At 37.1% G+C, this 121,896-nt stretch overlaps 1 protein-coding gene and 2 long non-coding RNA genes across 3 annotated transcripts; 1 reads left to right on the top strand and 2 right to left on the bottom strand.

Moving 5' to 3' along the window:
• Nucleotides 1-3,586: 3,586 nt before the first annotated feature.
• LOC129747612 (S phase cyclin A-associated protein in the endoplasmic reticulum) lies at nucleotides 3,587-61,374 on the top strand. Its single transcript, XM_055741904.1, has 7 exons — nucleotides 3,587-4,476; nucleotides 23,481-23,867; nucleotides 23,931-25,994; nucleotides 27,579-27,737; nucleotides 27,802-29,023; nucleotides 29,128-29,251; nucleotides 61,154-61,374. The coding sequence occupies exons 1-7, from the start codon at nucleotides 4,383-4,385 to the stop codon at nucleotides 61,295-61,297; spliced, it is 4,194 nt and encodes a 1,397-aa protein (XP_055597879.1). The 5' UTR covers nucleotides 3,587-4,382; the 3' UTR covers nucleotides 61,298-61,374.
• LOC129747613 (uncharacterized) lies at nucleotides 8,218-9,407 on the bottom strand. The gene is made up of 4 exons (XR_008737543.1): nucleotides 9,280-9,407; nucleotides 8,992-9,217; nucleotides 8,399-8,919; nucleotides 8,218-8,332 (listed from the first exon to the last, which is right to left on the bottom strand). It is a non-coding gene; the product is annotated as an uncharacterized LOC129747613 (long non-coding RNA).
• Nucleotides 17,222-17,816, bottom strand: LOC129747614 (uncharacterized). Its single transcript, XR_008737544.1, has 3 exons — nucleotides 17,753-17,816; nucleotides 17,608-17,680; nucleotides 17,222-17,544 (listed from the first exon to the last, which is right to left on the bottom strand). It is a non-coding gene; the product is annotated as an uncharacterized LOC129747614 (long non-coding RNA).
• Nucleotides 61,375-121,896: the final 60,522 nt, after the last annotated feature.

Below are 121,896 nucleotides of genomic sequence, written 5' to 3'. Positions count from 1 at the left end.
AATCACAAAAATCACAAAAATTACAAAAATTACAAAAATAACAAAATTACAAAACTTACAAAAATTTAAAAACTACAAAAATAACAAAAATTACAAAAATTACAAAAATTACAAAAATTACAATAATTACAAAAATTACAAAAAATACAAAATTACAAAAATTACAAAAATTACAAAAACTACAAAAAATACCAAAATTACAAAATAAACAAAAATTACAAAAATTACAAAATTACGAAAATTACGAAAATTACAAAAATTACAAAAATTACAAAAATTACAAAACTTACAAAAATTACCAAACATTATAAAAATTACAAAAAATTTAAACATAAAAAAAATAACAAAAATTGTAAAAATGAAAAAATTAGAAAATAACAAGAATAACAAAAATTACTCAAGTTACCAAAATTACGAAAATTCCCATTAACGACAAATATTTACAAAAATTACAAAAATGGGAAAAATTTTGAAATAGAAAAATGAAAAAAAAACTACAAAAATACACTTTAAAATTTGTAAATACAACAATTAAAAAAATTCAAAAATTATAAAAATTACAAACATTGCAAACATTACAAAAATTACAAAAATTTAAAAGATTAAAAAATTACAAAGACTAAAAAAATTCAAAAATTTTAAAAATTACAAATATCTTAAAAATAACAAAATTTGAAAAAATTTAATGGAATTGAAAAATATGAAAAAAGACCTAAATTTTTAAAAAGGTTTATATTAATTTCTACTACATATCTGTTAAAATAAATTTTTTTTTGTAGGAAATGTGATATTTAAAGCTTATGATTTTTTTTTAAATGGGTAGAAAATTAGAAGAAATGGTGGGATTTTGAAAAAGAACGTGTTGAAATTCTTTATAAAATAACAAAAAAAACAAAAAGGAAAATTAAAAAATATACAAAAAAATATATAGTTTATTAAAGAAAATACAAAAAATTCTGAATCAATAACTTCAAAAATTGTAAATATAAAATGTAAACATGTAATAGATTTAACTCAAAACACTATTTATCGTCGCAATAATTAAAATATTTTTGTAGGTTGAATAATAAATAGTAATAATAACTGAATAGAATGAGTTTGAAGAGCTACAAACATTTGATAACAAATATATGCAAACATCAATACTGCCTGATAACATAGCTGGGCTCAGAAAACACAAAAACTTTGGTGAGAAAAACGTTCGATTATTGAAGTTTTTAAAAAGAAACTTCAATAGAATTATTTCAACAAAACGTTCGATTATTTAATAAAGCTGGCTCTGAATCAGATCCCAAAAACATCCGAATTACCGAATTTGTCCAATTAAAAAACGTTCGATGAACGAGCGAATACTGTACAACAACAATTATTGACAATTTTAAAATAAAATTATAACGCGAAAACGAAATATCGAAAATCACAAGAATAAAGAAAAAAATAAATCAGAAAAATTACAAAAAATAAATAATGAACAAAATTCTTGGAAATGAAAAAAAAAAAAAAAAAATAAAAAATGAAAATGTAAAAAAAACAAGAAAAATATTTTAAAACTGCATGCAAAAGTAATAAAAATGGCTTTTTTCATTTATTTGATAATTGGGATTTTAACATCTCTATAAAAAGACAAAAAAAAAAGATACGTATATGGAGAGACTTTTGATTTCTCAAATTCGATTGATCTTTTAATTATTGCCACTATTAATTTTTATGAAGTGATTATTTTGTGTAATCTGTTTTTTTTTAAATACACATAATTACAAAAAAAAACATGGATTAAAATAATAACACAAAATATTATGTGTATAGCACCAAACCGAATAGCGACAGTAGGACTAGCGACGCTTTTTTACTAGCGAGATTCCTGTCATTCGAAGGTTTGTTTTTCTTTTTTCAGTCCAGTAGGCGATTTCGATGTAGTACTCGAACATTGTTTATGTTATTTACTGTACATTTTCCTTAGGGCATCAATCGCATGCTTCAAGCCTCCTAGGAAACTCGTGCTGCGTCGTTAATATTTTCAACGTTGCGACGTATGCGACGTGTCGCTAGTAGGCAAAGCTGCTGTGATTATTAGCGCTCATATTTTGGATTTTTCTGCATGCATAATAATTACGTAGTAAAATTGTATAAGAATCAATAGTGGCAATATTTAATCAATCTAACAATCAATCGAATTTAAGACCGACTTTTTAAAATAACTAGTTTGACCAGACAAGTTTTTATTCAAATCTGAAATGAGAGGATATCTCATTTGAATTATGACACAAAAATTTCAATTTAAAATTATCCCTGGATTCTGGATTCACAGCATGAATTTTTAAATTCAAGCTAAATCAATCTAAAATGAATTAGAAATCATATTTCTAAAATAATAATGCCTAATCGCTAATTCGCTATTGATCATATGCATTTGCATTGAACATCAGAATTTAATGATAAAAAACTACCGGTATTTTATAAATCTGCGAACCCTAAAATCTGAGATGTGAGCCGTTTACTCGCAGTGTGAATCGACCTCTACCAGCACTCAGAAACAAAACAACCCAAAATTAAGAACGGCAGGGCAGCAAAACAAAGTTCGTCTGACGTTCTTAATTTTGGGTTGCTGTCAACACCCCAAAAAAAAAGTTCGCAGCCTGAACTGACAGACCCAAAATTTTATCGTTCGGAATTTGTTTCATTTGTTGGCGCCATGCCGTTTGTATTTGGTGCAAGTCTATTTTTTTCAAGGAAAATCGTACGAAAAATCGTAAGTAGTTCTTAAAACATTAAATATTAATTAAATTTAATCATTTTATGAGTCATGTGTGTTAATCAAAACATTTTTATTTTATTTTTAGCATTATCAATTGCGAAAATTTGATCATTAAAATTGGAGGACTGGATCAACAAATAATAAGGGGAACCACATAAATAGAAAGCGAGTATGATTCTTTTGAAAATATTTTTTTGGCTGAATTTTTCAAATTTCAATAGGATCGTTTTAAATTATTTCCAAAATTTTATTACATTATTTTAATGCATGAATCATATATAATATTGTCTTCTTTTACGCTCGAATCTGTTCGAATATGAACTTTTTTTTTTGTTTCTCTTTCTCATTACAGAGCTTGAATTGAGGCACCATGAGTATAATGAACATCAATCGTATAAAAAAAAATCAACTCTAAAACTTATTTAAATAATAATAAAAACTTTTCAAACGTCGCCTTTGACTTTTTTTAATTATGATATGTCCATTCTAAATGCTATGAACATAAAATAAATATCGTTTTCTCGTCAGAATGGCTTTCTCGATTTTGGGGTGTGAGAAAGAGCTCGATTCTCAAGTTTGGGAAAACACCTCCAAACTTATTTTCGTCGGGAGCCAGTTTCATCCGTTTTTGCGGCATTACAACTTAGTTTTGGGTTAGGATGGCTTAGAGTGAGTGAAAAACTCAGCGAATTTTCCTCGAGCGTTCCGCGAAAAGCTGCAAACCAAAACAAAACCACCGCTAATTTGACAGTTACAGAAACAACAAAGAACCAGCGGAGCAAAGCAAACGATCCGACAAAACAAACCCTCGTGCGCTAGGCGGGTTTGCAAGTGTGCGTTTTATCGTCCTCCCATTTTATCCCGTTCTTTTTCATTCATGCTTCAAGCAAAAAGCACAAAGGTTCGTCTGTTGTTGCCTCGCGACTAGGAAGAGCCACCATTGGATTGAAACTCTTGGAACTTGCGGAAGATCGTCGGTCTGTGTTTTTTTTCAATTCTTGCATCATTGATACCGAATTCGTTTGCCACGGTTTAGCGAACACTGGCTGTCATTTTTAAGTCCGAAAATGTGCTGCGAAAAGTAAAAATTTAATAGATTAGCACGCAGTCTGACTGACGGATTTTCTCGTTCGGGCGGATAGTTGTGCGTTTTACTTTTTCGGTGATTCGCGGATGGTGTCAATAAAACAACGGTGGTCTTCTCGAGTGTTTCGGTGAAAATTGGACGAAAATTTATTGTTTTTAACTCTCAGAAAATCGAGTCGTGTCGTATTGGTCTTTCGTTTTCCAAATGTGTAAAACCGTCGCGTTCGGGTAATGTTCTGAATCGGGATTGTTTTTTGCCTTTCTAATTTTCCGTCGACGGTCATTGTTTGGCAAGCGAATGTCGAAAAATCAGCCGTGTGTGTGGATCATCAACCTTTGCCGATAAAGTCAAGCACCTTTTGTTGGTTTCTCGTATTTCGAAAATATCGTAAACGAAAACGTCGGAAGTGAATCGGAAGTTAGTTGACGTTTCTCCGGGAAACGGAAAAGGCAACCTGTCAACACCTGAACGCAGCAAGCCCTGCTCGTTCGAGGAATCGGAAAGTGGTCAATCTTCAAAAATAAATGAATACTTGAGGCCATGAGAATGGAAAATCGAAGGTTCTTCAACCAGGAAGGCAAGGAGGCGAGGAATTTCTACCATCTGTCTGACGGCGATGATGGAACCGTGGAACGTAAGTCAATCCCCGGCGATGCATCTATTCATTTTTCCTTTTCCTCTTTTTTAGTCACACTCGATTGCTTAGAGACGCGTGGGAGGGTTCTTGTTTTATTGGACGAGCTCTCGTCTCTGTTTCTAATGTCTTGTGGGAACGACTCGAAAGGAGGAGAGGACTCAGCAGACAGCATCTGACTTAATCGATCGTCTACTGGCTGGAATGAGTCACTGTTGCTGTCGCTGTTAGAAGTATAATATAGTAGCAGCCTCTAGTATGTGCTTTTATGTTGCGTTTATGAGCTTGGTAACGCATAAAATTAATCGATCAAATTGAAAGCAACGTAAACAGAACAATGCAGAATCAAAACCGAAAAAGTGTTTAATATGAAGACTTTTCTTCTACCTTTTCGAAGGTTTTGAGTTCATATTTAATTTCTGAATTCGCAACTACATGTTGCTTTTCGCTGATTTCAGACTTCACCTATAAGTGCCAAATCAGCGAAAAGCAACATGTAGTTGCGAATTCAGAAATTAAATATAAACTCAAAACCTTTGAAAAGGTATAGAAGAATAGTCTGCTAAGTTGGCTACTGACCCGGAAAACTTCGTTCTACCGGAAATCAATTGACCGTTATAAATGTTAAACTCCCTCCTCACGTTCTTAATTCTAAAAATCTGAAAAATCCCGAAATATAGTTCGAAATATGAATGAAATGAAATTTGAGTAAATTAAAATCGACCATTTTTACACATATAACACCCCCTACTCCTATGGCTTTGAAGGCCTCATGTAAATTTGAATGAATTTGAGTGAAGTTTAAGTTTATTATTCGTAATTACGGTAGCCTCAAATTTACATATAACTGTTGTACAAGGTCAAGGATAGTAAACGTTAAGTGAGATTGCAAAATAACATTCGGTTTCTTGAAATTTCGTTCTTAAAATCGAATCACTGGCGCCGTAACATCTTCTTGAAAACGGCCATAGATTCCGCCGATCTGGATTGAAGTGGAAGATTGTTCCAGTGTGAAGTGCCGTAGACCAGGATACTTTTCCTTGAAGTGGTGGTATGCCGGGGCACAATAAACGATCTGGATCTTTCACTCTGCGTACGTCGTACTGTCGCACCGCTGATTTGAAACTGCGAAGAAGTTGAATTTTCTGTGCAGCAGACATACCAAACCCCAGGCTAGTACCACTGACCACACTGACATGACACTTAGAACAAAAATTCAATCATTTTCTGTCTAATTTTTTGTTGTCAGATTTTGCAGGTTCGCAATACCGGTGGCGAAGCTGAAAAATTTGACAAAAAATGCCCTGTAGGAAAAGTGGTCCTGTTTAGCCCGATTTTATCGTAGAAATTGCGTGTTTTATTTATAAAGTTGGGTGGCATTTCCTAACTGGGATAGCATTTCTCCAAATCGATCGATGCGCACTCTGGAATCGACATTGCGTACTGTTGGATAAATTATCCAGAAAACGAAATCGAGTGTCCTGTCAGTATGGTCAGTGGTAGTACACTACGTCGCAATAGGTCAGAATCGGGATGATAACAGCTTGTACCAGCTTTATTCTAGTGGCAGTGGGAAGAACTGCTTTAAAGTCAGTAAACTCCGTTTATGAAAACATCCACACCAAGCAATATAACAAACACGAACTTCCTTGCAATTTTTGCAATGGAACTGCAGGGGCTTACTAACCAAACGCTCTGGTTTGATACGACTCATAAATGAACATAATATCAACATTGCTCTCCTGTGTGAAACCCACCTGGATGAAAATGTAAACTTTAGGCTGCCTCAACACCAAATTTTTCGCAAGGATCACCGAAGAAACTCAATGGGAGTAGCAATAGCAATTCGCTCTGATCTTAACCCAATAGCTTTTCCTACCATATATTGTGGTGAAATTCAACACGTCGCTTGTCAGATTCAAAGTAACTTTGGCACAATCACTATCGCATCAGTATACATCCATCCGCAGGCCAACGTGTCTCGAGAAAATTTCGAATTATTTCTATCGTCTATTCCGAAACCGTGCATTATCGGAGGAGACTTCAACGCCAAACACTGTTTGTGGGGCAGCGAAGTTGAAAACGCTCGTGGACAACGTCTCTATCACGCAATGGAAGAATCTCATCTAGTAGCACTCAACGACGGTCAGCCAACTAGATTTGATGTAAACCGGACGTGGGGCGCACTTGATATCACGCTGGTTTCTTCGAATCTCAGTTTGTGCTTTGACTGGAAGGTATTGGACTCCCCGAACGGTAGCGATCATTTTCCAATAATGTTTCACTCGAGTATTAACCGCACGATGGAACTCTATCCCGGAATCAATGTTCGTAAAACCGATATGCAACTTTTTTCTGAACACCTGGAGGAAACACTCTCTGAACGAGGACAAACGATCGATTTTGAGGCTTTCTTCGAAACAATTTGGCAGGCTTTGCTAAATTCAACTCCATCCAGAAATACAGTGGTGAAAAGTAATCGGATTCCTCAACCATACTGGGATGAAGAATTAACTGAAGCAAAAAACGCAACAAGGCGTGCGTTTCGCATGTGGAGACAGGAGCTTAGTACAGAAGCTTACGAATGTTATGCTACAACAGAACGTAGGTTTAGGACTCTGGTACGTGAAAAGAAACGAAAGGGCTGGCAAAATTTCTGTGACGGTTGTGACAGTTCCACATCGCTTGGAACTCTATGGAAAATGGCCAAAAGATTCAAAAGCCGAGGTGGATCATCTTCTTCTCGGAGGATTCCGGATAACGTAGCAAATCAACTTCTTGATAAATTAGCGCCGCAATCAGTTAAAAACCCATCACCAGAATTTGCTAACTGTTCTTGTTGTGAACGAAACCAGCAAACTTTTTCATTAGTGGATATTCTTGCGGTGCTTAAGACTGGAAAAGATTCAGCTCCTGGAATCGATGCAGTGTCATCAACCATTTACCGACGAGTGCTTTGAAACATATGCAAGATATTTTCTGCAGAATATTTAAATCTGAAAAAAATACCCGAAAGCTGGAAAACATTCAAAATTGTACCCATTCCAAAAGCGGGGCATGAACCGAACTCTGTCGATTCAATTCGCCCCATTGCACTTGCATCTTGTTTCCGTAAAGTGTATGAAATGTTGATCAAAGATAGATTACACACAAAATTTTCGAGGCCGGATTTTAGCAAAATTTTGCTCAAATTTGACCAGCTAAGTACTTAGCAATCTATTTAGCAATTTTTTATTTCTCAAATTTTAGCAAAATAGAAGAAAGTGTCCGAACTAAATTTTTACCAATTTTTCAGTAAATAGAAACATTGTTTGCTAAAATTTTAGTATTTTTGTTTTTCTTCAAGATTGCTGGAATTTGAGTAAAATTAAAGATTTCATTATTTTAAATATGGATTCTCTTTTTCTAATAAAAAGTAATTGAGATTTTTTTCCTGTTTGTTTAGATTTTCTTTTTTATTTTCAAACGTGTAGAGATGACTTTTTTCTTCGGGAGGTTCCTTGCTACCAACCATTACATTAAATTGCCGAGATGGATCGATTTATTCCTGCAAAAATAATAAGAAGTTTTTAGTTTCCTGTTTCCCCTTCCAAACTAAGAAGGCAAACCTCAATAAATACACCTGTCTTTCGCCCCACGATAGGACAGCCTTTTTGTGCTTGACGCCGATGCTACTGATTCCACTTGACTTAGTACTCGAGGGTAGGTTTGGGTGTCAACTGAAAGAGGTGTCAACTTTGTTCAGGAACCATGCCAATTTCCGAACGTCTGTTTGTTTGGTGCAACTCCACATGTTAGCTACTTGTTTTTCCGTATGTCCATGGATTTGGGGATGATTATTTTTCGAGCCATCTGGCTGAAAAATAAGTTTTGTTTCAAATTTCAGTTATTATTTTCCGTAAAATGTGTGGTAAAAACTTACCGATCAAAATCTGAAGAAAATTTTTCTCCCCGGTCGAACAAAACAATTGAATTCTTGGCGCTGATTCAGTTGCTTCAACTGTATCGATCTTCCGGATGAAGGACGTTGTTGAAAGCAGCATGAATACGTCCTAGAACTTCCATGTCGTGGAATCGCCATCCGATGTCTGAATGTGATAGCTGAGATCCAACCAGTACTTTTGTTTTGAGGGTCACACTCGAATCTATACATCCGGAATATAGTAAATATTTTCCGTAATCAGATGTTTCGAGAAGAAGCCGTGGCAGTTGATTGCATCAGGAGAATTTTTTGAGCTCGGTTACAGCAAAGGGCAATCAAACTTGGTTTCTTCCAGACTATCTTCCGTGTGGTTGTGGCTGAGATATACATCATCGAATCAGATAGACGTTTTATGTTGTCGTAGCAACCTTATGATGGGATAGTTCAGATTCCGCATAGAACTGGAGTAGCTTTTCGGTAGTTATGTCTTTCCAGTCGAAAGAACTTGATGTGCATGATATCTAAAATATGAGAGAAAGTAAAAGTTAAATAATATTGTAAGTTTCGGAAGAACATATGAAACTGATACATACCACCAGGAGCTTTATCCTTTTGATAAGTCTTCCTGCTGCTTGGATTACCTGCTGGCTGAAGAATCCAACTCGGTTGTCCCCTATTGACCTGGCCAATGGACATTTGCGTCGATATTGTGGCATTTTTGAACGAAAATGTCTGTTCGTGAAACGCTATTTTATGGTTTCTGAACGGGGAAGATTCCGGCCCGGCCGACAGCATTTTTGAACGAACTGCCGTTAAATGCTGTTGAGAATACGCAAAGTTGATTAACCGTTATATTTTCTTCATTCTTTTTAAGCACTTACCAAATAAATTCCAAATTGTTTTAAATCGAAACAAAATTTTCTACTCGCATCGCAAACAAATAAAAATTTGATGACAAGTTCATGCACGACTGTGTCGCAGAACTCAAATTCTAGTTATAAATTTTTTTAAGCTAAAATTGAGAAAATTATACGTTGGTTTGAGTCCATACTAGCGGTTTTGGTACCAAGATATTAGCAAATAGGTTTTTGCCTTTCTAACAGAAAGGTTTGGTTATCGGTCGATTTGAGAGATCATTAATTATGGGTCTTAGACATACCTTTATAGGTACCTATCGACTCAGCTCGACGAGTTCTGTTGATGTCCGTGGATTTGTATGTGCCATTTTAAAAATGTCAAGAACGTTTTTGCGAAACTGGGCTGCACAATTAAAATGATTTTAGTCTCAAAAGAATGCATTTTTTTTTCTACACAACCCTTTCAAAAACGGGAAAAAAACAAAATAGTTGAAACCGTTTTCTTTACCAAATACATATCATACTTATTATGGCATAAAAAAAAGTTGCTAGTGGCGCCTCGAAGCAGCAGCACCAGCAATCATTTATAAATTGGAGATAATCAAAATAAAAAAATAATATTTTTATTAACTCGAGAATTGAACCAAAACCCTTCAGATCCAAAGTTGCAAGCGCTATCCAATAAACCATCGGCACGCTTGATTGAAAGCGGCTCAAACTCAAATAGGTAAAAGGCATTACTAAGACGCACCGTGGTCTGGGCAGTTTCTCAGTCTGCTGGGGCAAATACGGCAACAGTGTTTATATCTTACACTTCTTGCTTTTCAATGCAGCAAATGGCGGATGGGCGTTTCCTTCAGAGTCCGCCATGCCTATAGACATTATAATTTCATTTATGAAATTATAGTGTCTAAAGCCATGCCGGGTGTCAACAAAATGCAGAGCCGTACAGGAAACTGCGTTGGGGGGGAATTTATATGAAGATCTTATGACCCTCGTTTTTTTTTACTCGTGTTGAAGAATGAATTTATGTTTTTTTTTTCATTTCTACATACTCATACATAATTTAGATTCAATTTCAGATGCAGAATTCAGATTCAGTTTTCAAATTCAGGATACAGGTTTAGGAATCAGAATTCAGGATTCAAAATTCAGAATTCAAAATTCAGATTCAGAACTCATATTCAGATTCAGAATTTAGATTCAGAATTCAGATTCAGAATTCAGATTAAGAATTCAGATTCAGAATTCAGATTCAGAATTCAGATTCAGAATTCAGATTCAGAATTCAGATTCAGAATTCAGATTCAGAATTCAGATTCAGAATTCAGATTCAGAATTCAGATTCAGAATTCAGATTCAGAATTCAGATTCAGAATTCAGATTCAGAATTCAGATTCAGAATTCAGATTCAGAATTCAGATTCAGATTCAGAATTCAGATTCAGAATTCAGATTCAGAATTCAGATTCAGAATTCAGATTCAGAATTCAGATTCAGAATTCAGATTCAGAATTCAGATTCAGAATTCAGATTCAGAATTCAGATTCAGAATTCAGATTCAGAATTCAGATTCAGAATTCAGATTCAGAATTCAGATTCAGAATTCAGATTCAGAATTCAGATTCAGAATTCAGATTCAGAATTCAGATTCAGAATTCAGATTCAGAATTCAGATTCAGAATTCAGATTCAGAATTCAGATTCAGAATTCAGATTCAGAATTCAGATTCAGAATTCAGATTCAGAATTCAGATTCAGAATTCAGATTCAGAATTCAGAATCAGAATTCAGATTCAGAATTCAGATTCAGAATTCAGATTCAGAATTTTTGTAAATTTATTTTCGGCATATCGGTGAAAAATTTAGATTCATGGAGAAAGAATATCAGAATTAAAAATTGATGAAGCTGGATGTTGCGAGGTAAAGTATGGTGTACGTTAATAAATTTTCCTTGCAAAAATGTTCTTTCGCTCTTTTCATCATCCGTAAAATTTCTCCTCACTTTATCAATTTTCAATTCTGGAATTGTTTCTCCAAGATACCAATTTGCACAGTTTTTGATAAATTTGCGATGACTTAAAGATCATTACGCATGAAAACACGATTTTGTTTTGTGAAAACTTTTTTTCACAATTTTTCTGAAATTAAGTTTGCTGCATACTTTTAGGGGTAAAACCATACTATTAGAAGTTGTAAAATCCGAAATCATAAAAAAAAATTTGGATGAAAGAAATTTCAATGTTGAAAACCGTGTGATGCAAAACAATCAAAATGAGATTTACAAGATTAAGAATTCAGATTCAGAATTCAGATTCAGAATTCAGATTCAGAATTCAGAATTCAGATTCAGAATTCAGATTCAGAATTCAGATTCAGAATTCAGATTCAGAATTCAGATTCAGAATTCAGATTCAGAATTCAGATTCAGAATTCAGATTCAGAATTCAGATTCAGAATTCAGATTCAGAATTCAGATTCAGAATTCAGATTCAGAATTCAGATTCAGAATTCAGATCCAGAATTCAGATTCAGAATTCAGATTCAGAATTCAGATTCAGAATTCAGATTCAGAATTCAGATTCAGAATTCCGATTCAGAATTCAGATTCAGAATTCAGATTCAGAATTCAGATTCAGAATTCAGATTCAGAATTCAGATTCAGAATTCAGATTCAGAATTCAGATTCAGAATTCAGATTCAGAATTCAGATTCAGAATTCAGATTCAGAATTCAGATTCAGAATTCAGATTCAGAATTCAGATTCAGAATTTAGATTCAGAATTCAGATTCAGAATTCAGATTCAGAATTCAGATTCAGAATTCAGATTCAGAATTCAGATTCAGAATTCAGATTCAGAATTCAGAATTCAGATTCAGAATTCAGATTCAGAATTCAGATTCAGAATTCAGATTCAGAATTCAGATTCAGAATTCAGAATTCAGATTCAGAATTCAGATTCAGAACTCAGATTCAGAATTCAGATTCAGAATTCAGATTCAGAATTCAGATTCAGAATACAGATTTAGAATTCAAATTCAGAGTTCAGATTCAGAATTCAGATTGAGAATTCAGATTTAGAATTCTGATTAAGAATTTGGATTAAAGATCAACCTGGAATTTGAAATTGGAACTTATATTCAAATATTAGACTAAGTGTTGTAACTCAAAATTCAAACTTTAGGATCAGAATAAGATTTCAGATTTAGTTTACAGAATGAGATTAATCATTTAATAGTCATATTACTTTCCCCTCCTTTTGTGGGAATTTTTCCTCTATGCATGGTTGAGCTCTAAAAAAGGTATCATGCTAGGGCACGCGTCACGGCTATCCATCAATATTGTAGTTGGTTTTACTTATTCAGTAAAAAAAAGCATAAAAAAACAGTAAGATTCGAACCGTGACCAGCAACGTGAAAGTTCTGGTTGCTACCACGGCACCATTTCAGCGTGTTATAAATCTTGGAAATTCTACTGTTTAAATACCATATTTTCCATACATAAAATGAGCTCCTTACATACCAGTTCGCTTTTCCCCAAAAAAACGTATCAGGCATCATTTTTTTATATTGAGATTGGAATTTTTCGTGTTTGAATATCTGAAATCATACTTATATGATTCAGAGGGAAGGAATCTATCATGTATATTCTATATTATTTTATATATTTCCAAATATAATTTAAACTCTGTTAGAAAGGCTCCAATCCACTGTTAAGTGTATTAAATCGGGTTTTTTTTTCCTGAAATTGAGCAAAATTCACAACAAAATGGAAAAGTGCTAACTCAAAAGTAAAAAAATATTTTTGCTAACGGAAAGTAACAACGAATTTTTGCTAAGTGGAGCCCCGAAAGTTTTGTGTGTAGAGCATTACATTGAGAGCAACCACATTTTCCCGGATGCAATCAATGGGTTCAGGAAAGGTCGTGGAACAATGGACGCATTATTTCCATTAATAAACGAAGCATCCCTCGCAGTTAAACGAAATGAGCACGTTATGATTTGTAGCCTGGATATCAAAGCAGCATATGACAACGTGGAAATAAGCATTCTAGTTCGAGAACTCCGATCATTGCGTGTACCAGAATGTCTTACCAAAAGTATCTTTCATCTATTCGAAGAGAGGATTTTATGTTTGTCGAACGGACAACGATCTACAGTGCGAACCACCTGGAGAGGACTCCCACAAGGATCCCCACTCAGCCCTTTGTGTTTCAACATAGCGATTGTTGGGTTGATAAAAAGTATTCCGCAAGATGTCATCACGATAAATTACGCCGATGATACGACCATAGCCATTCGAGGAAAAAACATCCAACGCAGTCACGAAAGACTTCAAAACGCACTTGAAATTGTAGCTCGAAAAATCTATGAAATTGGATTGCAGCTCTCACCAACCAAATGTAAATGTTTGCTGATCTCCAAGAGGCAACATGATACACTTCCTGGACTGGAAATTGATGGATACGAACTTGAGTACGTGCGATCTTTGAAATTGTTAGGCATGCACCTTACCCGAAATTTATCGTGGTCAAGTCACATCAATCATATTAAAAAACGAACTATTCCGTTCCTTAACTTTCTGCGAAGTATTTCAGGTCAATACTGGGGAGCTCACCCGACAGCCATGCTGGGTATATACAAATCAATGGGCCTGCATCAGAATATGTTTGGGCTCCACCAAAACCACCCATACAGGCTCTCTGGAAGTTATGGCTGGGCTTATTCCATTGGATCAAAGAAGAAATATTACCGTTACGCGTTTTGTAAACAGAAGGATATCCCGAGCCTATTGGCATCGACAATTTGCGATTCCCGTTCTTAATGAAGACTTAGAAGAAACAGCCATACAACGAGCTGTTAAAAAACTTAATGAATTTGAACCATTCAGGCAAACTTTGACCAATCTCCCGTGCTATGAGTTTCCCACTGCAGTGACAAGAACAAGAATATGTATTGATTTATCAGTGAAACAAATGTGTGCTCAAAACCAAGATTCATCTACAGCTGAGGTGGTGTCGAATTATCTAACCGAAAAGTATGCAGATGCGTACATCATAGCAACGGATGGCTCCAAAGACATGCATGGAACAGGGTATTCTGTAGTAAACAACTTCGGGGCTCCAACGGAAATAGTTAAACTTGATAACTTCATATCAGTTTATATGGCCGAACTTTTAGCAATCAGACATGCCACAAAAAATATTCTGCAACTTCCTATTGGCACAGAGAACAGACGTACAAGCTAGCCCACGAAACTTGTGTAAAAATCCCAACACCCTTTTAGAACTAGTTTTTGTTTTTTGGCTACGATTACGCCTTTTCGAAAACTGGGCACTTTAAAGTTGATTTGTAACTCTTGAATGGCGCAATAGATGGCACTGTTTGCAGTCAGTTTCTAACGTATTTTTTTGGTTTTGGTTTTGAAATTTTACACACTTTTTTGACGGTTTTTTGTTCGAGCTTGTACGTCTGTTTTCTGTGCTATTGGTCAATACATTGTCCTAACAGACAGTTTCAGCAGCCTCACGAGTCTTCAAAAATTATGTTTCAATCAAAAAAATCCATGCGCATGGTACGAAATCAAAAAGGCAGTTTCTGAAGCACATAACCTCGGCTATCAAATTCATCTTATATGGGTTCCATCTCATAGAGGTGTTCCTATGAATGAGCTTGCAGATCAGGAGGCTAAACGTGCGTGTGATGAAGGATTCCCAGGCGAATATATTTTGACATCGTTGGATGTTACTTTTCCGATACGTGGAACAGCATTACAGAATTGGCAGGCGAGTTGGGACACAGGTTTAAAAGGTCGATTTTGCAAGAGCATTATTGCTAACGTTTCTCTGCGACCATGGTTTCATGGTCTGGATATAAACCGGAGACAAATTATTATCCTGTCCAAGTTAATCAGCAATCACTCGAGGCTTCCTGCTCATCTCCATAGAAATGGCATCATCTCAACTGCGGCATGTATCTGTGGTGAAACAACAGCTGATCCAGACTACCTCGTTCACTTGTTTATTCCAGTTTAGTTGTTCGTCCATGGTCAACCCAAGATTTTTCATGTGCCTTTGGCTTGGAATTATTTCTCCGCAGAAAACAATGTTGTTGTTTGTTGTTAGTGAACCTGTTTTCGAGAAGATGATAGCTTGGGTCTTTTTCGGATTGGGATGTAGATAATTCAGCCTGCTCCAATGTTCGATGCAGGTTAGGTCTTCGTTGACTAGAGTGATCATGACATCGAGGCAGATGATCGAGGCGGAAGTATAGATCTGCAAATCATCAGCATACAGATGGTATTGACATTTGAGATCACTGGGAATGCTGTTAATGTACAGACTGAATAACAAGACACTCAGGCAAGATCCTTGAGGCGTTCCATCGTTGAGTCTTCGCTCGGATGAGTACTGCTGCCCACATTTAACTACTTGTGATCTTCCGTTTAGGAAGGATGAAATCAGATCACAGGCTCCTCCAGAAAAGCTGAATTCACGAAGAAGTTTCGTTCGTAGAAGGTGGTGATTCACACAGTTGAAAGCCAGCGAAAAATCAATAAGAACCATAACGGTACACCTGTCTCCACCCATGTTTTGGCAGATGTCGTGGGTCACTTTTGATAGTGCTGTTGTGATGCTTTAGCTTTCACGGTACCCCGATTGGTTTGGTGCAAGCAGAGGCTGTTGACTAGTGTTCAGATGTTCGGTGATTTGATCGAGTAGAATCTTTTCCAGAATTTTTGATAGAGCTGAAAGTACACTTGTCGGCCGGAAATCTTTGGGTTCGACAGGATTGAGAAATTTCGGGATAGGGGTAACAACAGCTTTTTTCCATGTGAGTGGAAAAGTATTGTTATCGATGATGGCGTTGAAAAGGTGCACGAGAACAGGTAGGATGAATGGACAAAGCATCTTGATGAAACCGATAGCTACGTCGTCACTTCCGGCGGCATTGGAATTGATTTCGAAAATTTTCTTATTTGTTGGTTGATGATGATTGGGGTCTGCTTGGGTTGTTGAGAGAATCCGATGGCCATCAGTAAAGAATTCGTCCAGGGGTTCGGGATTAAAGTCTTCACTGCTAGATGTTTTCTTTGAGTTGTTGTGAATTCCTTCCCTGCGAAGGTTGTTCCACAACTGCTTCGATGGTAGGTCAGGTGAAAAGTTTTTCTGAGCATAACCTTTCTTCGACTGTTGGATAAGCGAATTTATTCTGTTCCTTTCTCTGGTATATTCGATTCAGTTTGGATCCCCCTTGAATCGGATTGCGGGAATACAAAGTAAACGCCAGGTTGCGTAATTTGATGGCTTGTTCAATACGACTTGTGAGCCATGGAATTCTTTGTCTCTCACAACAATGCGACGTTCAGGTGCAAGTCGATCTAAGAGTGTGACCAACGATGATGTCAAAAGTCTAACTTTAGTGTCAACATCCGCTGCATCGTTAACACTTTGGAAGTCTATCGTACACAGCAAAAAAAGTGTTGCGATATTACATCAAAAACGTGCACATAACTTGAGTCGCCAATGCTATCTAATATTACATTGTTTTGATGTGGAGTTTTGTTATGTAGAATATTACACTAAATGTATGTATCGCATATATCGCAGTAGACAGTCGAGAACAAAAAAGGACATAATTTAAAACCGTTAGTATTATCAATCTTCGCTCAAGAATCTTCTAATTTCTCAAAAATATTCGTCGTTTTAACTCGATTCATTAATAAGAATCATTTGTTATGCTTTCATTAAGTTTCGAATTTGGATTAAGATTAGAAAAAGCTCGATAAGAATATGAATTACAAAACTCAAGTGATGGCTTGCGATTTATTTTTGTAATCATAATAAAAAATGGACTCAAATGATGATTTGTGATTTATTTTCATATTTTTATTGAAACCTTCATCGGCCTGATTTGTTCAAATATTTAAAAATTATATTTCAGAAACAATTTTTTCCTTCATAACTTTAAACATGTCTTTGAGTTTTATTTTCGATATCTAGGGGACTTGTTAATCATCGAATTTGAAAACACTTATTTGTAATTTTAACTTCCTGCCGTACTAAATGTCACTATTTTGTACAATAATTTTATCGCAAGGGGAGCTTTTCTTTTGGACTCATTTTCTTCAGATGCCCTGATAGATGCCCCGATAAAAAAGTCGCACGAAGCTGCGCTCAAATTTCCGCAATTAGAACAAAACGCTTCCTTTCCGAATGAGCTTCCAGATTTTGTCATCATCCTCGGACTGTAGCTGCATCACTGAGGTCGTAACGTTCCACTGTTTATTCCTGTAATGGTTATTTAGACATAAATCGCTGTTCGGATAAAGAATTGATTACATATAAACTGACCTTTGCATCCGGTTGTTTTGAAAACCTCGAACCTTTTTTCTTCAGGCATATCTTGGATTAAAATTCCCTAAAACTCAGAAGAAATGGATATTTAAATGTAACAAAGATTTTGCTTAGCTAAAATATTAATTTTAATAATACTTACCGATCAAACAAATCCTTTTTAACTTCGCAATCCGTTTACAACTTTTCAATACGAGAAATGTTTTGAATGTCAAAAAAATCAACAGCGACTACTTTGCTAGAATAATACATAGCAGATTGTGAAATTACACCGAACGACATGTTCGCTCTGTGCACGTCGTTAGGATGTATTATCACAACCAAAAACATTAATAACACATTTGTCGCCTAAATTACATCGGCCAGCCTTACATTTTTTTGCTGTGTAAGATAGTCAACTTGGAGGTCGTGTTGATTTATCATGCGCATTTCACGAATGATACGGTGTTGGGGAGCTGCCTTAAACACTCTGAAAAGTCCCGGAAGCTATGAAAATGCTTCTTTTCAAGCCACAGGTTATGGAGATTGTTATTTTTAACTTTACTGTACCGTTTTATCTAGTCTAACTTTCGCAATTTCAATGAATGCTTATTTTGTCGCACACATTGTATGAATATTTGGTAAATTAACGTAAATTAGTGGAGCAATTTTGAAGCATTCTGTATAAATAGACATATGGGACATCTTTGCGTGTATATTTCACATGGGACAGACATGACTTGGTATTTTTTTCATATATGTTGAGAACAAAGTTATGAAAGTGTTTAGTCTAAATTGAAGAACAAACTGCATTTGAACGATTTTTTAGAAAAACTGAAAAATGACGAAAATGCATATGGGACAGTCTTGCGAATAGCGGCAGTGTACAGGTAGAGGTATTAAGAATATCAACCTGGCAATAAATATTATTTTACATTTTTGTTTTGAAGCGTTCTTTAAATCGATACTCAAGTCAAGGCTTTCGAAAGCCGAAATAATGCAGCTAGGAAAAGCCGACCAGCAGCAGCGAGCTGGTTGACCGTTGTCGCCCCCGATCCACACTTTTGCATTTACTCATAAATTTACCGCTACATTCAATAGCTCACTAATTATACATTCACCATGCCGAGAAAATTGGAAATTTCCAATATATTTGCCTCAGAAATATTTAGGCGAAAGGCGTAAGGCGATATCGTCTGCAAATCCAACTATCTGCGTTTCGGTTTCGCAGGTTCGATTTTCAAAGAAGTTTCTAGGCCCTTCCCGAAAACCGAACTGTCTGTCCGAGAGTAGAGAATAACCGGTTTAATGAGCGTCATTTAAAAGTTACACTTTGTGCGAGGGCTAAGTCTTCGCGCAGGGCCAAAGTTATCTGCTCTCGATGAAAGCGTCACCAAAACAAGACGCACCCAAAAAGGCGAACCGCTCTTCGAGCTAAAAAAAGACCCGACGGTAAAGAGCGCCGACTTCAAGGAGCTTGTCGAATGCACCCTAGGCGATGAAGCGACTGTCCGAGCGCTATCACAGGTCGCGTCCATTGAATGTAAGAACTTGGATGAGTTTACCACTGCAGAGGAGCTCGAGAAAGCTCTTTCCAACATACCTGGCATGAGCAACGAATCAGTAGCTATGCAGATTGCAACGATTCGCCTCTCTCCAACAACAGCGGCCAACACGCTACTGACGGTAGGCAGTGTAAGAGTTGGGTGGTCAATAGGGCATTTTAGAACCGCACCTAGGATACCGAAGCAGGTGCAACGCTGCTTCAATTGCTGGAATTTTGGTCATCTATCCCGAAGCTGTAACAGACCTGACCGGTCACGATGCTGTCGAAGATGCGGTGAAGAGGGACACTTCGCTCGAGAATGCAAAAAAACAGCCGAAATGTATGCTATGCAAGCAGGCAGATGGCAATGTCCACGAAACTGGTGGCTTGGACTGCCTGGTATATACAAAGGCAAAGACCTTGTGAAACTGGAAATAATCCAGCTGAACCTCAACCTTAGCGAAATGGCACAGCTTCTGCTGGAGCAAACGGTAGGCGAAAGGAAGTGTGATGTTGCGCTTCTATCAGAACCATATAGAATTCCTTCTGAAAACGGTAATTGGATAGCGGACAGGTCTGGCTTAGCCGCTGTCTACGCCACGGGACGTTTTCCTATCCAGGAGATAACGGTAGATTCTCGGGACGGATTCGTGTTTGCAAAAATTAACGGCATCTTTTTCTGCAGCTGCTACGTTCCACCAAGATGGATGCTCGGGGAGTTCAACACAATGTTGGATGAACTCACTCACGAACTGACAGGAAAGGCCCCTGTAGTAATAGGAGGAGACTTCAACGCTTGGGCGGATAACTGGGGTAGTAGATGCAACAACCCTAGAGGCCACAGTCTACTAGAGTGCTTCGCAAGACTGGAAGTTGAGCTGTGCAACACTGGATCCATCAGCACTTATCGCAAGCATGAAATACCAGTCAACGGCAATGATTAATATCACCTTTGCGAGTCCATCATTAAAAACTGACATAAATTGGAGAGTGTGTGACGATTATACACACAGCAATCACCAGGCGTTACGCTATAGCGTAGGAGACCGAAATTCGGTGGCAGTAAGGCAATTGCCAGTGCATGAGCGGAGATGGAAGACTACAATTTTCGATAAGGAAGTGTGCACCGAAGCTATATTGTACATGCAGGAAGCATCGCAGGTCCATAATGCTGAGCAGCTGACGAAAATGATGGTAGCGGTGTACGATATGACCATGCCCAGAAGGAATACATCGAAGTGGTGGCTGGCAGCTTACTGGTGGACCTCAGAAACAGCTGAGCTTCGTACTAGCTGTCTAAAAGCCAGACGACGAGCTCAACGGACGAGAAATGAAGCCGATAGAGAAATGCGAGTCGCCGTTTACCGAGCAGCCAGGGTGGCACTTGAGCGAGCTATTAAAACAAGCAAAGAAAACTGCTACAGAGCGTTATGCCAGAGCGTAGATGATAACCCATGCGGCCAAGCCTATAAAGTTGCACTGACGAGATCCGGTGGCCCAAGGTCGCCGACCGAAAAGTGTCCGGAAAAACTAAAAGATTTCGTGGAAAACGGCGAAGTTGGTGCTACTACCGAAACCTGGAAAACATCCTGGAAACCTGGAAAGGCTTCCATCATCATACAGACCCATTTGTCTGCTGGACAGCCTTGGTAAGCTATTGGAGAGAATAATATTTAACAGACTTTTATCAACAGAGAAGCAGAGATGCCATTCTCTACCGAGAAAGACGGAGAACGGAGAATAAAACACCCCCGTGCCGTAGCTGCAAATCACCCGGGAGAGATTTTTTGTTCCTCTCCACACATTTTTCGCACCCCGGTTTCGAAAGCCACACACACCTAAGTTCAATAGCTCCGGCGTACGACAATTTGTCACCGTAGAGCCCGTAGAGCACCCCGGTGAAAACACAGAACCGACTGGTTCAAGCCACAAAAAAGCAAAAACAAAAAGAAACACGATGGTGTGCATAATAATAGCATCAACAAACGATGAAAGTTTCGGGCGAGTGATGCAGCTTCGTATGTGTTGGTAAACGCAACAAGCCAAGCCAGCTGCCGTCGCTGTCGCTCTCCGTGGTGAAAACATTTTTTCACTGTAGTGTGTGTTTGCCCTGTCGTGTTGATTTACAGATTCTCTACAGAGGTTCGGATAAAAATCTCTGCGGTGCGTTTCAGAGAATCTCTACCGAGAATCGAAAACTGAGCACGTCGGTGATTCTCGTTAGAGAAATTGCAAGCCTGCAGAGAAGACGAAAGTGGACTGTCAGACAAACAGTTTGCTTTTCGGAAAGGGAGATCTACAGTGGACGCCATCCGAATGGTGACAAAGTACGCGAAGCGCGCATATAAAAAGAAGCGGACAGGTTTTCGTCACTGCGCCATTGTGACAATCGACGTTAAGATTGCCATTGATGAAGGCATTCTTAACGTCGATTGTCACAATGGCGCAGTGACGAAAACCTGTCCGCTTCTTTTTATATGCGCGCTTCGCGTACTTTGTCACCATTCGGATGGCGTCCACTGTAGATCTCCCTTTCCGAAAACCAAACCGTCTGTCTGACAGTCTACTTTCGTCTTCTGTGTTGATAAAAGCTGGGAAGCGATTGCCAAAGCGCTTCACAGGATGCGTGTTCCCAATACCCTCTGCAGGATAATAGGAAGCTTCTTCGAAAATCGAGTCCTGACGTACGAAACCGAAACTGGGTTACGATCGACTGCCCTATCAGCGGGTGTTCCACAGGGTTCCATACTCGGACCTGTGATTTGGAATGCCATGCCGGCGAAACAATCAAGGAGGTAGAAGACCTTGCAACGGTGTCCGTAGAAAGGGTCTAGATGGAGGGAGTTAAGCTTCAGATAGCTCACCATAAAACCGATGTTCTGCTCGTGACCAATAAAAGAGTTGTGCCGCACATGGAGATTACTGTTGGAGGGCACATGACATCTTCGAAACAGCAGCTGAAATACCTTGGAGTAATGGTCGACAATCGCTTAAGTTTTGGTGCACATGTCAAATACTGTTGTGAATGTGCATCGGAAGTCATAGATGACGTCTCCTTGCAAGCGTAGCACTGTCCAAACTACGCTGATAGCCATGCGAGTTTTCTGTGCATACAGGACCATATCAGCAGATGCAGCTTTGGTCATCGCGGGCATGATTCCCATCGACATAAATCTGGCAGAATGGCTCAAGTGGCAGGAGCAATGGGACGCATCGAACAACACAAGACGGACGCATAGGCTAATCCCGCGACTTTCAGACTGGGTAAGTCGGAAGTATGGAGAGGTCAACTTCTACTTGACACAGTTCCTTTCGGGTCATGGGTGCTTTAAGCAATACCTTCAGTAGCTAACAGTCGTGGCGTGATATAGTCGACGAAATCTCGCAAATCATGCGCGATCTAATAATAATCAGGAAAGATGATGAACGGAGTGAGCGAGATAGTCAACCAAATTTGACAAACTAACGGAAGGTTTGGGCCTCGTAGACACTACAGTTCAAAAACAACGCGATCTGAGGGCGTGGTATAACCCTTATCTGGACTCATACGTGAACTCACGTACTCAGCTACGATCTTTCCTGCAGCAGAAGGAAGCGGAGATACCATTCGGGGTGGTCGTGACGGGATTCTAGCTTGGTAGTTTCTCAATCAATGGTTAGAAATCCTGCGGGAGTGGTTGCTGTGACGAGCGCGAGTTACTTTGAAAGCGTTACCTAACCGGCACACGTCTCGTGGTCTTCCGTACCAGTCTGAAGTTAGCGATAGAGGAAAAGGAGAAATATGATAAAGGAGAAAGACCAAAATTCAAAAAGAGGAAAAGAGTGAGATGTATAAGTACATGAACGCAGCCTACCCCTTGATGTAGTATCATAGGGTGAAACCAAGGGGCACATATGGCACACGAAGCCCAAGGTGGTTTTAGTTATGGTTTGAAGTCAAATTTCCATCTTGTAAAAAAAAAACCCAACAAAAAACGGCCGGGGTAAAGAACCTGACTTTAGAAGACTTGATAATTCGCTACGATAGAGTTAAAAAAAGGGGTTAACTCTACATAAAAAGCATCGCGCATACTCCAATAGCTCGTCAGACCCAGGTGATTTCTTTCTAGTTCAGAGCGCGCAAGTTTCTCTCCCGCAAGTGCCCTGGACCCGCCTTGTGGACTTTGCTTCAACTCTGCTTTTACACTGAGTTTTCTATTGGGTATTAAGTGCATTCTTTTTTCTACATCAGCTTAGCAGGGAAACATCTATGATTGATGCCCGGTCTGATTAAATCTAGCTCATCAATTTTTAACTATTATACCTATTCTCATATTCATTCTTTTCTCTACCAAAACCCCTACAGGAAGCTACATAAAGAAACCTCCGATGCACCTTCGGCCCCGTTCGATCCAGAGCGCCTCCCAGAGCAAATCATCGGCAGCGAAATCGTCCGCTCCCCGAGTTCGATCCGCCTCAACCGGTCGGGATAAAAAATCGGAACTGCAAGCCCGCTACTGGGCGTTCCTATTTGGGAACCTACAGCGTTCGGTCAACGAAATTTACCAGACAGTGGAATGTTACGAAAATCTGCCCTCCTGCATGGAGGTGATACTGGTGCTGGAAAATTACATCCGCGATTTCCGGGCCCTGGCCGAATGGTTCAAGGTGTCCTGGGATTATGAAGCGACACCGCTGCCCCAACGTCCCCAGTCGTTGGCCTGGGAGGTTCGGAAGAGCAATCCGGTGCCACGTGAGTTTCGTTTTTGCCTTGTAAGATGTACTGGAAAATTCTATATTCATTTTTAAATTTTAGGTGTTCGAAAACCGATGACGAGTCCCGGAATGTCCGGGAAATCGAGTCCTAGTATTTCTGGGAAAAATAGTCCCTGCCCTCCGGTAGGTCAGGAAGAACAGCTGCAGGTTCAGTACCAAGCGTCTAGTGGTTTTAATAAGTGTTCTCCGAAGAAGCACTTTAGTTCAACGGAAAGTTTGAGCACAAAAAAGGGTTCCGGAGGTTTTCCCGGTAGAATTGGAACCTTTTTTAAGGGTGGTGTGGTTGAGAACGGAAACTGGGCAGCCCATGAAATTGAGCAACCGATGGTGTGTAGCGGTTTGGAAAACTACGTTTTAAAATTAGACCAATATACGCAAACAAACTTGGATGATGAAAATTTAACGTTAGCTGAATATCTGGAGAAATATTGCAAAGGGGAAATAAAGATTCCTGAAGTAGTTGACAAAGATAAGGAAGAACCTAAGGAAGAGGTTAAAGTTGAAGAGACTATTGTTGCAGAAAAGAACGAAGAATCGGATATGATTAAACCTTCGGAAAATGTAAAACCGGAGGCTCCAAAACCGTCAGATAAAAGTGATGCAAATTTTAAGAAGCCGATGCCGGTACCCAAATATGCAACTATTGTGAACAATGCTTTGAAATCTAGTTCACGTCCTGTAGTACAGGCCAAAAACGTAGCGCCTGCTCGCCCCTCAGTTCCCCAAAAATTGGGGAAGCCAACGGTAACAGCTACAGCAAGCAATGTTCGAAAGTCAGCAACCATGTCCAGTTTAACTCAAAGTCAGACGAAAACGGTATCGTTACCTGCAAAAAGTGCAACTGTTTCGAACATTCATTCCTCTGCATCAGCTAGGCCGGGACACATGAGATCAATGCCCAACCCGATTCGTAATAAACCTGGCCCATCAAACGTCTCGTCAAGGCTATCAACACGATCGAAAACTATGATCGAAATCAATGATCGTAGGAAGCCTCCCTTGGCTTCTTCGAAGCTTTCCTTTTCTCGGAAAACTTCTCGAGATGACGTCGATAGTTCGAGTTCAACTCTCAAAGCAAGCACAGATCGTTTGGGTTCGAGAAACTCGATCAACGAGAGTTCAAAGAACCGTGCACAGCTGAACGGTCCAGTCACAAGCCGCAAGTCAGAACCAAAAAGCCTTCCTTCAGATGTAGCAAATAATGACGGATGGTTTACGGTTAAAACTAAACGTCGCTCTAGTCTACATTGGGCCACACGATTTAATCAACCCAGTGGCTACGCAAGTTTACCTACTCTTTCTTTGCTTGAAGAAAATGCCAGCCCTGAAGAAACGAGCAACGAAAGGAAAGATTCGTCAGAAAATGTTAAAACTCATGAAAATAAATCGGGTCAAAAATCCTCCAAACCAGTTCCGATAACGTCTGCTAAACCAAAACCATTACCAGTCATTGCTAAAGCTAAAAATGTAACCAGCAAACCTTCGGCCCCAGCAGCTTTGCCTAAAAGACCTACAACTGCTCCAGCTGGGTCCAAGAAACAAACAGCCACAAGCTCATCTCACTCAACGAAAAATATATCCAGTGCCCCTTCAATTTCCCGGCAGCAATCGGACCTCACCGGTCTCAAACTGAAAACCCTTCACAAAGAATTCCTTCGCAATGAAAAACTCAAATCTAAACCAATTTTAACAGACCCAAATCCAACTCCCCCAGAAGCTAGCGTCCCTCCTCAACCGGAAGAAGCTGTCAGTGCCATCCAGTTGAACAAAGTGGACATGAACATTCAAACTAATCTGGTATCGACAACCATCGAGAGTCTCTACGCGAGCTGTGTCGGAGACCAACAGCGCCGGGGACTATCCGTCTATGAGGACATCAGGGATTACGGTTCCGGCGATCATTGCTCCGAGGGAGATGTTAGTTCCAGCACTTCCGTTGGAGGAAACAAAAAGAGTGGAAACGTCGTTCCGAGAACGGAAATTAATCTCTCCAGCTGTGATGAACTCGAAGAACGGGAAGATTTGGAAAGTGACGAAGATCAACGAAAGCTGCTGGAAGAGCAGGAAAGTCTTGAGGCGCAGATTAGGGAGCTCCAAAATACAGGTGAGTCATGAGTTTTTTTTTTTAAATCAAATGATTCAGATCTAGATTGCATATTGCAGATCTCAGATTCCGATTCCAGATTTCGGGTTCCGAACTTAAGATTCAGATTAAAATATAGACTCAGACTCAGATTCAGATTTTAGATTCAGATTTGGGAATAAAATGTCAGAATGTGAATTTCAGAACTCAGATTCAGAATTCAGATTTCAGATTCAGATTTCTCAGACTAAGATTTCATGTTCTGAGCTCAGATTTCAGATTAAAGCTAAGATTTCAGATTCAGATTTCAAATTCAGGTTTAAGATTCAAATTTCAGACTTCAGTATTCAGATTTCATATTAACGCTTCATACTAATGTAGGCTTACCAGATACTTTTAGAAAAAAGCGGGACATTTCACGAAAAAAAAGCGGGACACAGCCGAAAAAAGCGGGACATTTAGAAAACTTTGAAAAAAAGCCTAATTGTATAGCCAAATTTATACGTAAACCATCTGCCAAAGTGATCTATAGGAATATCTATTGAAGGTACACTAAGGTTTTTTTTGTACTCGGATTGATTTTGCTCAGTTCTTCTTACATGACTTCTGTTTACACGGTTTTTTGCCATAATCACGATTTTCCACAGTTCTCGCAAAATAACATGTTATTAAAGAGAAAATATTTCAGGTTCTGCATTTAAAATTTAGGCTTAATTTTGATTTTCTCCAGTGTAATTCAGTGAACTTTGTCATAGTTTTCCAAGAAAAAAAAGCGGGACATTTTGGGGAAAAAGCGGGACGGCGGGATATCCAACAAAAAAGCGGGACATGTCCCGCTTTTGCGGGACGGATGGCAACTAAAGCCCTAAAATAAAAGTGCGGCAGACTGTCACCGCGGAGTTCCAATCGAATTGTCAAAAGTCGTTCCAATCGAGCATAACCATTTTTACCTTTTCAAATTCGTGGGAGGTAATGTAATCTGTGTGACTGAGACTTTAAATTTTTTAATTGAAATTAATCAAGAATGCAGATAAAATTCATTGGAGCAAAATGGAAAGAAGCACTTCATTTTTATTTTAACAATTGACACAACGGAGAACAAATTAAATAATATTCACTAAACGAAAATCAATTTCACAATCTGCAACACAGCTGCACATCAACAAGAAGTCATGCGAATGTTTACGTTATTGGCAGTGTTGGAAGATTATAGAAGCTTTTTCAGTGCTACCAAATCGGTGAGAAATTGAGTCTGCCGCACTTTTATTTTAGGGCTTTAATGGCAACCCTATACTAATGTAAAAGTTGATATTGTGCAATCTTCGATCTGAACCAGCAATAAACATTGTAACTTACAAACTTGGCCCACATTTATTTGACGAGCGTGTGCAACAGACTGAAACACGCTTGTTTCCAAAATTTCGGCGGCGATGAAAACGAAAAAAAGCTTTAGTGTTACGTGATCTGATCGTTTTCATCATGCAGGTTTTGTGCTGCAGACGGCTTCATAGCTAATTGGAGTTCGTCCAGTAGGCAGTGCTGTAGTAGACTTTTCTGAGCCATGCTGTGATTGCCAGGTACCTACATTTGTGTTGTTTGTTCCAGAAATCGACGTTGATACCGAAACGGACGAAACCGATTGCGAGGCCATTATCGATCTCGAGGACAACGAAATTAGTGCCGAGAATTTGGAACCAATTTCCGCCAACGGTTTGTTCGATGACGAGATGACTTTGGAGATGCGCTACGAAGCGGTTTTGGCTGGTGAGTTTTCCTTTACACTTAAATTAAAATACTCTTAACTGATTTGAGAACCTTTGTTTTGTAGAAATGACTTGGGTGGAAAGAGCACAAACTTTGGCAACTTTACAGGCTCTGGTAGCTAGGCACCCAGGACGAGCTCAGCAGTTGCACGCAAAGCTTTCCAGTCCATCTAGGCGTCGATCCTTACATGAAACATTGAAAAAATATCAGGCCAAGCAAACGCGAGCTTCGGAAAAACGTCTAGCCCTCCAGAAAGAAAAGGCTCATAAGATCCAGCAGTTGTTGACACGAGTCGAAGATGTGAAAGCAGCCAAACAACAGCTGATCGATAAGAAGCGGCTTCGTATGGAGGAAAGGTTGCAGCGAGCCGCAGAAAACCGTTCGCAATATTTGAAGGATAAGATCAAGAAAGCTCACGATGAAGAAGCAAAGCTTAAGGAAATTGCCTTCATCAAAAACCTGGAAGCCCAGAATAAAAGGCTGGATTTTATAGAATCCTGTAAAGAACAGGAAGTTCGGTTGCAAGATTTGGAGACCGAACGTCAGAAAAAAGTTGAAGAAAAGGCTGCCAAGGAAGCCGCTGTCGAACGCAGAAGGCAGGAAATTGAACAGGAAAGGCAGAAAAAACTTCAGATAATGAGTGAGAATAGGCGGGAACGAGAAAAGAGGGTTGGAAAAATGCAAGAGCAGAAAGAAAGGCAGCGACAGGCCTTGGCCAGGGAAAAAGCTCGCGACAGAGAAGAACGATTACTGGCCCTTCAAGCACAGCAACAAGCTACAACAGAAGAACTACAACGTAAAATAATTCAAAAACAACAAGAATCCGCCAGACGCCATGAAGAAAACATCGAACACATCCGGCAACGGGCGGTTGAATTAAGTATCCCTACAAGAAATCCAGACGAAATCAGTTCCAACAAACAAGATCAGGATGAAGACAATCTTAGTGTAAGTGATAAAGGAAAAGAAGCTGGGGCTGCTAAGCAGAATAAAAAGCGCATCAAAAAGTTACGCTTACGTATGGCTCAGGCAGCAGAAGAGTACATCACCGAACTTCAGCCATTGGCACCCCAAATCCGTAAGCAAAGTCAGGTGCCCAAACTCCTCAACACCATCGTCAAAGGTGGTGGTCCACTGGGAGTCGAACGACCTCTCGGCCAGCTGTTGCGGTTAATGGCAAAGGCAGAAGTCGTGGACTTCCAATCCATGTGGCTACTCGATGGACTGAAAACCATCTCAGATGTGATACAGCAAGGAATGGATCCCAACACGGAAATATCAAAGCGGTAAGTGATCGTCGCTGTCATCGATCATCACCCGAAATGCAAACAAACATCAATTGCAGTTTATATTAAACAAACTTTTTTCAATCCTTTTCTCCGTTATTTAGGGCTGTGGTGATTTCGGTGCAGCTGTACCGTAATGCGTGCTCTCTGTGTCCGCAAATTTCCCGGCATGCCATTCTGGGTAACACCATCACAGTATTATTGGATGCGCTCTACATCAGCTTGAAGGTAGGTGTTGATTGCGAATTTGTAAACATTTCTGTTGCGGGAAGCGCTTCTTTTGGTCATTTGCGATTTTGCCGATTTATGAACAGCTGGCATGGTACCAGATGGCATGGATGAATATGCAATATTTTTGCACACTGAACGATGATTGATAGTTTTTATTGAAAAGTTTACCATTTCAATGTAAACAATTAAGGTTTGTTTGGTTTTGATCCATTATGCTGTTTTACGCTTATTCTGTAGAGGAAAATTCGGACAAATGAGTATTTATTGTTTTTAAAATTCAGAGTTGAAAACTTGAAATGGACAGAAAAATAAATGCTTACTTTAGAGTTTAGACAATCACTAATCTGTGGAGAGAATTTAGAAAATAATGATATGAAAATATTTATTGGTAGATTTTTTCTTTAAATTTGTTTGGTCACTGGAATAATTACAAGGTGAAATGAATCATCATCCAATCGGATGAAAATTCCCAAAAAAAAAAACAATTACAAGGGTCTCTCATCCTAATGACGAATAAATGAATCAGCTACTTATTTGAAGATTTGGTTCTTAAAATAAGGACTGAAGTTGGGTCGGAAGTTGAGCTCAAGTAAAAAGATATGCTACTTCCTCTGCTGCTTCCTCTCCGGCTTTCAAACTTACTTGATGTCTGATACTCAGTTGCACCCCATTTATGCCACATTGGGTGGTCAGACCGTCGCTATCTATAAGCATCAGGTGTGACCGTAGTTCTTTTTGCTGTACATCTGCAAGTGCCAAGTTTGCCTGACAAAGTTTCGCTCTGGATCACGGGGAGGTTATTTTTTATTAGTTGATCACCCAGGTGGTAAATCCTTTTTACGGATTGGGCAAGGCACGGCGAGCCACCACGACTCTTCAGTTTGCTACTCTGGGTACATGGGTTCAATTGGTGACTCATGATACTATGTACTCCGACACCAGGTGGACCCCCTGGCATAATTCATTCACATCCGGATCTGCAACGAAGGCTATACGGTTATTGGAGACCATATTCGCGCAAAGCGCTCCTCGACAATGCTCGTTTATTCGTACTACTCCAGCAAAGCTCTCCTCCTTTACTGTCACGATTCGCAGCTTACGGGACAACTAACCGTTCACCGCTACTCGGTGCTTGAGGCCCACATTCTGTCTCTTGTCACTGACTTGAGGTCCGGCCTTTATTCGTTACTCGATGCTCGCTTGGTTACCACGATTATCGTGCTCTCCGCCTCTGTTCGAGACCAATGACCTCTCCTCTAACGACTTGAGGTCTTGGCTCCCTTTGGTTCGCTTGAGGCCCTCTGCTCTTTGCCCGTCCGTGTGCCAATAGAGAGCACCAGATCCTGGGCACGTGCCTGTCACAGCACACGTCCGGGGCTTTCCGAATCTACTCGGATGATTCCCGGCGAAGACGTCATCCTACACCGACTCGGGTAACGCACCCGCCGACGACCTGAAGTTACTCTATCCAAGAGAACTCCACGGCGTGAATACTCTTCCCCCTACGAGTTTGACTGAGAAGACGGTCAAGTCTTATCCCTGCAGCTCCCGTCGTAAAAAGCGCGTTCTACTCTGATACTTCGCAACGGTAACGGTGGAGATATCCTACACACGCACGCGACGTACCGTGCAGCTCTGTATATGCAGAAGGTAAAGTTTTATGTTTGTATGCTTTACTGCTAGGCTCGGACGCACTATACTCAGATGCTCCTCAACGAAGGAGTCACCTTACGCCGGTCGCGGACTGCTGTTGGTTCCTCTGCAGGACAGTCATGATTCGGGTGAAACCATCGCTAACTACGCGCCAAGTATTGTCGTCCTCGCACATTCTCCGCACAATGTTTTCGGCTGTCGTATCGGGTCCACAGGCGGCAAGCAAGTTAATGCGTACTCCTTCGAACCTCGGACAGTTGAACACTACGTGCTCTGGTGTCTCAACTGTGTCACCGCAGGCAGGTTGGGCAGAATGGCGAGGCCACATATCCAAATCGATGGTGGTATGCAGAAATCCACCTTTCCATGTTTCCGATCAATCCAAAATCCGACGTTAGTGATCAAGCGATAGGTCCATCGGTCGCGTTCCGAGCTGTCCCACTGTTGCTGCCAGTTGGACATCGAGGCATGTTTCCGCAGATTGGGCATGTGCCTGTTCTTGAACGGAAGATATCTTCCTTTAACAAGATCGAGATGGGCATGACCCCCGTCACGACATCAGCAGCTACCGAGGACACTGTTCGGTATGCGCTGATAACCCGCGGGTTTATCAGCCGCTGCACGCTGCAGAGCTTCTGCAGATTGCACTGCCTGCTCAAGGCTGCCTACCGGTCCATACCGCAAAACGGGCGAGGTCACGCTCGTCAGGATCATCCTTCTGCTGCAGTGGATCGCTGAGTTGTTCGACATGGCCCGCGAGAGGGCTGCTGTCGCCATTGGCGCTCTTTGCCAGGTGCAGCCGACGTGGGCCATTAAGCTCAGAAGATCGTCGATCATTACCCCAAGTACTTGATCGTACACTTGGTGTTTGTGCTGAAATCTGCCAAGTACTTGATCGTACACTTGGTGTTTGTGCTGAAATCAGGTTTTTGATCAGCACTATCTCGGTCTTGTGGTGAGCCAGACTCAAGCTCTTGGAACGCATCCAACTTTTCACCTTCTCGATCGCTACTATGGCGAGTAGCTGGACCTCCTCGGTCGATGGGCCCGATGCCAGGAGAACCACGTCGTCGATGAATCCCACAAGTCTTACTCCTATGGGGAGCGGCAGTTCGTCGTAAACTATGTTCCACAATACCGGGCCAAGTATCGATCTTTGTGGCATCTCTGCCGAGACACTCACTGTTTCCAATCCCTCGCTGGTCATATACTGTAGTTGGCGGATACGAAAGTAGCACTCCACCATCCTACAGATAAATGCCGGATTCCTGCCCAAATGAAGCTGTTGAAGGCGTTCTTTAAGTCAAGGGTAACCACTGCTCCTTCAATAACTACACCCACAGTTCAGCCTCTGTGCCAATGGCGGCATCACTGGTACAAGGCATCATTGGTACAAGAAGATAACGCGACCGGTGCTGATTCGATTTGCTCCCATCGGCATTAACCTCCCAAGTTAACCGAATTGCGTATGTCTGAATGAAACAAAATAAAAACGAATTCACGTCCCTCCCTATCGCATCACAAGACGAAGAAGGATGGAAATAAATACCGGGCAACACCAGGCAGCCAGCGAACCGAGCACTGTGCGTGTGTAGCAAAAGCAACAACAAAAATATTCCTTCAATTCAATCCGCCGGCAAACAACCCCGGCCAAGCTGCCCGGCTTTGGCAGCTGTGTGTATGTAGCGTGTGTATGTAATAGCAGGCAGTAAGCAAAGCACAGTTCTCATTCAATGGGTTTCCCGTTCCTTCACTCCCGTTCCCTTTCCCGTTTCCATCTTAAGACAAAGGAATGCATTGAAAGGAGGCCAAACGCCGGGAAGCCGCCGTTGTGCGTTTTTTGTGTGATTTATCGGTGACAGAAACCGTATGACAAATATCCCTCGTCCTGCATGAAGCTCGAATAGTACACTGGTAAAGATGTCGGACTGGCAGGACGATATAATTGGTGATTTGAGTTCGATTCTCACTACGGCGCTGTGGTTTTAATTTTTATTTTCTTGTTTCTGGGATGAATTATCCAATAGGAAGGAAATCCCATTAAATGTTTTTCTTGTTTTGCTTGAATGTAGTGGTCATCATTTTGGTTGGGAGCCGAGTCCTTATGCCAGTTACGGTTTTTCAAACATACCGTCTTCGGCACAGTGCACATTTCAGCGCATTATCGGCACAGAGATATGCTAAATAGGCATTGGATTTTTGCAACCTCTTCTATGGGTGTAGTCGAATGGCATTCACCATGAGCATGGCCTTCACTGCTACGTTAGGGATGCCATCCGGACCCGAAGCTTTGTTTAACTGGAGGGATTTAGCAATGTCCCACAGTTCCTCCAACAAAATCTATCCTAGTCATCATATTACCATAATGCATGCTGTGGGAACAGCTCGTTGACGATTTCACGCAGTTTTTTCGAGCACGTTTCCTGTGGCAAACCTCCGCTCCGTGTCTTGGCCATGCCAATACTGTAAACGTCTCTCCAGGTGTTGCCGTTGGCATCCTCGCAGAGCTGCCTGAAATGTGCCTTTTTGCTCGCTTTAATTGCCCTGCACAGGGCAGACCTCGCTCTTGCGTAGGGCACTCTACGCTCCTCTCTCGCTGACTGGGTCCTCGCTTTCTGCATATATCACCTAGCCCGTAGGCAGTTAGTACGCAGGTCCGCGATTTTCGTCATCCACCAGTAGACGGGTTGCCGAATGTCTTCCGTTTGGCCCTCCTCGTCATCGCAGCGTCATATGCGCGGGCGAGTACTCTCATCAGGTTCTTCGCGGACAGGTTATCCAAATTCTGCTCCCACTTGAACACTTCGACGAAGACGTTCCGGTCGAATTGTGTTGTCTTCCAGAGGCGTGCTCCTGTTGTCGTACCTCTTCTATCTGTCCGCGTACTTGTGCCCACACCATAGCGGATAGCAAAGTGGTGGCCATCGGTTAAAGATTTGCTCACCCTCCAGTCACTCCAGTCACTAGTCCAGCCCTGTGGCTGTGTACGAAATGGAAATTTGACTACAAACCATAACAGCCGGGTGTGTTTGCTGCCGTGAGTGGGTTCGTCCAACTAAAACCACCTAGGACTCGTGTGCCTGATGTGCCCTCTTGTTTCAACTTTTGATACTATACAAGAGGTTCAAGTTCCTCTTGCTGTAGGAAAGATCGTAACTGAGTACGTTAGACCTATTAAGCCTCATCACACGTATGAGTCCAGATTAGGGTTATACCGCGCCCTAAGATCGCGTTGCTTTTGATTTGTGGTGTCATACGAGTCCCAAGACCTTCGTTTAGCTTGTTACGTGAGGTTGACTTTCTCTTTTTCTCAGTTCATCCTCTCTCCTAATCCGTATCAGATCGCGAAATGTCGTTGATTATATTTCACCATAAAAGATCCTGGCGACACATTTCATTCACAACATTCTCAGCGGTAGAAGGTTAGAAGATTCTTACGCCTTGACATGAACATGGGGCAGACAAAGATTGCATGTTCTGCCGATTCCTCCATATCAACGCATTCCGGGCGATATAGCGAGCTGATGAGCTTTAACCGATGAAGGTATTGTGCGAGCTCGTGGTTCATCCTTCGCCTCCATACTCCCATTCTCCTGCACGCCGCCAAAAATGGTTCTTAACAGTAAAACTCGAATATCTACTCCGAGTGTGCGTAGATCCCACGCCTGGTGTCTTTGCCTGCGGTGACCAATGAGCCGAGATAGACGAAGTCTCGTATTGGAGTTCAAAGCCTATTTAGTCCACACTAGGAGACGATTGGTCTCGAGAAGGTCTCAATGTCTCCCATTTTATTCGGTAGACACTGAGACTCTCTCATGTTTCCAAAACCAACAACAGACAACAAAGTTCGTCTCACAACAAAAATCGCAGTTCAAGTCGTTTAGTGTGGATTAGGGTTGGAAGTCTGAAATAGAATAAGGAATATTGGAGTGCATAGGATCGTTCATGTGAATGCGATTCCATCTTGTGATAATTAGCTAAGACTCAGATTGTAGTTGCCGTTGGTTTCGATCTAAATACTGAAGCAGAATCAACGAATCGCTAAATGATGCAAGAATTGCAAAAAACAACAAAAAAAAGTCTGATATCTCAACGCTAACTAGCTCTCTAAATTTAGCATTAATTTTGTTTTCAGAATTTAGTTAATGCAATCACGAGATGATAGATTTGAAGAAATGAAGAAAAAAATCCCGCTCAAATTGTTGAACACACGTGTAGGATTGCATTTCCAACTCCCATCAGCTCTGTTCTATTATTTGCGATGATTTTATTGCCGATTTGATTGCTTTCATTAGCTTTGCTAAATTAAATATTGGCTCCCGGGTACCCATTTTAGTATAGAGAAACCTCCGGTTCACAGGGCCCGATAACTTTTGCTTCCTACGCTGCTGCCACCATCACGATTCACGATAGAAGAAGGACCTACTAGGCTGTAGCACACACAAATGCTTGTGCTTTTCGGGGTGCGTTTATACCGACAAACAAACTTACATAAACAAACACACACATGCACACAGGTTTACATATGTTCCCAAGGCTTGTGCCCTAGCAGCGGAACCAGATTGGGGAAAACTTTCCGGGAAAACTTTACCCAAGCGCACACTAATTAATTAGAAGTGCTCTCCGCAGAAAGCAGAGAGTTCATTTGCATAAAGTTTTCGGTTTTAATGCGTACCTCCTCTATCTGCAAATGTTGTTTGGTGGCGGCGGATGTGAGATCACGACGATTTCGCTGCGAACAAAGGGAATTTTTAATCGGAAATAGAAATTAACTTTACGGGAAGCTCGGTTCGGGAAAAGGTTGATGTGTCTTTGTCTTGCATTGGTTTCTATTATTTAAGATGATTCCGGGGAGCTGGGTTGGATCGTTAACAATTTTATGGACCATATGAAATGCAATCTACGGCAAAAAGTTGATAGTGATCAGTTTACGACCAATTTCAATTATTTATGAAAATTGAAAGTTGAAACAAACGTCCGAAAAGTCTGATTATACTTCATCAAAAGATATTGGAGTATGCGAGTGTATCGAATCAAACTAAAGTTTGAATTGTAGATATTGTTTGAATATTGTATCAAGAATTTTATGAACTTTGAAGAATTACCGTAACTCACACTCCAAACTCGATCATTTTGACGATTGACTGCTTGCTCCAAAACGAACAGCTTCTCGTCCGAAAAAATGATCTCGTCATCTGCGCGCCAACCGAGCAACTCCCGCGACCGTTGGTACCTCTTGTCCTTTGTAGCTTTGGTAACCCCATGAACCACCTGTTTTTCGTACGGTGTAAGTTTTAAATCCTTACGCAGAAGCGGGCGGATTGATTCTCGGTTCATTTTAAGGTTCCTGGCCAGCTTCCGTGCAGATTGGGCGGGATTCCGGCTAATCCAGTCTCGTATAATCTTTATCAGCCTTGGAGTTCTCACAGACCTTGGTCGTCCAGATCGTGCCTTGTCCTCGGTTCCTCCGGTCTCTAGGTACCGATTTATGGTCTGATACACGTATTTCCGGTTGATTCTGAGCGGATTTAGATGTTTAAATATGTGTCCGGGTTTGAACCCTCTCACATATCCAGCAATAACAGCTGCTCTTAACTCTGCCATAGCTCACAACTCAATGTAAACAAACTGCACAGAAACGAAACTCTGCCACTGTGGGCAGCGAAGTTAGCCCTTACATTTAACATATAGATGGCACCAGAGAGATGCAACGTGTAGGCTACAGGCGACCCGAAAAAAGTGTGACCGGACTTTTTTGTCACCCTGTATAAAAAAATTTCATAATCTTTAGATGTCCTTACTAAAAAGGACATCACTTTTCAGCGCTAGGCCGATAAATTAAATCAGTTATTAAAAATTTTAGTGAAACATTTGAATCAACGAAAACGAAGAACATAAGCTGTAAATGCCATGAATTTCTCAAAAAAGATACAACGGCTCCCCGACAGGACTAGAACCTGCAATCTCCGCTTAAGTACAACGATGTTAACCAATTACACCACGGTGATCGTGATATTTCATGAATATCTCGCATGTGTTCTTGCATCCTATTGATCTCTATCACTATCATCGACTCGAATTTGAAAAAATAAAAATTTGATAATTTTCGAGTACGAAATGTACCAAGACAAAATCATAAGACTTGATACCGTCAAACGGGGCATCATGCAACAGCGGGGTTCGATGCAACATTTATATAACACTACATTAAATTAATTTTTTATTTAATGTATTGTAATAAAGTTATCTTTTAATGATCACAAAATGATGATGACATAATTTCTCACATCTTAAGCTAGTTTTCTTAAGATTTTTATTTATATGTGAAATTTGAAAAATCGAGCAATAAATGTACAAATTTTAACATTTTTTTATGCCAAAAAAAACTTTACCCAGTATGACGGATCGGCTTGATAATATTACCTACAAACTTTTAACTGGTTTCCTCATGTTATACCAACATTGTTGGTGTAAAAATATTTTTCGAACAATCACCCAATTTTTTTAAATAAATATTTTTAAAATTCCGTTAGGTGTCTGGGGTTAAATGCAACAAAATGCAAATCAAAGAAATACCTTGTAAATCTCGTTTCCATGTGTTGTAATATGAATGTTTTGCATCACGCGTTTGTAAACATTGGAATTTCATTCATACAAACATTTATTTTAATGATTTCAGCTTTTAGAATTTTTCTTAGTATTATTTAACCCCTAAATGTATGCAGCATCTTCATTTTCAGAAAAAATGTGAAAATTAGTTATTACAGACCCAAAAACTACTGCAACTGGTGTTGTCATGCGTAATGATCTTTTAGGCATCGCAAATATATTAAAAACTATAAATTTTCGTACGTGTTCATAAGATTTTTCATTAAAAACAAAGTTTGTTGCAAGTTACCCCATTTTCTAAGGAGGGTGAAAATCGTATGTTTTTAGAAAATTAAAAAAAACTGAAGAAACCTATAATTTTTCTAACTACGCCAATTTGATACCCCAGCATCCTTAAAACTTTTGATGCATAAGGGGTAGGATTAATTGTGAACATAAGTTTTTTAGAAGCCATTGAAGTTGAAAATTGTTGCATGTTGCCCCAGTTGACGGTATGAAAAAAGTAGTAGGTACCACTTATGTATTTTTATAAATTCAAGATTATTTCTTAAAATTTACTACGTTAGAGTCAATAATTATGCTTCTACGAACTATTTGGAGAGATAACTGCATTTATACACTATTTTTAGTATTCCAACAGGACTCAGAAATTCGTTGTAAAAATTTCTCAAACTCTGGGCGGAATTTTTATAAAAAACAGACTTGTTATTCAAAAAAAAAAATTGTTTAAATCAGTCAAACACTTTTTTCGTGGTACATGGCATCTTGCTGTTAAACGAAATTAAGACCCATTTTCGACTATCAGTGATTAGAGAGGAGCACTGCCGCTGGAAGCATAATTGTCACATGTTACATTTTGATATTTATGAGGTATTTAGGTGTCTAGCGCTTCGTTGCGAGGAATATTTTTATAATATTTAATGAAAACATGTTTTTTAGAGTGAATTTGATGTTTCTATCAAAGAACGGCAAACAAAAAACTTGAAATACATATGTCCTCTAGTAGGATATATTGACAGTTTTACACGAACACCACCTTAGCATGAGGCCTCAGCCATAACCTCAAACCATGGGAGAACAGAATCGATTTTTGAGAAGGGCGCACGATAAACGCGTTTTTCCGGTACTCATATCGACAAATTCGCCCTGTGGAAAAACGATACACGGTGTTCGTGTTTTGATTTTTTTTTTGGCCTTCAGGGTTGCCAAGTGCATTGATATTTGGAAAATGATTATATTTTTAATTGCATTGTTATTGCATTGTTATTGAAAAACCTTTTCATAAGTACTGAGAATTTGCAATATTCCCGTAGATTTCTAGAAAAAAAATGAAATGCAATTAAATGCGTAGAAATTGATTGCAACATTTGTCTGAACGGAATAACAACTGCCTTTATCGCACACTTAAACGATGTAGCGAATTATATGGATTTGTTTGTAATAATCAGAGCATTTAGGAGATTATTTTCAAAGTCCACATAGACGGGCTTTCTTTAAATTACTTTTTTTGTAACAGTTAATGATTTGGCATTCGTTTAGAAGATAGAAACAAATTTTGAATCTATCAAGCAGTATATGAAAACACATTTCAGATGTTTCAAATTTACCTTGAAAATTCGTTAGAAAAATATGGCTTATCTTCATCGATTTTGGGACGTTTCATAATGAATTCAAACGTTTAGCTGTTGACATTTAAAAAATAATCAATTTAATCAATTCAGAAATATTATAATTAGTTGAAATCAAACAAATACTGATTTTAGTAACGTACCTAGCATCACTGGTGAGGCCGCCAGCAAATCATAGTTTGAGGTTATGGCTGAGGCCAATTTTTCGCCAATACTATCGTCCGTATATACCCTTAGACACCAAAAAGTAGAAGATTTCAGAATGTAACATGTGACAATTATTCTTCTAACGGCAGAGCAGGCGTTGACCTAATGGCATCACACGTGTTTTTTCGGGCCCGAGAGCATTTTTAAAATTTGTTTTTTTACAGTGTAATTTTTGTTATTGAAGTATGGATCACGATGAATCGCACTGTTTGGCGAAATAAAAATCAGGCAAAATCAGGCAGCGTTAAAGTAACGGACATTTCGCTCAAAGTGATGACCTTTTTTTTATCATCGTTCCACATTTTCACTCTAATATGATGTGTTGTGAGCCTACTTGGTTGAATAATTCTACTGCATCAAGCAATCGAAAGATTCCATTTAAATTCGTTTTTTAAATAAGAATTAACGGAAATCTTACGATTGCTTTGATTCAGACACATTTTCACTTTTTCACTTCAGCTATGGTACCTACTCAAGTTCCTTACTACCCAAAATCAGGCATATTTTCAAAAATCAGGGAAATTCAAAGGCTTATCAGGTTATCAGGCAGAGCCTCAAAAAATCAGGCAATGCCTGAAAAATCAGGCACATTGGCATCTCTGTAGGGTAGTCGGACTACGACATCGCCAAGAAATTCAACGCCGTACACCGTCAGAAGGATTCGTCTGCGCGAAGGAATATGATCCTATCGGATCAGTAAGCAACCAAACCGGACATTGAAGCAGAATTTAGTAGCCAAAGGACGTTCCCGGAAGTTATACAACAAGATTCCAACGAAGTACGACGGATGCATCCTCATGAATGACGAAACGTACGTGAAGATGTACAAGGAGGAGTGCCTGAAAAACGTGTTTTCCGTACATTAGATCTCACAAAGGACCAGTAAAGTTTTCGCCAGATTTGGTAAGCTGCCACTACAGCAAAGAGGTACTACAGTGGTATCGGGCCAACAGATGGATTTTGTCGAAAAGGACATCAACCCACCGAACTGCCCTCAATTCCACACAGCAAAAAAAGTATTGTGAAATTACATCAAATACCTGCACATAACTTGAGTCGCAAATGTTACTTAATATTACATCGTCAGCATGTATCCGGCTGTTTGAAACCATTTGATATTTATTGTACCGCTGATGCAAAATGGGCCAAATTTCCTAAAAATGAAAAATTACGAAATTATATTCAAAGCTACAGGTTTGCTTACATTTTTATTTAATTTTGGAAGTACTTACACGCCAAACAAATACAGCTGAGGTCCGTAATCCGTTTCTAACTTTTTGAAATGAAAGAAATTTGAACGTCAATTGAAGAAAACATTGACTACTTGATGCGATATCACACAGAAAGTTGTGATATTACACCACACGACGTATTCACATTGTGTACATCGTTTAGATGTATTATTTCAACAGAAATCCCTAATACTACAACGTTTCCAGAAATTACATCGTCCATCGTTACATTTTTTTTTGCTGTGCACCCTATCGAAAAATTTCGGGCAATTGTCAAGCAGAAGATGAAGAAGAATGGTAAGACAACTCGGGATGCAACAGAGATGAAGAGATTGTGGAACAAAATGGCCGCTGAGGTCAGTGAATAAGGCATTTCCCCACTTGTCAGACGAACAGCTGATTTCTCATTTTTACATTTTCTCGGCATATCGTGGTAGGGTAAACATAACAACAACATTTCGCATGTTCAATGACCAGATAGTAACGAAATAAAATTGACAGTGCAATTGTAGTGGATTTGCAAGCGCACTTTGGTGAGGAGAATATAAATTCTTTATTTAATGATTTATAAATTCATAACAAGTTAAAACATGAAGGTATGTTGATGCTTTTAATTTAAGAATTAAAAACTTCTTGAAAGCATTGAACAGTGCTTATCATCAAAGATCAAAATGGCGACCAGTTGGTGTTTACATTTTTCAAAACAAAAACAAAAAGCTACCCTAGCACAATCTGTCTCAGGAAATACTCTATAGGGTGTCCAAGCTACAGGGTTGCTAGTTGCTAGCGAACGGCGAAAAGCGGGAATACCGGGAAAAACTTTGGAATTTCATCTCGTCACCTACCGGGAAAAAACCGTGAATTTCGACACCTCACCGGGAAAATTGTTATGCTTAATAATTTTTTACGTAATTTCAAAAATATTTTCAAAATTATTTCTTTACCGTGATATGAAATAATATTTTACATTAAAGCGATTAAAATTCAGCTCTGTCTTATACACGATTTTGTATATTTTCACGAATCTTTAGTTCAAATAACTAGCGCACTTCTGAAGTTATTCACTGATTTGTATTTGAGAAAAAACATTTTTTTTTAATATGTCGTAAAATTTGAACAAATAAAAACTGCATTTAGAAAATATCTAAATATTTAATTGCAATCTGATGATTTTAAGTTTTGTCAGACATAACCCTATTCAAGTTGACAAGTGTCACAACTGAAATTTACCTTGTTAAATCTAATCTTTGACAAATTTTAGCCAAAAATAGGATTCCGGATTCCCCATGCATAGCACGCCTTTTACATCTAGGATAAGCTTGCCAGATTGCCCGGTTTTATCCGGGTTTGCCCGGATATTCGATGCAAAATTTCGAGAAAGTCCGGTCCGGCCCGGTTGCCCGGATATCGTGATAAAAGTCCGGATATTGCCCGGATTTTTTCACAATTTTCACAAAGAAACCAAAAACAAAATCAAAGTTTTTGAGTAAGTTTCACCAAAATCGATTAACGGTATGGAAATTTTCAACGGTTGTTTCAAATTATTTCGCTGATTTACTTTTTTATACCTATAAATATTTAAGTGTTCCAAAAAGTTTTTGGAAGTCTGCAATTACATTAATAAAATATTAATTTCATTTTTTTGCATTTTTTCTTTGCTTTTATAACTAATAACATCTGAATTTTGCCCGGTTATTGCCCGGTTTTTGGATTTGAAAAATTGAAATCCATGCCCGGATTTTGCCAGGTTTTTTGTAAAAAATGCCCGGAATTGCTAGGCCCGGATGGGAATGGAAAAAATTCTGGCAACCTTAATCTAGGACTAAGAATATTACTGACTTTTATTATAGCTAATTTGGTTTTTCTATACTTATTGAGAAGAAAGCTTTCTAACAAAAGCTTGCTCTCTCAACAAGCTAATTTGATAATATATTGGGATGTAGTTTTTACATATTTCTATACAAACTATACAATTTTTGTCTAGAACTCTATAAAAATTCTAGAAAATTTAACAGTGGCTGAAAAGTACTACATTATAGTTTCAGTTCAGATGCCAATTTCGTTAGATAGTTTAAAAAACCATGAAAACTTGCCAATTTGATACAAAAAGACTACGTGTTAAAAGACGCCAAGGTATTTGTCATGATTTGTAACCCGTCAACAAGCTTTGGGATACAATTGTGAGAAATTTGAGGCCTCTTATATTTTTTTCAACATTATTTTATATTTAGAAATAAAAACGAGTATGATAAATGAGAAAATCATAATTTATAACCGGGAAAAAAACCGGGGAAGCCGGGAAAAACTTTGGAGTTTTAAAACGAAAAATCGCTAGCAACCCTGAAACTATGGTGAGTGGTACTCGACGAAAAGTTCGAAAATTCATCAAATCACTATTGGAATAATTTTTTTATTATTTTTCCTTCAAAGTGCAATAAAAACCCTACATTTAAAGTAAAAACATTTTTATTTCGTTTACATAGCTCCGAGATAGACCCGTTTTAAGGCGTCCAGATTCATCGTGATCCATGCTTTAATTGTGCGCAAATATATAAAATAAGTATCCATAGAAACACTTATTGCCGGAACTGCTATAACCCTCCTTGTGGATGTGTTTGGAACTGGGTTATGATGGGTGTGCAAAAATTTACTGTTTATTTACTGGTTTCGATCGTTTCTTTGCGCAATTGGTTCATGGCATCCGGAGGTAAAGTTATTTTTTTACTCCGAAAATGTGCGAAAATTTGAAATGATAATTTTATAAGATCGTTTGAATGCAACTTCTGACGGAGATCGCAAATTCTGCCCAAAAAGCGGATTTCGTCGCTCTAAACTACTGCAGTTGTTGATTCAAAAATGTGCTATGGCTGGAGTTTTTTCATACCTGGTAATAAATGTGAGTTGATCGAATTGCGAACATCGAATTGAGGAATCCATTTCAATAAAGAACAGTCAAGCTATGTGAAAAATTGTAAGAGACCTTCCCCGCTTCCTAATTTCCCTCTGTACAACCAAACATTCATTAAAATATTTCTCGTAACAAAATCCCCTCCCATGCCGAATTTGGTACCATTTGCTTGAATGGATCTCAAGTTATGCAAACATTTCGTTTTTGCTTTAGATACCCCCTTCCCTCTTCCAGTAAGAAGGAGGGGTCTCAAACTGTTATAGGAACCTTCCCGGCCTGCCAAGTTTCAAGAAAATCGGTTCAGTAGTTTCCGAGGCTGAAAAAACTGTGTTTATTTAAAAATACATCGTTCGAAAAAACAGGTAAACACCAAAAAGAGTCGTTATTTTTCATCTCTAGCTCAACTTTTGTGTTAAAGTGGATTTCGAGATAATTTAAATTTATTTTATATTGTTTTAAAATAGTATACTGTTTTTGTATTTAAGTGTTTGAGGTTATTAATTGATCTTAATACTGATGCTTCAAAAAAAGCGCCAAACTAAAAAGATTAAATTTAGCTTCAATAAAATCGGAGATATTTGCCATTTGTAAGCTTTGGCTTGATTTCAATCCTATAAGGTTTTATTCTATGAAAATCGTGTTATGAAAATATAGACTTAGTTTACTGATCTCAAATATTGGACGATTTTTTAAATGTTCGGTTCAATAAAATAAATAATACTTGCGCTGTTACCAACCACTTTTGTAGGGTAGCCCTATCCTAACAATTTTTTAAATGGCAAAAAAGGCATTCTAAGTAGGAGATAAAGTTTCTCCCAGAAATTTTTAAATGTCACAGAGTTTGCACAAGTTTACTCATAGTTTTTGACAAATTAATGGAAATAAAAAAAAAATGACAAATATCAATTGACTAAATAAAATATTCTAAAATTATAATAATGTAGACTCTTGAGAATTTCATAAAGTCTATTAATGTGAAAATTTATTTTGGATCACTCTCTCAGCAGTTATCGAATGATGTTATTTTATTTTATTTACATAGTATACCGTCTCACGACATAACTTGACGAACATAATTCCTAAGATTCACTCGGTCCATGGCAACCGTTCTCCAATTCCTCGGGCACCCCACGTTCGCCAGATCACGCTCCACTTGGTCTAACCACCTCGCTCGTTGCGCCCCCGCTCGTCTTGTTCCTACCGGATTCGTAGCGAACACCTGTTTTGCAGGACAGTCGTCCGGCATTCTCGCAACATGTCCCGCCCAGCGTATTCGGCCAGCTTTCCCCACCTTCTGAATACTGGGTTCGCCGTAGAGTCGCGCGAGCTCGTGGTTCATCCTTCGCCTCCACACTCCGTTCTCCTGTACGCCGCCAAAGATGGTTCTTTACACTCGTCGCTCGAATACTCCGAGTGTACGCAGGTCCTTCTCGAGCAATATCCATGTCTCGTGCCCGTAGAGACCAACCGGTCTAATGAGCGTCATATACAGGATAAACTTCGTGCGAGGGCTAAGTCTTCTCGACCGCAGTTGCTTGTGGAGTCCATAGTAGGCACGACTTCCGCTGATAATTCGCCGCTGGATCTCACGGCTGGTGTCATTGTCTGCGGTCACCAGTGAGCCGAGATAGACAAAGTCTTCGACTATCTCCAGTTCGTCGCCGTCGATTGTGACCTTGTTATTACTGGACAAGCGGGTTCGGTCGGTCTCGGATCCGCAAGCCAGCATGTACTTCGTCTAGGACGTATTAATCATCAATCCAATCTTTCCTGCTTCACGTTTCAGTTTGCGGTAGATCTCTTCCACCGCCGCAGATGATCTGCCGACTATATCAATGTCATCGGCAAAGCAGATAAGCTGACTGGATCTGTTGAAAATCGTGCCCCGCATTTCGCCCACCGGTCGTCGAATAACATCTTCTAGCGCCACGTTGAACATCATGCAGGATAGACCATCACCTTGTCGAAGCCCCCTGCGCAATTCGAATGAACTCGACAATTCACCCGAAATCCGCACACAGCACTGCGTTCCATCCATCGTCGCCTTGATTAGTCTGATTAGTCTGATTTTTCCCGGAAAAGCCGTTTTCGTCCATAATTTTCTATAGCTCGTTACGGTCGATCGTGTCGTATGCTGCTTTGAAGTCGATGAAGTCGATGAATAGATGGTGCGTAGGGACTTGGTGTTCCCGGCATTTTTGGAGGATTTGCCGTAATGTGAATATCTGGTCCATCGTAGACCGTCCCTCCATGAAGCCGGCCTGATACTTCCCACGAATCTGTTTGCTTGTGGCGTTAGGCGGCGGAGTAGGATTCGGGACAACACTTTGTAGGCGGCATTGAGGACAGTGATCGCTCGGTAGTTCTCACAGTCCAATTTGTCGCCCTTCTTGTAGATGGGGCATATTACCCCCTCCTTCCACAACTTCGGTAGCTGTTCTATGTCCCAGATCCGGACTATCAACCGGTGTAGGCAATCGGCCAACTTGTCCGGCCCATTTTGATGAGTTCAGCTGCGATGCCATCCTTCCCAGCCGACTTGTTTCTATTCAACTGGCGAATGGCTTCCTTAACTTCACTCATCGTTGGGAGTGGCTCCTCTACGTCGTTGGCTACGCCGGTGATGTACCCTCCCCCACCGCCTTGATCTCCTGCATGTGCGCCGTTCAGCTGTTCATCGAAGTGCTGCTTCCACCTTTTGATAACCTCACGATCCGTCAGGATGCCCCCGTCCTTATCCCGGCACATTTCGGCTTGCGGCACGAAGCCTTTGCGGGATGCGTTGAGTTTCTGATAGAACTTTCGTATTTCTTGGGAGCGATGCAGCTGCTCCAGCTCCTCGAGCTCCTCATCCTCCAGGCGGCGCTTTTTCTCCTGGAAAATTCGGACTCGCTGCCTCTGCTGTCGGTGATTTTCCACATTTCGACAAGTGCGTCTTTGCACTACTGCCGCCCGCGCGGCATTCTCTTCGTCCATCACCCTTCTACACTCTTCGTCGAACCAGTCGTTCCGTCGAGTTCGCACCACATGACCGATGACGTTCTCCGCAGCACTGTTGATGGCTGTCTTGATGGTATCCCAACAGTCCTCGAATGATGTATCAAACATATATTCCTAAACATTTAACATTAGATGCAAGTTTTTTCACGTGATGTAAATAAAATTCATGTATAAGAAAAGTAACATTTAGACAAAAAAAATGGTTTTCAAAAAACATTTCCATATTTTTCTATGGTCTCCAATAGATAGCTAACGATTGTGATTGAAAGACTAATGCGAAAATTTAGCTGATGAACTTCTTCATGACACTTTGAAACGATCAGGTCATGACCAATATTTTCTAGAGATTGATTGACAGAATGTAAAATAATTGTCGTCCCCGAAATATCATCTTTCATTTCCCATTTTTTTAACCACGACTTGTGAAAAAAGTTTTGGTATTTAATTTCTTTTTCATTTCCATAATACGAATATGTCGCCACGTTCTATTGTGAGAGTTCTTCAAGTCCTTTCAGGAAAATTTCTTCCACTTTGGATGCTTTGATTCGGAATTTCTTAGGTAGGTATTATGATTCTAAAGATTCTGAATGTGATAGTGAATAAAAAATTCAAATTTCGTATCCTGATTTGTTGCTAAAACCTTCGCATTAATTTTTGAAAATCTTGTTTAAATCTTGTTAAAAAATATTTTAATTATTTTTTTGACTTGTAATACCCAAGCAACATCAAGCTTAGATTAAGTTAGACAAACATTGATTTTCAAATCCTCAATGGTTTTTACCCTAGTTTCGCTCCTTGTCGAAATCAGTCCTAGATGGAGATGCAAAAATATAAAAATGCATCCAAAGCGCACCGATTACGACTTGTTTATGAAGGTAGTTTAAAAGCGACGACGCCATCAACCCAAACCAACTGGTGCGGGATGTTATGTTCTGTTCTCTTCTGTTCTGGAACTGCAAGCTTTGATGTAGACATTAGAGCTAGTAGTGTTGCTGGTCATAACTAGCTGGAAGGAACCTCCTGTTTACGACCGAATTCCCTCAACATTTCATCATTCTTGGGTGGACGGTTTCTTTGGGGAGTGCAAGATGGACACTTCACGTAGGCAAACTTTTTGTTTCTCTCCGGTCCCGCGTTTTACTTTTAATGTTTGTCTTTTTTCCCCTTGGCTCTTCTGCGGAGGTTTAAGAACGGAATGAATAACAGGAAACCATTGAAGGAGACTCGGGATGAGGGTGGTGAGCAAGTGGCGCTCAAGTGTTCGCCCAAATGCGGAACTCAACAGCTTAAGTGAATATAGGCATTAAATGAAGGCGATATTTGGTTTATGATTGTTTTACATTAGTCGATGGATCTCCGGGAATTGCGCCAGGAGCTGGCTTGTCGTTTAGAGCAGCTCCGTTGGAAAAAAGGAGTCGACTCTGGTGTCGATTAACCTTCCAGTGGCCTTGATGCTGTGAATAAAAAAAACCAGAACTCAGTTTTCATAAGTGTTAAAATTATCATTTAATTTACCTTACGTATTTAACATTCTTCCAAAGCTTACTATAAAACCAAAAATTGTTGAAAAACGATTAAAATAGGAATCATGGAAGAGATACCATTAAATGAGTACCAGGAACAACCAAATCGCGGAGGGTTAAGCCGATCACGATATACAAAAGTTTGCTACGATAAGACAGCAGCGGGTGGTTGCAGGACGACAATGAAGTGCAAGAGAGCGAGCAAGCAGGTGTCTGAGTTAACAGACATGAAAACGCTTCACGCGCCGACAGCAAATGCTCGAATGTTATGACTTATTTTGCTGCGCTGTTAATCCATCATCATCATCATCATCATGGTCGTAGACATAAAATACGCATAATGATTTCGGAAACCGGGCGATGATGTTTTATGGGAAGATTTACAATCGCTTGTGATATCATATCGATTGTGGAAGGTACCTAACTCGGCTCGTGATCCATTTGGAAAATACGGGCAAACTTTTTTACGGCCTCCGTTTTAATCTTGCGGGCTGAGATAAATAAGAGGTTCCGTAGATTTGTTTTGGCTTGATGAATTGGGATAAGTTTTGTTTTTTTTTCGCGAATAGCTTATTTTGGTCTTAACCATGTTTATGGTGCTCTTAAGTCTTATTTTATAAGTGTCCTTAAAAAAATCATGAAAGCTAAATATGAATTGATTAAAGCTAAACATTTTTATTTGGTTGTTTAAAAAATAAAAAATTTCTGCTAAATTTCCAAATTAGAAAAAAACTGTACCTAATCTGGGTAGCAACGTGAAAGTGATACACTATTGCATAAGGAGTGTATTCGAAAACAAAATGCAACGCTTTGTTTTGCATATAACCTTTGAATGCATAAATGAAAATTGATGAAATTTTTCAGGGAAAGGATCTAGTAATTTAACGTTCACATGTGCACATTTTTGTGACGTTCTGTCTTGTGGTTTTTGAAACAGTGTTTTGGGCGCCACGTGTGCCATCTGTAATGCATACTATGAACCATCCTTTTTCCAAATCAAGGTATTTTTAAATACTTTTTTTTGTTTCCTGAACCTTGACTTTCAAAAATACTCAAAACTTTTTATTTGATCGAAGTAATAACAATTTGTCCTCCAACAAACATATTTAACGTTTTATCAATCCACCTCTGTTTTCTAATAATTGCACCATTCCAGATCCAACCAAAACATAGTATCAACTTTGTAAGATCTACGGAAGTCTTATTCAGGGAAAAAGGTCGCATTTCGAGGCAACCTTCTTTGATTATTTAGCAATTCATCATGTTAATAATTATGTAACACTGACTGATTTGCAGCTTTCACAGATCCTCAGCCACCTCAAGTGCTAGACATCAAATTTTTTAATTTTTTCTCTTTGTTCATCTCTGGAATATCCAGGCGAGACTTGTCAACGAAAAGTTTGTGGACGGAAACCTGCCAGGTGTCCGCTAAAGAGTTTATGTTGCAGTCCATTACTAAATTATCAAAATATCTCCCCGCTAGCGCGCTATAGCGGTTCCAATATTTTGCACACGATTTGACCACCGTATTTTGTTTATTTTTCTTTTTTTGCAAAAATTAAGTCAGGCGTGTTTTTAAGTCAGCTAGATAAACTAGTAAAAAAAAGTTAATCACTTTCCCAATCGATATTTCTGATTTGTGCTTCATAAAACCTCTAATATTTCCTACCTTCAAGGAATCAAACATCTTCACTTCATTATTAAACTGAGAATTAGAATGAATTTGTACACTTTTAGATTGCCTAGGTCTCCTTAAACGATTTACCATATGAACTTAAGTTTTAAAGTTGATTTTCAGCTGTTTTTGAGTCTCTCATTGGGACTTTCCTGAATTTTTCTTGATCCTGCTCTGTAACTTGACAGCTACACTCAGTGGGTGGGGAACATGGGAAAGGGAAATTATGCTAGGAACTCAGGATCGTATGCGACTGCTTTCTTTTAAACCCAAGACACTTTCCTCCGGAGAACTCAAATAAGGGAAATCACCAAGAATCAGATCAGACAGGGACGTAGAACCGGGTGGGTACTTCGCATGATGCCATTCGGGTCAAACTATTACATTTAGTTACACGCGAAACAGAGCTGGTAATTTCTAGTCTGGACTGCTTTAGAAATGAAGTTTTGGGGGAGGCTCATTCAGCCTTAAACGTTACCACGGAACAATAAATAATGTAAAGGGATTAAAGCCACTCTACCAAACAGAAATCCTATAGGTTTCAACTTAACATGATTTGGGTTTATTCATAATAAGGTTCCCTACATACGTCACACATTAATACTTGCGGTTCGTTTGCAACTCGGCAGGTCGATTAGTTGTTTTCGGCATTCCGTTGAACCCGATGTACGGCAGATGTTATTTTCGGTTCGGCTCGTTGGATCGATGCGGAAATATTGCAGCACCGTTCAAGGTACCATTGGCTCTTTTCCGGCGTCCCGGAAGAGCCAACGACCAGCAGTACGATCGTTCTCGTGTAGTCTCGGATTTTGCCACGAGGGACGTACTTGTTGTCAGTCGTTCGATGTATCGGATTAGTAGCGTTCCGATTTCTTTCTGCTCTGTTTTGTTATCGGCTGTGTCGCTTGCTGGTACAAATAGACGAAAACACAAAAAAGGCCCTCTTGGACCTGCCAAAATCGGTTATGATATCTGTGACGTATTGTTTTAATGTGCACGTGTTTTACATTTTATGTTATGGTTTTCTTATAATAATTTACCTTTTTAACGTAGTGTTTCTGTAGAATTTTGTTGTACACTCAATGTGGTCGGTGTGTTTTTAACCACTTTTTTATCTATTTATGTGTATATACATTAAGTTTTAACATGTTACATTTATTTTCACAATATTTTACTAACCGTACTTTTAGTTTAACGTTAGTCCTTTTAAATAGGATTTTAACTTCTAATTTTTGTGAGGCTTGACTTTTCCTTACTTCTATCTGAAATAGTAGAATAACTTTTAAAACATTTACATCACTTTTTTTTAACAACTACGAAATTACAATTACACGACGCGCACTTCCGTTATCTAGAACGTTCACAGGCAGAAAGAACAAGCTCTGTACGGACGAAACGTGACAAGACTCAAATACTTTCGACCGACACACATACGCGTTCATTAAATTTTACTCGAGTGTGTCGCTCTCCGAGTGATATCACTTCCCCGGTACGAACCCTGCCTAAACCCGACGCCCATGGATAACCCCTAGAGGAAAGTGCCTGCGTTTAGGCGTTTTTGGAAAAGGGAATTGAAATGACTGTTGTAGTTTTCACCACGGAGGATAGGAGTTAGGCGATTTTGTGACGGAGTTGCATAGAAATAAGTAACAAACTGTTACAGCTCAAAATTTTTTTCAATGACCTTCAGTATAGGACGATATCTCAAAAACCACTTGACAGAACGTCACCAAAATTTGCACATGTAAATATTACACTAGTAAATAGGTAGCTTTACTGAAAATTTTATCAACTTTCATTCATGCATACAGAAGTTATTAACAAAACAAAGTATTGCATTTTTTCGAATACAATCCTTAAAACTCAAACCGTTTGTTATTTCTATTCGAAATCAATTTCAATATCATCCATAAGTAGTAGAATAACAAACTAAAGTATTCGAGTTCAAATTTTTCACCTTGGTGTCTGATAACAGCGCTTAGACGTTTTTCGGAATCTTTGCAAGCCGTACGCACGACTGAGTTCGGCATTTTGACCCAAATCATCACCAAATGTTTATAAATGTGCTAACTTCAAATGCTTAACGTCGTTCAACTTCCCTGTAATGTATCTCCAGATACTGAAGTCTACTGGTTTCAAATACTGTGACGATGCAGTCCATTCAGGTGAACTGATAATACAAGGCAAAATCTGTGTTCACCATTTTGAACGATCAATGCTTTTTGCGCTGGTACTGAATAATGTTGAAAGCAAAAATTGTATTTGCCCGGATATTTAATACAAAATTTGCGAGAAGTCCGGTCCGGCCCGATTACCGGATTTCATTGAAAATTTTTCGAATTTTGCCCGAATTTATTTTCTTTATTTGGCCGAAATCCAAATAAAAAAAACAAATTTCTTTGTAAAAACTTTTTAATTTATGAGGTCAAAACGAATTTAAGCGAGTTTTATTTTTAAATAATCATGCAAGTATTTTTCGAAACCTTAAACACGATTTAAAATCTAGTTTTATGAAACAAAAATTTTTTCAAGTGTTTTTTTTTTGTTGAGAAATTCCTGGGTTTTGACCGGATATTGCTAGAATTTTTGGTCGAAAATTTTGAAATCAAACGCCCGAATTTGGCAGGTTTTTAGATAAAATTGCCCGTTTCTTCCCAGCCCGGATACCTATGGAAAAAATCTGCCTTCAATAACTTTTCGTCCGAAAAAGTTAGTTATGACCTGTGCCTACGTCTTCAGCAGAAACCCAGATCTACATATGAGCCGTCACCAAAGAGCAAGGTGAAACTTTTCTTAGTTTGTTTGTAATTTCACTTCTTATAGATGATATTAAAATTGTTTCCAATAAGAATTAACATATGGTTTGAGTTCAAATTTTCAATTAGGGCTTTGATTATGCTTAGCTAATTTGTCTCTGAGTGACTGGAGGTGTTGCCTAGTTATCAGTCAATTAAACTGAGACTCAAAAAAAAAACTTTGCTTGTTCCAGAGCTCGTAAGCTGTATAGCCAGTGTGGCTAGGCAATACGTCAGATGAGTTCTAATGGAGAACATAACATGTGACAAAAACGATTTCAAACAAATTCCATCGGTTGAATCCTGTAAAATTCCTGCTTCAAGCGAGGTCCCTAAGCATATTAAAGTATGTATTTGCTAAATGCACTACTCTGCCCCTGTGGAGAGAAAAACACTTTTGTGACGAAAACTTTAGTTTTCGCTGTTTTTAAAAGCCTAAAATGAGTACTCTCATTTTCATACTTTGCGGGCTACGATCTCAACTAACCGATTTTACATTTGATTGAATTCCATCATGATTTTGCAATGTTTTTGTCAGATTTTGTTAGCTTAAATTCCATTTAAAACGTGTTTTAGTGGAACAAAAATAATCTAGTCTTATTAATTTCAAAACAGTTGAATCCACTAAATTGCTCTCTGGTTCTCTCAAAAGAGAAATATTGGTAGCGGAAATTAAAAAAATTGAAGTATTATAATAATCACATCCTTTTTGATTTTCAAATTTTCATATTATAACGGGTGGCAACTCAAATTTTTGAATTTCTCTTTTAAGTTGTGAGAAAAAGTCATGAGTACTTGAAGATGATTTGATTTATTGGAATTAAAGGTACATTGCCCATTGTTGAAAAACAAATGTTCGCAGTTCTTGGCTCTCAAATTATTTTTGTACGCCAATGAGCTCAAAGTTCCGCAAACATCTTTGATTGGGCAGCAATGAGGCAGATTTGTCGGGTTGAAATACTGGGGTACAAATGGGATCGAATGAGTATTCAGGAATGATTGCATTTTTTGGCGTGATGCGATGACGCTTTATCCAGAGCGCTGATGTACACAGAACAAATTTTGACTATTACGTGTCACTGAAAACTGCAACCTTTAAAATAAATTACCTGTAATTAACAAAACCTGCAATTTTAATTTTTTTTCCTTGAAAGTTAACGGAGATTCATTTATTATTACAGCCTGTCCTGTAAAAAAGTTGTACACTAAACATAAAATGTCACGTAATCATGTTTTTGAGCTGTAAAATTACGGTAACTGCCCTGCTCCTTTTTGTTACAAGACATTTGCGTAATTTTACAGGAAATAATTTTTGCTGTGTAGTCTAGTGGATAAGCTGGCGCGAGTCTGGTAACCCAGGCTTACTGGGTTCGATTCCCGGTATCGGCAAGAAAAACTTTTGGGTTCGAATCCCGTAAGTTGCCGACAGGTAAGATTGTGTTTCGTTGTATAAATAATCGTAAATTTCAGAGGGTATGCATCTTTGTTTAATCTGAAGAGACTATTGCAAGCGGAGTGGATTGCCAACCATTGTAGGTCTCTGAAGGTTGGATCAGGCTTCCGAAAAGTACTGCATTGCGATGACAGCTTTTTCTTCGCCGAACAAACTGTCTCGGTTTGCCTTGCCACTCGGTTCGCTGCTGTACCGTCGGTGACGAATAAAAACGCTTCGGCTACGTCGCACACGTTCGGGAACGAAGACTGTATCTGAACAATCGGCTAAAGCTTGCGCTGCCGAAAGTGTTGTGCTTTAAGCTGTAGCGAACCGAACCGACAGTTCGATTTTCATTCTTTCATGCCTTCTGTTTCGCAAATAATTTCATCCTAACTGTCGGCTCGTGACAGTTTTGCGCAGGACTGTCACGGGCGACTGTCATGCCCATACCGTTGCCATACCCGGTCGTATGCTGCTGATGCTGCTGCTCGGTTCGTATAGACCGAACGAGCAATCTATTCCAACCGAGCAGCAGCATACGACCGAGGCGTAACGCGATGTGTGGTGTCGGTCGGTGAAGGTTATGCGAAAATTGTTATAATAATTACCTTCGATAAAAAAAAACCTTAAAAAGACATGAATTCAATCGTACAATTTAATACTTTTTTATTATTTTATTTTTATTTTTTATTTAGAATCATAGCCTTAGAGCAAGTCCAATGGTGTTGGGAAAAAGTGGTAGGAATTTTGACGTCTGTAGCACAGATGGGAATTTTTCTATCGTGAAATATAGACCAAAAAGGTTGGCCGTCCACCGGTGTGATAGAATACGAAGGTATAAAATTGAAAGCAACCAGCCATGCCAAGAGAATTTGCTTTTCAGTAATTTTACTGACTTTTTGTATTTTGAATTCACCGTTTGAAATTTGAAATCATATTCATTTTACTTGATCATTAACTCGAAATAGTAGTGCAAATATGAAAATTTTATAATTTAGATGTATGAATAAGTATTGTTTAAGTTATAATGCATCCCAATATTAAACTGTATTCTGCAGAATTAGGAGTTTTGTATTGGAGGGCATTCGATTACACGAGTTGATAAAGTTTTTGAACTCTTTCTAAAACTTTCATTTTCATAGTGATAATTAAGTAAGTGACAAATAAAAAGTATAGATATTTCAGACACAAGCTGAATTTTACTCCCGATACGACGCCTTACGTTTGATATAATTGACACTTGTCGAATCAACAGCGAGGGTTCCGTTTTCTAAAGATGATGGATCCATTAAAGACGGCGTTCCGAACTTGTTACCGGACATTCCGACGGAATATCTTTTTCAAATAAAAAAGCGAAACAATTTCCTTCTTCCGAAAACCGCTCAAACAAAACATACAAACAGAATTTATTTATTCACCCAGCTATCTGGCATCTCTGCGCCTCAAAATCTATTCGATTGGCAAGGGCATGAAAAAATTGGCTGTAAGTTTTAAAGAGTTGATTAACTTCATTGCAATTCGTATCAATTTAAGTAATAAAAGTTTTAAAAAAAAAGAAAATATCACTTTATGTTGAAATCCTGAAATTGCTCAATTTCCTTTATTTTCCCCTCAACTGAGGTTTTGAGCATAAGATAGATGGCAGCACCTAAGCGTTTCATGCACGAATACTGTATTGCAACGCCGACTCTATCACTCGGTTCGGTGTTGCAAAATATCGTGTTTTTCTATCACCCTCAGCCAAAAAGTGTTATACGATACAAATTTTGCAGCGCGAAACTGTTCGAATATCAGATTTTCCCAACACCGGTGTACGGCAAATGTGTTGTGATGTGTTGTAAACCTTCGAAATTTCCAACTCCATCTCAACCAGTGAACTTGCTCTTAGAAATATTTCACTCACGGGAGAAGTGGGTTGGGAAGGAACACATTTTTTGTGTCGATTCGAAGGGAAACTTGGCCGTTATAATTTTTCTCTAGAATTTGTTTGAGCATTAGAAAAAATAAAAAAAATTGAGAAAACGAATTTTAAAAAACTTATTTAAAAGGCAAGTGATGGCAACCATGAAACATAAAATAAATAGCGTAGAATTAATCATTTTGGGGTGAAAATCTCGAAGTGAGATCTTGTATTGAATCTCAATCTGAAATTTGAACCTGAAACATAAATCTAAGCCTGATACCTTCAACTAGAAATCTGAATGTAGAATTTTAATCTGAATCTGAATATAAAACCCTTCTCTGAAATCTGAATCTGAAACCTGATCTCAAAATTAGAACCTGGAATCTCAATATTAAATTTGAATAAGAATCTGAAATCTCAATCTTAAATTTGAATCTGAAATATAAATCTCAAATTTGAAACTGAAATCTGAATCTGAAATCAGAATCTGAAATCAGAATTTGAAATCTGAATCTGAATCTGAAATCCGAATCTGAAATTGGAACATGAAATCTGAATCTGAAATTCGAATCTTACATCTAAATACGAAATCTGAATCTGAAATCTAATTCTGAAATCTGAATCTGAAATCTGAATCTGAAATCTGAATCTGAAATCTGAATATGAAATCTGAATCTGAAATCTGAATCTGAAATTTGAATCTGAAATCTGAATCTGAAATCTGAATGTGAAATCTGAATGTGAAATCTGAATCTGAAATCTGAATCTGAAATCTGAATCTGAAATCAGAATCTGAAATCTGAATTCGGAATCTGAATCTGAAATCTGAATCTAAAATTTGAATCTGAAATCTGAATCTAAAATTTCAATCTTTAATCTAAATTTGAAATCTGAATTTGTATCTGATTCTGAAATCTGAAATCTGAATCTGACATCTGATTCTGAAATCTGAGTCTTAAATCTGAATCTGAAATCTGAATCTCATATTTCCCTAAATTTAAATCTGAAATCTGAGTCTCTAAAGCTTTTAAATCCTAAACTTGAATCTGAAATCCGAATTGGAATCTAAAATCTTGATCTGAAGTATGAATCTGAAATCCGAGTTTGTATCTGAAATCTGAAATCTCATATTTCAATTTGAAATCTAAAATCTTGAACTTTATTATTTATAAACGACATCCAATATCAGGCTGGAAAACAACACGCATCAATGCGTGTCGACCAACTAATAACGTAAAGATAGCCAGCCGCAGTAGCTAGCTTGAGCTTCAAGCAGAAGTTCGTTAATTCTAAATTAACTCGACCCGAGCGTGAGCCGATGATGATCCAATGCGAATCTCGGCTACAGTCGGACGTAATTAGCAGTACTGTCATGCGAAGTTTAACGCATTGAAAACTGTCACGAAGATTTCCCCAAAACTGTCACGGAGCTTTAAAGGCTATCATATTCACGAGCAAACTTTCGCATGAGGTAAACCAAGGCGTCGTTGTACATCGCACGACCGCGCCTTTTAAAACTGTCGGGGAAGAAATATTCGGAAAGCTTTCACCGAGGTGGATGTGCGACGTTCGCAAGAATACTGTCGTTCGGCAGTACTTTTCGGAAGCCTGGGTTGGATGCCTTCCCTTGACGAACCATCGGCCGTGGAAGCCTGGGAAGCAATTCGGAGGCCAAGCCACACAGACACAGTGATGCCAACTGTTTTTCAGAAATGTCTGGAAGATTTTGAAAAAATGTCTGGAAAAGTCTGTATGGCGAACTCTTCATAGGTGATGACCTTTTTTTTGGTCGCCAGATCCCAATTTTTCAGTCTGGGGACACTCATTACTTCATAACAATCATATCATCACTAACAATGCCTGAGACTATTGTGGTGATGTCGGCGGTACTACGTTTTATGCTTTACTTACTGTTTTACTACCATCTTCGTGGCATTCCTCACTCTTCAATTACTAATTCGAATCATTTCCTGCCATTTTGATTGCTTTTTCAGAAAATTCATGTCGAAACTCAAAAGTCTGGAAGAAATGACAAAAGTCTGGAAATCTGGAAACCTAAAAAAAATGTCTGGCAAAAGTACAAAAAGTTTGGAAAATCCAGAGAAAATCTGGAAGGTTGACATCACTGACATAGGCTGGACCAGGGCGAGTACAGCTTCGGGTGTGTTAATATACCAAAACACGAAATCGCCCATCTTGTGACAGGCAATCGTAATCGTAGGCATGGTAGGCGAACGATTGGCTGTCAAAAAGAAACTTTTGGTATCCCTTGCCTACTTTTCCTCAAATTGCATCCACCCGTAGCTGTATGCGCCCTGGGTTGGACCTTGCTACCGATGCACAGGGATGCCAGGTGTTGAGGATAAAAATCTGGACAATTTTGAAAAAAAGTCTGTGTGTGTCTGTGCATAAAGAAAATCAAAAATTTGGTACTTAACAAGGCATTAAATTTGACGAATCGTGTGAGCGTAAGGGAGCGGGGGGTGGTTGTGCTATGGTGTTCGGATTATTTTCGAGTTGATAGCTATATAACAAACACTGCCATAACTATATGACGAACACTCCTGCCACATCATGCCGATTTTATTTTAAAAAAAAGTTTAATGAATGATTGGTCAAATACCTTTGAATACAAGCCAGATTTCAGTCTAATCTGCCACTCACGGATCAAATCCGATACATTTGTTTAAGGTTTATTTATGACACTTTACCACCTTGTGGAAAAATCCGATACATGAATATTGATTTTATCACTCAATTTCGAAAGTCTGTAAAATCTGGGCACTCTCAGCAAAAATCTGGGCAAAATCTGTGTCTGACCAATATCTGGACGAAGGATCAAAAGTCTTGGTTTTACAGCCAAATCTGGGCACCTGGCAACACAGCCGATGCACTATGGGGAAAGTGGTGGCCAAAAATCGAAAAATTTACTTGCTTTGAATGACGTGTCTTGTATACCATTTGATAGCCAGATAGTTCAAACCTAGATTCCCAAAAATGTCAGCCGTCTGTGATGAAAACTCATTGCGCAACAGACATCAGACTTAGCAAAATTGTGAAAATTGAAGAAAAAATGCATTTCAAACAAATGCAATTTTCTCAGCGAATAATGGTCCAATTTTTGAATTTAATACACCGTTAGAAAAGTAATTGTCTGAACTTTAAAATGTGTTTGATTTAAAGGTTACACGGTTAATTTTAATTAGCAAAAAAATGGGTAATTGAAATAAGTAATGAAAAAAAAATGTATTTTTTCGCCTAAATTGGACTATATCTAACGAGCAGGGCCGAACAGTCTCAAGAGTTCTACTTTTTATTAGAATTGCAAACATTCATTTACTTTTCTCTTCACCACATTCACCACTATGACATTGCGTGGAATATCCACAGTGAGAGATGTAATCAATGACTGATCGGCTAGCGTAAAATCCGCTAGTGGATCCTTCGGAATCATAACACACGCACTCGGTTTGTCCATGATATCGGCGGAAGCTAACAAATCAGAATATTCCCTATCAATAAACGATAAATTTAAATAAAAATAAACAAAAAAATAATTTACTTTCAAATCTCGTGCTGGAAATGATGTTAATGATGATCTGCCACTAAGTTGTTGTTACTGAACGGAGCTACTGAACGGGCAGCACTGAACGCACTCAAGTTGATGACAGTTTTGAACAGGGAAAAAGAACGAGAGAAAAGAAAGTGGTTTATTCGGCTTGAAAGTCGAAGGACGAATAACAAAACAACAATATATTCGCGTTAGGTAGGAGTTTTATTAGTATTCTAATAAGTGCGCTTCGAGTAATTTGGAACCTCTTAATTTAGGGCAATATTGCGGATACGCGCTTGTTAAGAAGACACCTATTTAAGTTGTGTAACCTGATGAGTAGAGGTGAGAATGTCATTGAGAAATGTTAGAAAAAAGTTATTTAATTCAGCATAATTAATGTTAAAGGTGGCTAGCGGAAGGCAGCTACGGAGAAGTTAATAAACGTGAGATTGAAACATTGAGTTTTAGTTCTTTTCATCAAAGCTATGTTTCTATTGTAGGTTTTTAAAACTCGCCGAACTTCGAACAAATAAAGGAGTGTTAAAAATTTGGAAACCACTTTTCTTTGTTACCCGTGAAACGCAAGAAACAAAACTTACAGTTGCCATTTAAACGTCGATGCCACAACTCCGCCGGTGAGTGTTTCGAAACAAATATTTAGTTCCTCTCTTATGACTTCCAGCAGTTTCTCAAGCGATTAGAAAATAACGGGGAAATCGATTTTGCGGATTAATGCATCAATTCAAACACATGACAGTGACAGTCTATGTGAGTTACGTGTTACGTAGAACCGATGCCCTGAATGCGAACCCGTTCCTGAAGATTCGAGGAAGAGTTCTTCCGAATTTCAAAAGAAATGTAGTACTACGGGCTTCAGTTAGCAATCTCCTTGTGGCCCAGGAACTGTTTTTGACAGTTCAAGTGTCATTTTGAGCTGTTTTCCTGTAGTTCAGAGGGTTATGCTCACGAGCGGAATAATTGCAAACTTAGTGTGTACATATTTTTCAATAGACAACATCCAGCGATTGAAGTTAGCATTGTTAGCATGAAGTTATAATTCTCTTTTCCGCAGTTTCTTCCGTTCCGGGAAAAAGTAAGCATTCATTTACCTAAGTATTCCCTCATTTAAAGTTGAAATAAAGCCTCCGAGGAGTGACTTTCAATTTTCAACTCCTGTTTGCTGGAACTAGCAGCCGGGGAGGATACGTCGAAATGGAAAATCAATACTTCCATCACTTTCAACGACGATGGAGGAGGATAAGGAGGGCGGATGTTCAGCTTTGTAGTTGGGGATGATGGGTGGGTAACAGGTCACCTGTCAGTATGATGGGAATGGGGGTTGTTTTGGGGTGATGATGATGATGATGATCATCATCATCAGTGACTCGCTTCAGAGCGTGACGAAAGACAAGTTGACAGCCCTCGGTGCGTTTGTCGCCTGGAACGAGAGCCAACGACGTTTATGGCTGTTTATGCTACGGCACGTTCCGTTGACGTCTGGTTCTGGTCTGTTGAGCTTCGAAACGCCAACCGATTCAAGGGTTTGGGGAAAAATCCGGGCTCGGGATGGCAGACTTTCACACCAGTGACTGTGTGCGGATTGATCCCTGTTGGGCTTTTCACCGGACGAAATTTGCCACCGCTGCCGCAAAGAAAGATGCTTCCATTTGATCTCTGTAGCATTTATTATACGAAGTTATTAACAGATTTTTCTTTTGTTCTCGTCTCTTTTGTCTTCCTTCTTTCCATGTGGATTCGCTCGGATCCGACGCCCGCAGACGCCGGAGGAGAAGTGTCCTTTGTACCCGGTCGAATTATCCACGGAGCTGATTCTGGCCTGCACCGTAGCACTTTCCCCGACCAACTCACTCAAGCAGACACACCCAAAGGTTGTGGAACGCCTTCCGGATCTCATAAGGTAAGTGGCGAGAGTGAAACGGCTCTATGAACGCTGGGTCGTCTTTCTGGTGGTTTCTTTTCTGGCGCACGGCCGATGTTCGGTAGACGCACACACTTCTCCAAGAAAGAGAGAGAATTGAATACGTAAACGTTCTTACGAATTAACACATTCCCCAGTGTTGGTGTAACCACACACTTCCACATCGCTTGCGTATACATCGTAAAGCAATAAAGAGATTTTCCCTCCATACACTGACGTTAGAGTATCCGAGTAAAGAAGTCGATTGAGCAAAAAGGTCTCTCCCATAATACTTGTGATTCACTTCAGGATTTCTCCATCCGGATCAACTCCTACACCGAATCGAGAAAAAGCACCGGGAGAAGATGCTGTCTGTTGATGATGACTGGTTTGACGGGGTGGCGAATCCGATCAACAACCTTTTGTGGGATGGGACAGCGAAAGCCGCCGTGATTCATGTCGATTTCATCGCTGCATGTATTAGTGCCCCGTGACGGCATACTGCTGCTCGTGATGAAATTTCATTCATCAATCTAGTACTTCCATGGAGTTTTTTTTCCCTGTGGAATTTCGAACCACCCACCACCGATCCGGTTATCAGGAACAAACTTTTTCGGATAAATACCGGGAACTGGGGAAAATTATTCAATCCTGAATTTTGTTTAACACTCGTGCGAGTTCAAGGCTAAAGGCTCACAGCGTCCGTTCGATTGGATTCAGTCGTGTTTAGATGTCACTCCATGTCCATAAATTCTTTTTGGATTATACCTATTCACAAACATTTAGCAATGTGGTTTTAGGTGTTGTCTCCGGACTTCGTGAATGTCTTATTCGTAAATAATTTTACCGGTCTGTTAGGTTCAGTTGGATGGAAGTCAACCGGCAATGGCGTGGCTTTGTTTCATGTGCTGTTATTGTTGTGTTGTTTATTGAATATTTGATTTTCGATCCTATTTTTGTTTTTCTCGGCGTTGCTGTTGTTGACGATGTTCGCAAAAATAGTTGCTGTAGCTGTTGTTGCCAATTACCTACACAATCGATTGAATAATTTACGATTGCAGATTTGTGTCTCGCTAGAAGCAGTCGGAAACATCTGCAATGCTAGGGATAGCTCGAGGCTTTTTGACCTTTAGGAAAATATCGGAACCCTGCATTTTTGTCCAACAATATTCAATTCGAAACTGAAACGAAGATTTAGGATTCAATGACAGTATCTAGAAATTCTTTCTTAATTGTACATAAGTTTTCATCTAAGGATCGATTTTAAATAAAACGTACCATATGAAAAACTTTATTTTAGTAAAAAATGGAAATTAATTTGCATTTAAAATACTTTTGTTTTTTTTTTTTAATTTAAACGCAAGATTAAACAAAACAGTTGAAAATCAGCATAGAACTTTAAAATAACAATTAAATATGAGTTTTTAACCAGAAATCTGAGTTACGTTCGCCAGTTTGATTTCGTTTTGAATTGTCAAAAATCGCACAATTATATTCTTAATTTTCCTGAATTTTGCATCAACATTTTATTCAGAAATAAAAACAATATAGTAAATTAAACTTGAATGAGACAGAAATGATCCTGAATTTCGAATTCAGATAAATCTACTACAAGCCTCGTTCGTTTTTGGCACACCGTTTCCTGTTTCCTGAAGTTTGACCTTCAAAATAACTAAAAAAAATGAATTTGGTCGAAGTTATAACAAATTTAGCCGATTGTCCTCTTACGGCACAAAAACAACTTATTTGACTTTTTATCACTTCACCACCGATTTTCCGTAACGGTACGATTCCAGATCCAACCAGAACAGAGTATAAACTTTGTGGGACCTATTGAACAGCTTTTCAGTCAATCGCAATGTAAGACTGAATAATTTGCAGTTTCCACAGATCGGGTTGGAATCCTGCCAGGTGATCGCTAAAGAGATCGTTTTCTGTCCATTACGAAATTTTTCAAAATATTTACCCTTAAGCAATCCAAATATTGTGTGCACGATTTGACCGCCGTATTTTGTGTACTTTACTGGTGAGCAGCTTTTCTTCTTTATAGAAATGAAGTCAGGTCTATTTGTAAGTCAGCTAGATAAACCAGTCCGAAAAATTTGACCTTTTTTATTACTTCCTCTATTCATATTTTCGAATTACGCTTCAAATAACGTCTCACATTCCTCTCACTTCATGGAATCAATCATCTTCACTTTTATACAAATTTTTGCTCACTATTGGATCCTCTGGGACTTCTTAAATGCCATGTGATTTTTGTTCGAATAGTTGGTTTCCAGCTGTTTTTAGGACTTCCACTGGAACTTTTCTGGATTATACTTTTTTGTCAATGATCATCAGTATCGGACGCTACCTCAAAAATCACTGGACAGATTTTGGCCACGTACACATTCATTTACTAAGTAGCTTCACTGAAAAAAATTTCATCAATTTCCATCCATGCATTCAAAAGTTATTCACAAAACAAAGTGTTGCATTTTTTTAACACACTCCTTAGATAGTGTTAGTTGAAATCCAAATTAACAAGTGTTCGAACTAATAGCTTATAAGACTTTAACATTTTCCTTTCCGCGATCGCAATCAAACATTTTTTTTGCAAGCAATTCATGTTTGACGTCTTTGAAAAGCGCATACAAGTTTCCCATTTTTCCTTTATTTATTTAAAACAAATAGAAAAAGGTTTATTTTTCCCTTCAAATCAGACAAATCCCCAAAATTCACACTTTTCGAGATGTTAATAATTGCTAAGCTAATTTTGGCTAGGACGCTGAATTCCAATATGTCTTCAGTTTTTTTTTCTATCATTTCTAGTTTTAGAGATTCAAGAGTTTTTTTTTAAACGAATACAAACACATACAGGATCTCAGTGAACCTTAAGGTTTCCTCAAAGAGTAGTTTGAACCCGAGAGTGAACATCAAACACAGAGTTGTACCGGCAAAGTTTTTCAATAACTTTCTGCCAACTGCAACGTTGATAAAGTCGTGAATGCCATAAAGATGGTGAAACGACTATAATCGAAACATAATAAAAATACATTTGGTTTATTTTTGGATAAAATAAGATAATATTGAGTAAATTTTCTAGGAAGTTTTAACCAAAATTAATGTGTGCTTTTTTAGAGCGTTAATATACCAAAACCTTGATTATCAAAAGTGTTGAAACTTCGATCAGTAGTATCAAAAATAGTCAAATTTTTCTTTCGATATTTTCTTTTTATTGCGGAATTCTGTTTTTGCAAGCATTGCATTTCTAAAGCTAGAAAAGCTAGACGTAATCTGAACCTTGTGGAAGTGGAAGATAATAAATATATTCAAAATCAGTTTTTGCAGGTTTGAATATTGCCGTCAACTAGGGCATCATGCAACACTTTTCAACTTCAATGGCTTCTAAAAACTTAATGTCCACAAATAGTCGTACAGCTTGTTCATCAAAAGGTTTAAGGTTGATGGGACATCAAATCGACGTTGTCAGAAAAATTATTGTTTTTTTTTTAAATTTACAAATACAGTAAGATTTTTTTTACACTGATATACGTACCGCGTAAAAAAACCGTGCAAAAAAAACCTTGTTAATTCCCGAAAGCCGTGTAAAAAAGGCCATTAAAAATCAGCAGCTCTGAAACTTAAAACAATAAGACATCTTGTAACTTGACACTTAAGACTTGAAACCTGATACCTGAGATCAGAGACTTGAGAATTGAGACTTGAGACTTGAGACCTGAGACTTAACACTAGAGACATGAGATCTTAGACTGCGAACTGGTACCTGAGACTTGAAATCTGACAATTGAGACAACTGATATCTAGACCTGAGATATGGGACTTGAGACCTGAGACCTGAGACCTGCGATCTGAGATCTGAGAGTTGAGACTTTAGACTTGCCACCTGAGACCTAACTCCAGAGTCCTGAGACCTGAGACATGAGACCTAAGACATGGGACATTAGACCTGAGACCTGAGAGACTTGAGATATAAAACGATAGACCTGAGACCTGAGACCTTAGACCTGAGACCTGAGACAAGCTACTAGTGTTAGTATTGCGAGAAATAAGTTTAGCTCCGATTTCAACTTTCGACCGGTCAAGTGAAGGGGTGTTAGTACCGCGAGAAATCCAGTTGAAGTTGAAATCTGAGCTAAACTAATTTCTCGCGGTACTAACACTAGTAGCTTGTACTAGCGAACTCGCGACACTTTTTTTCTTCACCTACAAGTCAAACCCTTTCACTAGAGGGGTCGAATGTTGAAATCGGAGCTAAATTAATTTCTCGCGTCTCTAACACCAGTAGCTTGTCTCTGGTCTCAGGTCTAAAGTCTTATGTCTCAGGTCTCGAGATTCATGGCTTTTGTCTCATGCCTCAGGTCTCATATCTTATGTCTTATGTCTCAGGTCTCAGGTCTCAGGTCTCAGGTCTCAGGTCTCAGGTCTCAGGTCTCAGGTCTCAGGTCTCAGGTCTCAGATCTCAGGTCTCAGGTCTCAGGTCTCAGGTCTCAAGTCTCAGGTCTAAAGTCTTATGTCTCAGGTCTCATGTTTAATGGCTCCTGTCTCATGCCTCAGGACTCATGTCTTATGTGTCATATCTCATGTCTCACATCTCAAGTCTCATATCTCTTGTCTCAGGTCTCAGGTCTCAGGTCTCAAGTCTAATGTCTCAGGGCTAAGATTTTCCCAACTTCAATAAGATTCTAAGTGTTTTCCTTTGAAAAGGACTATTTTCTCTCAAAAACCGTGTTAATTCGCAAAATCCGTGTAAAAAAACCGTGTTAATTCCCGGAAACCGTGTAAAAAAGCCGTGTAAAAAACCGCGTAAGAAAAACCTTGGTGTACAAGCGATTTTCACCCTACTAAGAAAAAGGGGTAAGTTGCAACAAACTTTGTTATCAGTGTAAAATCAAATGAAAACGTTTGAAAAATTATAGTTTTTTTTATATATATATGTGATGTCATGTTTTGTTTGAATTAAATTTTACATTTTTTCTGTCAAAAATGCGTTTAAAGAAAAAAAAACATAAGGGTGCTGCATACATTGAGGGGTAAAAATACTACAAAAAATTCTACTAGCTGATATCATAAAAATTAATGTTTAGAAGGATGGATGGAAAATGACAAACGCTTGATGCTAGGCAATCACATTTCATCATATGGAAACGAGATTCAATAGGCGAATTTTTTATTTGCATTTTGATACATATAAGCCCAGACCAAGGTTGCCGAATAAAATTCTGTGTTTTTGTGGAAAGAAATTCAGACTTTCTGTGATTTTACCCAAAAGTTCTGTGGTGGTTTTCTGTGAAGCTATTTCCTTAAATTTCATTGAAAATTCATGATAAATTGGGTCTTTTTAACATTTTAGTTGGGAAAAGTTAATTTACATTAGCAATGTTATCATACTTTTCCAATTCAAGGTAAAAATTCTAAATTGAATATTGGCCAAAAAAATTATAGTATCGGAGATCCTTTCTAAATTCAAAAATTCTGTGAAATCTGTGAATATTTCAAAATTTTGTGTTATGTGACACAGATTCTGTGATGAAAATTTGTTCAAAATTCTGCGGAATTACAGATTTTTCTGTGATTTCGGCAACCTTGGCCCAGACTAGTAATTGAATTATAAATAAATTTATTTTACACTAAACATACTGACACTTTGTATCTGCCTATTTAAACCGCTGCCGGGGTTCAAATAACCTCTCACACTTTTTCCGCTAAAACTCTCTTATTTCTCAACTGATTTTTACAAAATTTAAAGTTTTGGAAAGCTTGTAACGTGACTTAAATATGATTCTCAGACGATGTTCAGCTACAATCATTTATTTGAAAGTTATTCATAGTCGAAGATTTTTTTTTGAAAAAACATGCTTTGGGAAAAAAGCTGTAAGTCAGTCATGAAGTGCTCGGAACAAAATTCACTCAGTGCCTTAGTGCCGTCAAAAATTTCTTTTGTTTGGTGTTTTATGAATCTAAAGATGCCAAAATGTCACAAATTACGTCAGCTTTTCAATTTACTTTAAAAATAAAAAATATTGGCGGTTGTATCATCAAAAAGTACGATTCTTACACCACTTTTTTACATTTTATGAGGCCATGATCTTAATAAATTTTAAAAAATATTTCATATGTGCAACAATATCATCTAACTTCTGCTTTCTCAGGCACTAAATAATTTTTTATGACTTTATAACTGATTTACAGCGTTTTCCGCGATGCATGTTTTTTCGGATTTGTTTTCTCTTAGACTTTGAATAACTTTAAAATAATGATTGTAGCTGATCATTGTTTTAGAATCATATTTGAGTTACGTTACAAGCTTTCCAAAACTATAAATTTGGTTGAAACTGGTTGAAAAACAAGAGAGTTTTAGCGAAAACAATGTTGGGGGTCATTTGATCGCCGGCGATAAAAATAGGTATACCATATACGTTTTTCGAAATCTACAAACTTTAAAAAAATATTATAATGAAAAAAAGGTACATTTCAAAGATACAAATAGTAATGAAGAAAAATGTACGGAAAAAAATAATTATAAAAGGAGTTATAGTCATTTGAAGCTCAAAAAATGTTATTTCAACCCCTCTGGTACGTTTAGTGTTAAACCATTTTTTTTTATTTTTAGTAATGTTTCAAATAAGTTTTTCTGTGTGTTTAATCCTGTATTTTTGTGTTTAAAAGAATAATTTTCTTAGAAGCCTACAAATCGGATTTTTTTATAAGAAAAAGATATTTTCTATTTTTTTTCCTTTCTAGGACCAATCTTCTGATAGACGGCGACATAATATTCAGAGTCTAAAATTTCAAACTACAAAACCTGCACTCGAAAGTAAAAAATACTTTACATATTTTTATTATTTTAAATCATCTTTCTTGAATTGATCATAAATGTTTTAACTAATCTATAGAAAGTTTGAAAAATGTTTCGATGTAGAAGATGTAAAACTAAATTTTAATGAGCAATGTTAACTACATAAGTATAAGCTTCGTGCTTTCAATATTTACGACAAAACTGGGAACTCCTTATTTTATTTCTATCAGTTACTTATTGATCCCTCAAGAAATCACCCATTACCCAACCTGTACATTGTCAGTTTATGCTTTCAATACTGAACATGTTGTTTTATAAACCTGCTAAACAATGCTGAAGACATATAGAGGCAATTTTTTAATTCGGGGTCGTATTCCTGGTGACGGCCATTTTGCTCATACTAGTTTATTTATTTTGCTCATACTAGTTTACTATAATTGATATGTATCACCTAAAATAACACAAATAACTTGGATGGACATTTTAACAATGAATTTAATATCTAACAGAACTTTCACAAATCTTGCTGAAATTTCGTCAAATTTTGTTGACATGTTTGAATGTATTTAGTTGGGCAACAAAAGAGACTGATAAAATTTATAGTCAAGTGCTGAAGCGCCATGCAGTGGTCAATCCGAAAACTTTTTTTTACAAATCTTCATAAAGTTATGAAAGATTTGTAAAAAATCGAAAATCAATAATTTTACAATGACACTGCAGAACGCACAAAAAAATCAAATAGTGCACATTTTTTTAAATATAGATTTCAAATAATACTCAAAACTTTCTAACCATGCCGTTAAATTCACTTGGGTGGTCTTGCTAAACGGTCCATCTGATCAACGATCGACGCTTTCTGATCATCGAGAGCAACACTATACGCGGTCAGCGAGACAGATTCCGCGTCTTCAGATGACTGAAAAACCCCATGACAGAACTATATATTTTTTCCTCCATTTGTATATTTTGAATTTGGTGCCGCTCGCGTGTCACGTAAACAAATCTTCAGCATCGATCAATCGAAAGAGATAGAAAGAAAAAAAAATCGTTGAAAACCATTTTCTTCGCTGGTGGCATCGAGTTTTCTGCCAAAGTTTTCCATCATCGACTGCCCTAAACATTGAAGGAAGGAAATTGCGTTATTGGTGCCTGTCAGCGGCTTTGGAGCGTCTCGTGAGTGCCTTCCTTGACTGTGGTGGGTGGTTCATCATACACCTCATTTGTATAGTAGAATCTTGAATCAATTGCTGCTTCTACTGAGGTACCGTTCCGATGAGAGTTTTCCCAGATGGTATACTTTTGGCATCAAACGGTAAGTAAGAAGTAAAAAAATATCCATCTCCCATGTGGAATGGAAGAAAATATCCAACAAGTGTTGTGTAGCTTCTTCGTCGCTCTTCTACGGGATGTCACTTTCAAGTACGCCTAAGAATAACACACTCCGGTTTATTAAAGTTGCTCACCGATCGAAGGAAAATGCTTTTACCAAGCAAAACAGGAAGTTGGATAGCGTGGGACTACTTTTTGCTTCCTGGAATGGTGTTTTTGCACCGCATTTCGTAGACATTTATTTTAACTCGATTTTGCTGACATAAATTGAAACAAGTTTAAGATATCTAAAAAAAAGTCTTTTTGAAGACATACCAACAGGTTAATTTTTCATAAATTCCAATCAAAAGAAGCATAAATAGATGTTCGACATATGAGATCAGATTTCTGAATCAGAAATAAAGTATGTCTCTGCGAACTGAACATCTAGACGGGATACTAAAACGTGATTCTGATAAAGAAAAATAAAGTGATTAAAATATCAGTTGACGTATGATTTCTTGTCTATCAATTAAAATAAACAGTTTGTCATATAAGCAGCAAAAAGCATTTTTTTTTGGTGTATCAATACTACGAATGTGTAAATGTTCTGGAAAGTCAGTGTAAAATATTGATCCTATGCTTTAACTAAGAATGTTTAAAGTGCAGAAAACTACTGTCGGATAAAAGTTTTTTTTAACTTTGATCTTAGAACCTAAACTTGGAACTCTAAACACTGAATTTGAAATTCATATATCTAAACTAACAGTTGAGAACTCAAAACTAAGAACTAAGAACTCCAAATTTAGAACTAAAATTTGAACAGTTAAAACGCATTCAAAAATCAATAATGAGAATACAAAACTTGAAACTCCGTGCTCAACATATTTTTTTTAAGAAGACAGATCAACGTAGATATCCAGAAATTCATGATAGGAATGGAGAACTTAGAGCTAAGTACTAAGAACTTAGGACTCTGAACTTAAAATTTAGGATAAAGAAGCTTGGATACAGAACTCATAGAGGACTTAGTGAAAACTCAGGGCTGAGAAATCAATACATAGAACCGTCAAAATAGAACTTCTTTCCAGAGATGAATCAGCCTGTAGCTGCAAGCTCCGTAAATAAAGTCAATTGAGGCTTTTCAAACCATAGAACTAAGAAAGCACAACAATTCATAAAACAGGACTTACAAAATTGGAAGTCGACCAGAATTACCTAAGCAGTTAAACGGTCGTTAAATAAAATAAACAAACAAACAAACAAACAAACAAAATGGGAACACTAGATTGAGTCAATTTGGGACCATTTTTGAATTTCTCAAACCCTGAGGTCTTAAAAGCTTCGTTTTGGTTCAAAACTCATCCATGATTTTTGACAGAATTGTTAAGAACTTTTATGTTTGTATGGGAAAATTTAATATTTTGTACTGAAAAATCAACATCATTTTTGTTTCTTCTGTGGAACCGTGTCTGCTTAGGGTTTTTGTGCCAATTTATAAATTCTCTAAAGGAAATTTTCCATTGTACAACTTTATCGGAGACCGTAATTTCATATCTTATTAGGCAAAAAAGTTATTGGTTATTTAATAAGTGCATGTCTTTTGGCATTGAAAATTATAAATTCAATTGACATCACTACTGGGTGCCTAGCGAAATATCACATGGCTATCTTGCATGAATCCTTCACGAGGCCCTAGCAGTGATGTCAATTGAATTTATAGTTTTTCAATACCAAAAGACATACTCCTAGTCGACTCAGTCTATTGAAACACTGATCTAAAAACTCGTTCTTATTTTTGGAACTCATAAGTAAGCTCTAAAGAACTACTCGATATCTTGGTTTGTCTCTATTTAGTAAATTAATTATTTAAGCTAGAAGAACAAGAACAAAGAATAACAAAGAATCTTAACACGTTGCGAATAAAATAGGAGTATTTATTGTTGTTGTTTTTTTTTAAATAACACTTTCGGTTACTCAAAGATACAAAATTTGTACAATTTGGTCCAACAAGTTTTGGACTTCAAGGTCCTTAATGTGTTAAAAACGGGACCAAAATTTGAAATCAAAAGGAGATTCTTCTACATCTAATTCCGTACCATAATCGAACAGTTTTATCCTCAATTTTGTGTTGGTTGTAAAAAAGTAACATTATTTTGTTTTTAGTCATTTTCTTATTATTTTTTTTATTATGCTTTTGACACATCTAGTACTTTTCGTGTTTTGTTTATAAGAGCAAGTTGACTGGTGTTGGGAAAAAGTGGTAGAAACTTTAACACTTTTAGCGCATTTTGAAAATTTTGCCATGCTAAAACATTTTCGAGATCTGTGGCCCTCAAGTTTTTTTACAACACGTGTTATATTTTCGCATGCTGTGATGCAAAAATAGCAATATTTCTATCACACATGGGGTGGTATGAAAAAAACCTAGTAATTGCTTTTGCTAAACTAAATCGAGCAGTCGAGCAGTCGCTTAAAGCAATTGCTTCGGTTGTTATGAATAAAGTTTTTTTGACAGCTGTTTTCTCAGTCAGGAGCTTTTACATTTAGAACAAGCTAGTTTGGTATGAATAAAGCTCAAATCTGAAGCAATTGCTCGTTAAATCTCCTAGCAATTGCTTTATTTTCTAAGCATGCTCGGTAGCAGACTTTTCAAATAAAAAATTCTTTAATAACGTCATGAATTTATCAAATTAGCAATATTTCATTTCAAAACAATTCAAAAAGGCATTTTCAACATGGATAAAGAAAATTCGAAGTGATAACCCAACTTTTTTCATATTCCGGTCGTTGTATAAAATCATTCGTCTATGATAAAATTAAACAAATCAATTAGTAAATATTTCAAATTAAAAAAAAAATCCGGCTATAGTGGAAGAAGTCCCAATTGGCTCAAAGTAAGAAATAAATTGTAATAATTTAAAATATTATACAGATCTATCATTTTTATATAATTTTGTTATAATCCTAAGATTTAAAAAAAAAATCTAAATTAAAATACGCGCCTATTGCTATTTTTTTATACATCGGATTATCCCGATCCGAATACATGTGGAAGAGCTTATGATAAATATTAAAGTTAGGCAATTTTTTGTTTGACAATATTCGAATATGTTTTCATTTTTCTTTAAACATCGACATACGAGCACGCATTTACCAAAAAAATTCCGGTCGTTCTTACACCCACCAACCGCTTCGTCGACTTCAAGGCTACTTTAGCCGTACTTTTCAATTTTCTGATCGTCTTCTTTCATTTTACTTTAGAAAACTTCAGATTCTGCTGGTGGGATAGCTCTATTTTTCGAAGCAAAAGCTATGTTCTAAGACTTTAGTACACATCCGCTAAGCAAATGTTTATTCATAAGAAACAAAGCAAATGCTTTGGACTTTTGCTTTGATTGATTTCGAGCTAAGTAAAAGCTATCGAAGCATTTGCTAAACCTTATTCATATCACTTATGGCTCAAATAGAAACTGTGCTGTGAAAAAATACAAATACAATACTAATGTTTGTAGTTTTTGTAATTTTTTAGTTATATTTGTAATTTTTTAGTTATTTTGTCATTATTATTCTTTCGTAGTGTTTTTTATCATTGTTGTCATTTTTTAGTGCTTTAAAGACTTTATTTGTTTTTTTTTTAAAATATTTGATTAACAATGTTCATTGAACATGGTTAAACGTCAAAACATATTTAAAGTTTTTTTTGGGTTCTGTAGAAGCGGAAAATTGTAGGCAATGTAGTTTTAAATCTAACCGTGTCAAAATCGAGCTAGGTCTGTGTTAGTATCAGCTATGTATCAGAATTGTAATCAAAGTAATAAGATGATCGAAAATAAGAATCTTATGGAATAAGGAATCCAGTAAGTGAATACAGGTTTCGATAGCAAAGTCCGTAAAAACGTAGAGATTTCAGAGTACTCATTTAAAATTTAAAACTTGAATCGGACTAAAAATTTCAATAAGAGTTGAGAAAAGCAAGTTAAAGAAAAAATGGATTAAATATTCAAAAATTCACATTTTAAATTTTAAGAGTTGAAAATTTGAAAGCACAGTATGAAAATCCAACTCTGAATTGGTCATTTGAAAATCGGCATTTAGGTTTAAAATTTATGTGTCAAAATTTTTAAACAGAATAATAAGAATAAGAATGAAAAAAGGGTTTAATAAATCATCATGCCTAAACTTTTGCTCAAAACTGTTTAAAATCGGGATTTTTATTTTTCAAAATATCGGGTTTTTTAGCTCCGCATACATAAAGTGTTCCAATTCCAGTTAAAAAAATATTTAATTTGTTTTCCATAATAACGAATATTGAATAGTTGAAAAATGTTGTTAGAATGAATAAACTTTTAATAAATGTAACAAGGTGGCCACTCATTTGGAAAAGTCGGAAAATACGCAAAAGTCTTTATTCAAAATCCATCTGAAAAATGCGGTAAATAGTCGGAAATTTCTCCAAGAAATCGGAAATTGTTGGCTTAGCTGCTGATTGCATATATTTCAGTTAATCCATTGCTCCAGGATAACTGAAAACTTTTGAAACTTACACCCAAACCGTGATCTGAAAATTAAACTCGCAACTTCGAGCAACTCAAAAATGATTAAATGGTCGACTTCAGTTTCCCCAGTTGTTACAGAGAAATAGCTGGTGGAAATATGATATTTTTCGGTTTGAATTCCTTTGCGGTCTATAACCTTTTAATACCTTGAAAATCTTCGCAGTTGCGGATGTCTACAAAAAATCAAATAAAAACGAAAGCAGGAGTGATATTTACAAAATTCAAGAAACAATGTTGTGTACAGAGAATGGCGAATCTATATGCTTCTAGTTTATTTTTTAAACTTTCGAAATATAGGCAGGCTTCATTTTGCTCATCTTGAACAAAAGGAGACAGTGAACTTTTTCGCTCCGAATAATTGTGAGCTTATTTTTAATGAGCATTTCATCCTCCGCTGCTGAGAGAGCAGGGAGAAATTTTTTCTCAAACGAATGATCAGTCTTCTACTGACAGAGCATTGTTGGTGTGTGACTCTGAAAACAAAACAAAAAAATTACACATGAAATTTGGTCGTTTCACTTAATCACGTGGACAGCTTTAATGTGTGATTTGACCGTCCTCTTTCTACGTGGAATTATGGAATATTGGCCTCAGAATTTGTCAACCTGCTTTATTGTTGGGGACGTTTAATAATTCTGGCATGCTTTTATATCTGATTTTGTAAACAAAGAGGTAATTAAAGATTTACACATTTGTTTCACATTATTTTCAGCATTTTAGCATTTACAACTTTGCTCGGTCGTTTATTTCTCAGCCAGTTACTGAGAAGCTAACAACATTTCTCCCTGCGAAAATGAGATTGGGGACTGCGTGATTGAAATGATCTGGTTGCTTGATCGTTTAAAGTGCGAGAAAGCATGTTTCTCCCAGGCGTTTGACAAGGAGATGAGAAAAAGTGAGCAAAAATCAAGAGAATCGCAGAAGCCTGAATATAGGTCTCATGACATGAGCAAAATAATGTTTAAAAATCGCCATAACGATTTATCCTTGTTTGGCGTCAAAAGGGTTAATAGAGTTAACATCTCAACTCTCGTTTAATTTGCATCTTCTATTTATTTATTTAAGTCATAGAATGTCTTAGCCAAAATTCCAAACATCAACAAATTATGCACATAATTGAAATTACAAGTTATCCGTGTGTAATTGAAATTGCATTAGATATCTGTTTAACAGGTGAAGTAAGAGATTATTCAGCGCTTCGTTTACTTTAAGTAAGATTGCCCGGATTTCTCTGAAACGTATCCGGGCCGAGCAAATCCTGGCTATTTCATCTAAAAACCTGGACAAATTCAAGCCCTCGTTTTCAAAATTTTCATTCCAAAACCTGAACAGTCTTAGGCAAGTTTAATCGAAACTTAGAAATTATTCAAAATAAATGAAAAAAAAAAAAAAACACTTGAATCGGTATTTTTATCAAAACACTTCAACAGATTTTAATCGTATTTAAGGTTTCCAGAAAACCGTTCATGATTATTTTGATGAAACTTGCTATAAAAAATTCGTTTTTATACGCAAAAATAAAAGTTTATAATAACTCAATTCGAGATTTTGTTTGGTTTTGCACATATTTTATTCGGACAATATGCGGGCTTTTTTAAACGAAATCTGGGCAACCGGGCCAGACCAGATCTTTCCATAATTTTGTTTCAAATATTCGGGCCAGTTCGGGGTAAAACCGGGCAATCTTACAAAATTTTTTAGAGAGATTTCTTGAATTGTTGAATATTTAAATAGAAAAACAGTTTAGAAAAACAGAAGAACATACCATACCAAACATGAATAAACTTTCAATAAATACCTAGCATAGTTATGAGCTTTGGGGCTTACATTTTAAGTTAGGTATGTTAGAATTTAACATGTTGGACCTTTATTGACCTTTTTAACGAATATTTGGTTGGGTTTGACCAGCCCAAGCTAAGCGCAATCGCCATGAGAAAATTTTGAAACAACAAAGTTTAAATCTCATTTACAAGACAAGCGTATATGATTGACGGAAATTAATTTCTTGGATCAAAAACTACTGATTGTTTCTTGAAGGACTGATTTGTATATTCAACTGATGGCGTTCATTTGGTCTGGTCGAATTCCGACCATATGTAAGAAAATATTTTCTAATGAATTACTAAGGAGTATCACTGTGGTTGCATGGATAAAATCAGCACGAAATACATAACTTTAATTTTTGTTCGAAACTCACACGGTGAAATTATAACAGTTTTTGAACTGAAGTCGCGTCTTGAAAATCGATCTATTTTCTTGAAAAGCAAGATAGTTGCTCATAAGATTTAGAAATTAAAAATTGAATTCATCTTTAATATTCCATTATTTTTGGGATGTTTTCGTGAGACCATGAGAAATCAAAAATTAAATTTGAGTGGCCACTCTGGTAACAATTAATATTTTGTCCAATAGGACACATCCTTCACGAATCTCAGGAAAAAAAAAGATCTAAGCATTTGGATAAAGATATAAGCGAAAAAAAAATAAAAACTTCATAATATTGTGACATATAAGTAGTAATGTGAGTTTTAACGTTGAAAGCAGCTAGTTTTTTTGACTCAATTCACATCTCGAAAAAAAAAATTGATGCGTAACATCTTTGCATCACATCAAAACCTTATTTCAAACCAAAAGCCTAAAATTTAAGAAGTTTCGTCTATAAAAAGCTAAGTTGTTGTTGAAGACGAGACTTACCAGAATACAGTAAAAGAGAAGAGAAAATTATTGAAAATTCTTTTCTTGCCTCTTTGCATTTGAAATCCCAACAAACAGTATCGTAATCTGGATAACCTTTGAATTTCAAGATTTTCAAGATCTTACTACAAACTTCAAGACTCACACTTTAACGATTAACTTTTAGGAAGATTTCAAAACTTTGGAAAAAAATAACTTGTTGCTTTGTGTGTTTTTCAAACCGGGGAAATTATTACTTGATTGGCTTTTGAAATTATTAAACTCAAATAGGGAGTTCCCAATCAAAATCAAAATCAACAATTCAGGTTTACGAATCGACACGAATTTTGATCCATATTAATCTGAAATCAAAATTCAACCAAACCTTTGTTCGGTTCTATAGAAATTTTCACTGCAAATATCAACTTTTTTTTTCGAATTTTTAATCGAAACCCACACATGACATACATCACTCTTTAACAGCAAAAAAACCAAACACGCAAGATTCAACCTTGTTGTTTGTTTTGAAAAAACACTTCCACGGCTCGTTTGCGCTTCAAACCAGGACGAATTTCCCGATGCCACACTATCCATATAGGAAAAAAGACAACCAACTGCTGTCAGTCTGTCGCTTTCTTTCCCAGACCAGATGTATTAACTCACCAGACGTCATCTCTCACTTTCTCCGGCTTTGGGGTTTTGATGGCCGAAAGATGTAAAATTAAGTGTTTCAAGTGTGTAGTATAGTTTGCTACTGCTTGGGTGTTCCTTTGCGATAAACTGCAGCGGCAATGAAGGAAAACCTCTAAAGTGACATCGAGAAATCCATGCTCTTTCGGTGTTTTTTTTTCGATTTTTTCCTAACTCTATCTAGCCCGATATCTCGTTCATAGAGGTATACCGCAAGATTGCCACCGGCTGAAGATTTCCTTTCGTTCAGAGATGGTCGCCTATCTTCGAAAGGGAAAATGTATTTAAAAAAATTTAGTTTATCTGCACTTTGACTTCGACGTCGCTGGCGGCACGGCGCGTTTGCTCTGAATGAATATTGGCGGAAAAAATTTTCGTCGTGGGAGGTTGATACGGTGCACATGGTCGTCGTATTCGGTTATGAATGAATGGTTCGATGTTCTACACCGAAATCCATCAGTAGTAATTCATACGCCATACCTCCGGAAACGCCCCGAGACCAACGATCTGATAAATCTTCGTTAATTATACCTCACAGCTATTACGCCAATATCCAAATTAAATCAAATTAATTTTTTTATTGGACCAGGACAGAAGGCAAGTATTTGTCAGCAGGGAAGGGTTGTTGAGTGCTTGCCGCTGCTGTATTATATTTGGGCACGGCAGCGGAAGAACTTTTCGGTTTCCTCGATAGGAAATCAACCCTTCGTCTGTTTTTAGCTTTTGCTTTCGATAAGAGAGGGAACAGTTGTCATACTTTTTTTTTTTATTATCATTGCGTTTTTTTGTTGGCTACAGCGGAAATTGAGACATCATCGAAGGCCAGGGGCTGGCAGATGTTTTTTGGTTGGAAAAATGAATTCATCCTGTTAAAAAAAACAACATTTCAATTTTCAATAATTTTTAAAAAATGTATGTTTAATCTTTTATTTGATACTAATATTGAAAAATGAGCTTCTGAAATTAGTTTCACTTTCTCACGATGTTCAGTATTGAATTCAGAACTTAGATGTTTATTTAATAAGATCGTTAGTGAGACTCGTATTTCTATGTAAAAAAAGGGATAAAAACGTTGATCGTTGGCCTACTAACAGGCGCCAACGAAGTGAAATCAGTCATTTCTAGACTAAATGGCACAAGCATCTAAGTTGAGTATTTTGGTGGTATATTGTCGTCTTGCAATGTGAGTTGACCCTTAAAAATCCTAGGCAATCTTCGTGCTGAAAAGACTCTTTGATTCTAATTTTTATCGTAATGCGGCCCTCGAGTCAAATGCTTGTCATAGTCGATACTTCAAGAAAAAGTTATTGATTGACACCAGTCTCTCATGCTTCTCCCGGACTAAATGTCTCAAAATTATATACTACAGGCTCGTTCTCTTCCTGTTGTCCGATCAGGCTAATTTAGTACTCAAACTTCTGGTAGGCCAGAAAAGTTACCTAAAATCAGGGTGGCCAGCAAATTAGGAAAACCGGGAATTGAAAATAGCACCGGGAAAACCGGGAAATAGCCAGGGAAGCAAATCAAACCGATCTGATAATGATAACTGGTTTATCACTTGTGTTACACTTAGCGATAAATTTTAAAAACTGATGACTTCTCATCCCTTTCCAATGCCGATCAAGATAACTCGTTCGAACTTTGCTCTAGTGGGCATCAGATTTCTTGATGTAAGCCCCGTGCAATTGTTGGTAGTTTTGATGGTTAACCGGCCGTGTAGGCCCGGTACCTAATTGTGTGTCATCAAGCAATTGTTGGTATTTTTGGTATTTTTTGTTTGTGCGTCTACCGGTCGGGTCGGCCCGGTACCTTGTGCATCAAGCAATTGTTGGTGTCCTCCTGAGGTGCCAGCAAATTGTTGTTGCTTATCCTTAACGTTACAAGAGACGATAAATTTGAATCGGAAAGCACAACTTATCGAGAGCAAAATTGAAGTTGATAAGCGCTAGGTATAGTGTTCTTGAGGATGAAAATCTCTCGCACGGGTGTTTTGATCGGCAAATTCTATCGGAGGATAACGATTTTTGGATTCCCTGGAAATAGCCGGGAATTTGACATCAAAACCGGGAAAAACCTTATGCAGTGTTAATCACTTTTTCCATATAGAAAAGGTTTTCGTATAGAAAAGGTTGAAGGTGATCAAGAGTAATTTTTTTATTAAAAATTTGACAAAGACGTTAATTGTAGTTCCTTGATGAAAATACGAAATGGGAAAAGTTAATGCGTGTTTCCATTCTTGAATGTTCGCTTTTCCACCGAATGTTAGAAATGAATGTCAGAATTGTTCGAAATTTCAATTTCAGAATCCAAATAGTGGATTCAGGGCTGATATAGGATAATTTGATTCAAAATTTAGGTTCAATATGATCTTTCAAATTTAGATTCTGAATACAGATTTCATTCAGAACTCAGAGAAGGTCGAATTAAGTTCTCTGTTGTAAGACTTAAATCATGCATTCTATCAGAAGCTGACTGAAAATGCAGATGAATTAAAAAAAAAAAAAAATCTGGTATATGTGTGAGATTTCAAGGACTCAAAATTAAATTTCAAAATGTAAAAATATAAATATTTATGCAATTATTAATGATCTAAATTTTTAAGTTTAAATCTATGGATCTAAAGTTTAGAATCCAAAATTGAAGCAGTTCGAACAGGCAATTAAAATTTGACATTTATGGATCATAATTACGATACCAAGTTGGTATTTTTGATTTTGAGTTCATCTTTTCAAGTCCGAGTTAAAATGAAATACATTAACGCAATACATTTAGTTGAATATAGTGATATATGAGAATTATTTTAAATTTGGTTCATTCTGATTTTATATCTTTAAATTTTTGAGAATTAACCCCCCCTCCCCTCTTTTCAAATGCACATTTATAACTTTATAACTTCCCAAGTGAAATCAAGAATAAACTTATGCAGTGTGAGAAATCTAAAAAAAAGTTTCACCTGAACACCATTCTGCAAAAAATATGACTTCCTGCCCTTTTGACCTTGCAGCTTTCATTTTAAGACATCGTTTTGGGCTCATTCCTCTTAAAGTTATGGAGGAAATAATGACAATAAATCAATTTTTGCGTCCAATTCTAACTAATCTAACATGATTTTTCGAAGAATTCATGAAGTTTTTCAATAAAATACCTTAAACTTTATAAATTGACTCCCCCTCTTCCCGCAGTTTAAAAAGGGCAAAATATTTGCATTTCACGAAAAAATCTAACCAAATGTCTCGGAAAATGTATTTAAGTCACAATCATTTTAAAGATTTTAGAAACCTTTGAACCTTAAAGTTGACAAGTGGAAGTTTCGATTCTGATTTGTTGAACAAGCTTTGAAATCTCCCAGAGAATTTAAGATCCGGAACGTCAACCACATGATATCATAATGTGGTTTTAAAATGATACAATTCGGTGCTTCAAGATTCCAAGATGACGTCAAAAAATTCAAATTATTTAAAAAAAGAAGTTCCCGTAAAAAATAGCTGTCAAAGTTGGAAATAGGTTGTTGTCAAAGTCTAAGACGAAGATGACATTTTTCGTAGAACAAATACTGGAATACTAGAATACTGGAATTATTTTCTTACATTTTTACATTTCAATATTAAAACACTTTATTATCGGTACGATATCCTACAAATCTCTCCGCTATTTTTGCTGTTGTGAATAATTGTTTAACTACAAAATTGATTCACTGAAAATTTTCAGTTGTCAGAAGCAGTCTTCCGAAAATCAATCAAAACAAACACTCAGGATGCGTTTCCTGTTGGAAACATTCAGATTGTATAATGGGATAGCGCCTCTCGCAACTGCTTCGCCTGGCTGGTATGCAATCTCGATCAGCGCTCCAATCAGCTATGCAAACCGAGTCGCATCATTCAGAATCATCGGTTTAGCAAACATCGCATATCGGAGATGAGTGAGATACAAACTGATCCATTCTGAATGTAGCTCACTCAGTATCTGCCTGAATTATATGAAATTCAAAATTATTTTTTGCAGGACGAGAAAAATCAAACAGTTGTGCGGGACACCATAAATTCTCAGTAGTTTTAACGTGACGGACGACAGTTTAATAAGAGAATTTGTAAAATTTGTAAAACATGGCGAAAGTGAACATCTTTCCCTCACAAACACAACTTCAATTTGATTTTGATCATACTGATGTTAAAAAACGTTATAACAACAAATAAATTTATTAATTTGCTATATATCAAATCAAACAAAATACGCTACTGATCGGCTTCATGTATCACTCACTCACTGCCTGATCCATTCACTCCTGATCGAAGACCAACAAGATTCGCCATATGCATTGCGCATTGGTGAGATTCCAATTTGATGATGGTGCTGCACTGTTTTGACAGCAAGCATCGTACGAGGTGATCTGTATTTTAGCGATGAATTGAACGATCGATGATCGGGTAGGTCCAGTAGCAATCAATAACGAAACCCGACCGTTGTACGTTCAGTTGCGAAGTGCAATCAGAAACATTCATTGAAAATGAGTGATATTCGGAACACTGGTCAGAAGCTTTTACTAACAAATATCTTGAATTGTCTATTTGTTCGGTCAATAAATCTTGTAAAAGGTACCGTTAAAAACATATTATATCACAAGGAAAAACCGGGAAAAAACGGGAATTTTAAACTGGAAATTCGCTGGCCACCCTGCTTATAATGTATCTAGGGTGTTTTGTCAATCATTGCACTGCTTATAAGCACATAATTAAGGTTATTATGCAGTGTTTTTGTCATTTTAAGTGACTTCGCTCGATTTTATTTTGTAGATTGCACTTATACTGGATTGGTCAACAAGATCCAAAAGTTCAAATGTTTTTACAAAATGAATATTAATTTCAAGCTTGTCTATAGATAATTAGCGAATTACTGTGTTCGATCTTTAATACATAACTGAAAAATGCTGGTATTTTAACCAACGATGACGTATATAAGACCATAGCCACAATATTTGAAAAACGCATTTGTCCTGGAATATTGTGCGATATTATTGTTCATACTTTTTTGTCGGGAGTACGTATTTTGATAAGAGGTTTCTCCCCCAAATCAATAGAGAAACGCCTGAACTCTTCTTTATCTTCAATTTCATTAGACATACAATCCAGCAGAAGACAGGAAAATTCTTTTATAATAAACAGTATTTTTATTTCGATTAGATTCCTATAATTCCTACACTAAGGTTGCACGTATCCGGGCCGGACTAATTCGGTCTATTTTATCTTAAAACCTGGCCAAATCCGGGCTTTTGATTTCAAAATTCTCGTTCAAAATCCGGACAATATCAGGACAAATTTAGTCGAAACCTAGGTATTACTAATCAATAAAAAAACTTCAAAAAAAATTTATCAATACATTTTTAATGGTATTGGCCTTTAAAAACCTTTCATGATTATTGCTATGAATCTTGCTCAATAAATTTCGTTTTGGGCGCATAAATAAACAAAAAAAAAAAAATAACACAATTTATGTTTTAAGTTTAAGAATGAGAATAAACCAGGGAAAAACCGGGCTTTTCCAATAAAATCCGCGCAATCGGGCGGACTGGACTTTTCCTAAATGTTTATTAAATATCCGGGCAAACCTTATAGTCTGACCGGATAATCTGGCAACCTTATTCTACACCCATAAATCAGACTCTACTCCAATAAGGGGCCGTTCAGATACAATGTGATTTTGGAAAAAAAATTAATAAGCATTTCCTGATATAAAATAATTTCAAAATTTTAAATTTCTAAACTATCTTATTTATCACTTGCTCAGGTGGCTACAAATTGTTTAAAATTAATCTGGAAAGCTTGTAATTTTAATATTACGGCTGTGGCAGAAGGACTGTGACAAAAAACTTTCTTTGCTAACAGACTCAGATGGGGGGTAAGATATCGGATTGGCAAGTCGAGATGAGATGTTACAGTGAGTTCGTTTCTTACTATATTTGCTCAGACCGTTGGAAAATCGAATTTTAGGTACATTTATCCCCAAGAACTCAATTCAGCCTTAAGACGGAAAGTTTACTATGTTGATTAATTTGACGAATATTCCTAATTGTAGTGTATTTTGCATCAAATGTTATGCTCCTTGAACAAAATAAAGTAAACAAGGTAGATCATCAGTTGACAACAATTTGTTTGTTTTGTTTATTTTATAGATGCCTTAAATTCGGAATTCATTCGCCTCTTCTAACAACAATTTATTTTATCAAGGAGATATAATCAATGAGTTCTAAGAAGCGATGTGGATAGATATTATTTCCGTTTCGAAGTACCGTAAACTGGGGGAACTTTGATCACTTTTTTCATTCATTTTTGAATATTTTGGAAGGGGTTGTACCTAAAAGCTTTAAAACCCTTACTGAGGTGGGGGGTACTAAACATGATCATTGATTGCAGTAGATTCAAACGACATTGGTGGTTATAATTAAATGTTTGTTGCAAAACCAGATTTCGAGTTTCGGGCTAACTATTGTTCAAACGTATATCAACATCTTCAAATTTATTTTTTTGATGCCATTTAGCACAGAAGGTTCAAATGATCGATAACAGTAATTTTTGTTTGAACTCAATTGAATTTTTAAACGTTTTCTTTCAAAAACAAATATACTCCAAAGATGGACAATTTTGCTGCATACATTTAGGGGCAAAAATTATAAATATTTCTCAATTTTTTTTTGGCCTCAAAAACAGATGAAATTTTACCTTCATGCAATTCCCTTAGTCCTTGCACTGTTCCCATGTTCTTTTTTTTCTTCAAACTTAACCACTTGGTAGGGTTTTTAACCATTTTTTTTATACGGGCTTTTTCATGGAAAATGACCCTTTTTTTAATATCCAAAAATGATCCTCAAATGACCATAAAAATAACACTTAAACTTCGATGGGTGGGGTTAGAGAATCAAGAGAGATCAATAGAGGGAAAGATCACATGCGGGATATACATGGTGTTTCGATAGAAGGACCAGCAGTTGATCGGCAGAGCTCGATTGCTCGTGTTGGCCGGTTCCATCACGTTCACCGTGGTGGAATTGGCTAACGCGCCGTTGTACCGAAGCGGAGATTGCAGGTTCAAGTCCTGTCAGTGAGCCGTTGTATCTTTTTCGAAAATCTCATGATATTTACGGCTTATGTTCTTTCGTTCTTTGATAGTTCATGTTTCTCTAATTTCTTTCATCACATACGAAAATGCACTTAAACTTAATCTAAACCAAGAAAAAAATTGAACTTTCACATTATACAACCCATTTGCTCCTAAATGCTTAAATTTGATCCGGAGAGATGTTTGTTTGTGAGCCTTCGAAAAACCAGATATTTTAAGATTTATAAAATATATTTTAAGTGGTACAAAAATTCTCCTAATAAAAACCAAATTCAGCTTATTTGTAACTCAATTTACAGGCTTTTAAACGTAGTAACAGTTTTCAGATATTTTAACTTTATACCTTGTTAATGATGATTATCTGCAAAAATTTCATGTTGATTAAAGTTACCCCGCTGATCAAAGTTCCCCCAGTTTACGGTACCTTAACACTAGAAGGACCGGCACATTGAATATACCTATTTGAACCGTGACCAGTCAAAATGACTGGTAAGGGGGAAATTTTTTATTACATATTATTTTGAACTTTTTTCTTTTAAAATTTTTTTGTTACTTCTTCTATAGTATTTTTGTCATATAATAGAAACACTTTTTTTAACCATGGGTGCACGAAATCACCTCATTTTGGTATAGATGACGAATGCGTATATGTATGTAGTATGTATGTAGATAATCCACCATGGGTGCACGGATTCACCATAGTTTCGCCAACGTATGCGCTGAATTGCATTCTTTAGATCATGAGTTCGGCAAATCTTCAATGCAAACCACCCGACACCATGGCTTCGTGTGAACTGTCATGTAATGAATGTGTTTTTGTGTATGTGTAAGTTTTATTTGAGGAACGAGACAATCTGTTTCGCAACCGTATAAGATTCATCACATTTTCAGTGTTATGAATCTACGACAGGTATTCCGCATTCGTGTATATATCTACCAGCCCAGCTGGCAACTGATTGAACATTCATATTATATAGTCAATTTTAAGAGAAAACACATCTTACCTGTCGGCTACTTATGGGATTTAACGAGCCTATAGTAAACAAAGAGACGAAATGTCTCGATTGGAATTTTCGAATTTCTGTCAGTGTCATTCCAATCGAGCAAAACCAAGCAGTCTTAAAGGCAGCCCTACAGCAGGGTTGCAAGCTTATTATTTCAAAAGGGATCAGACTGCGCCTCTTTGTATGTAGTCTCTTTAATGGGATTCGAACCCAAAAGTTTTTCTTGCCGATACCGGGAATCGAACCCAGTACGCCTGGCATACCAAAACCAGACTCGCGCCAGCCTATCCGCTAGACCACATCGGCGCTATTGGTATAGATGACGAATGCGTATATGTCATAAAATGATTATTTCAAATAATTTTCAAAAAATTAAAACACATTATCAATCTTATTAAAAAATCATGTTGAATGGTAATGAGTATGGAATATGGGTGCACGGCTTCACCTCAGTTTTGTCATTTTAGTTATTTTCTAGCAGCCATTCCTCTAAACTTTATCAACATGTTGCTTATAAATTATACCTGATATTGTAGGTTTTAAAGCACTTTTTTTTTATAAGTAGAGTAATTTACCGTGTGTGCACGGATTCACCTCCATTTATTTAAAATAATATTTTTGCGTGTTAATGGTAAAGAAAAAAGGCTTTTATAGATTCAAAAGAAAATTTGTGTTATATACATAGTTTTTCACTATGGGTGCATGGATTCACCGCATTTTCATCAAACATTAGACTTTTTGCAAATTTTTAAACAGCATATTGACAAATCTTAACTTAACCAAAGTCGAAACCATGTCTTGCATGTTGAGACATAACGATTCAAATAACGATTTTTATTCTTAATTCCGTGTTTCATTCCTGAAAATAAATATTTCAATTATATCTTGAAATATTAAATTTATTTATTTATTATTTAAAAACTGGTTTTTGCAATCGTATATTTATCTGAAAAGATGGTATTTGAATCATTAACCAAGAAATTGGAGAACGGTTACCATGGACCAAGTGATTTTTAGGAGTTATGTGCATCAAGTTATGTTGTGCGACGGAAAACAGTGAAAATGAAAACATTGTTTAATTTTACTTTGATTTGTTTTTCCTAGATAATTTTTCAATTGCCCAATATTGCAGTTCAAATACCTATCATATCTGACTCAAAAATATTTTGTGTTCTGAAGCAAGTCGAAAACTATTTCACTCTATATAATTTACAACAGCGAATTTGCAGTCATTCCGTGCACCCATGTTAAAATATCTCAGCGCCAATGTGGTCTAGGCGTACTGGGTTCGATTCCCAGTATCGGCAAAAAAAACTGTTTGGTTCGAATCCCATAAATTGCCGACAGGTAAGATGTGCTCCTCTTATAACTGACTGTAAAATATAAATATTCTATCAGTTGCTAGCTGGCCAGGTATATACACGGGTGCTGGAATACCTGTTAGTAAATTTGCATCAGAGATTTGTTGAACCTAATAATCTATGAATGCATGTGAACACATACTTAGGAAGAAATTGCGGTGAATCTGTGCACCCATGGTGGATAACCAACATATACAAAATATTCTGTGGACCCATCTTGAAATATCTTTTAAATTATTCAGTTTCATAGCTGATGTCTTCAAATTGGAATAAATAAGTACACAATTCATAATTATTTTAGTCTTACTAGTTAAGTATAAATAATATTTATCACGTAAAATTACTCAATAACCTCGAATGGACATGTATTAAATTTAACATAACTTTTACAAATCTTGATAAAATTTCGCCAAATTTTGACAAAGGGTTTGATTATAGTTGAGCAACAAAATAGACGAAAAAAATTGGGATTCAAGTGCTTTAAGCGCCTCACCGCGATCAATCCGAGAACTTTTTCTACAAATTTTCATGACTTCGCATCGAAAATCAATAATTTTATTAAGAATAACACACTTCTACTCACCATAAATCAACTAGGGCTCATTGTCTTGAATGTAGATTGCAAATGAAATAAAAAACAAGCGAATTTTTTTTATCTTGTTTGAGTTATAGGGTTTTGAATTTTACCAGGCATTTTGACTGGTCACGGTCCGAGTGTCCATGGCGAATTTTTTCTCGCTTATTAAAAGAGCGAGTGAAATGAAAAATACACAGTTTTGTAGAGATTCAAAATTCATGAAAAGTCGTATTTTTTGCGAATTTTTAGAGCGCAGTATTGAAAAGATATTCAACAAACAAAGTGTCCAACCAGTCACTGGTGCGGTCTTTCTAGTGTTAAAAAAGTTTAAAGTTTATGTTGAAATCTTTTTTTACCTTCGAAAATCAATATTTAAAAATGAAAAGAGGGGGGGGGGGGAGCGTTACGGAATTTCCATAGGGGGGCAGTCTTGAGTCTTGAGTCTTTATGCCAGTAGTGCCTTTCCAATCATATCATCTTTGATACAGTACACTCTTCAGCGCATTTTTCGCACATAGATTTGCTAAATAGGCATTGGATTTTTGCAACCTCTTCTATGGATGTATAATTCTACGGTTTGTATGAAATTTTATGGAACAAATTTCAGAATCAATGCAAATGTTATTGCTATTTTTTTTTTGTTTCTAGTTGCCAAAATTCCATAAAAAATATTGATAAGCAACTCTTTAAAATAATCCAATTCGATAAAAAAATCGGTTTTCAATGTTAATTCGAAAATACATAACTATAGTAACTAAACTTTTGTAGACTTTGATGGACCCCTCGGTTTCCTGATTCGCAGGATGATGAGCATTTCGCCGCACCACTCTCGGTGAAATTTAGCGAACAAGTTTTCGCTATGTGTCAATTCACATCAAAGGGGAAAACCCGTAGGTACATTCATATCTCGACTCGGAACCAAAACAAACCCCATATTGTAGAGACGAAACGAAACGAAACGAAACCGGTCCGATGGTTTTCGGTTCGTTGATGCATTCGTTTGCCTGCAGTTCACTTTATTAGGATAGGACCAGGGACCCAGAGAGACATCTTTCCGACTTTGGGCACGGGACGATGCGTGGAAGGGTGAGACATATTTAGGGAGGACCGACAACTGTGTATATTTACACTATCTGCCTCAAATCTATGCTCCGGCCGAGGGTATATTGTGTATGTTTTTGGGTTACGGAGTGCGGTGTATTCTTCCCTGGCGGCCTGGCAGATGAGTTTACTTTGAACTTATGTTTGCTACAGAACTCTATTCCAGCACAGGGACAGAAATATGCAAAGTGAAACGAATATCTGCATTAAAAAATATTTTCCGTGACATATGCAAACAAAAGATAGATGAGTCAATCAAACGGCAATGATGAGGGTTACCATTAAATACGGGATGGTGCCAGGAGGTGTTCTGGTTTAGTGTTACAAACTTTCGGTAGGGAATAGAATAGAGTTGTTGTTGCAGCACTATTCCCAATTTTGATTTTTTTTTTGCAGGTTCAAATTTGATAGTCTTATTTTGCTGCCTCCGGCTGTTGTTTGAGTGAAGATTGACTTGTATTTTGGTATCACGTTTCCTACTGGAGGGATGATTTTTTTTTAAATTCACTTCCGAACAGAAATTGTGCATATGGGAGTGATAATGAAATATTCATTGCCGTTTATTCCCCTATTTCAATAAGGAATGCTCTTTTACTGGTTTTCTCAATGAGTTTTATTATAACAGGTTTCTGTTGGAAAATTCAGAAGAAATATTACTGCGAACTTCCACGTCATATCGAAATATTAGTGATCCAATGTAAAGCATCCTTCGGTAGTTATCTGAAAAAATTCAAAATGCTACAAAACATGCACGAAAAATGACCCCAATAAATCTGTCTTGGCATAAATGTACCCCAACAAAATGAAACCGAAACGGGAAAGAAAACCCACCAACTCGGAATGTCATCATCGTCCATTTAGCATCATTTATACTACTTTAGGGCAGGATATTACTTATCATTTTTCCCTTCTTCGAGGTACGTGTAGGTTCCATTCATTCAGTGGATTCGTGCTTAAAGAATGGGGAGACGCAAAAAATCTTCTAAAGGAAAGGAGCACAACATCAACAACGAAGAAAAAGTAGAGCGGATAAACATTAATCAAAAACGTGATCGCAAATCATAACACATCGTGCCGAATTTTTTGTTGTGGTTTTTTTCAAGTTCCATGCATCATGATAAGTCTGGAATCTCGTAGAACCCATCCCATTTTTTTTTCCTAAGAGGGTATTACAAAATTAAGTTCTAAGGAGTGTGAAATTATAGAATTAAAGAAATTCAGTATTTTGATGATACATACATATTTCATTCCATAAGAAACTTTCAATTTCTATTAAAAAAAAGTCTCATGACAATTTGATTTGGTTTAAATAGTTGGTACATAGTTTTCCACCAACAATGTTGCGGCTGTTATTGAATTAGTTTTTCTATTTATTTTGTTATAGACCAAAACTCAGAACTGTTTTGTTTTGCAAGGTTTCCAAAACAACGCTTTTTGTTAGTCAATTGCATGGAAGAACTGACAAAATTATATAAAAAGACACCAATTTTTATTTCCTTTTTTTTATCGCCAACTTATTAATAGTGAAAAAATCGTATTGTTTTTGTAAAAAACTTAGATTTTGAATAAAAATTAAAAAAAAAGGAATCATGATTTTAATAAGCAATATTTAAACCTCATCGGTCCGTAAATTTTATTCCCGTTACAGGCCCTGGTTAAAACCAATATATCTCTCATGTTTCCCAACCAATTTTCACAAATTTTATAGTTTTGGAAACCTCTTGATGTGACTCAAACATGTTTTTCACCTACAACACCTACAACACTTCAGTTTTTCGTTATTTAAAGTCTAAGGAAAAAAAAATCCAAAAAAACATGTTTCGGAAAAAAGACTGTAAAAAAATTCAATTAATTTATTATCTATCCAACGTTTCGGTGCTTTGTTGGCACCATCTTCAAGGAAAAATAATGATATTTTTCCCTGAAAATGTGCCAACAAAGCACCGAAACGTTGGATACATAATAAATTAATGTTCGGATTAATCAGACTGCTTTGCTAATTTGAAAATCAAACAACGTACAGTTAACATTTCCAGCAAGAATTACTGTTATTATATTCAGAACTTCTGCAATTTTCCACCGATTTGGATAAAAAAAACCTTTTAAAATCTTTGCAATGAATTGACATTTGAAGCTAATAGAAAATAAGATTTTTTAAATGTTACTATCGAATCTAAAACATTGATTGAGATTAAAACTAGTAAATAATGGGCTTATTCCTTTTAATTTCTAGAATTTTCTTTAAATACATTACTCAACAAAATCCACGCATTTCTGAAACCATTTGATTTCAGTTAGTGTTGTTTGAGAAAAACACTGTATTTACCCTAATTCGTCCCAGTTTTTTTTTATTCGGTAAAAGGCAGAGTTGCCACACGGATTTTTTTTTATAAAATCTGTATCAGCTTACTAAAAAATCTGTAATGTTCTGTGTTTAAAATAAAGTTTTTGTTTTTAGGTGTGTGTTATTTTTTTTGCCAAAAATTTAAGTTGACATTGTACACGACATTTTAAGTAATCCTTTTTTTAACAATTGTCAGTAATGGGTGAATTGTTATTGAAGCAGAATTTTTCTATGAACAGATCGAATTTTTATTGATATATTTGTTAATTTTAAGTTAGTTTTATGAGAAAAGAAGTACAGCAAGTCATGAATCTTATATAGTTTTCAAGATTTTTTTTTAAACTGAAAATGTATCAACTTTTCGAAAAGTAATAGTCATTGTAAAGCTTGTATTTCGCAATCTTACGTAGAGAAAAAATATTCTTTGAAAATTTTATGTTTTAAAGGCTTTTTCTTAGTTTGCAAAATATAAACGATAGTTTATAATTCGATAACCCAACTGTTTATTTACAACAAATTATTTTTTTTATATTAATATTGGAATTGAGATAGGGCACTCAAACTTAACTCTTGATAACCAACTTGAAACTTAATAAATATTTAGATCAAGATTATGAGATAAATGCTATCTAAGGTAAAAGTTTAAGGCTAAAAACCCTCTTTAAATAAACATACAACAAAAACAATGCTATCTTGACCTAGGAATTATGTTCAATAGACCGCTCCAAAAAATGACTTTTTGCTCCCATATGTTTTTTCGATGCCTTTTGGGCCACCAAGCATCAGTGCAAAATTTGAGATGATTTGGTTGATTCATGGATTAGCGCAACGCATTTCAATTTTGTATGGAAATTTGTATGGTAGAAGAAATTTCTGCACATTAAATCGTCTAGAAAAGTCAAACAAGCTTTACGGTCGGTCTTTGATTTTTGGTTTTGACTATTCTTAAGCTTCATTTTTTGCTAACATAACAAGCAGCTAAACATTTCATGAAAAAAGTTATAAACATTTCAAAATAAAAAATCTGAATCCATTGGAAAATATTAAAAAAGGCAGACTTTGCTTGCTACAGCTTTTAATAATTTCATGAAATGTTTTTGCAAAGGTTATATAAATCAATAAAAATTCTGGCTATGCAAAGCAGTTTTTTGAGAATTTTTATTCTCATCACACAGCTTTCATTTAAGCAGTCAAAAAGGCTTAAATTAAATTAAATAATTTTGAAAATTTAATTTGTATAACATTGAATATCTTTTCTGGGGTACAAGTTAGGTTTGTTCTTTGTTGACATGAATTGTACCGCAAGAATGGGGGGTTTAAAAATTTAAGAATTTTAAATTTTCACCAGAGCTGGGAATGGTGGTAAATTGTCGTTTAACACACAATGAGTACATTTTACTCATTGCGTTTTACAGGAAAATTTGTAACCAAAATACAATCTTTGAACAGCCATAACTTTTTTGTTTTAAGTCCAATCGAGATGTCTTCAGGTGAAATGTTAGTCTTAATTGAAATTTCAATAAAATCTACATGATCAAGCAATCGATTGGTAAAGAAAAAAAAAGTATGATGATAAACCAGTTTTTTATGCTTCTTTATAACACTATGTCTCAGAATTCCTTTCACACTTGAGATTCAGTGCAACCCCTTCCTGTTGTCCGATTCCGCTCAAATTTGGCATATGTTCTGATGACTCCCTTAAACCATCATAGTCTTTTTTGCAAGTATTTTGATTTTAAAGTAGGTATTTATTAAGACAAATTTGATAAATAAAATAAAAAATATCCTAAATTGTGATTTTTACTGAGGGTTAAACCGTGAATAGCTCTTCACACAATGATACAAACAACATGTTTTGTTCAGCAAAGTTTAAGTGCACAAAAATCCGCAAGCAAGCATTGGCATTTTCTTAAACGCTAAGACATTCTAAAATTCAAACTTATATTTTTTTCTAAGTATCTAAAGTGAAAAGAGAAATATGAATATCTCGTTTTTGGTCCTTAACGATATAAGATTAAAGTTTAGAGTTTTTTTTCAATTAATTAAGCATCTGATTTAGAATTCTCAATCTGAATGAAAATTATTAATGAAAAAAAAAATAAATACTATCTTATAACAAAATCTTGATTTCAAATTTTGAATCTTATTCACTCATCTTAAATTTTCATCTGGGATGAACCATGATCTAAATATAAAAATTTCAAGCATTTTTTACATATATTTATGAGTATGAACTTGTTTCATGAACTTAATAAACTTGTTAAACTCACTTAATAATTTAATAACTTTTATTTTTGTTTAATCTTAGAAAGGCGTCCTGAAATCATCTTTTAGTTATAATGTTGTATGAAAAAAAAGTGTTGACGACGGAAATTTAATTTATTTTGAAAAATTTGTTTCAGATTTAAAATTTGAGTTTTTGACGTGTTTTTCAAGCTGCTTCCATCTTAAAATTCCTATCAGTGACAGATCTTAAGAACATCCTGCCATAGATGAAAAGTTCATAGAAAACAGATTTCATATTAATTGGCTTATCGAAATTTATGCTGTATGCTGCAAATTTTCCGATGGTGGTTAGCATTTCTCGTTAAGAGTTACCGTATTTTGTGACGTTTTATAATGGGAACTCTTTATAAATTCAGTCCCAACCCTTTTTCAAATTATTCTAATTTTTTAGTTGCTTTTTAAAAAGATTTTAATTGATTTTCCCAAAGGCAGTGCATAAGTTGATTAGTCAGACCTGCATAAGCAAAAGTCCAAAGGATTGAACTTTTTTTCTCGCTTAAAGAGGTTTTCACTTATCCAGGTTCTGTTTTAGAGAAGGTCAGGAAAATATAAATGCAATAATGTGATACAGAAAAGCGTTTGTATTTGATCAAAATTCACAGATTTGTCGAAAGATACAACCATTCGAAGTTTTCTCGAGTAAGTTTCATTATGGTGTTAGAAAAAATATCTATAGACCAGCTGGATAAAAGATAATAGATCAGCCACCAAATGCCCAAACAAAAAATTGTTCATGACCACAAAAACTGTGAATAAAACTGGTGTAAAAGCCGTACTTTTCAAACAATGAACCGGGTTTTTTTTTATTATCTGACGGGTTTGCGCCGGCGGTCTTCAGATCTTTCCCAAAATTGGAATTTGGAATTTTTATTTTTCGATTTAGATTCGATAAATTTTTTTTGTAAATAAAAAAACATCTTTCAAAGTTATATTTTTTTTTGTTTCGATTATAGTCGTTTTACCATCTTTATGGCATTCGCGACTTTATCAACGTTGCAGTTGGCGGATCGTTATTGAAAAACTATCCGGTACAACTGTGTTCGATGTTTACTCTTGGGCTCGAACTCACGGACATCGGCTCAGGAGACAACAGACTTGCCAACTGAGCTATATCACAAGCCTTCAAAGTTATATAACTCTGTTATAATATAGCATAATATAGCACATAAAAACACTGCTTTAAAAAAAAAATATTTAAAATCTTTTAAGAAATGAACTTGTGGCCGTTCACTAATTACGTAAGCACATAGGGTGGGGGTTTTTACATTTGCTTACGATCTCTTACTAGGGGGGTAGGGGGGTTCCCAAAAATTTTACGTAAGAAATGTTACATTGATAATTCGTTACTCACAGCCATACGAAACCGTTTTACTCAGGTTTTATTTTTATTCACTACCTTTTTCTTGGTTATTTCTTATGCCATGTTAATTATCTTTGAATGTCTTTCAATTATAAAAAATTGCTGGTTTTATAAAATTTATAGAGAACAAATTCAAACCATCATGCCATCAAAAACACTAAAATCACGTTATTAAAAAATATCGTCGCTTTACACTTTTCATCAACAACAATATTTTTAATTGAGAAATCTATAGAAACAAAAAGGTCAGTGGCGCGTTGTGACACCACGATTTGAATCCATCATATTTCGAAAATGGCCTCATCAAGTATTTTCAGTGATAGACACTACCAACTCTAAATTTTATAAACGATTTACCAAAATCGCCTATAACTTTATCGCTTACCTCTAAAATCAGTCTTTTTAGGTTAGTTGACAAAGTAATTGTCGTTTACCATTTTTGCACCAATTAGTATAGAATTATTATTTTTTAGATTTTTATGATTTTCAGGTCGAAAACATAACTATGTTATGGTACCTTGTGCTAACCCGATATTTCACTCTTTTTTTTATCGGAATTCAGATTATATATTATTTATTCGATTGTGGAAATTTATGGAAGATTATTTTTACCCCGAACATGCTATGTCTTAAACAATGTTTTCTATAATCATTTAAGACATTTCATCTGTTGTTTTGTTGTGTTGTGTTGCTCCTTCCAAATGCAGTTATAAAGAAGTTTTACTTAAAATGTGCTTTGCTTTGAAGCAAGGATGTCACATTTTTAATATATTTAAGCTATTTTTGAAAAAAAAAACGTGTAAATTTCTCAAGAATAAAAAACGTAAGATATTACTAGGGAGGAGGGGGGGTTTTTGAAAAATCTTACTTTGTCTTACCAGGGGGGGAGAGAGGGTTGAAAATTTCCAAAATCGTGCTTACGTAATTAGTAAACGGCTCCATGAGAAATTGTAGGGGAACATGCTATGCGCCATCTAAGTGCATCGCTGATTTGCTATGTATTCAACATACAATTTGTGTAAAAAACGAGTGTAATCGATGAAGAAAAGTGTTTTCTACAAATGCCTATGATTTTTTATTACTAAAGTTCCGTTATTTGCTTCAAAAACTAGATTTTTAAAAACCATATTCCAAGCCACAGAACAAAAGCAAATACGAACTGCTGTGTATTCAATAAGCGCCTAGCAGCCGAACACACCCGAAAGCAGGCGAAGACCGAAAACACACCAATACTTACAGACACTTTGACTGAAAAGAAAATCAAAATGGACTAATCAAAATTAAAAAATAAAATTAAAAGTAGATATGTTGGGCTGAATTAATGTTCAAAATATGGTTTTAGACTTTTTGTTCACTTTCAGTTAAAATTGGCCGTTTTGGAAAATTAATGCGTTTTCCAGCATACTATGATTGGCGCGTAATAACGAACGCATGAGCCGTGATGAAACATACCCATAAAAAGCATATCTTAGCAAGTTTAAATATACATGTGTTTAGAAGTCGTGAAAATGTATCGACTTTCAATTTTGGAGAAGATCTTAAGACCCCCGGCGCAAATTGTTAGATAATAAAAAATATCCCGGTTCATTAATTCAAAAGGGCGATTTCTACACCACTTTTTTACGTCTTTGTGATCATGGTCTTAAAAATCATCAAAAACTATATTCTCGTGCGTAATATATATGTAGCTCCTAACTTAAGCTTTCTTAGACAATGAGTGATTTTTTTTTCGGAATTCTCTTTTCTCGGATTTTGAATAACCTAAAAATGAATAGTTGTAGCTGAAGATTGTCTGGAAAACATATTTCTGTTACATAACGGGGTTTTTAAGACTATAAATTTTATACCAATTGGTTTTGAAACAAGAGAAATATGTATGTACGTATAGGGATATTAAGCGAGGAATGTGAAATTGTCACGCAAGGTCTGATTTGGGAGATTTTTTGTGTGGGCTTTCACGGAGCGTCCAAAGTAATGATGCTAAATAAAAGATTTCACGAATTCATTGAGTGTCCCAGGAGAAGTTTATTTTATTTGGATGTTCCTGAATAAAAAAATAAGCCGCCGAACTTCCAATAATGTCATATTGACACTCAAGAGCAGATCATAGTTGAAATCTGTTTTTGAAAATAAATATAAGTCATCTATAAGTTCTTTCCGACTTTCCGGAGAAAATCCGGCTCTGAAAGTTTTTCAAAATATCTTGGTAAATGTTTTTTTCAGTCAGAGTATGGAAAATAGCCCTCAATGATATATAGATACACAGGAGGATACAATTGATTCGACACTGCTCATCGATCCATTTGCCTCGATGGTCTCATGAATTATTTTTACACAAAACAACATAAAAATCCACAACTCATCGCTCACTTCGGTAGAGTGCAGTCGATGATGGTCGGTTTTTTATGACCTGCTTTAACAAGAGTGTGAAACGCGTAGGTCCATTAGAATAGTGACATCGTCCCACAAATGCAACTTAACGTGCGCTACTGGTTCCGGAAGATCAAAGAACACAGAACGAAACGCTAGTTAAATCTTGTTACGGGTTGCTTGATGCAATTTCATCTTTCACCAGTGTTGTTTTTTATATTTTTGACTTAAGCGAGTCTTTCAGATGAGAGAAAGTAGAGCTCAGAACCCACAGAGAGTATTGATGGCTTTTATTTTTAGTTCTACACCATTTCATCTATCCCAACTCGTTTTGTTTCTCTTCTCAGTTTTCTACTATCTTTCACAAAACTCAACAAAAGCAATAAACCTTATTTTTTCTCACAACCAATCAATTTGTTGATGTGTTTTTTGAGGGGCAAAAATTTGCTGATTATGATGACGAGAAAAAACGCCGTCAGATGGTACCGTGAAGCAAGCGTAGCGAAATGGAAAATTATCACAGAAACATCCCACCAATTTGTCTTCTAGTGGAGTCTGAATTATTGGAAGATGCGATTTGTTATCATGTAGTAACTATTATACGTTATCGTGTATGGCAACGAACAAATTTTATAAATTTTTCAATTGTTAAGATTTAATGCTAAATAGTATAACTAAATATTATAAAGTGCGACCTCTGAGGCTCAGTTATTTAAAAAAAAATGGCTATATCTTTCTTATCGGTTCGATAATCATATTTTGCTATAATACAATCGATGTGAACTGAGCATATGGATATAAATCAAACAACTGAATCCGGTTTTACATTTCCAATCACCCAAATGCACACAAATAACCCCAGACAGGATTATGAGCAGGAAATTCACAACTTTGACAAAAAAAATAGTGATGCAAACTTCCGAACTGATCTAAAAATCTGTCCATCAAACAATTCCAACAGTATGGCCAAAGTGGATTGCCCTTCGGCTCTGTGCCTTTTTTTGCTGCTACTGCCGGCTTGTTTACTTGTGTCATATGTTAATTTTTCACAACTGATTATGTTGTTTAGCGATCCACTTGTTCCACTTGATTACAGCTGACACTATGTCGCACCCATCACGGCGCGCAGCGTCAAGTGAAAGTCATCCCCTCGATTCGATGCTGAATTGGCGAGGACCTGGCTAGGACTTGGCTGATGTTACGTTGCCTGTCTGCCAGTCACTGCCATTCTTGGATCGTAGACAAAGAGAGGCAATTTTGATATGGACCCTTCCAAAATTATGTCCGCGAGGGGTGGGCAAAGTTCGTGAAGTGCACAGATTGAATGCGAAAATTGTCAACGCGATATGAGAGCGGAATGTGACGTGTGTAATTCCGTAGACGCGCATTCTATACATTGGTCTGTCAAGTGGCAAACTGTCAGTTGTTGTGCGTTGTGTGTTCGCTTTACGTGTGACATGACACGACTGACGACGACTGCTAGGAAACGTATAGATGTGAATAATTGCACCTGTAAATTAGGTTAAATGGAAGTGCTAGTTGATTCGTATGAAGCGAAAGCTATTTTTGTACTAAAGTCAATAGTCTTGAAACCTAAAATCTAATTGGAAACACTCAAAAAAAAAGTTACAAAATGCGCTGAAACATGCATTACCAAAAACGATATGATTGGAAGAGCACTACTGGCATAAAGACTGAGCTATCGAGCAAATTGATGCATGACCACTGCACTGCACAGTGGTGCAGAACATCAATCTAGCTGTACGAATTTTTAGCGCCCTGGGATGAAGAGATAAACATTTCTTGCGTGAGCTTCCATTACATCGAATAAAACAAAATGTTAAAAAAGGGTTTTACTACGAAAACTAGCCTGGACAACATATTCTATAGATATGTGAAATACAAATTTTAAAGTTATTTATTTTATGAAAAGATTATGAAGAGATCTGCACTGTAAGTTTTCCCGCTTGTGGGGCGGACCACGCTTGGCCTACTAATGTGTGGTGGTAGATGCAACTCTATCTGTATCTACCACTTCATAGTAGCAGGCCCGTGAGGAACAAAAATTTGATATGTGATGATAATGCTTCTAAATAAATTCTACCCGCTCATTTTCACCATCTTTCATTTCATCTAACCTTCTATCCATCTATATAAAATTTCATAATCTTTAGATGACCCTACTTAAAAGGACATGGCTTTTCACCGCTAAGACCGATAAATTAAAATAACAAACATAAATTACGGCGGTTAATCTCTTCATATCATCAATAATAATCAGAAAAAGGTGGTGTTGCGAAAATGTACACTTTTCGATGGAAGAGCCTTCCAATAAAATACACTAAATGCTTTCTATAGAGCTTTAGCAACTTCTTCAACCATCATTATGTATGACCCGATCAGGAGAGCATATCAAAATAATAACTCAAACGTATCTCACCAAGATATTTACATCTGATTCAGTTATAATAAAGTACTACAAATTTTCGATTTTAAGTGTCTCCAATCTAAATTATATCTTATTCTGATTGACAGACTTGAATGGGGTTGAGCTCATTTTCAATTATCAAGATTTTTTTCGGATAGTCCTAAAATAAAATGATTATATCATATTTTGATATACGTACAACTTTTTCTGAAAGTGGTGGTCATAGTGGTCATAGTGGTCATATCACCTCTTATTCACAACTCCTATCTCTACCTCCCCACGGTGCCGGCTGGGGTGCGAGTAACCTAAGCGGAGATCGGGTACCCAACCCCGGTGGATGCTTTGGTCGCATGCAGACTGAGAAGGTGGCCGCACGCGTCTGTTCCCCAGGTCGGGGGCGGCGTGCAACAACAACCGAGCGTCTGTTCTCCAGGTCAGGGGCGGCTCAAACAGCGTCTGTCTTGCAGCAAGCGGCTGAATTTATGAAATGCGGCTCCCGCCAGCTAAGTCCAAGATGGCAGCCCCATCGCGGGATAGGGACTTTAGGCTAACAACCTACTGCTCCCGATTCATAACTTGTTACGGAATCCGAAAGAAATGACCGATCTGAAACTTTGGCGACGACTTTTAGCATGAAAACACGGACACGAATTGGAACTTGGAATGTTTTAACCCTTGCCCAACAAGGCAAACTGGAACAACTTGCTAGAGAGGCTAGCCGCCTCAAGCTTGAAATTCTGGGACTGAGCGAAGTCCGCTGGCCTAATACTGGAGAACACAAGACACAATCCGGGCAAGTCCTGCTTTACTCTGGCATACGAGGAGAACATGCTACTCGGGAACGAGGAGTTGGTTTCCTGTTAAGCCCTACGGCCTACGCGGCCCTCATTAGATGGGAACCGATAAACGAAAGAATAATCGTAGCCAGATTTAGAACACGGTTTAGAAACCTTACAATGGTCCAGTGTTATGCGCCAACTGACGTTGCCGATTTGCAGGAGAAAGAGCAGTTTTACAGTCAACTGAACAGCGTGGTAGAGAGAATTCCGAAGGGTGACATTCAAATCCATTTGGGCGACTTCAACGCAAAGATTGGCTCCGACAATCAAGACCTTGAGCGCATCATGGGGCGCCATGGCCTAGGACAGATGAGCGAAAACGGAGAGCTGTTTGTAGAATTTTGTGGCAATAACAACATGATGATCGGTGGATCGCTCTTCCCCCATCGACCAGCACATAAGGTCACTTGGGTATCCCGAGATGGCCGAACAGAAAATCAAATTGACCACATCTGCATCAGCCGAAAATGGAGAAGGAGCCTTCTTGATGTCCGCAACAAACGAAGCGCAGACATTGCATCTGACCATCACCTCGTCCTTGGCGAGATACGACTGAGAGTTGCGCGTGTTCAACGGCGCGAGGAGAAAGTCGGGTGTCGATACGACGTCCGCCGGTTGGAGAATCCAGAGGTGAAAAGGGCATACGTTGAACAGCCAGAATCCCGAGCCTCGGAGCTGCCGACAGACGGAACAGTCGAAGAACAGTGGTGTGGAATCAAGAATGCCTTTATCACGACGAGCCATGGTACTCTCGGTAAAGTTTGTGGAAGAAGAAGTGAATGGATGTCGGATGAAACTTGGAGGATGGTCGATGATCGGAGAAAGGCGAAAGTCGGAATTGAGCAGGCATGTACCGGGTCAGCCAAAGCAGCCGCCCGCTTACGATATGCGGAGCTGGAAAAGGCAGTTAAACGAGCTTGTAGACAAGACAAGAGAGCCTGGACAAACTCCCTAGCCGAAGAGGGAGAAAGAGCCGCCGCCAATGGAGATATCCGATTACTTTATGACATTTCTCGCCGCCTCAGTGGTGCAAGGACTAATGCAAGAATGCCGCTGAAAGACCGAGCAGGTCAGTTATTGACCGATCGAACAGATCAGCTCAAACGATGGACTGAGCACTTCGAACAACTCTTCCGAGTCACGAATAGCGATGGCCAACAGAACCCGCAGCTTGAAGCGCCAACAGTAAGTCGCATAAATGGCGTCAACTCGGAAGCGCCCTCGCTGGCTGAAATAGAAGCGGCAATCAAAAACATGAAATCCAACAAAGCACCTGGGATCGATTGCATCCCTGCTGAAATGCTGAAAGCCGACCCTGCCCTGTCAGCACAAATGTTGCACCGTCTTTTCGCTGACATCTGGGATACTGCAACATTCCCGGCCGACTGGATGCAGGGTATCCTCGTAAAGGTCCCGAAGAAAGGAGACCTAACAGAGTGCGGTAACTGGCGAGGCATAACGTTGATCTGTACAACCCTCAAAGTACTCTGCAAAGTGATCCTGAACAGGATCCAGGAGAAAATCGACGCTACACTCCAACGGCAACAAGCTGGATTCCGATCCGGACGATCATGTGTGGACCACATCACAACGCTACGAATCATACTGGAACAAATCAACGAATTCCAGGACTCTCTTCTGCTGGTTTCGTTGATTTCGAAAAAGCATTCGACCGACTTAATCATGAAAACATCTGGGCGGCTCTAAGGCGACGAGGGGTCCCAGAGAAACTAGTCCATCTCATCGAAGCACAATACGAGGCATTTTCGTGCAAGGTCTTGCACGATGGTGTCTTGTCCGAACCAATCCCGGTAACTGCTGGAGTGAGACAAGGATGTATCTTATCACCGCTACTTTTCCTCATCGTAATGGATGAGATTCTGACTGGATCGATCGACTGTGCACCGAACCGAGGATTGCCGTGGAATCCTTTAACAATGGAGCAACTGAACGACCTTGATCTGGCTGACGATATTGTTTTGCTCGCCCAAACACAACCGGACATGCAGAACAAACTCGACGACCTCACCGAAAGTTCCAAGGCAGCAGGTCTCAAAGTCAATGTCGGAAAGACCAAGTCGATGGAGATCAACACAGGAAATCCCTCCAGTTTCATGGTAGCTGGGCAACAAGTTGAGAAAGTGGAGTGCTTCCAGTATCTTGGTAGCCAGATTACGCCTGATGGTGGTACCAGGAAAGACATCGAAACCCGGATCAGAAAGGCCCGATTTGCGTTTGCGAGTCTCCGAAACATCTGGCGGTCACGCCAGATCTCTCTACGAACAAAAATCCGAATCTTCAACTCAAACGTCAAATCCGTATTGCTGTACGGGTGCGAAACTTGGTGCACATATGCGGTAACGACGCGAAAACTGCAAGTATTTGTAAACCGCTGCCTGCGGAACATCATCCGCGCTTGGTGGCCTGGCAACTGGATCTCGAATGAGGAATTACATCGCCGGTGTCATCAAAGGGCGCTAGAAATCGAGATTCGGGAACGTAAGTGGAAATGGATTGGGCACACGCTGCGAAAAGATGAAAACGAGATTTGCAGAGAGGCGCTTGACTGGAATCCAGAAGGTCATCGAAGAAGAGGCAGGCCCAGAAACTCGTGGCGGCGAAGCCTAGCCGCTGAAATCCGAACTGTCGACGAGAATCTTGACTGGGACCAGGTGAAGTCGCTGGCTCCGGATCGTCAGCAGTGGAGGTCTTTTACCACGGCCCTATGCACCGGAGGATCGGCGCGGGATCATTAAGTAAGTAAGTAAGTTTTCTGAAACACGGACATCGAAGTCAAAGGCCCAAACCGTACGTTTATGAGTTTCGCTCAACAGATTCATAAAATTGAATCCAAGTTTTGGGAAACCAAAAATGGGTCATGGTTTTAGCAAATAATTTGGTTTATTGACATTCCACTAGAAAATTTTCTCGATGCACTCATAACTTGATAAGTTATAATTGTGATAGGTTTTGTTCTGCCCAATATCAAACTATTTATGCTATCTGAACGAGATATAATCTTGTAAGGAGCATATCTAAAATTGATATAATTTAGCTATGATCGCAAAGATTTTTTAATATAATTTGAGATATTTTAACATCCTACGAGTACTGAATAATAACTCATTTAGATAGGAAAAATATTAGTATCAAAATATCTCATCTTGATATAATTTAGTTTTTCCCTCCTGATCGGGTGAGACAATAGTAGATCTTGGCTTGTTACAACTTTGTTTCCAAGACAGCGAACCATTCTATCCAAGCTACAACGTGTCTGATTCCAAAAAATGTTTTTTCAAGGAATTTAACTATTTTTCTTTGACTGTAACTTCAGAGAGTGATCTAATTTGAATAACAAAAAAGTAAGCAGCGTTGGCTTTCTGATATTTTGCTGGTGGTTTTATTTTTTTATCCTCATCTCAAAGAAGTCTTTGTCTTGTGGAGCGAATGCCGTGAAGCGTAATTAATCCTCAATACGGATAAAATCGACATGCATTTCATTTTTTTGTTCTTTAAGCATTCAGAAAATCTTTAAAGTTTTTTTAAAGTAAAATATATCGATTGATTGGGTAATGTATAAATTGGTTTTCGGCGATTTCAGTCAAGAAAGTTTTTTTTTAAATCGATTTGTATTCCTTCATCTGACGTTTTTGGCATTTATTATACCTTTTCCAAAGAGTCCATTAACCCTTCATTTCATGATTTTTTATTTTTCCCTCAAAACCATTTTTAACAGTTGGAAATGATGAGAATATCAAGAAAAAAAATTATAATAAAATACGATTTTTCAGTTTTTTCCATACATTAATTGTTGCAAATTTGTTACTTTATGAAACGAAGGGTTAATAAGACATAATAATAAAATGTGTTTAAAAATGGCGTAATAATATTTGGTGTGCTTACTGAAATTACTCATTTTAATTGTCCAAAAAGTTTTTTGAATCTGCTAAACTGTCTTATCGGGAAATGTAAGTCCAGTTGTTTGTTGTGTTTAACAAAAATACTCAAAGTTTCAAGATTTGAGCTTTCTACTTGCATGGAATTTTTTCTACTTACTATTGATCTGGTTGAGATGGATATAACACTTTAAAAAGTGAAAACGCATAAAATTTGTTTGGACAATTGAAACAAGACGGTGGTTTCTTCCTCTTTCTGTGATCCGCACGTCTCTACGTTCTTTGCTCCATGGTAGGCCCAGCCACTTTGTGTTTTTGATCATTTTATTAAAGACATGAACAAAGACAAAAAAATAACACATTTTTATTATTCTTTGGGACTCAGACATAAGTTCTGGCTATGGAAGTACGATTAGTGATTAGTGATATGTTTTTTTAAATTTTATTTATGGTACTAAATATGGTAAAAATACCAATTTATTCTATTTCTCATTTAAATGTATCGATGGTATTGTTTTATAATCCACGTAAAAAGTTGATGTTAAAGCTAGAAATATAAAAACTAGGTTAAAGTTTCAGAAACTAACACCTGATGAACCTGATGAAACATCTGAAAGCTGAAAATCTCTGAAATGAAGATATTTAAAAAAACACCTGATGGAAATCGATAAAAGTCAGATTAAATACTTCCGACACGGGGCGAATAAGCAAGTTGTGCATAAAAAAAAAAAAATTTCGCAAATTGGTTAAAATTGATTGATTTTCAATGCCAATAGACATACCCCTATTAAACAGCAAATAACTTTTTTGTCTCCTAAGATACGAAGTAACGCTCTTCAACAAAGTTGTACAGCGGGAAATTTCCTTTAAAGAATTTATAAATTGGCACAAAACACAGCCCTGCTCAGTTCCACATAAGAAACAAAAATGATGTTGATTTTCCGAACAAAATATTCAATTTTCCTATACAAACATAAAAGTTCAAATGGCCGGGCTTCGACCAGACCGAACTGAACGCCATGAGAAAATTTCAAAACAACATAAATTGGATATCGTGTAATTCACATTGTAGGTTGAAAAGTGAATGTGATTTACTTTAATGAACTCCTTGAACTATTATAACCTATCGACTCTAAATCATAAACATCAAAGATTTCATCGCCCGATAAAAATATTGTCCAAAAAGTTCAAGTGTCTCGAAAAAATGCTGATGTCGTTCAATTCGGTCTGGTCAAATCCCGGTCAAATACACTTATGTAAACATTTCTTGAAAATTCTGCGAAAAATCATGGATGAGTTTTTAACCAAAACAAAGCTTTCAAGTCCCCAAGGGTTAGTGAAATTCAAAAATTACCAAAAAAATTACTGACTCAATCTATTGTGGCACGCAGGTTGTACCTGTGGATTGAAGGGATCTGCGTTTTCACACAATCAATGGCGAGTTTTACGATGGATATTGCTTCAAAAACTTCTTCTGTCTACACCAACATATCAGACTCTACTCCAAGAAACCAAATAAAGCATATCTCATAAACCGAAATTAGGAAAAAAAAATCTTTGTTTCCATCTGACGGCATAGAACCACCAGCCAAGATGAGCTGTTCGTGTGTATGTAAACCGGCTGGCAATAGAAGACAGTTTCTAGTTTCCCGTTCCCACACCATTTCTCTCTTACTCACATGCCTTTCCCATCAAAGACAAAGCACATTGGTCCAGAAAAGAAATTTAGTGGGAAACAAGCGAATTTGTACATTTGTTCCTTAAGAACTCAGAAATTACTGAACCGATTGATGTGCAATTCGGCATGGAGTAGTTTTTTGAGTAAAGAATAACATCTATGAAGTTTTGAGTGCGTCGCACTCAAGAGACGGAGGGCTTCCATACAAAATAATCGTCAAATACGATAAATAGCTGTAATATTGGATCTATTGACATGTGGATCTCATCAAATATTGTGAAAATACATACATTTGCATGTTCAGGTAATTTAGTACACAAAGGCCCCTTCCTATAAAAGAAAAGGGGGGTCTCCATCCAATATAAAGAAAACACGAGAAAAACCTTATCACCCAGCATTATTATTATTGAACAATTTATCAATTTACACAAAAAATTATTTTGTGAAGAACCCCCCCCCCGCTCTTGTTATTAAGTGGGAGGAACCATTATATGTTATAAATAATCGCATATTTGTTTGTTATTCGATTCAAATCATCCTATGTGTTTCCTGAGATAAGGATTGTCTCGTGTTTATACTGGATGGGGACCTCGCTTTTTCTTTGATTGGAGGGGCCTTTGTGTAAAAAAGTTATCTGAACTGGTCAATGTTTCACAACATTTGACGAGATTCACTTGTCAATAGATTGAATTTTACCACTTTTTATCGTATTTTACAATTATTTTGTATGGGAGCCCTCCCTCCCTCGAGTGCGACGGACTCAAAACTTCACAGATATTCACAAAAAACTCAAAAATTTACTCCATACCGAATTTCACATCAATCGATCCAGTAGTTTTTGAGTTCCCGAGAAACTAAAGTAAAAAAATCTCCCTATTTTTATAGTGATTTTGACGATTTTTAGTATGGGAGAGTGGGGAATCATGGGCCACTTTTTTTCGTTGTTCCATAACTTCTTTATTATAAAGGATAAAATAAAAATTAAAAATGGTATGGTTTTCTACATTTTCAAGGTATCATAAGGTATTTTTAACAAGTTATTTTCTCCAAATTCTAAGTGTTTAAAAAAAAGCAATATTTTTTGGATTTTGAAAAATGGTGGGGAATCGTGGGCCACTAAATCCAAATTGACCAAATAACATGCTAAGTTTATGAGTTGACACAAAACTGTGATTTCATGATTCATTTCATTATTTGAAAGCAATTTCAGATGATGAAATAAAAAATAGAGCTGTGTATGATCGGATAGATTCCAAAACCTGGCTCGCGAACGTTTAGGCAAAATTTCTTATGTAGGATGGACAAAATATTTTTCATAACTTTTCATTTGGCGTAAGAAAACTTTACAGATAGGAAAAACGAATTTTAAGTTCTGAATGTGTATAAAAACATAAAAATATAGGTGGTTCAAGATGTGTGGCCCACGATTTCCCACAAGCTATGATTTGCAAATTGGTTGCGCTTGTGTGACTTATTGATGTTTCATCAAAAATTCCTTTTCCACGTGAAAGATCATGACAAAACTAAGATCATAAGCGTATGAGCATATTTTCGTGATGAAGGTTCCCCATCGATGCAATTAGCGGGTGTATTTTTAATTATGAAAGTAAATTCTTCTAGCTTTTTTTAGCTTGATAAATAAAAGAAGCATATGATGCGTATTTAAGTCAACAACATATAAAAATATATGCTCACGCAAAGCGACGACGATGACAGTTGTTTCGAAATTTTTATCTCAACACACATCTGAGATATTAAAAGTGGCCCACGTTTCCTCAATTTCCCCTACATTTAATGCAACGAATCAACGCATTAATAAAAAAAATATATCTCCAGTTTTTTTTAAGTTATATAGATTCTAACATGCACTTTCAAATGTAATCAACGATAAAATTTTCAACTTGTTCCATTAAAGCTCTAAAAGAGTAATTTTTCAACACATACATATATTGCTTAATAACTTTAAAATAAAACTAATTATGGTAATCCGTTTTGCACAAAATATGCGCATTATAATTTTCTCAAATGTTGCTAAACAAATGATTTTGATAAATTATCAAGAACAAACTAATTTTTATTGGACCACCCTAAAGTCATGAAAACAAGTTGTTATAAAACTTTCAGTTAAAAAGATAAATGTTTGATGTCTACGACAAAGTTTAACGAATTATTATGTTCTACAACATCGTAGAATAATGTAGGCATCTATCTTGTCACAGTTAGGATTCTCGTTTTTTTTTTGATGAATTATCGAACATGATGAAAATCCCATGAAATTATTATGATCATATATTTTTATTGAAGACATTTTACCATTCTTATGGCATTCGTGTCTGTAATCCCATGAAATGTTTTTCTTGTTTCGCTTGAATGTAGTGGTCATGCATCATTTTGCTTGGAAGCTCGAGCTTTAAGCCAGAGTGCTTTTCCAATCATATTATCTTTGGTACAGTATACTTTTCAGCCCATTTTTGGCACGGAGATTTGATAAATAGACATTGTATTTTTGCAACCTTTTCTATGGGTGTATCTAATGTAATCATTCAAATTCTACCTCGATTTGGTTCGATCTGATGTCTCCCCACTATGCCACTAATTGTTTAAACCTATTGGAAAAGCAAAAAAAAAAAGAATATTGCAAATGAATCAACATTCCAATCTGGCAATTTTATGGAAAATCAGAGTAAAAAATCAGTCTTGAGCGTCAGTTAAGGTTACAAAGAATGTTGTTCAAAATCCACCATAAAATTTATTTAATTAGGAGATTAATGGGAAAAATTTGAATTCACATACATATATCAAACTATTACAATGTTAATGATTATTTTGCCTAAGCTTATGTTGTTTCTTAAACAAATGTGTGTGTTGAAAGCCATTAAGTTTTCTAATAACACGCTCTTGGCTCACCATCATCATTTTCCATGCTTTCTATTCTCATATTTCGTCTACAATTCTCATTACTTTCATCTGATATTTTTCTATAAGAATTTCAATCGTGAAATTAAAATTGAAATAAAATATTTATCTTAAATAACAGGTGTCAACTAAAGCATGGATCACTACAAATCTGGACGCATTAAAAAGGTTCTATCTCGGAGCTATGTAAACGAAATAAAAATGTTTTGTGCTCAAATTGTAGGGTTTTTAATGCACTTTTAAGAAAAAATATTAAAAAAAAAATATTCCGATGTTGTTTTGATGAAATTTCGTACTTTTCGTCGAGAACCACTCATCTAAGTTTGGACACCCTATTCACTGACCTCAGCGGCCATTTTGTTCCACAATCTCTTCATCTCTGTTGCATCCCGAGTCGTCCTACCATTCTTCTTCATCTTCTGATTAACAATTGCTCAAAATTTTTCGATAGGGCGGAATTGAGGGCAGTTGGGTGGGTTGACGTCCTTTTCGACAAAATCCACCAGTTGGCCCGATACCACACTGTAATACCTCTTTGCTGTAGTGTCAGCTTGCCAAATCTGGCGAAAACTTTACTGGTCCTGAGATCTAATGTACAAAAAAAACGTTTTTCAGGCACTCCTCCTTGTACATTTCGGAGTCCATGGTCTTGTTTTTCAAAAAAAACCGGGGTTTTTCGGCCGCAGCTCCAAATATCTTGCCAGATCAAACACTTTTCTGCAAAGTTATTGGCAAAAACGAATTTGAACTTGATGGGGACATCACTCCAGCCAGTGGCTTTGTAAAATTTTTGGTCAGGAAGCCTCCTCAAATCAGATTTCGCGATTTTTGAACCAGACCACATCGGGTTTTTGAACGTGGTTGTCCAAAATTAATTTTCGTCTCGTGGCTTCTATCACGTGTAACTTTTTTGGAACAAAACAAATCGTAATGAAATTTTCAGCACTGATAGAGGAAACATTTCCAAACAAAGTACTGTCAAAAAATTCCAGATCAGACAACTAGGAGCGCTATGGTATAATAAACAGTGCGTCCAGATTTCTGATGATCTATGCTTTAATATTTGTTAACACTCTTCATTCATCTGTCTTTTTTTTTATGAAAAACGACACGTTAAAATTTGAAGCGATAAACTTTGTCAAGATCGTGAGAACTTTAACAATAGAAGGTTTTCTGTTACTGACTAATTTTCATTAATTTTTTTTTGGTTTATCAGTAAGAGTATTTTATTTGTCAATTAAAGCAATTTTTATGTTAAGTTACCGCAAAGTTTTTCTTCGTCATATTTATTTCGACCCTAAAAACGGAAAGTAACCTTTACAAACAGCCATGGGCTCTGTTTGCGGAATTTTCTCTCCTTCACTCGGACAGAGTATGGACGGTGTCCTCAAAAAGTCAACCCTTTACCGTTTGCCGATAATGTGAGTCAAAAAAAAAAACAACTTCTAACGAGTTGCGGACAGCCCAGGAAAATGTTTGTCTATTTGCATACCGGTAAATCAGTATACAAAAAAAACTGTTACCTACTTGAAATATGGCGATGGTTTGCAAGGGATAGAAACTTTAGAGGAATCCTCACGTTGAGGGGAAATTATTGTTAAGTCTAGAGCCTCCTAGCGTATCTAAATAAACGATTGCTAATTAGTCTATTTTTTTACTGTTTGGCGTTGCAAATACTAGGCAAAATATAAGATTGAACTTTGCCTCGGTGCCAATTTGATCGAGGCAAAACATGTCTGACTCTTCAACGGGTAAAATCGGTGCAAATTTCGAAATAAAGAATCACGTCGCGCTCGTAAATCCATAAAATGGTGCAAACCGTTCGCCGCAAAAGACGAAAAACTTCCGGCTTGGAGAAGATTTATTTGGTAAATCCTTTCCCATCGGCACGCAATGGCGATGAAGTGTTTGAAGAGTCCTTTCGGTGACACATCATTGTCATTTAGCACATTGGGCGAGAACGTTCTGGGGATAGTTCAGATAGCAGAATCTGAAGGATAAATGAGGAAGAATAGACTGCGTGGAACGTAGCAATTGCTTAAGATTCGTGTGTATCTGACACTTGTTAAAATATTTACTCGGCTGTTGTTGACTTTTTCTATCTCAGAAACGGGGTGTCGTCCAATGGAGTGCCTGAACACGACAAAAGGATTAAGGTCAGTTAAATTCTGGGTTCTTGATGTGAAGGGGTTCATTCAGCCTTAACGGTTAGATCTTTTTGTCTTAGGTATTTGAAAATTTAGCCTAAAAATAAAGACACCCAATTAAATGTAACTTTTATTCTTCAAAATTTCAATTAGAGATCGCTCCATGGTGATTCTTTAAATTCTTTCCTCGCCAAGGGTCAGGTCCGAGAAGTCAACAAACCAGTTACCCAAAGTTTGTTTTCCATCATCATTATCAGTAACCAAAACAATTCATCGAAGAGGCTCCCGCCGCTCGTTTATTTCGCAAATTGTCCAGCTTCCTTTCCTCTGCTTCGGTTTTTGTTCATAGTACACCCAAAATTCAGCCTCTGTGCCAATGGCATGTAGTCAATTTCATAGCATCATTGGTACAAGAAGATAACGCGACCGGCACTGATTCGATTTGCGCCCACCGGCATTAACCTCCTAGCGCAACCGAATTGCGTATGTCTGAATGAAACAAAATAAAAACGTTTTCGCGTCCCTCCCCATCGCATCACAAGCCGAAGAAGGATGGAAATAAATACCGGCCAACACCAGGCAGCCAGCGAACCGAGCACTGTGCGTGTGAATGTAGCAAAAGCAACAAAAAAAACATCCTTCTAAGGCTGATGTCATGCTGAAGCAACTAGCAACGCGACCTACAACGCAACGTTCACACGACTAACCAGCTCTCATTTGATCTCCATGGAAATCGCGCAGACCTGTCATACTGGTCGCTTTGAGTAGCGCGACCAATCTGATGCCAATGTGTTTAGTAGCGCGACTAGTAGGAAATCCAATAGGAACATTGTTTTTTCTCGATTTGAAGCAGTGATTCCGGGCAGTGTTCCGAATATCACTCAATTCTCATGAGAGACACTGAAACGTTTTCAACAGCGAAAGCAAAACCTAAATTGTCGGTTGGTTTATCTCCCAGTGGGGAAAAGATTGTGTTCGACAGCGCTGCTCCGAGAATCAAAGAAATAAAATTTGAAAGAGAGACGTTTCTTCTCCAGTTGGAATTCTCAACTGAGTGAGAAGCTACCTGATTTTCAGTTTCTTTTTTCAGTCAATAACTTTTCTTGCTCAATCACTCACTCACTCACTCGTTTACTGATCGATGATCGAATGCTGTCTGCCTGATACATCTTGCTTTGTTGTTGCTGTTGTTGGGGAGGATTAAAATAGTCATTCAAACACGCAGGCAGTACGTATGAACATATGTTTCTGCCGCTTTGCCAGAAAGTACGCAGGCAGTATGAACCGATGCAAGGCCGCATCGATTGAGTTTGAGTGAGTGAGTGAGTGGATTTTCGAATTGGATCTTGTATCAGTCAGTGTCTCAATCACTTCTGATACACCAGGTAGTGAGCTTGAGAGATCGACTTAGATGCGAGTCCGCTCTCGCTTTGGAATCTTGTTACATTGACTTCGCATTATCGCTCTGCCGACTCTCTAGGGAACAACAGGCAGCAGCAATCGGCTTTGAATGTTTCCAACTAGAAACCTATCATGAGCGTTTCTTCCGAGTGATTTTCGGAAGACTGATTCCGGGTTTTAAGCACAATAGTACGAAGATCTGTCCGAACTTGTGATAATAAACTAAAAACTATCTTAATCGGCGAGAAAATTTTCATGAATTCTTAGTTCCGGCAAAAAAAACAAGGAATTTTGTCGGTTCAAATTTCGGCATTCTTGCAATCCGGGTCGTGATTTGATGAGTTTTTGATGGCTCCGGAAAGAAAGGAGACGATTCAAAGCATTATCAGATGTAGAGAAGTGATGATTTGTAGGGAATTTCAAAGTGACAGGTCGCGCCAGCATGACATACCAATGCAATGCAACGCAATCTTATTGGAACGTTGCGTTGCGTTGCGTTGCTAGTTGTTTCAGCATGACATCAGCCTAATTCAATCGACCGGCAAACACGGCTAAGCTGTGCGTGTGTATGTAGCAAAAGCAACAACAAACACATTCCTTCAATTCACCGGCAAACAACACCGGCTAAGCTGCCCGGCTTCAGCAGCTGTGTATATGTAGCGTGTGTATGTAATAGCAGGCAGTAAGCAAAGCACAGTTCTCATTCAATGGGTTTCCCGTTCCTTCACTCCCGTTCCCTTTGCCGTTTCTATCTTAAGACAAAGGAATGCATTGAAAGGAGGCCAAACGCCGGGAAGCCGCCGTTGTACTTTTTTTTTGTGATTGATCGGTAACAGAAAGCATATGACAAATATACCTCGTTATGCATGAAGCTCGAATACACTGGTTAGGATGTCAGACTGGCAAGACGATACAATTGGTGATTTGAGTTCGATTCTCACCACAGCGTTGTGATTTTAATTTTTATTTTCTTGTTTCTGGGATGAATTATCCAATAGGAAGGAAATCCCATAAAATGTTTTTCTTGTTTCGCTTGAATGTAGTGGTCATCATTTTGGTTGGGAGCCGAGTCCTTATGCCAGTTACGGTTTTTCAAACATACCGTCTTCGGCACAGTGCACATTTCAGCGCATTATCGGCACAGAGATTTGCTAAATAGGCATAGGATTTTTGCAACCTCTTCTATGGGTGTATGGTGAGGGATGTTAGGGGGTGTCAATTCGATCCTTTTTAGAAATTTAAAACGGCTTCAGTGTAAAAAGTTTGGGTTTGGTGGTTTTGTATGCTATGTATGTTGGTAATCTACCATGGGTGCACGGATTCACCGCAGTTTCTGCCTAAATATGTGGTACTATGCATTAGTTAGATAAAATAATTATAATTAGTTCAACAATTCCCAATCCAGCTTACACCATATCCGGACCTCATGGTTTCGTTAGAATTTTAAGGAAGCTAATGTATTTGATCGATCATTCTCATATTTTTAGTGATACGAGAAAACATATTTTACCGAAACCAGAAATCAACATTCTCTGAATAAAAATTTGCTGAAGACTGCAAAGCGATTGGAATAAATAGGAAAAAGTTTTTTCGTCCTAAACAGAATAGTCTTGTCTCATAAATTGAATCTGGCAACACTGCCGAAAAATCCGTACAACGTTTCGAAAAATTATTGAAACAAGAAAGTTATTGACTTTAGGGCAGATAAGCAAGGTGGTTTTTTCAAAAATCTGCACCGCGAATAAAAAATTGTGATTTTCTAGTAAACTATTGATCAGTAATAGATTGATGGTAACAATATCCAGCTCCACTTAGATTGGATAAATTAAAGGCCGGCTGTGAACATGGAAAACAGCATTAAATATCATCTGAACCAAAAATTATTATTGGTTACATGGGTTACATTTTTTTAATACAATTTTCACAACATTGAACTATAAATTCATTTAGTATTTAGATATTTTTTGAAAATCTGGACAATTCATTTTTAAGATCATTTAAAAAAAATCAGCATTTTTTTTTAAATCAATACGCTGCAGAGATGCCAGGTGGTTTTCGGATTTTACGGACATTCTTAATTTATGCATCACCCTTATTATTGTTTACGGCGTATCTGAGTTTCGATCTTCTTCTTCCTTTTCTTCAACTTCTATACGTGGTTTATTTAAAACCACTTTTGGATCGGTGGCCAAATATCCAGCAATATGCGTGAGGAAGCAACTTATGAATTTCTTTGAGAAGCAAAGTATTTTTGTTTTAAGTAAATCTACTATAGTTTGGAATTTACAGCCTTTGAATTTGTTGCAGTGGAGAATAATATGTTCAGCGGTTTCTGGTAAATCACATAGGTCACAATTTGGACTGTTTACTAGTTTAAATATGTAAAACCAGTATTTGCTGTAGTCGTGTCCAGCCGATGATGTATGTAGTATGGTGATCTCAAATGCCAAATCGTACGTTCAGCTATATTGAAATAAGTTTTGATAGCTGGCTGAAGTGTTTACGAAAAGAAGGTCCTGGGATGCCAGGTGTTTGAGATAAAAAATCAGAAATTTGAAAAAAAACAGTCTGTATATCTTTGTGCACAAGCATATCGTAGATCAAAGATCAAGAGATTGAAAACCGTATTGGGTTTTAGTGAATTTTATTTTATTTAAATTGGACTTCCGGAATTAAAGAAATGATTTGAGTTTTCAATGAATTCATGTTATTAGAATCATTTTTGTTTATATGAAACTAGCCTACCCGGTGTGCTTTGCTACACCGTCCGAAAATAAATTAAATTTGAAAAAGTTATATGAATTTCGATTTTATTTTTGTAGCAAGGATAAAGAATCCGTAAGTATAATTCTTATTTCTTCTATTGCTATGTTGATTGAAACTAGTTCAGAAGTCATGATGCTTGTTTCTTGGTCGAGCTTCAGAGTAATTTTTCGTTTATTTGATTTGTTTATTTGTGTAAAAACATCAACGGTTGATCCTAATGATAGCTTAATATAATAATGAACTATAAACAAGTTAAAAAACTTCCTTAATCTACACAGTCCTTGATACCATTAAAATTTTTCTTCAGAGAGTGGCCCTTGAAACGTCGAAATCGAAGTACTCGGCAAAGCGGTTAAAAGTTCTAAAAATTCTTATAAGAGCGCTGGTGGCTCCGTAGTCGTTCACTCGGATTGGAACATAGAGCTGCAGATTTTGGTTTCTTAATCCTCGGGATCGCACACTGAGGGGAATAGCTTCCAGCAACACGGGAGAATCAATTCTCGACGCGAGGAGATCCGCTACGACTAAAACACGTGCAGCGTTTCGGCGGACATGAAGTGTGTCCGAATCAATTAAGAGGCAACGGCTTTCGTAACTGGATAAACGAAACGGATCTAGCCAGTTCAAGTGTCTCAGGGCATACCACATGAAGCGCCGCTGGATAGCCTCAATTCGTTCGGCTCCATTCTGGTAAAATGGACACCAAACTGCTGATGCATAATCGAGAGTAGAGCGAACTATGCTGCAATACAAGCTTTTTAGTCAGTAAACATCTTTAAACTCCTTGGTTACGCGAAATAAGAAGCCAAGACTTCTAGAAGCTTTATCAACGATGTAATTCGTATGAGTCTTAAACTCCAGTCGATGGTCTAGGACAGGGGTTTTCAGATCGTGCTCCGCGGAGCACTTGGTGCTCCGCGAAGCTTTTGAAAGTGCTCCGCGACGTACGCAACGAAAATCATAAACCAACTTTGAAAAACTCTGATACTTTTTATCGTTTCATTTTTATCGAAACATGAGAAAAATTCACAGGACACGAACGAATAAATTTTGTTTGCTTTGTTTTAACTGGCGGCTGAATTCCTGCAGGGATGTTGGCAAAGAATGGTGGATTGTCAAAATGCACTGCTTTGATCGAACAACGTTGTGTTGCAAGACTAAGTGTGCAAAACACTCAATGAAATGAAAAGGCTGTTCTTGCGCCGTACTTGGCGTGCTAACGATTGAAAAAGCTGCATAATATTGCTGAAAACTTAATCAAACCTTGTATTCAAGAAGTCGTCCGTTGATAATAAAACAGTGGATTTTGTAAATTCGATTCCCATGTCTGACAACACGGTTTCTCGGCGAATTTGTGACATGGCTGAAGATGTTGAAAGCGATTGAGAACTTCAAAATTCAACATGCAGCTTGACGAATCCACAGACAGGCGCGGATCTAGAGATTGCCTTTAGGGGGGGTGATTTAGTAAATTTTCAAAAAACACGGCCAAAATTTTTTGAGTGTTTGGGAAAAACAAATACTGTAACAGGAAAAATGAAGAGAATTCAGCAACATGTAAATAATGTTGAAGACAATTTAAAACAAAGTTTGTTCAAAGAATTTTGTACATATGTTTGTGACTGGCTTATTCTAAGGCAAAACGCAGACAAATGTTTTTTCCCTGGTATGAAGTTGAATGGTATGAAGTTGGGGATATGGAGTGACCATTTATATATTTTTATCAGATTAAAAATCCATGAGCAATTTAATTTTGAAAATCGTACGTTTTTTATTTACAGTCAAAAATTAATCTGTGGATATGATTTCAATTTACTCAAACGAGCATCTCTAGTTTTATGGTTAAAACAACGTCTTATTAATTTTAAAACTATTACAATATTCGGGTAAAAAAACCATTTATATAAATTTTAATTATATTTAAACGAAATATTTCCACTTTTGAGTTCCAATTTTAAATCGTATGCTGCTTCATTACCTATCGAAACCCGTCAATGTATTTATTCAATAATTTTACACATTTTTCACTTGAAGTTCAATAAGAATATCAATTTAAAGACATGAATCTAAAAACAAATTAAAAAAATAAAAATTTAACACACAAAAAGGAAATATTTAGACAAATAAGATAGAGATTGCTAATCATTATAATTTATTTTATTAAAAAGGTTTGCTGAATAGATTCGCCTATTCATATCTTACTGAAAACTTACAGCGTTTGTTTGCTGTGAGTTTTTAAAAACAAGTCAGTGGCTTGGCAACAAGATTTAACAATTGAACAGTTTTATTACTCCACCAGTGAGATTGACGGAACAGAGCGGACAGACCTTACGAAAATAACCTTGCTCTGTTTTGGAAAATACAAGCCAACTTTTGAATGTTTCCAAGTGGTTTGCACTTGCGTATCGTTTATCTTTTTTAGCACTTCGACTTTTCAAATGCTCGGAGTATGGAAACGGAAATTGTGGTGGAGGTACCCAGTGCCTAGTTAAAATGTTAAGCTTTGTGATATCATTCATAGTTGAGTATGGTTTAGGATGAGTCTTTAAAACAGCACCTATATATTTTTCATAGACTAATGGGTCTGAAGCTTTTTATGACAAACGAGTTTTATTCGATACCCAGAATAAGGCATAGAATAAAATTCGTTTGTCATTTAAAGCTTGGACTGATTTGCCGTAAAAAACAAACATTACTTTATGAAAATCCAGTACAGTACAGTACAGTAATTTATGAAAATATTCTCTACTATAAAACGATTAGTTTCATTTGTACATTGAAAGCCTTAGTAACAATGATAAAACTTATTTTTAGAAATGGTTAAAATATTTGAAATTTTTCTAGAACCTGGTAGATTTTGAGCATCGAATAAGTTTGTTTAAAGAAAATCTTTAATTTCTTACAAAAGAACTAACAACGATTAAAATTAATCAAACTTTCAAAAATAAAATAAGATATTAAAATTTTGTTGCTAGCATGATACAAATCTAAAATTATAATTGGAAATTTGGCTTTTGAAAAGACTGTGATAAATAGTATACAAGACATAAGGAAATATAAAATAACTTGTAGATTTTTTACTTTAAAATTTCAAGTCTCTTTATCAGTTATTATTTTGTTAATAAAAAAAACAACTCCATAAGTAAAATCATATGGATAATTTGCTGTTGTATTATTCGAAAACTGTAAAATAAACCGAAATCTACTTTAAATTTGAAATTTTCAGCTGAATTTTGACATCGATTTAAAAAGTTGAATTGTAAAATTGAATCAACAAGTTTGCGATGTCCTGTAATTTTTATCCTCAATGAAAAACTTTTATATTGAAATATTTTTATATTGGTTTAATAAAAATATTTACGACCTGAATAGGAATCTTAATTTATCAATTCACTAATTCAGTTATTCAATTCACTAATTCAATTATTTATTTTGAATCCGATTAGCGAATCTGAATTGAAAACATATTTTGAATGATGAACCTAATTCTGATTTTCTAATCCTGGATTGAAATCTCGAAGCTTTGTTATATTTGAATTCTTCATACAAATTAAGTTAAAGAACTTTGAATCAAAATATGAAACAAAAACTCAGGATGATTCCTAGTTTTCTTTTATTTATATTCGAAGTTATTATTTCTAAAAATTGAAAATGCACATGAGTTTTTTAAATCATTACTCAAATTTTGAATGAAAAGCCAAGTCAAATTTGAATCAGGATTTAAAAACACCTTTGGATTTTGGTAATATGAAACCACAACCTCGATTTTTTTTTCTTTTTTTTAGAAACCTCATCAAACTTCCTTCACCCTCAATTTGTTTGATTTTATTATGCAGTTGCTGTGTTCTTATGTACGCGTATAAATGGTAATGTCAATGTTAAGATATTTTGACCCATGAAAAAATTATATCTCATCTTAATTGAGTTGAAAGAAATTATGACCATTTTTCTGGTTTTTTCCCGCTTGGGGGGGGGGTGATCACCCCCATCACCCCCCCGTAGATCCGCGCATGTCCACAGATGTAGCAGAACTAGCAATTCTGATGATATTTGTTCTCTATCAAGGTTCTAAATGTTTCGAAGAAGATTTGTTCCTTTGCAAACCGTTGCCAACTTCCACGTCGGGGGCTGAAATTTTCAAGCTAAATAATTGATGATTATGTTACGGACAACAATATTCCACGGGGAAATTGCAATGATGTATGTATGAACAGTGCGAAAGTTATAGTTAGAAATACTGCTGTTAGCCAACATTACACGCTACTACTTCATACCGTAGATCGCTGGTTATCTCTAAAAAACGCCCTTTCTGAATTAAGAATGACTTCAGTCTTTCAATGCAAGGTAAAGGAATAACAATCTTCAATTAAAACGGCAAAATCATGACTATCAAGAGAAAAATCAGATTTTGGGCAGATTCGCTGAAAAAACGCAACTTGGACAGCTTTCAGAATTTAGGAAGCATTCAATCAGAAATAACCTTGAAGTTATCATGCGAACATTTCCAAGAATTATGACAATCACAACACTTTTCGTTGATAAATTTATTTTTGTATTCCTTGGTGTAAATTTAAACTAACAGGCCCACGTGTCTAATGAAGTCATTTACAATTATAATTACAATGTTTTGTCGCAGGATTTGTTGAACAGCTTCCAGCAAAATTCCCCGAAGAATATCATAAAATAATAAAAAGATCGCAGACTTTAAATGCGTGGAACAGCCTATTTTATGTCAAAGAAACCAGAATCATTAACATGGCAAGAATATGAATGCTTGATAGATATGACATCGGATTCAAAGCTTCAGGAAAGATTCGTATCCAAAAAGTCGTTGGAGGAGTATTGGTGTCAACTGAAAAATAAATTTGAAATTTCGTTCGTTAAAGCAAAACTTATTCTTCTGCCGTTTTCCACCACTTACATATCTATGTTAGTCTGGATTTTCCACATATATCTCAAAGAAGACAAAATACCGATCCCGACTAAACGCGGAACCAGACGTCAGGCAACAACTGACACATATTTAACCAAACTTGTTACAGGTTGAAAAATCGAAGAAAGCGTATTTGTTCTATTTAAATTATTAATTTTTGATGACACATATTTTGTTAGAAAAAACAAGACTATTCAAAGAGTAGCCATTCATTACTGATTTTATTGACTACGATGACAAGACACATCTTATTTAAACGATAAATACTATCAAGTTTTCAAAACTTGGGTTTTTCATTCTTTCAAAAATGTAGGTGCTCCGCCAAAATTTTTGATTTTAAAAAGTGCTCCGCCGAGCAAATGATCTGAAAATCCCTGGTCTAGGATAACGCCCAGATCGTTGATGTGGTTCACCCGGGCGATGATTTCGTTACCAAGAGTGTACTCCGCTTGAATAGAGTTCCGCTTGCGAGAAAATGAAATGACAGCACATTTACTCCGGTTTAGAGGCAGGCAGTTGGTGCCACACCAGTGAGCGAAGGTGTTGAACTGCCTTTGCAAGAAATCGATGTCCTCTTGGCCGTTGATGGTGTGAAAAAGTTTGAGGTCATCAGCATACGCTAGGTCAGGTCCATCAAGGACAGTTAAAATAGATGACAAAAATTATCGGTCCCAAGTGGCTTCCCTGAGGCACGCCTGAACAAGCTAAAAATTGAAACCAGTCCAGTAAAGATCCACAGAATCCAAAGCATTCGAGTTTAGCAATTGCAATATCGTGATTTACTTTATCGAAAGCAGCAGACAAATCAGTATAGATGGAAATGTCGAAAATTTTCTTCCCAAGTGAAAATTTCCAAAGATTTTCCGCAAAACTGGAATAAAAAACTTTTCTTCGTTAAAATTCAGTGACTTTTGATGTGTTAACCTCAAAGATGGGACTGGGCTGGTGCTGGACCCTCGGACCAGTTTTGGGCGATTCATCATCGAGACAGGTGTTGACTTCGGGAAGGATCCGGATCCATGTAAAGCTAAGTGTTTTTCTCTATTTCTTCTACCTACTTAGTTGGTTAGTTGTTTATTAAACAAGTATTATTGCTGCTTTGAAATTTTTGACGGCAAATTTCTCAGCAAAGTTGAAATATTTTCATGGACATTCACCAGTAGTTTCTTTAAAATTTTATGCAAAACTTATTTTAAAATAGCATTTATTCAGAAGCTTTTGCAGAAAATGCATAAACAGTTGCAAATATACTTTTGATAAGCATCGACATTTTATTTTCTTTCCCAACCAAAATTAATTTGCTAGGATGCAGAGGTGACCTCGGTCCTAATGCACAAAATACATCTTTCATCCCTTTCTTTTTTTCCAATCTATCCATTGACTACTAGGACGTGGCCGGCGCCGTTATTGACGTTCAAAGAGAGAGCATTAGTTTTGTGCAGTGTGAATGAGCTGCTAATCTTAAGCACCATTCATTTGACCTCTAAACTAAATTGATGGCCTCGGTCAATCACGGAGTATTTAGCAATAAATGGCGATGTGGAACTTGTTCTACTGAGCCACACCAGCGACCGTGGAACTCGAACTGATTGTAATCATAATTTAATTCTGGAGGAAGTAATCCATTTTTTATAACTATGCATTTCGGGTTTAACGGTTAAAGGTGGATGTGAGTAGTTAATCAAGCTAAGCTAAGCTAAGCAGCAGACAAATCAGTATAGATGACGTCAGTTTGAGACTTCATTGCAAAGCTATCTTGCACGAACGATGTGAAGGTCAGCAAATTTGTTGTCGTGGATCGTTTTGGCAAAATTCCGTGTTGATCGTTGGAAAAGTATTGCTTCGTGGACGAGAAAATTGGATCCAGAACAACCAATTCGAACAGTTTTGCTATTGAACAGAGAGCTGAAATGCCGCGGTAGTTGATTATATCTTTCTTATCTCCTTTCTTGTGAACAGGGAACATGTAAGGGGCCGTTCACTAATTACGTAAGCACGATTTTGGAAATTTTCAACCCTCCCTCCCCCCCCTGGTAAGACATAGTAAGATTTTT

The sequence above is a fragment of the Uranotaenia lowii genome, chromosome 2 (genome assembly GCF_029784155.1).
Source record: "Uranotaenia lowii strain MFRU-FL chromosome 2, ASM2978415v1, whole genome shotgun sequence".
NCBI lineage: Eukaryota > Metazoa > Arthropoda > Insecta > Diptera > Culicidae > Uranotaenia > Uranotaenia lowii.
This window is presented reverse-complemented; position numbering and strand designations above follow the sequence as displayed.

What these genes read in the sequence shown, in the direction of transcription:
- LOC129747612 (XM_055741904.1), top strand. Translation starts at nt 4,383, where the DNA reads ATGAGAATGGAAAATCGAAGGTTCTTCAACCAGGAAGGCAAGGAGGCG. An exon ending in CTACGAAGCGGTTTTGGCTG is followed by an intron (nt 27,738 to 27,801) that starts GTGAGTTTTCCT and finishes TTTGTTTTGTAG; the next exon opens with AAATGACTTGGGTGGAAAGA. An exon ending in AACACGGAAATATCAAAGCG is followed by an intron (nt 29,024 to 29,127) that starts GTAAGTGATCGT and finishes TCCGTTATTTAG; the next exon opens with GGCTGTGGTGATTTCGGTGC.